We start from the raw sequence: 144,179 nt of genomic DNA on the forward strand, positions 1-144,179 counted from the left end.
AAAAGACATTTTCATTATCCACAATTGCAAAACAAAATGGTGAGTTCAAATAGCCTTGAGGGGTTGAGGTAGTTATTACTGATTAGGAGGATCAGGGAAGGCTTTGTAGAGGAAATGCCATTTAAATTGGACTTAAAAGGTGGATAATAATTAAACAGATGAAGGGAGAGAGGATAGGTGATATACTAGGCATTGTGGAAAGCAGCAAAGATACCCAGGTGGTACACATGAAGTAAGTAGTCCAATTTGGCTAGCACATAGAGGACAGTGATTAAAATAACATTAAATAGAGCAAGAAAAGTAGTGTGGCATGAGATTATGATGGGCCTTGAAGGCCAAGAAAGAAATTTGAACATTACTCAGATAATAGGAAGCCATTAAAAATATTTGCATAAATAAGGGCATAAATATATCTATGCTTGAGGAAGATTTTTTCCTACAGTCTTATAAAGGATGATTTGGAGGAAGGAGAATAGAGGAGGGAAGACCTATTCCCTATCACAATAGTCTGGATTGGTGATAATGAGGGTCTTTATGAGTAAGGTGGAAGCCAGGAGAGGGGGAGGGAATGGATGCAAGAAATACTATGAAGCTGAAATCCACAGGGTTTGGGAACTGATTGGATAAGAGGTGAAGGAGTGCTGAGTTTCAAATGCAATCCCAAAGTTTTGAACCTGGGAATTGGATGAAAGGTTATGCTCCTGCCAAGCAGCGAAGTCAGAAGGAGTGTGTTAAAGGGAAAATAATGAGCAAAACCGAGTACAATCAAGACACCACTGCATACAGTAACAGCAATATTGTTTTAAGAATGACTTTGAGCAAATAAGTCATTTTGACTACTGTAAATACCCAGATTAACTATAAAGGACATACGAAGGAAGATGCTATCAATATCCAGAGAAAGAACCGATAAATAGTATGTATAGAATAATGTTATATGTACATCCACCTATTTGTCTAATTGTAGCCATCTCTAGGGAGGGGAAGGAGTGGGGGGAGGAAGGAAGAAAAAAAGGGGAAAAAAGAAATCTACCCGATAACTTTACTATATATTTAAAAGAAATAGCAAGTTGTACATAATAGATTTGCAGTTTCATGTGCAAAAAAATAAAAAGAAAATGGACATATTTGACATATTAAGTTTGAGGTACTAGTGAGACATCCAGAGAGAAATGTCTTATAGGGACATGAAAATGTGAGTCTGGAGCTCAGAAGAGACTTCAGGGCAGATTTGGAAATCATAGACATGGAAGTAGCCATTGATGCCATGACAGTGGATGAGATTACAAAGGAAGAGAAGGTTGGGAGAAGAGAAGCAAACCACAGAACCTTGGGAACTAGGGGCTGAAAAATGCATAAGGAGAAAAAAAAAGAGAGGGAATGAAGAATAGGAGGAAAAGCAGGAGAATTGACATCCCTAAAGTCAAGGAAGGAGAGAGGGAGTGATCAAGAATGCCAAAAGTTACAAAGGGGTAGATAAGGCTGAGGATTTTGAAATGCCGTTTGCATTTAGTGACTAGGTTATTTGTAACCTTAGTGGGAAAAGTTTCAGCAGGATGGTAGAGGCAGATCCCAGACATTGAGTCAACTATAGATAATGAAGATGTGGAGGTCTTAACTGTAAACTTTTTTTTTTTTTAAGGGGAGGAGGAGAGATGGTAGTTGGATAAACTGGATTGGGTGAAGTTCCTAGGTAGGGCTTTTTTTCTACTGAGGAGACCTGATAGCATTCATAAGCAGATGGGAAGGAGTCAGTCAAAAAGGGGATCCTGTGGTAGGCTTAAGGGAATGGATTCATTCAATTGGTAAATTAGTATTTAAACCCCTATAGATGTCTGGTACTCTACTGTGCTTGGTTTTGGAGACACAAAAAACCAAAAACAAACAAAGAAACAAACCAATTCCTGTCCTTTGGGGGTTCACGTAGCAGTGAGGAAAACAACATGTACAAATATAAGTAGCTATGTACAAAGTACATACAAGATAATTTCAGGTTGGGATTAGAGATCCCAATATCAGGAAAGACTCCATCTAGCTAATGGCATTTGAGCTAATGTCTGAAGGCAGTGAGGGATTCTAAGAAGTGGAAATGAGAAGGGAATACATTCCAGGTATGGGTCACAGTTTATATGCAAAGGTTTAATGATATGAAATGAGTGGACAGCTGAAAATAAGACAGTTTGTCGAGACCATAGAATATATATAAGACAGTAATGTTTAATAAGTCTGGAAAGGTAGACTAGAACCAGGCTCTGGGGGACTTTCAATGCCAGACCTAGGAATTTGTGTTTGATTTTAAAAGCAATAGGAAGCCATTGTCACCTTTTGAGGAGAGTAACATGGTCAGATCTGGGTTTTAGAAATACCACGGTGGCAAATAGATTCAGAAGGATACAGCCTTAGGAATCAAAGAATGTACAGTTGGAAGGAACTTTAGAAATATTTTAGTTCAACTTCCTCATTTTCACCTAAAATAATGGAAATTAAGGGCCAGAGAAGTTATGTAATTTACCCAAGTTACATTGCTAGTTTGTGGTTGGGGGTACAAGGTTGTTTGTCTGAAGAGGAGTGCTAGCCACTCCTCTTTGACCCCTTCCTGCCTATGGGCAGAGTTATTCCTTCCCAATTCCTTCCTTCAGGTATCACTGTGGGTTGAAGTACTTTTAATCCCCTCTTAGATACGTACACCATGAATGATACCTTGGAAAACTGATTTATTTTGACCCTCAGCAAATAAAGAAAAAACACAGACGCTCAAAGAAATGAGGAATAGGGTATAGATTCAGGCTTAGAGAGCCAGGTAGAGGTGTGAGACTGAGAGGTAGAAGTCTCATCGGTTTTATTTGGTATCAGAGATAACCAGAGCCATTCATTCTTGATTGGTTCTGGGTAGCGCCACTGTATAAAGTTCAAATTCCATTCCCTAATATCCCCCTGGGAGGAGCAGTCCATTTGTACCTGTTTGTTTTCTTAGGAAACTTCAGTTCTTTACTCTCCTCCCAGACTGAGAAATAGCTATCTCATTATCTCATTGACAACAGTGTCACAGACCCAGGAATAAGGAGACTTCAGCTATGAGTTTCTAAATAGGACATGGGAAGCTTTAAACTTCATCTTCATCTCCAGCATCATGTCGTATTTTGGCAAATAGTAAGCGCTTAATAAATGTTTATTGATTAATTCATTAGAATTAGCTGAGTCGGTACTCAAATCTCAGGGATCTCTTTTCTTTGAACAAAAGGAAGGAGGAAAAAAGCCTCTCTTGCTGAGAGGTGGAGGCTGAGAGCTGAAGTCTCATCAGCCTCACTGCAGTAGGAAGATAGGTCATCTGTTATAAATATGAGGGTAAGGGATGAGGGTGCAGTTGGAGCTCAGAGGATTGGAAAAATTGAAGGGTAAGAAATAAGTTGATAAGTGTAGACTATTAAGATTGTTAAACAGCACCAAGGGCCTCTCTGAGGTTTGAAATAGTATGATGCATTATAAAGAGTTCTGGCTTTAGAGTCAACTTCTAACTAGTATGTCCTTGGATAAGTCATTTGACTTCCCAAGGCCTTGGTTTGCTCATTTGTAAAAGAAGGGAATTGGATTAGATGGACTCTGAGGTTCCTTCCAGTTCTAAATCTACATGAATTTATAGAATTTGTAGTGGGTGTAGACTTTGTCACTTTATCATCTGACTTTCAGCAACTCTAGTGGAAGGGAAAAGTCAAGTCAACAAGCATTTATTAAGCTCCTACTATGGTGCCATGCAATGAGCTAAGAAAGGAAATACATATACAAGCAGAAAGAAATACAGCCCTTAATCTCAAGGAGCTTATATTCCAATGGAAGAAAGATAAGACATAAAAGGAAGCTGAAAAGGGTGGAGTGTACCCAAGTGGGGCATGGTAGAGAAAGTCCAGAACCTCAGGAGTGCATCTTGGAGAGGAATGAAGATGTGGCTGACCTAGGCATCTTCTTAAAATGGAGGTTCTAGGAAGAATAAGCCAATCGAAGGAAGAGACTGAAGGGGCAGAGCTAGCTAGTTAGGTGGAGCAGGGGACAGAGAGATAGATGGATGGATAGAGTTATATAGAGTGCTGGGCTTGCAGTCTGGAAGATCTGAGTTCAGATTCAACTTTAGATAATTAGCTTGTGACCTTGGGCAAATCACCTAACCTCTATCTGCTGCCATTTCCTCAGCTGTAAAATGGGGGTAATAACTGCACCTACCTTGGAGGGTGGTGGTAAGGATCAAATGATATAATATTGTTGAGGTCAGAGTTGGGAGAGCAGGTTCAGATGTGAAGGAATTCACTTAGACCTTCTCTGTAGCCATTGGGAGCTTTATTTTATGTGAAAAACCACCCGGATCTCCTAGCAAGAAAGCTAAGTGAGACCCCAACATCTGGGGGTGTTATGCTTATATAGAGTTTTCAGAATGGTGCGGTTGCTCTAGAGATTTTTATGGAGGTTAAAGATCAAGGACAGGATGAGGAAGATAGATGACAAAATAGGAGACACAAGACAAGGAGGACTTGGGAAATTCTATGAACTAAGATGGAGGGGAGACAAGGCATTTTGTGGTCCAGGATAAGGGAAAGTTTTATGGTTTAAGGATTTAAAGACAAGGCAAGAGGATACAGGTTAAAAATTAAAGGACCTGAGCAACACAGCATAAGGGAGACAATTTTGGTATAGGTTCAAGATAAGGGAAGAGGACTTCAGGGTACTTTCAGGTTATAGAATAATCTAAGGGTTTCACAAAGTACTGGAAAAGCAACGCTTACTATTATTTTAACCCTTAGGGCACTGTATCCCCATCAGTATTTATAAAGCACTTAGTATAATACCTGGCACTTAGAAAACTCTATAGAAATGCTAACTATTATTATTACCTCCAGTGTGAGAAGTCCAGGGTTGAAGTGGACATCCAGGGATGAATAGGTTTCCGAGACATGGCAGAGAAAGTCCAGAGAGTCAGGAGTGCATAGTGGAGAGTTCTGAAGAAATAGGGTGATGGTGGTCAGGGATAAAGTTGGAGAAACAAAGCCTTCTAGTACCCTGGCATTTTGGTATGTGCCTTCACACAAAATCTGCTTGATTGCTTCTCTTTTCGACTCTTACATTGGGAGAAGAGAGGAAAAGACCTCTATTAGTATTTCTGGTATAGCCACTTTGAAAGAATACAGGATTTGGGAAATAAGTTCTTAAGTGGTTTGAGAAAGGAGATACTTGAACAGAGCTTTTTTTCTTTTTCTTTGGAGGGGGGCTTATTTTTTAGTGCATGATCAAAGTTGTTAATCCTTTGTGAACAAGGACTCATGCTTTCAGGGTCTGACACACTTCATTAAAGTGAAGGCTGGGGTTTGAGCCAAGCTCTTTTTAAGAAGTCTCTGCCTCTGGGACTCATCCTCCAGAATCCAAGTTTTCTGGCCTTTAAGGCATTGAGCCAAATTCCCTTGGTTAGTCAGGAGTTTGCTTGATGAATGTGGGAGTACAGCATATGGAAAACTTGGTTGGATATTCTGGAGGATAATTGAGTTAATTGTTTTTGGCTTGGCAAGCACACACAGAAGCTTTATGTTGATGTCTACAAAGACAATAAAAACAAGAAGATCTTCATCAACATGTGATTTAAAGGCTCTAAATAAATACTTTCCCTTGGATTAACCATTCACACTGACTTTTGGTCCTTTAATTCTTTATATTCTTAAAAAGCACAATTTTAATTTATGGTGGAGGAGAAATCCCTTTATTCACATCAGCCAAAAATTATACATCGAATAAATATTTATGAAGCTGACTGTGTGCCAGGCAACATCCTAGCATACAAAATCCATCTTTAACTTCAAGGAGTTTACATTCGAGTAAGATAAAGGCAGTGTGCACTTACAGAGAATATACAAAATATACACAAAACTGATACACAATAACCTTTGGGTCTCAGCCAGAAAGTAGTTGAGCTTAATTTTGTAGGAAGCTAATGATACATGCAAAGAGATGGAGGTCAGGAGTAAAAATATTCCACATACGGAGTACAATCAGTGGAAGGGCACAGAGACGGTATGCTTGATATGTTAGGGATGACAAAAAGGTCTGTAACAACCAGGGGTGGTCCTGCACATCTGGAGTCCTTGCTGCTTGGGAGGCTGAAGCCAGTGGATCTTGTGAGCTCTGGAATTCTGAGCTTAAAGTCAATCGTGTTATCCTGAAGTCCAGCACCAACACAGGAAGCCCCTGACCCCCAAAGGAGGTTAGGGAGCAGGCTGACTAAGGAGAGGCAACCAGCCCAGGTAAGAAAAACTGAGCTGGGTGAACCTACCTACCTATACATACATACATGCATACATACATGTATGTATGTATGCATGTATGTGTGTATATAAAAGGTATAAAATGGTGGTGGCAAACAAATAAAAAAATAAGTAAATAAACAAACAAATACACACATAAATAAGACCTGTATCTCTGTACAGTGCAAATCTTCTATCCTCAATAATTCAACAGATATTTATTACAGGGAACTATTTTTTTAAATCAAATATATGATTTCATTAGGGTTGGGAGCTGTAGGTGAAGGATCTGCTTTACTAATGCAAATCAGTACCTGTACTGCAATTTATGGTTTTGTAAAACTGCCTGGGGCACTGAACTGTTAAAAGTCTTCCATGGAAGATCACACAGAAGGTTTTACCAACTCCTAGGTCATCTGTGGCCACTAGACTACACCGCCTATTAGAAACACAGAGCTTTGAAATAGGGAAATAGAATTTTATTTCATGTGTATTTGCATGCAACTAACAAAGCCAATTTGGGGCTGGCAATATCAAGAAAATGTCTAAGGCAAAAGATATATTTTCCCACACATTAAACTTATCTAAGAAACAATACACCTCATTACCTTAGAGAAGAGTGTCTTGACTTCATTAGTAAAGATGAGAAGTTAGACTTCATTTACACCAGAAAGTTATCAAGCTAGAGATTTTTATGTCCTTCTCTATTTACCAGTTGCTGTCTAGTTGATTTCTACCTGGATTATTGTAATAGCCTCTTAATAGGTCTTCCCACCACCTCTCAGTCTCAGTCTCTGCCTATCTTTGTCTCTGCCTTCTCTGTTTCTCAGGGTTTGATTTCTTCTCCCCATAAGATCCTCCAGGGCCACACTTGAGGACCCAGAGGGCCATGTTTGGCCTCAAGGCTCGGGTTCCCCACCCCTATGAGACTAATCCATATAACTTGGAGGAGTAGGTGTCTAGGATTCTCTTTCTCTATCTCTGTCTCTCTGTGTGTGTCTCTCTCTTTCCTCTTTCTTTCTTTCAACTTTTTGCATTTTGACCCCTTATTATTGCAGTTAATGCCTCCTCTTCAATTAACAAATACTTATTGATCACTGCTAATTGACAATCAAGGACAAATTGGTGCTTAAAAATGAAAACATTTATAAAATACCATTTCTGTCTTCAGTGAGTTTATAGTTTGAGGGGGAAGAAACATAATTATGAGAAGACTTAAATAGTATAGAAATTATCAAACAACCATAGAAGACCATCACACAAGAATTAGAGGTGTTTGTTATGTAGTATGCATTCAGTAAATAGCGATTGATTCTTTCCTGTATAGTAGTAATATATAGCTATATGGTACAGTTGATAAAGTGATGAACCTGGAGTCAGGAAGACTCCTCCTCCTGGGTTAAAATTTGAACTCTGATACATCCTAGCTGTGTGACCCTGGGTAAGTCACTTAACACTGTTTGCCTCAGTTTCCTCATCTGTAACATGAGCTGGAGAAGGAAATGGCAAACCACTCCAGTACCTCTACCAAGGAAAACTCAAATGAGGTCATGGAGAATTGGACATAATTGAAAAAAGACTTAACAAGAAATAACAGCTAGCATTTATACAATGCTTTAGAGTTTGCAAAGTGTTGAACTTATGTTATCTCATGAGTTATTGCCTCTAGAGATGGCAATCTAAAACTTACGATTTCAGGAGGCTAAGAACTATGCTTAAACTAAGAAATTAGTCTGGTTCATTAGAAATTTTTTTTTAAGTTTCAGAATGAGTAATTCATGGGATCGTAGACTTAGAGTAAGTCACTTTACTGAGTTGAAGTTTACTCATCTGCAAAAAAGGGTATGATGATGCCTTAGAGGGTTGTTGTAAGTTTCAAATGAGATGTAAAATGCTTTGTAAACTTACCACATAAAATGTCAATTATTATTATGAGCTGAAGGAGTTCTAAAGTGTCATCTAGTCTAACTTTCATTTCACAAATGAGGTAGTTGAGGCTAATGGAGGTTATGTAACTTTGCCCCAAGTTACATAGCTAGGAAAGGCAAGAATCAAATCTATGATATTTGCTTCCAAATTCAGACCTCTTTCATTCAGTATTATTAATTTCCATTCCACTCTATAAATAATTATTGAGCATATTACTATACTTGGTAACTTACTGGTTGAAGAAGGGGAGTTGGAATATTCCTTGGTTTTGGGTTGGTTTTTTTTTTTTGCCACTCTCAGGCTCTCCTGCTTCCATCACTCAGTAGTAACCTCTCCTCTTTTGAGATTTACTAAATCCAAACATCTTAAAAAAAAATTTTTATTGATGGTTCTTACCTTTTTACAATCACCGCATTTCTCCTTAGTATCTCTTCCCCCTCCCAGAGAGCTGTTTCATATGCCAAATAATACTTTTTTAGAGACAAAAAAGGAGAAAAAAATCACCATAACTGGTAAAAGCATCAAAAAAGTTTTAAAATATATGTAATGTATCATACTCATGGGTCTCTCACCTCTGTGAAGGGATGAGCTGGGGAGGTCTTGGGGTCATGTTTGTTTTTTGTAATTTGCAACATTCATTTTAGATTTTTTTTGGTGGTTCTTTACATTGTCAAGTCATTGTATATATTGTTTTCTTGGCTCTGCTTCCTTTTTTTCTGCATTAGTTCATGTAGATCTTTCCATGTTCCTCTGTATTCATCATATTTGTCATTTCTTATAGTACAGTAACATTCCATTATATGCATATTTGCTATACAGTCAAGCTTCTGGTAATTATTATTTCCTTTCCTCATTGAGAACAGTGCCTAGTCAGCAGTTTCCTCCTTAACTCTAGCCCTTATAGCAGGGGACTTCAACATCTCTACCCTCAAATACCATATCCTAAAGATTCTTCTACTTACTCATTTCCCATTGCCTATTCTGACAGCTCACTTTAGCTATACATATATGTTATATATTGTCATTATATTTGTATAATTACATATTGATCTTATCATTGACCACAAGTCATACGTCTACATTAATAAATTCTGAAATTCTGTTTTCTGATCAAAATGGATCATTTTATATCTCCTCCTACCTTGCCATCCCAAACTCTATTTTTTATGTTCTCTATGGCCTCAGATCCATCCCCTCTGAAGTTCTTCCTTTCTTCCTTCCACTCTCCTCCCCTCCACCTCCTGACTGCTTATTGAACCAATTTAACTGCATTGACTATGCTACCTTCCTATTCAGAAAGCTGTAGTGGCTCCATATTACCATCAGGATCAAATATATATATTTAAAGCCCTTCCTAACCTGACTTTTTCTACTCTTTCAGTCTTCTTACATCTTATTCTCATTTCCTTTAATAAGAGATCCAGTGGCATTGGCCTCCTTGCTGTACCTGGGACAAAACACTACATCTCCGTATTTAGGGCACTTTCACTAACCCCATGCCTGGAATTCTTTCCATCGTCAACTCCATCTCCTGGTTTTCTTGACTCCTTTCAAGTCAGCTCTAAAACAGTACTTTCTACATGAAGAGTTTTCCAATCTCCCTTAATGCTATTGCCTTCTTTATTTATTATCTTGAATTAATATCTTTAATTAATACTGTCTACATCCTTTTTGCACATAGCTCTTTGCATGCTGTCTCTTCCATTAGAGAAGCTCCTTGAGAACACAGATTGACTGATCTTTTACCTTTCTTTGTACACCATCTCCTAAGCACAATGCCTGGTACATTAGTATTCTAGACACTTAATAAAAGCTTGTTGACTAATAGGCAGAGTTCACCTAGAGAGAGCAAGATGGTAGATGGAAAGTGAATTTTCAACCGAGACAGACCTAGCTAAGGGCTGCCTGTGGGATCATAGGCAACTTTCTAAGACTTTGAGTTGCAGAGAAGGTGCTGACATAGACCTTATTCTTATCATTCACAAAGAGAAGTTCGGTTCATCAAGGAAATCACAGTCCCAGTCCAATCCCTAAGAGTTCAACTGCAACTGTATTGTAAAAGGGCTAAAATTTGTGTATGCTTTTTTTTAATGGTTGCAAAATTCTCTCCTATTCTGTCAATGATGTCTCTTGTATTTAGTGACAAATTTTGGCTCCTGGCTTCTCAGTCACCAGTGTTATCAGGGTGGCATATATGATAATAGTGGCTTATTTTTATTCAAATGTGAATGAACCTCTACCTTCCTTTTTTCAAGCTTTGGGATTTAGGTTAATCTGGATAGTGGAATTTGGGGCAGTTAGGAAATTGTAAAGTGTTATTTTAAAAACATCTAAAGAATTATCGAATGTAAGCTATTGTTAAAGAAATACTTATTAAATTAATAAAAACTAAGTTTATAATAATAAATAATAACGGTAAGGGCATCTTCAAGCATTATAAAACTGTACATAGTATATGCACTTAAATAATGTTGACAATTACGCTGCAAGAGTTTTAGCACCACCTTTTTAGATTGTGAAGAATAAATACGGAAGTGTTGCGCTGAATCAAAAACTAGAAATGCCAATTACAGAAACAAGGAAATGGGGTTAAAGGGTAATATATTGAGTAATTCAGGAGTATCTACTGTACTTGCCGAAATAGCTCAGTTGGGAGAGCGTTAGACTGAAGATCTAAAGGTCCCTGGTTCAATCCCGGGTTTCGGCAATTTATATTTTCAAAATATGAAAGTCTCTTTGGGTACAACTGTAAAAGACCCTTCTTAGTTGACTTCCCCCGGAGTTTCCGACCCCAACTGCTTAGGGGAACCTAAGGACCTGGGGGATAAAAGTACACGCGGAAGCTGAGGCGTTTTTGTCTCTCCCCACCCTTTCCCCTAGGTACTGTTGGTTCAGTGCGGTCACGTCTTTTTCCCGCCTTGCCTTAGTAGTAGGACATGCATGCACGCACTTAATTCTGCCAGCCGTTTCTTTTTTGCAGTGTGAATCGTAGGGGCTGTCTTTCCAAAGGATGACACTGCGGAATTTAAATCCAGACACAGACATTTACTAGCTGTGTGACCCATGAGCAAGGTCAGTCTGCCTCGGTTTCCTCGTCTGTAAAATGGGGATAATAATAGCACCTCCCTCCCAGAGTGTATCCCAGGAGGATAAAACGAGATAATACGTGTAAAGAGAGTTGCCAATCTTAAAGCGCTATATAAATGCTAGGTATTATTATTATTGGTATTAGCGACTGTACTGAGGGATGGGGTGGGGCGAAAGGGAGGGGTAGATAGTACTTCTCCGAGCGGAGATAGAAAAAAGGAGAAATTGAAAGTCAGGACTGGCTCAACTTGTCCGCACTTCTCCTCTGGCTTGCTCTGGGTTACTGGAGTTGGGGGCAGGGAAGGATCTCAGGTATTCTAAGTAGCCTAAAGCCCAGCTGTCCGAATGTGCCTGAGACTGAGTCAGGGCGCTTCGTAGCTGCGTGAGCTCAACTCCCTTTCTGAGTTTATGAGAACACAGACGTAGGTACAGAAGAAATAGAAACGCTAATCTCTACCCTCATGTAACTGTAAATGAGAAAGAGAGGACGAAACCGCGAAAAATATCAAGTAGGGTGCGCAGTGGTTAGAGAGTGAGGAGCCTGAAGTCAGGGAAGATATCTTCCTGAGTTCAAATCTGGCCTCAGATTCTTACTAGCTGTGTGACCCTGGGCAAGTATTTAACCCTGCTTGCCTCAGTTTCCTCATCTGTCAAACGAAAAGGAAATGGCAAACCATTACAGTAGCTTGGCAAGAAAAACCCAAGTGGTGTCACGGAGAGTCCGATACGATTGAAATGACTGACAGCCACCACGGTCAAGGGTAAATTCACACTGTACACCAGGATAGCAGTAAGTATAAGTAGGACCCAGACACCTTGCCGAGGAGTGACTGAATTGAGTGAGATGGTGGCCAGTTTGGTTAACTGAACTGTCAGGGAGGGGAAGTGGATCTGCCTAGAATCTCTTAGTGGGAAGGGGAGGGCATCCTGGTTTGGTAGAAAGAAATGAAAAGGGGACCCAAGGAGTAGTAGCCTTCCACAGAGTTGAAATTTACTTGGTTGCGGAGAGTCTGTGAGGGGAACTGAACATACACCAACATGCCCTCCACCTAGTGCAATCTACTACTGTTCATACTATGTACATCTTCTCGTGGCTTCTCACTTGCCACATGGGACTTCCTCACTTTCCTTTGACACCCAGACAGGATTAAAGGAGTTCTTGGGCTGTCTTCATTCATCTTTCAGTTTTGCCATATGACTGTCCTATCTTCTTTTTATACATTTCCTGGATGACATCCTTTACACACCTTTTTGTTTGTAATTATTTTTTGTAATGGGTTTCAGGCTTGCTCATGTCCACCACGCATATGTCCCTTCTCCTTTGGGCGATGTTCAATTCTTCCCACATTATCGAGTTCATGACTCACTACCCCATATAACACCATCAAATGAATATTGGTATTAAAAGATGAGTGTGTTTCAGGGAGAAGCTTGGGATTGTTAAAAGAACTACATGATTTTCCAAAGGCATCTCAGCTTTCTCTCTTCCTCTTTTTCAAATTTTAGTTTCTAGTTCATCATCCATTTATAGTGGCTATTCCTCAAAACTGGAACAAAAGAGAAGAAAATGGGGAATGATTTTGAGGGATTTTGAAGTGTAGTACTGGAGAGATGAGGAAGTTGTGACAGAGGGTTATGAATGAAAGTGCTCCTTTAAGAGGGAACAGGGAGCTTGAAGAAAGATTTTTTTAAATTTGTTTTTTCTGCAATTACATATTAAAACAAAATTTTTTAAACTTTAAAAAAGTTTTGAATTTCAAATTCTATCCCTTTCTCCCTCCTCTTCCTGCTTTCTGAGATGGTAAGCAATTTGATATAGGTTATACATGTGCAATCATGTAAAACATTTCCATATTAGTCATTTTTTACAAGAAGACATTTAAAAAATGAAAGGAAGAAAGGAAGGAAGAAAAAAGAAAGGAAGAAAGAAAGAATGAAAAAGAAAAATAGCATACTTCAGTCTGTTTTCATATAGTATCAGTTCTTTCTCTGGGGGTGGATAGCATTCTTCATCATGAACCCTTTAGGATTCCTTAGAATACTTAGATCATTCTATTTCTGAGAATAGCCAAGTCAGAATTCAGTTCATCATTGTACAATATTGCTTTTTACTGTGCACAATGTTCTCCTGGTTCTGCTCACTTCACTTTGCATCAGTTCATGTAAGTCTTCTTAGGTTTTTCTGAAATCACCATGTTTGTCATGTGCCACAGTATGTTTCACCATTCCCCAATTGATGGGCATCCTAGAGAGAGAAGATTTGAAAGAGAAACTGGGAGAAATATGTAAAGGAGTAAGAGGATTGCTGCACAGCATTAATGACTGCACAGAAATTTATAGTGGAGACAGTTCAGCGCTGTTGTGTGATTTTTCTTGAATGGTGTTCAGCAGCACAGGTAGGAGCTGAGAAGATCTAGCCATTAAAAAAATGAGAAAGGAGACAATGAGGATAATTTAGGACTGAGATTTTCAAAGGGATGAGTGGCTATAGGAGAAAAGGGCAGGCAGTTCCAGGACTGTAAGAAAGTATACATTTGAATTTGTTAATTATAGCTTTGAATTATATTGGATCATCAAAATTCAGTTATCTAGGCTATGAAAAGGAATAAGTGGCACAGATTAATTGATAAGACAAATAAAAAAAAAAGCCAAAACCCAAACACTACTCCCCCAAATAAAGTTAAAAATGTATGCTTCAATCTGTACTCAAACTCCATTAGTTCTTTCTCTGGAGGTAGATAGCATTTTTATCGTTAGTACTTCAGATTTGTCTTGGATCATTGTATGGCTGAGGATAACTAAGTCATTCACAATTCTTCATTGAAAAATATTGCTGTTGCTGTATACAGTGATCTCCTGGTTCTGCTCATTTCACTTTGCATAACTTCATGTGTTTCCAGGTTTTTCTGAAAGCACCCTCCTTCTCATTTCTTATAGCACAACAACAATCTATCACAATCACATGCCACAACTTGTTCAGCTATTCCCCAACTGATGGGCATCTCTCAATTTCCAATTTTTGCCATCACAAAATGAGGTGCAATGAATATTTTTTTACACAAGCATTTGGGGAAGGGAACAAATATTTATTCAGTGCCTGATATGTGCCAAGAACTGTGTTAATCATTTTACAATTATCTCATGTGGTCCTCTCAACAACCCTGGGAAGTAGATATGTTATTATCATTTCCATTTTACAGATGAAGAAACTGAGGCAAACAGAGGTTAAGTGATTTGCCTAAGGTAAATGACTGAAGCTAGTTGTGGACTCAGGTATTTCTGACTTCAGGTCCAGCACTCTATCTCCTGTGCCTCTTATTTATGTACGCACTAGGTACTGTCAAAAATTACTTGGATATATGATCAACAGAGGAGAAAGTCAGTAAAGGATTGAGTATTTGCCACTAATGATCCATAAAAAAGATAAACCATTTATGAATAATCAAGATTTAACTATTCTAGAAGGATAATATTTTCATTTTTTATTTTCTGAAGAAATTTAAGAAATAATAATAGTAATGATACCTTTTATTTACAGTTTTTTGTCTCCTTTCTCTTTCTATATATAGCTTTTCTAGCAATTCTTGTTGTTCTTATGTCTAGTCTGCATTTTTCTTTGAGGTTCTGCTTGTAGATATTTTCCAAGTCATTGTCTTCTGAGTTTGCATCTTAAGCTTTCCTTAAAAAAGGTCCTTTTTTGATTGTTTTTCTCATTTTCCAGCCTATTTCTTTACTTTGGACTCCATGTTAGAATTAGGCTGGTCTGAGCTTCTTTAGTTCAGTTTGGGGGCCTAAAGGTTTTTGTTGCTTCCAAGGTGGTGTGATCTGGGGACAGGTCTGGTCACTGCCCTCCTGGTCTGCACTCTAGTCTTTACTCAGGTAGGAGCTCTCTCCCTTGTGACTTCAATCCTCCCTCTCTACCCTGGAACTGGGTAATAGGCTTCAAAGCTGCTGAATGGCACCCAGTCTTGCTCCCAATGCTTAGCATAGGGGTCCCCTGAAATCTCTTTCTGACCAGATGCTCGGTCCTCTTCCTGTCCCTGTGCACTGGACAATCTCAGTGTTCCCACTGATGCTCCGACAATTGTGGTCTCCAAGGCTCACAGCCAGTGCTGCTTCTGTGGCACTCCAAGTCAATCCTTTCCCCCTAATCCCCAAATTCACAGACTTCTCTTTTGTCTTCCCAAACTGTCTTAGTCTCTAAAAATGACTCACTGTGACTTTAAAAAAAGTTTAACATTTTTATTTAAAGTTTTGAATTGCCTACTGTCACTTTTTGTTGACTTTTTCTCAGAATTCATTTGGGGGGTCATTTAGTAGGAGAGATTTGGGGGGGAAGTTTGGCGGTTGTGACCCCTCACTCCACCATCTTGACTCCACTGTAACAGTGATACTTTTGAAAGATACTATGACCCACCATGCAACAGGAATTTGAGGATTCTTTTGGGGACTCTCTCTGCCAATCTGCTGGGATTTCCTATTTTTCCAGAAGGGCTTGCCTTTGAAAAACCTTCATTCTTGGGGCCAGGGTTACAAATTTTCCTTTCCCTTGCCCTTTTCTAGGCCTTGGCTTTATAGTTAATTAGAATAGGTATGATTTAAAGAAAGATTCCTGTCTATCCAAATATAACCCATAACTGCCCCAAATTCCTCCGATTAGGGACTCATTAGCAAGCAATGATCCTTGGGAAAGTAAGGGGTCTAAGGGAGCTTAGTTCTACCTGAATGTGGATTAAATTTCTCACATGCCTTTTTTCCCCCTTCATGCTAAAATATGCTGCAAGAATGCACTGGAGAAAAATTGGGATAAGGTATTGGAATGAGTTAAGATAATAGAAAAATTCCCAATCTGAGTAGTTTCATACATTCATTTGCATGGAAACTGAAGACTGAACCAGATGCAAAGGCAGTCTATTGCAGAGGGTAGAGAGTATTGGAGTAGGAATAAGGAAACACTGGTTTAAGTCTTGGCCCCTTTATTTAGTAGCCAAGTGCCCTTGGTTTTACATCTCTGGCTCTGGCTCATCTGTAAAATGACAGATTGACCATTTGTATTCAACAGTCTCTAAGCTCCCTCTGAGCACTAAGATTCTACCATTCTCTCAATGTTGCTTTTAGTTCCGTGATTCTGTGCTCAATGAATGAAGTACTTACTATGTATAAAATGCTGTGCTAAACAATGGGGGTGCAGATAGAAAAAGTTATGCTTTTAAGAAGAAAGTGCAACCAACCTTTCACCTAAGTTAGACACATGGAGGAGACAGTTAGAGAGAGCCTTTGGTATCTGAATCCCACGACAAGCTGCTTCTTGTTATCTACAAAGCCTTTAGGGTTGTTGTCCATGCTTTTCTGTCTGCCTTCCACTATAGGGAGGGCCACTTAGTTCCAGAAAGAGTGCTAAAGGTGGTTATATTCTTCTTTCCTCAACACCGAGTTCTTAGGGCAGTGAGAGAGGACCTGTTCTCTAATCGTTTCACTCCTTGATCTCCTAGGTCATCTTTATTCAAATTCACATTTCTTCCTATTCCTTACATAAGTAACTCAGGGTTTATGACAGTCTACTCCATAATTCTTAGGTGATTGTTGTTTGATCATTTTAGTTGTATCCGTAGACCCCATTTGGGATTGTTTTGGTAAAGATACTGGAGTGGTTCATCATTTCCTTCTCAGCTCATTTTACAGATGAGGAAACTGAGACAAACAGGGTTAAGTGACTAGAATGGAGCAATTTTTTTCATACCAAGAAAAAAATCTAGTCAAAGATCCACATTCCTTGTCCTGTTAACATTTTTTGTACTGAATTTTTTAAAAAAGGTGTAAATCTATGTTGTAATGTTTAAATCATAGATGATTGTTCACGTAGCATATACATAGGCAGTTACGCTCCAGCAATACTAGTTACTTACTTTAACTGAGCAGAACGCCATGAAATATTCTAAAATTGATATTATATTATGTCCATAACTTATCTAAGCCTCAAGTGTCATGTCTTATTCCAGAAGTAGTTATTAGTTAATTAATTGATTTATGTTTTATAGCATTTAAGGCTAGTTGGTCCTATCCTGTAGCTGTTAAGTAGGCTTAATTTTGGAACAGGCAAGAATGATGGTGCTATATAGCAGGGCAGAAATAGTTCCTTTCTAAACACAGTGATAAGTATAGCCTTATAAATAAAGAGAAAATAGGGTATGGAGAGTATTACATAGTTGTACATTTCATAGTTTAAGCATTTTGTGTGTGGTAAATCTCAAATCCTGCATGTCCTTCAATGCCTATGCCAAATGCTACCTTCTACGTTCCCACTGACTAACCTCTTCAAGAACTTTGTTCTCTCTACTTTACATTTTAGTATAATCTTATAGTTCATCTTGAATTATTCTTTCTCCTGGTTTCATGTATGCCCTTTTTGGCAAAACACCTTCTTCCTCACAAATGACAGATTTTGGAGGAGACATTCCAGAAATAGAGTTGGAGATATTTGTGTTCCAAATAAATGTTGACATTGTCTTTCTAAAAGGTTTTGAATATCCATAGGAATTTCATTTAAACTGTACCATAGATATCTATGGGAAGAGGCTTTTGTAAAAGCACAGGGTGACATTGTTCCAGCTGGGCTAGCGGGTAGACTAATGATATCCAAGAGCTTCACTTTGACAGTTTGATGATGCATCTTAAATATCACTGGCATGAATAAGCTTCATTGATGTAGAATATAGCTCCCCTATGACTTCTAGTCTTGTGCGATACTTTTCTGTGCCTTTCCATAAATTCTCCAAAGAGAATCCACCCAAGGAGCTAGAAGACTTCCTGTCATTCTTTTAACATTTCCAGGTGTCAGTTTGCTATCAATCTGCACTGCCTAGACAAGATATCTATGTTTATGTTGATGGATTAATTTCATGGACTACCTTGTTATGGCTTTATGTTATAGACTGGGAAGATGCATTTTACATATTCTATTTTTTTTCACTGTACCTCATTGGACTACTATTCTCTTAAAAAATTTTTGATTGATATCATTTGTGATTACATTCCATATTTTTACCATGGTATCATCCCTCCTACTTTTGAGGAGCCATCCCTCATTAAAACAAAACAAAATCAAAGGCAGTTGGGGAGGGGGAGAGACAGACAGTTCACAAAATTACGAAAGATATTGAAAAAAATCTGACTTTATATACAGTGTTTGACTCTCATGGTCTTACATCCTTGCAATGAAGCTGAGGGAGGTGCTTTTTCATATTTTTTCTTCGGGGTCCAGTTTGATTAATATAATTGTGTAACATGTGGTTCTGATATTTTTTTTTTGTTTTTTCCATTTATACCATTGCAATAATAGTGTTGATTCCCTGTTTCTGCTTACTTTACTTTGCATCAGTTCATGTGTCTTTCCATTCTTCTTTCAGTCTTTGTAATATAATAGCATTGTTATGTTGATGCATCACAACTTATTAACACATTCCCTACTGGATGAGCATCTGCTTTGTTTCTGGGTCTTTGCTACTACAAATAGCGCTGTTATAAATGTTCTGTTGTGTTTGGGGCTATCCTTGGGATAAATGACCAGTTGTGTAATCTCTGACTCATAGGTTATGTATATTTTATCCATTTATCCGCATAATTCCAAGGATCTTTACAGAATGACTGGACCAATTCCCAGTTCTATCATTAGTTCATTAGTGTGATCATACTTCCACAAGCCTTCAAACAGTGACTATTCACATCTTTTGGTATCTTTGCCAATTTCCTTGGTGTGAGGTGAAACCTCAGAGTTTTGTTTTGCATTTCTCTTATTATTATTGACTTGGAGCATTCTTTAACTGAAAGGAATCAGAACAACATTTTTTTTAATGAAGTCTAAATGGTATAGATCAAAATGAAAATGACTGTCATCTGTTGAAGGAGAAGGAAGATCCTGGCTTCAAAGCAGAATAGATTGGAGAATGTCCAGAGTATCCCAAATTGAACTCATTATCCCTCCCTGACCCTTTTCTCTAGCTCTTCGCTCCTCCACATTTTCCTATTACTGTTGAGGGCTTCACTATCTTGCTAGTTAGCTAACCTAGATGTCATCTTCAGCTCCTCACTATCTTTCACACCCCATATCCAACGTGTAGCCAAATCCTGTCAATTCAACCTTTGCGACATCTCTCCTATATACCCCCTTCTCTCCTGTGATATGGCCATCACCTTGGTGCAGCACCTCATTAACTCATGCCTGAACTATTACAATAGCTTCCTGGGTGGTCTCTCTGCCTCAAAATCCCTCTTCAGCCCAGTACATTTTCCACTCAGCTGTCATATTGATTTTCCCAAAGCTCAGGTTTGACCATGTCACTCTCATATTCAATAAAATGTAATCTCTCCCTTCCAGGATCAAATAGAAAATTCTCTGGTGTTTAAAGCCCTTTATAACTTGACTCCTTCCTACCTCTCTAGTCTTTTCATACCTCATATTCTCCACTTACTCTGGATTCCAAGGCCATTGGCCCTTTTGCTATTCCTCCTACACAACAGTGTCATTTAACTCTGTCCATTTTTCACTGGCTATACTCTTGCATTGAATTCTCTCTCTCCTCATCTCCATCTCTTGGCCTCCCTGGCTCCCTTTAATTCACAGATAAAATGCCACCTTTTTCAAAAATAGACTTAGTTGACCCCCCTTAAGGTTAGTGCCATCCTTCTCTCAATTATTTCCAATTTATTCTGTATTTATCTTGTTTGTACATACTTATTTACATGTTGTTCCTGTATTAGACTGTGAACTCCTTCAGATCAGGATCTTGTTTTGTTTTGGGGTTTTTTGGCCAGTCTTTGCGCTCCCAGTTCTTTGCACAATTTCTGGTGCATTAGGGATCACTTAATAAATACTTGTTGACTTGACTTGATGGAGAAGAGAGTTGGAATCCTTTGGTGGCACTGCAAAAGGAAGGTCATATGTAGTCCTCTGTCCAGAAAATCATTTATGCAGTAAAGAGAAAGACAGACTGAAGTCTGTCAGGGGACAGGATCTGCCTGAGCACTAACAGGTTAATTCAGGTGAGAAGCCTGAAGGGGTCGAGTCTATGCCTTCCACTGGGCATCTATTATAATGCTGACATCTTCGAAAAACTTTCTAACAAGCACCAAAGCAACAGCAACAGCCCTCCCTCATTTTCAAATTGCTCAAGGTGTTTTTCTTGCTGTTATTTTAAAATCTGAGGCTGAAGTAACTTGCCAGATATACAGATTTAGCAAAGCTTCCAGATGTAACCGGGAGATTAAGGACTGAGTTAAGCATCTGAGTTTGGAGAGCTAATAAGGTAAATCTGACAGCCTAACACAAATAGAAACATGTTGGAATAATGGAAACATTTCCCTTAATCCACCAATTATCAGTTCAGTCATCCTTGCTGTATTAATAGGCTGTGCAGGTGGAGCCTAGAATTGTTTGGTCTTCTGTGTATGTACTTGGGAGGTCTTCTGAGTAGAGTGATTTTTGGATCTTCTGGTGGCCCCCAGGGACTCCAGAGCTTTTTCGCTGAACAGTTTCATGCAATGTTGAATCATCTGGTCCAGACAACAGAGTGACTCATCAGTTCATGACAGGACATTATATGTATGGCCAGGATGATCATTCATTTTAATTCAGTTCTATTTAATCATTCCTTATCAAGTGCTTACTACGTGCAAGGTATTCTATGTGCTAGGAATGCAAAAAAGACAAAAGGAAAAATAGTCACTATCCTTAGAGAGTTAAATTCTGCTAGGGAGATAAAATGGTTACCCATGTAATTTGAGAAGGGAGAAAGCATATACCATTAGAATAATGAGGAAAGGCTAAAGGGAGCAGGAAGCATCTCCTATGGGAGCAAGTGAAATGAATCTTGTGGATTATAACAGACTCCTAACCTTGGCATTCACCGAAAACCCTTATCCAGGGGCATGATTATCATCTCTATGCCAATGGCTTGGGCAGCTAGATGGCTCAGTGGATAGAGCATTGGACCTGGAGTTAGGAAGATCTGTATTCACATCTCATCTCAGAAACTTACTAGCTATGGGACCCTGGGCACGTCACTTAACCCTGTTTGCCTTAATCCACTGGAAAAGGAAATGGCAAATCACTCTAGTATCTTTGCCAAAAAAAAACCCGTGGACAATATGGTCCACAGAGTCACCAAAGAGTGGGGAACAAATGCCAATAGCTCACAAATCTCATGTATCTAGCTCTAGTATCTTCCTTAAATCCAGCCCTACATTACCAATTGCTGGCTGGATATTTCACACTGGATGTCTTTGAATTTCAAACCTAACATGTGCAAAGCAGAACTTCTTATTATTCTCCCCAAACCCATCCCTTTCCCAAACTTCTTCTTTTTTTTATGTTGATGGTCCCAGCGTCCTTTCAGCCTCTCACATTGGCAACCTCTGTCTTACTCTTCATTCTTCAGTCTCCTCCACTCTACATATACCAATCAGTTGCCAATTCTTGCTTTCTCTACCTCCACAACATCTTTTGTATCCAACAAAATTCAAATACAAAATTTATATTCTCTCTTCTCATACATTAACCACTTCAGTTCTGTCCCTCTCATTTCGTACCTAGATTATTCATATAGTCTCCAAAAAAATTCTCTGTTTTAAGACTCTCCCTACTCCAGTTCATTCTCTCAAATGCTGCCCAAGTTATTTTTCTTAAAAATTTTGACAGTCATTCCTCTACTCTGTAAACTCCAAAAGGCTTATTATTTTCGTCTAAAGCATAAAGTATGGTTCTTTCTCCTTCCCCATTTAGCTTTTAAAGTCCTTGAAAGCCTGTCTCCCAAACTGTCTTTTCAGTCTCATTGGACATTTGTAGTTGTTTAGTCTTTTCAGCTGTATCTAATTCTTCCTGACCCCATCTTGGGTTTTCTTAGCAAAGATACTGGAGTGGTTTGCCATTTTCTTCTCCATCTCATTTTAGAGATAATGAATCTGAGGCAAACAGGGTTCAGTGACTTGCTCCGGGTCACATGACTAGTAAGTGTCTGAAGCCAGATTTGAACTCACAAAGATGAGTCTTCTCAACTCTGGGCCCAGCACTCTATCCACTGAGCCATCCAGCTGCCCATCTCGCCAGACATTTCTCCCTTATTCCTCCAGAATTCTATAGAACTGCCAAACTTTCTCTCTGTTTCTCACATGTGGTCCTCCACCTCCTCCAGTCTTGTGCATTTGTACTGTCTAACCTCCATGCCAGGGATGCTCTTTTCTCCTCACTTCTGCCTCAGAGAATCTCTCTTTTCCTTTGAGATGTTGCTTAAATATTACTTTCAACATGAAGACTTCCTAGTCACCCCAGTTTTGGTAAAGCCCTCCTTTCCTAGCTACCAAGTATTTTAATATCTTGGGTTTTTTTTGTATTTATTCCTTTTATATTTATTTGATATATACTTACATATATATTGATCATGTTTCCTATTAGAACACAATTTCCCTGAGAATAGCTATTATTTCATTCTTTGTATCTGTAATGTCTAGTACAATGCTAGGCACAAAATAGATGCTTAATAAATGCATGTTTGATTGAATGGAAGAAGGATAAAGAAAAGGAAATAGGAAGAATGAGAATTGGGAGTTGTTTATAAAAAGGAAGGGGTAAAACACTGAGACTGACAATTACTAATAATACCTATTAGGCAGGTTCTGAAAGTATTTTATGATATGTTTGACAATTGAATATGCACATTTACAGATTACTGAACTCTAATGAATATCAAATCATTTTGGAAAGAGGACTGGATTTGGAGAAAGAGGACCTAAATTCTATCTTGATTTTGACTTAGACAAGTCAATAAATCCTCCCATAGAGGAGCTCCCAATACTTCAGAGAATTTATACACATACACACATACACACACACACACATTTTGTGGGTACCAGTTCTTTACTTTGTCTACTTATTCTCCCTCACACTTGTTACTCTTATGAACTAAGATTATATTAATCTTATTAAAATAAATATGTTCCCTTTGATTACCAAAAGGAAGAATCTTTGAACCACTGTTTTAAAAAGATGTAAATCCAACAACTCCATGCAAGCTTTAGTACGAAAGAAAGATTTTGCTTCTCCTCTGATCCTACCAGGACGGAATCCATTTCCCATTCTTTTATTTCTGTGTCTGATTCATCTTATGTTCCTCTGACCTGATTTAAACCCTACATACATCTCAGTTTTCTGAGAGGGGAAGAAAGGATCATAGGTAGATTAGTTCCCATGAATCATTTGACATTTTTATAAGATATTTGGTGCCCAGTATAGTTTTGTGATAAAACTTGCCATGAATAAAAAAAGCCTACAAGGAAATGATCCATAATTTCTGGACCATTTTAGGACTGCTCCTCTTCTTTGACGCCAGGTCTTATGCTATTTCCCAGTTCCATTGTAGCCCTTGCCATGAGAATGGATTAACTTTGTCATTACCCTTTCTCAATTTCAGTCTTTGACCAGAAAAAAGAGGTTAATTGTGTGCCATTTCTCAGGAGAATGAGGTATCAGCATTTTAATTCCTGATATTCTATGAATTGTGGGTAGCTAATTAAAACTTAAAGATTAGAGAAGCTATTTTGGCCAAGAGGCCATTTGTAGGATTGTGAAATGAGGAGAACAAAGGTCTGTCTTTTCTTTTTATTCCTAACTGTTTAAATGAAACTTCATGCAAAAAAAAGAAAAGACTGAAATTGTTTTACATATTGAGTACCCTTTGCATCGATTCTAATTTTAATTTTTCAGTGAGCATTTGTGGTGTCAGAAGGAGATAACTACCTGGGGTTAACTGTGAAGATTATTTGGAATGTTAAGTAGGAAGATTTAGATTTTTGAAATTCCATTTGCCTTCTCTTGACCTCAAAGAGAAATCATAAAAGTCAGATAGGAAGTTTTATAGATTCTAATAGAGACTCCTAATTTCTACTTCACAACTTAACATTTAGATAATTCTTTTTTCCCTTTCTTCGCTAACTGAGTTTCTCAATAGTTAGATTAATGAGTTGGCTACTTTTCTCATTCCTTCACTAATTGGATGATGGTTTTTCAGTTTGGGTCAACTTTTTGGTGTACTGACAGACATATGAAGACTAGGCTTCTTTACGCACTGGAATCACCCATCAATGACTGAACCCTTTGCATTTGTCTGGCGTTCACTCAGATCAGTATAATTCTTTCTCTCATATTAGCCTTTGAATTTGTTGTCTTTCCTAAAAAGGGACCTGCAGACCTAGTCAGTCAGCAACAAATATTTATAAAGTGCCTACTGTGTGTCAGACACTGTGATAAGTGCTGGGGATCTGGGATGACCAATCCTATGTTCACTTTCTCCTTCTCTGTTGGTCAGTCAATAATATTTAGTAAGTGCTTATTACGCGCACGTCAGGCACTATGATAAATGTTGTGGACACAAAGAAAGGTGAAAATGTGGTCAGCTATTTGTGCTGAGTCAGTGTGGGTGACTCTGATGAGGTAATGGAACCTGGACCTCTAAAAGTAAAAGACTATGTCTTTGAAAGCAGCCCAGTCCCTGAATTTTCCTACACATTCCAGCAGCCCAGATCAATTCAGGGACTGGGCTGCTTTCAAAGACATGGTCTTTTCCTTTTAGGGGTCCAGGTCTCATCACCCCATTAACTCCATTTCAAAACTTTGCTTAAAGCTTTGAGTAGGTGGCAGCCAGCCTGCATAAGATGGCAGGATGTACATGCTCTATAATCCCATCTTCTTATGATAGCATGCTCCAGTCACGAGGTGGGCCCACCCAATGCTTATTGCCTTGTCATGCTGATTTAAACTCCTTTTTAACTTTCTCTTTCTGAGTTTGCTTATTAATCAGGGCATAGCCTGAACGAAGATTTCTTTTGTTTCTAACAGTCCTAACCCTCAAGGAGCTAACATCCTAATGAGTCAGAGGGCATGCACAGAAAAAATTGTACATACAAGATAGATACAGTTTAAATGGAAGGTAATCTCACAGTTAAAATTGTTGGACCACTGGCACATCATAAGTACTTTTTTTACTCTTGATAGGCTGTTTATTGTCCTCTGGGATTCATTCTGTTAGCTGGATTTCTACATGTTGTTCAGAATTCTTGTAATGTGACTTTGCCAGTGTTTTCTCATATGACAAAAACCCTCTGACTTTCTAAAGAGCTCTTAATTTGTCAGGAGGTCCTGCAGAGAGGTTCTGGACATCATACTTGCACACTGGGTGATTGAAAGTTTCTATGTGTTATACTTTATTGGAGGTCTGTTTTCATTTACTCTGTTCCTGGCAATTTTGCATGACTTTTTTTTTAAACCAGAATTCTTTTTTTCTTCTTCTCATTTTAGATAACTTCTTTTTTTTTTTTGGTGGTGGTGATGGGAATGAAGATGTCCAGGATAATACTTGCAGAAATGATGTGATCATTCATCAGAGGAAGTGTGTTCAAAGGCTAGAACTCTACTTGAGTGACCTTTGGCATGTTTTACTTCCGTGATGATCAGTTTTCTTACTTTTAAAAATGAGAGGAGGAGGCCTGTACTAAATGACCCCTGAGGTCTCCTCTAGCTCTAAATTTGTGATCCACAAAGATCAAACATGTGAAAAGTTTGCTAAATACATCTTCTCTGGGATGGTGGTTCTATGGAACTGAGTCCTTTTACAAAAAGGTGATTGAGTCAAACAGATTAATCAATAAACCAGTCAACCAGAAGTATTTATCAAATACCTATCATGTGCCAAACAAAGTGCTAGGTGCTATGAAGGAGATTAAAAAAAAAGACAGAATACTATCCTCTCCAAAAGAGTTCGAGGTCTAGTCAGGGAGAACAGATCAACATAGAAAAAGGATTAGAAAACAATTGTACTAATTTCATGGCACTAACAGGGAAGGCTTGTTCCTTGTAGGACACTGGACTTCAGTAGAGCCTTGAAGGATTAATATGACTTGGGTAGGAGAAGGAGAGTAGGGGTTGCATTTCAGGCAAAGGGCATCACTGGAAAAGACTACTTTGCTCATCATGAGTGGTGAGATCCCTGGGGGCAGAGACTGAATGTAGCTAACATTTTATCTCCTCTATCACAAAACAGGGCCCTCAATAAATGCATATTGACGGGTTTGCACATAGTAGGCATTTTATAAATGTTTGTCGGATGTTGAAGGAGTGGAGATGGGGACTTATGAACAAATACTGAGGATCCAGGACAGTTTCTTTTTTGTCCATAGTCCCTTACAATAGCAATGGAAAATTTTAGAGTATTAGTGGCCTCTCTTCTTCTTTGATTCATTTTCTGCTTTTGTAGTACTCATGGAGGATGAAAGCATATGCCTTTAGGAAGGAGTTCTAGCTGTTCCTTGTGATTCAGTTGTAGGGAGATGAAAACAGTGATTTTCCACTGTTTGTCTTCTCTATGAAGCTAATATAATAATAATAATTGCCTGGGGCTGGGTGTGATGCATCTTCCCATGATCTCCATGACTGTTTTATACAGTGTGCCAAGCAGAGCAGGAGCCTAGCTACCGTGGCAGCTATCTCAATAGGAAAGAAAAAAAAAAGAATGGGAGAGAGGGGATGGAGAGAAAGGAGAAGGTTAGGTAGGGAGAAAGGAATGAAAAACCATTTGTCAGTCATATTCTTCGTGGCAAGCCCTATTCTAAGTGCTGGGGATATAAATAGAAAAAATGAAACAGTCCTTGTGATGGGACCTGGACCCCTAAAAACAAAAGATCATGTCTTTGAAAGCAGCCTAGTTCCTGAATTTTCCTGCATATTTCAGCAGCCCAGATCACTGGACTCTCCATCTGGTTGCTGAAATGTGTGGGAAAATTTTGGGACTGCACTTCTTTCAAAGACATGGTCTTTTCATTTCAGGGGTCCAGGTCCTACTACCGCATCATTTGTATTCAAGAAATCCATGCTCAAATTGGGGAGACGATATGTTAAAGAATTCAACTAAATGGGGTGCTGAGAAAGCTCAGAAATTCTAAAGGCATATTAGTGGGTCAGATGACAATGCCTAAGAGGGATCTGGAGGACATAAAGGAAGTATTGATGATAAGGCTCAATGAACCTTAGGATGAAATGGTAGGACTTGCTGTATGGCCTGGTGGTTCTCTAAATGAATGGAAGAGTTAAAGTTGATTCCCGTTTCATCCAAGAAGACTTGTGCTGGAGTCAGCTGGCTAGAACTAGCTTGAGAGAACTGATTGTTAAACTTTTGATGTGAGCAGTTTACACTTTGGAAGTTCAAATTGGGATTTGATTTGTAGCCTGGTTGATTTTCCAGATTTAAGAAAGTGAAAGAGTAAATGCTCATAATGCAGATTCATCAGTGCTGTGTGCATGCATTTTTTTTTTCTTCTTGTAGAGGTTATAGCTCTTTCCCCTGCTGATTGTCTTGATAGGGTTTTGGTGGCCTGAGGGCCTGGGTAAAGAGGAAGGCAGAGATCTTTTTGCTACACAATCTTTGCCAGTGATAGTGTTTTATTTTGCCTTTAGAAGGGCTCAGTTGGTTGGACAGTGAGGTTGATAGAAGGAGGAGCAGTAGATTTAAAAAAAATATATTTCTTTTTAATTACATTTTAGTTTTTTCCTATTTTGAGTATTTTCTACCTTCTATCTCTCTTCCCCCACACCCCCAAAAAGAAAAGAAAATCTTTTTTTTTTTTTTTTAAATTCCCAGAAACGATACTCCACAGTCACTGCTGCATTTTAATCATAGGCTGTATGAAATTTTTATACAAATCTGCACTGGAGACATTTGAACAAAGCAATTAGTTTCACACAAGCTTTGACTTAAGATTAGTGTTTAATGGTCTTGCCAAGTATGTTTCTACATGTAATCATCCACATCTTTGTGTTCCTAGGTACCTGAGCTATATCCTAGGAAAATGGTTTACTTAGCAATCCCAGTTATGCCACAAGCCAGGCAAGGTCCAGCATTTCCCGTCTTTTCACTCTCTTCATTTCCCCCTTTGCCCAAGTCATCAGCTTTCTCATGGACCACCATAGTACGGCCAATGATAGACATTGGTTCCGTAAGCTGAATTAGCTTATCTGTGATATCCACTTTTGCCACACCATCTTTGTCTGCAGTCACATTGCCAAGGTCTCCAACATGCCTTTCAACATCATCTGGTCCACCATGTTTTTTGGAATGAGGATTATAGTGAGCACCTGCACTGATACATCCTTGAGTGTTATCACCAAACTCATGGACATGAAATCCATGATCTCCTTCAGCCAATCCTGTAATGTTTCCTTTGATTTCCACAGGGTCCCCAGCCTGCTTCTGCTCGAAGTGGACAGTGCCTTGGACGGGGCCCCTTCAGAACACACACGGCCTTCAACATGGCTCACGAGCGCGGCCCTTCCACGTCCGAGACGGATGCCGACAGGGAAGAACCAGATACCCGAGAAAGCAGGACGAGCACAAGAGCGAGGGGAGAAATGCCCAAGAAAATCTTTTAACAAATGCACAGTCATGCAAAAGCAAAAGTCCTCATAGACTATGTCCCCAAAATGTATGTATCATTCTGCATATTAGTCCATTAGTCCATTACCTATTTGTCAAGGTGAGTAATATTCTTCATTATTAGTCCCTTAGAATCATGATTGATCACTGAGTTGATTGGAGTTCTCAAGGCTTTCAAAATTATTAGTTTTTAAAATGTTGATGTTGTGGTATAAATTGTTCTCTTTATTTCTAGGTTTTTTTTTCAAGTCTAAAGAATTCCAAAGATCCACTTCACCGATTAATCAGCTTCTCTTCCCAATAATCTATCTCGTTTGCTGCCCTACATTGAACATCTGAGTTACTTGGATCTGCTGACTACCTGGGAACAAAAGAGAATTTTTCTGAATTCTGGCTGCTGCACTCCAACCACACAAATTCCGTCTTCTCAATGACAAAGCAGGAAGTTGTGGACTTGAAATATGGCATTTGGTTGAAAGTTTTATTTTGAAACAACCTTTCCATTTTTTCTACAAAATTTAAGGCATATTTACATAAGCATGATTTACTTAATCATGAAAATATATAGTAATGAATTTATTAGAGTGGATACTCCAGAGTTCTAGTAATTCTAGTATTTCCAAGGAGCTTCCCTCTCATTCTGTGGGGCTGTTCACCCTGTCCACATGTTCCACCTCTTACTGGGAGCCAGCTGTTACTGCTAAGAAAGCAAATAGACCTTACTACTTTGGGCTGTGAAAGATTAGAGAAATAGGATATACCTCCTATAGTAGGGATTCTTAAACTGAGGACTTTGAATTTGTTATTTTAATTATTTTGATAATAGATTTGCAATATAATCATTTTCCTTGGTAATCCTGTATATTTGATTTTATGAGTTTAAAAACATTATTTTGAGAAGGGATTTAGAACTTCACCAGACTGACAAAGGTATCCATGACACAAAAAAGGAAAAAAAAATCCTATTGTAAAAGACAATGCGTCTGCCATATACCACCAGTAGGGTACCATTTTGTCTTCAAATAACGATGGAAACAACCAAAGTATCATCTGGATGCTCTAGACACATGTTTAATCAACTGGAGTTACACTATGTTAGTCAGGTAGAAAACGTGCAAAAACAGGTCCACAGATGTGTCCTTGATCTGTATGCATTTTCTATTACTAATGCTTCTGATGAACAAACCCTTCTCTCATTAACAGTATGAGGACCAGAGGGGAAAACCCGTAAGCTCTTGACTCTATAAAGGTAGAGAAGATTAATTAAAACTAAGCTAATGTGTCCTGAAGTTTTAAGGGAGAATGGTCACCAAGAGAGGATTGGGAACTTCACCTGCTGTTCAAAAGCAAGGAGTCCTTTGAAATGGTTTGATAAGGATCTGCCCAAGGAGAAGCTCTTTTGTAGCCTGGATCAAAGGCCCTTCATCCTTTAGGGTGTGGTTTGAGGCTGAATGAACCATCTGGATCCCAATTTCAGTAAACCAGTGGTGGTTTTAATCAACAAAATAAGGACGTGGGAGAAGAAAGTGTATGGCATTTATAGCTTGAGGTGCCATAATACAGTCAATGTGGGTCTTTGAGAGAAGGGTAGGAAGTATAGTGATAGTCAGCATTAGTTTTTAAGAGTGTTCATAGTGCCCTCTTTGGTTCTGGAGATGCATGGTAGAGATTTCTGTTGAAATCTGTATACCCAGAATGTCTCTGGTTGTTCCTCAAAAGCTCCCTGGATTTATTCCTTCCTTCCTTATTTATGATCTCTAAAAACTTACCTTCAAATGAAGTATGAATTAATTTGTTTAAATTCTCTAAATTCTGCTATTATGCCCTTTTTGTTAATTTTTGTCAAGAATTCTACTTCCTTTGCTTTGGATCTTTGTGATATCCATGATGTTTCTGCTAAGTTTTCTTTCACTCTATAACAAATGCACCCTTATGATACAGACTTTAAAAATATGTGCCCTCCACACACAATTGGCAAGGCAACCATACTTCCTGGGAAGCTGAGAGGGCACATTGAACTGTCTTGGAGATGACATATTTCTGTTTTTAGAAATGTAGCTAAAACAAATGCATGCTAAACAAATTGGGATTATAAAATTGTAATGGCTAGCTTCAGGGAGTGCTAAGATTAGACATGATTTTAGCAGAAGGCCAAGAAGTGGAGAGCATGGGGTTTGTTCTGGTGCTGTACCTTATACATGGCACTCCATTTCCTTACTTCCTAGTATTTTCACCATCTGTCCCCCTGCCTATAATTCTCCCCCCTCCTCAACTCTGCCTCCTACATTCTCTGGCATGCTTTAAGCCTCAGCTAAAATCCCATCTAGGAAAGAAGCCTTTCCTAGACCTCTTAAATTTTACTGACCTCTCTGACATCACTCCTAATTTATCCTGTATATATCATGTGTCCAAAGCCATTTTCATGTTGTCTCCCACAGTAGACTGTGAACTTCTTGAGAGAAGGTATTTCATTTTGCCTATTTTTGTATTCCCACTACTTAACACAATGCTTGGCACATAATAGGCACTTAGTGCTAGTGATTATCTGACTATGGTTTGACTCAGTAGTATTTTTATGTGGGATTGATATGCACTCCTTGGTGAATTATATTTCCCAAAGACTGTGTGTAGTCCTCATGGAATGGTGTCTTCCCTCTCTACCATATACAACCTAATAAGATAGTCCCAGGAACACTGACTAGTGAGAAGCAGAAGTTTTGAAAGAATGGTGGGCAAGGTGTGGTGGCATCTGTAATCCCTGCTATTGGAGAGGTTAAGGTTGGCAGATGGCTTGAACTCCAGAGTTCTTAGCTGCTATGGGCTAAGCTACTGAGGTGTCTGCTTTAAATCCAATCAGTATTGTGAGTCCCTGTGAGTGGGAGGCCATCAGGTTGACTAAGGAGAGAGAAAGGAGATTATGGCCACCCTTGTAGGGTTGATGTCCTGGCACACCCAAGGTCAAGCATTGCCATTTCTCTATGAGTAAGAAGGGTTACGGAGTTGAGGTGAAGAGGAAGGGCTGATGATAATGTTCAACCCAGGATGTACCAGTATATTTGACCCATGCTCTATGCATGCCTATGAATAAGGTGAACTCCAAAAGTGGCAGTGATTAAGGGTGGCAAAATGTAGGGTTAGGGTCTAAAAGTCTTTCCATTCAGTTGTGTCTCAGCTTTACCAGTTGATACATCCATGATAAAAGCAGAAGCAAGAGACATTCTCTTCCAGCTGCAGGTCCCATCCAGAGAAGTCACGCCAACCCTTTGGTGCTTTAGAAGTTCTGGTGCTGAGAGTCTCAGTGGACCCCAACAGTGGCAATAAGGTCTCCTCTTGGGAGTCCCTGAGATGTCCCCTAGGAAGTAAAACCATCTGCAAACTGTCTGGATTTCTTATTAATATAAAGAGTGGAGAAGGACTGAACTCCTAACCTATTGGGAATGAGGAAAATAATTGCACCTATGTCTCAGGGTTGTGAGGATCAAATGAGATAACATTTGTAAATTCTTTGCAAACCTTAAGGGAAGGGAACAGGAGTTTATTAAAAACCTAACATGTAGCAGACACTTGCTAAGTACTTTACAAATATTATCTCATTTGATCCTCACAATAATTCCTGAGAGGTAGATGCTCTCCCATTTTACAATTGAGGAAACTGAGGTAGACAGAGGTTAAGTGACTTGCCCAGGGTCATACAGGTAGTAAATGTCTGAGCCTGGATTTGAATTTAGGTCTGCCTGCTTCCAGACCCAGCATTCTATCCCCTGTACCACCTAGTTGTCTTTATAAAAATTCTAGCTATAAATATTGTAATAATTATTGTACTTATGATAATGTGATTAATTAATGTGTGATCATAGAAAATACATTTAGAGGGAATGGGGGTTTATAGCACTTATTTCAGTAGACATAATTAAAAATGTGCTTCTGATAAACCAAAAAGAAGCAAGCGGAGATTATTGGCAAATTCTGGTTCTTCACGTTTAAACCTATTCTAAATATTTTAAAGCAATGAAAATAGTATCCAGATTTGAATACAGAGATTTGAGTTATAGATATATAATGTTAAGCAACATGATTGCTTGCTTATCTGTGGGTGGAGCTAATTTTTTTTTAAACCTCATTCATTTTGACTCTGCTAGCTGGGATTTGTGATTATTTCTATTAGGGCTGTGCTGAAGCCTACTTTTGCCCCCTCTGTAAAGAAACAGTTTTCCAAGGAAAGCAAAGAAGGTTGAGAGAGAAGCTTTTATTCATTCAAAAGAATACCTTGCTTTTCTTTTTAAGTTTATTGATGTCTTTAATTTTTAAGTCAACCATGCTCTCTCCCTTATAACATGAAAAAAACCCAGCCAACACAGTAACACATCTGACAGATGCAACGTTCTGATCTACACCCATAGCTTCCCACTTTTCTTCTGAGAGGAGGGTAAATATGGTTTATTATTGGTTCTCCAGGGCCAAGACTTGTCTTTATAGTTAATGCCAAGTTAGTGGTTTTTCAATGTGGTTTGCCTCTACATGATTGTAACACACACACACATATATATATGCCCAAGCACATACATATATGTTCTGGTTCTGCTTCCTTTATAACAGTTAATACAAATATTATGCTTCTCTGAATTCCTGATTATTGTAATTTCTCAGGGTGTAATAATATTCCACTCCATTAGAGGCAGCTTAGTGGTGCAGTGGTTACAGAGAGTTGGATCTGGAGTCAGGAAAAACCTGAGTTCAAATCTAGTCTCAGAGAGCAGCTATATGACTTTGAGCAAATCATTTAACCTCTGCCTCATTTTCCTTTTCTGTAAAATGGGGATCATAATTGCACTTATCTCTCAAGGTTTTGGTGAAGAACAAATGAGAGAGTAAATGTAAAGGGCTAACATAGTGTCTGGTGCATAGTAAGCACTATATAAGTGTCAACTCTTGCTATTATTATATTCACATCTTACAGTTTGTTTAACTATTTCCCAATCAATGATGCCCACTTTATTTCCAGTATTTTTGCTACTGTAAAAGTATTGTTATAAATATGTAAGGCTTTTCTATCTTTGACATCATTAGGATATATGCCTAATGGTGGAATTACTGGGAAAAAGTATAGTATCAGTTTAGTGATTTTTCCTCACTGAGTTCTAAATTAACACACACATACACACACACACACACATACATCACTTCTTTTTATGCATGGATCTGAACTGGCCTGAGAAAGTGTTCTCTTGGCAATATTTCTTTTTTTTTTTAAATTTTTTAAAAAATTTATTTAAGTTTTCAATATTCATTTCCACAAAATTTTGAGTTCCAAATTTTCTCCCCATTTCTCCCCTCCCCCCACCCCAAAACGCCAAGCATTCTAATTACCCCTATCACCAATCTGCCCTCCCTTCTAACATCCCTCCCTTCCCTTATCCCCATCTTCTCTTTTGTTCTGTAGGGCAAGATAAATTTCTATACCCCATTACCTGTATTTCTTATTTCCTAGTTGTATGCAAGAACAATACTCAACAGTTGTTCCTAAAACTTTTGAGTTCCAACTTTTATTCCTCCCTCCCTCCCCACCCATCCCCATTGGGAAGGCAAGCAATTCAATATAGGTCATATCTGTGTAGTTTTGCAATTGACTTCCATAATAGTCATGTTGTGCAAGACTAACTATATTTCCCTCCATCCTATCCTGCCCCCCATTGCTTCTATTCTCTCTTTTGACTCTGTCCCTCCCCAAGAGTGTTAACTTCTAATTGCTCCCTCCTCCCATTGCCCTCCCTTCCATCATCCCCCCACCCTGCTTATCCCCTTCTCCCTCACTTTTCTGTATTGTAAGATAGGTTTTCATACCAATATGAGTGTGCATTTTATTCCTTCCTTTAGTCGAATGTGATGAGAGTAAGCTTCATGTTTTTTTTCTCACCTCCCCCTTTTTTCCCTCCACTGGAAAGTCTTTAACTTGCCTCTTTTATGAAAGATAATTTGCCCCATTCCATTTCTCCTTTTCTCCTCCCAGTATATTTCTCTCTCACCCCTTAATTTCATTTTTTAAAATATGATCCCATTCTATTCAACTCACCCTATGCTCCCTGTCTCTCTCTCTCTCCCTGTGTGTGTGTGTGTGTGTGTGTGTGTGTGTGTAATCCCATCAACTACCCAGATACTGAAAAAAGTTTCAAGAGTTACAAATATTGTCTTTCCATGCAGGAATGTAAACAGTTCAACTTTAATAAGTCCCTTATGATTTCTCTTTGCTGTTTACCTTTTCATGCTTCTCTTGATTCTTGTGTTTGAAAGTCAAATTTTCTTTTCAGCTCTGGTCTTTTCATCAAGAATGTTTGAAAGTCCTCAATTTCATTGAAAAACCATTTTTTTTCCCTGAAGTATTATACTCAGTTTTGCTGGGTAGGTGATTCTTGGTTTTAGTCCTAGTTCCTTTGACTTCTGAAATATCATATTCCACGCCCTTTGATCCCTTAATTTAGAAGCTGCTAGATCTTGTGTTATCCTGATTGTATTTCCACAATACTTGAATTGTTTCTTTCTAGCTGCTTGCAATATTTTCTCCTTGACCTGGGAACTCTGGAATTTGGCCACAATGTTCCTAGGATTTTCTCTTTTTGGATCTCTTTCAGGAGGTGATAGGTGGATTCTTTCAATATTTATTTTGCCCTCTGGTTCTAGACTCTCAGGGCAGTTTTCCTTGATAATTTCATGAAAGGTGATATCCAGCCTCTTTTTTTGATCATGGCTTTCAGGTAGTCCCATAATTTTTAAATTGTGTCTCCTGGATCTATTTTCCAGGTCAGTTGTTTTTCCAATGAGATATTTCACATTATCTTCCATTTTTTCATTCTTTTGGTTTTGTTTTGTGATTTTTTGGTTTCTCATAAAGTCATTGGCCTCCATCTGTTCCATTCTAATTTTGAAAGGACTATTTTCTTCAGTGAGCTTTTGAACCTCCTTTTCCATTTGGCTAATTCTGCTTTTTAAAGCATTCTTCTCCTCATTGGATTTTTGAACCTCTTTTGCCAACTGAATTAGCCTGTTTTTAAAGGTGTTATTTTCTTCAGCACTTTTTTGGGTCTCCTTTAGCAAGGTGTTGACTCGCTTTTCATAATTTTCTTGCATCTCTCTCATTTCTCTTCCCAATTTTTCCTCCACCTCTCTTACTTGATTTTCACAATCCTTTTTGAGCTCTTCCATGGCCTGAGACCATTGAATATTTATTTTGGATGTTTGGGATACAGAAGCCTTGACTTCTATGTCTTTCTCTGATGGTAAGCATTGTTCTTCCTCATCTGAAAGGATAGGAGAAGATATCTGTTCACCAAGAAAGTAACCTTCTATAGTCTTATTTTTTTTCCCCTTTTTTGGGCATTTTCCCAACTAGTTACTTGACTTTTGGGTCCTTTGTCAAGAGTAGGGTATACTCTGGGAATCTATAAGATCTCAGTTCCTCCAAGGTAGCACAATCAAGTGTGTACACTGGTCTGGGAGTAGGTAGAGATTTTTGTGCCCAGAATCTTAGCAGTTTCCTCTCCACAGCCACCTGGCCTCCAGTTCCACTAAGCCAACACTGGGGGCTGAGATTCAGATAAGCTGCATGGGTAGGGCCACCATTCAGTGTGAGATAAAGATCAGCTGCCTCAGGGCCTCTACACAAGGCTGAGGTAAGAATGGGCTGCTCAGCACCCCCAGGGGTTTTACAATGCAACAATGGATGCAGGCTGCTGTGGGAACTGCTGCCACCTGCCTGATGTGACCTCTTTGGCCCCTGCCTAAGGCCAGAGCTATGGGGAGGCCCTTCTCCCTTCCTGGCCAGCTGAAAAAACCCTGTCACTGACCTTTGGGGCCTGTGGGTTGAGGGATCTGTCAACCACTGCTACTGCAACAGGAGATTCTGTCCCTGAGGGCTGTTCGTGAGCCATGTGCTGCATGGCCAAGGCTGGCCTGGGCTCTGCTCCATGTCTGGTGCAACAGACGTTTCCCACTGTCCTTTCAAGTGACCCTGGGCTGGAAATCTCCTCCACTCTGTTGTTCTCTACTTCTTCTGCTCCACAATTTGTTAACAGTCCCTCTCTACAAGTATTTTATGGGCTGTATGGGGAGAGCCAGCATATGTGTGTCTTTCTACCCTGCCATCTTGACTCCACCGGTGGCAATATTTCTTGTAAACATTGGCTCTGATTTACTCTCTGTCCTATAATTAGTTCTTTAAATACATTCTGTAAAATATTCTATGAACATATAGTTCAAATGTATTCTATAATTCAGGCTTCTCACTTAATTCAAGTAAGCTGTCTCCCTGAATTACCTTAGAACTTATACCTGAAAGGAATATTAGAGATCATCTGGTTTAACTTTTTCATCTTACAAATGAGGAAACTGAGGAATCTCAGAGGGGTCACATAAATGGTAAATAGCAGACCTAGTGAATATTTGATGAACTACTAGTCAGAAGAGAAGAACTGGTGGAATAGTGGGCATTTTTGAGGTAGGAAGCAGGCAAGAGGCAGAGATCTAGTCAGAAACTATTGAGATCTGACACATCAGGGATGAATAAAACAGAGACTGAGATCCATCTTCCCTTTTCCTCTAGACCTCTCACTTGTGGTCAGGGTTGGTAACATGTGAACCCATCTTTAGCAGAAGGAAGGTGAGAGCAAGGTGACAAGGAAGATGATTGAGTCACAGTAGGAAAGCAACTAATCATGTGCTTCCCCACCTGCTTTTAGTTACACTACCGTAACAGACCTCTTTTCTCTATTTCCACAGCTGACCCAATTTTCATCTTGTCCTCATGCCCATCACAACTGCCCTGACCTTTTGGGTGAAATAGTCAAGTCTTTCTAATACTCAATCTCACGACTATCTTTTTTCCTTTTTCTTTCTCTCAAGCAGGGGATTGTTATTCAGTTGTTTCAGTCATGCCCAACTCTGTGATCCTATTTAGACTTTGCTTGGCAATGATACTGGAGTGCCTTGCCATTTCCTGCTCCATCTCATTTTATGGAAGAGGAATTGAGGCAAGCAGGGTTAAGTGATATTTACCCAGAGTCACACGCTAGTAAGTATCTGAAGCCCCATTTGAACTCAGGAAGAGGAGTGCTCTTTCCACTGCACCACCTTGCTGCCCCAGCCCCCAAATCCCTGACTTTTGAGCATAAGCCACAGACACCATTATTGGTGCTGGAATCCCTTGGATTGACTGCCTAGGGTTGAACCTAGCTTTTTCATTTGCCTGTGGGACATCTGCTACTTCTCTCTCTCACATCTGACATTACCTATGTAATCTTGGGTAAACCACTTAATTTCTCTGGGCCAAAGTTTGCTCAGTTATAAAACAAGGGGGTTGGATTAATAAAGTCTCTCAAATCTCCTCTAACTGGACTAGCTTCTTCACTTTAGGGATGAATGGTAGGTACATTGCTGACTATTTCTAGCCCTAGTGAGATCGACATGCTGCTTACTCGTGGTACTTACAGGGCATAGGACAAGGACTCATAGAGAAAGAGAAATATATTCTATTCAGTTCACTGTTTACTATAGTTCTTGTGGTTAGAAGAGCCAACAACTCCAATTCCTGCATAATTGTGGGCAGATTTCTTAACCTAATGAAATTTATCCATCTGTAAAATGAGGATCAGAGGCGGTACCATGTGGTTTAATTTAACTCAAACACCTTATGAAGCAAATTTTACTTTCCACTTGCCCAAGAGAATGCGATTATTCTCTATTATACTGCCATCAACAGCCGGTGCCTCAAGTTTCAGGGATAATTTCCTCCTATAGTTCTTGTGGCTTATGGAACAAGGGGAAGGCTATGTTAAAAGTTTTTACTTCCTTATGCTAAGCAGAGTTGCTGTGAGTAAAGTACTTTGGAAAACTTAAAGTGCTATGGAGATATAAATGGTTATTTATGATAATCACAATAAACTGAGGTGTAGAGCATGGAAAACCCTCCAGAAAAAAGCACTTTTTTTCTCTTGGAGTCATTTGTTAGTTAATGTCAATACTTCCAAGGATGGGTCAGCTCATCAATCCATTTCTCTACTGTGCTGTTCACAACTCATTTGTATCTTCTCATTCTGTCCAATTGTGTCCATGCCCTCTTCTAATTGCTCTAAGGAGGATCTACTCAATGGTCTACATACCTTTTCCTATATCTTAAAATATTTTTGTGGGCATTAAGGAAGTACTTTGATTGTCTCTCTATTATCTCTTGCTTCTGGCTACCACTTTCTTTGTGGTCATATATTTCCTGGGTAATCTCCTTTGAGCCATTTTCCCCACTTCAGATATGTGACTATTTAAACTAAGTCTGAGGCAGCAAAGTGATGCAGTGTATAGAGTGCTGGGCTTGGGTTTAGAAAGACTCATCTTCCTGAGTTCAAATCTGGCCTCAGATGCTTACTGGCTATGTGACTCTGGTCAAGTCACTTAACCCTGTTTGCCTCAGTTTCCTCATCTGTAAAATGAGCTGGAAAAGGGAAAAGGAAATGGCAAACCACTCCAGGATCTTTGCCAAGAAAATCCCAAATGGAGTCATGAAGAACTGGAAACAACTGAAAAATGACTAAATAATGAAACCACAGTTTGAGCAAAGACTGGAGGAGTTGAGATTCATAAGTGAAGGGTGTACTTGCCCTGATGAAATCACTTAGCTTTTGAAGCACAGGTATAAACTGTATATAGCTGGGCTAGGAGCATACATACTCAAGTTACTCAACCAGCTTGGCATAAGTTTAAAGTCTTAAAAAATCTCTCCCAGGTACTTGGTTGTTTTCAGTATTCTTTCTTGTTAACTCACCCTGCAGCACCTCCAGGCCTAGACTAAGTTCTCTAGGTCCCTTGTAAGGCTGGCTCCTTTTTTTGGTCTCTGTCTCAAATCCACCCTTTTGGCTTCCAGCCCAAACTGGGCTCCTCACCTTAACTATTGACTTGGCTGGTATTCCGTGGGCTCTGCCCACAAATATTATCTGATTATGTATTTCTTTGGTTTGGAGCCCTCTACTTTCTTTTCTGCTCCAGTGAGCTGAGCCTCCACCCTTCATTAGCACATCCCAGTGCCTCCCTTCCCCCACTCCCACCCAGTTTTCTCTTTTCTTCTCCAATTCTCACTGGTCTTTCTATTTAATGCTTCTCTAGGGGATGAATTACCCCCTGGCTCCTCCACTTGTAATCACTTCTTCCTAGGCTTTGCCAGCTATCCAAATTTTTCCTTTCACAGGGCATTTAAAAGCACCCACCCACCAGGTTCCTTTCTTACTCCATCCCATTCTGTGGCCAGTAGTGTCTCTTTCTTAACTGATGAACAAGATCCCTTTTAGTCTTTAAAGGAATCTAGCACCGTGTCCGCCAGGTACCTTATTAACATCTTAAAGAAATCCGTATGTAAACCATAAATCTTACCCTGGGCTATCCTAGCATTGTACTTTCCCTTATAGCATTCTAATAGAACAATAGCACATCTGTATTTAATTGTGGTTCAACAGAGAAAACCTAGTGATTATTGATATCAAGGGAGGCATATAAAACAGGGAGATATATGCTTGCCAAAGGTGTTTGCTACCATGTGGAAAATATCCAGCAGGAAGTCCATTTGAAGAGAGATTCCCTGTAGATGGTGAATCTTTCCAGATTCTCCTGTTTGCAGATGTCATTGTATTGGGTGCATCAAGTCCCAGAATATACAAATCCTTCTTTGTGAGATATATAATACTATAATGCCAGGTGCTGTGAAAGACACGGGGAATACAAAGAAAAGGGGAAAAACAATCACTGCCCTGAAGGAGCAAATAATCTAATGGAGGGGAGAAAATGATGTACACAATGATGTACAAACAAGACACATATGCAGGACACATTGAAGAAAACCTTAAAGGGAAATAGGAAGTAGATTTTTCATTTGCACTGTGGGGAATCAGGAAAAGTTTCTTGAAGAAAGTAGAATTTGTTGGGATTTGAAGGCAGTTATGGAAGTCAGAAACCAGATGAAGAGGAAGAGACTTACAGGTATGGTGGATAACCAATGAAAATGCAGAGATGGGAGATGGAAAGGCTTGTTCAAGGATCAGCAAAGAGGCAGGAGCAAAGATGGTAAAGTAAGCAGTAAGTTGCTCTCACTCTCCCTTACAGACCTTGAGAAATCCAGAAAATATTGCCCCAGGAAAAATCCTGAAACTGTGGAGCCAGCAGAAAGACAGGGTACAGCAGGGGTTTTTTTTTTGGCTTATGAGGCTAAAGAGATTAATAGGAAAGGTCCCTCCTGCTGTGGCTGAAGGGGACCAATACAGGACAGGAGGTGTCCCAACAAGCCCCAGCTCAGCAAACCAGCAGGAGATCTTGAGTCCCAGGATAGTGGAGTGTGCAAGTGCCAACACCAGGACCCGTGCATGTCTTTGCACAGCCAGGAGAACCAGCAGACACCAACTCAGAGAACCACTACTTGCAGTGGATGGGGGTGGGGGGGAGGGGTCCACCAGTGACTGAGCTTATATGTGCTCTAGTGCAGCCCCTTGTGAGGAGAGGATCTCTAGTGGCCAGACCCCTCCACCCCCTCACCTCACCCTATGAGATAATTCTTTTTAAGGAGTTTAGACACAAAAAGTAGGACAAAGGAAAAAATCCAGTTGTAGAGTTCATGGTGTTCATTTGAATGGACAACCATAGAGCTTGTCAATTAGTACAAGTATCTTGAAAACAGATGAGGAATTGAGCTCAAAATTACATAGAAGGAAGAGAATGATGGTTGGTAGTAGGCACTTAATAAGTTTTTCTTTTCCTTCTTTCCTTCCTTCCTTCTTTCCTTCCTTCCTTCCTTCCTTCCTTCCTTCCTTCCTTCCTTCCTTCCTTCCTTCCTTCCTTCCTTCTTCTCTCCTTCCCTCCCCCTTTCCTCCTAAATATGTTCTCAGCAATTGCTTCTGTGTCTGTCATCTGGGAACTTACCTAGCTAAGTACAGAGAAGCCACACGTCAGAAAGTTAGCAACAGCAATTCATCAAACATTCACTTATTAATAGCTGGGAATAATTCCACTAAGAAAATAAAAGATCTTTTGATAGATTTAATAAAAAGAAGTGCCAACAAGTTTCCAGCAGGAAAAAAGATAAGAAAAGATGCCTATAGCATATCTGAAGGCAATGGTTAGGTGTTTATCGATTAATTATAAAGCTTAGAAAATCTCACATATCAGTACTTGAGGACCAATATGTCATGATCCTATATGTGACAACTCAGGGGGTATCAATGCTTCACATTAAGCCTGGGTGACATAAGAATGAATAAATAAATGCAAATGAATAAATAATAAATAAATAAAGCTAAGAAGCATTCAGTCAGTGCTTACCACATTCCAAACATTGTGTTATGGGAGTACAAACAGAAAAGTGAAGACAGTCTCTGCTTTCAAGGACCTTCCTTTCTTATAATGGGAGACATATATAAGTGACACACATATAGTGGCCAGGCAAGGGTATCTTGGGGAAATAGTAAAGAAACTGGTTTATCCAAATCATAGCAAAATAGAAATCAGAGAAACTATCCATAGGAGAATATATACCATACAATATGGAGTGAAGGTGCTCTCCTATTAGGAGGGAGATAACTCAGCGAGAGAGAGAGAGAGAGAGAGAGAGAGAGAGAGAGAGAGAGAGAGAGAGAGAGAGAGAGGCCTGGATCACAAGCAAAAGGAAACTTCGCAATCTCTTGTGTAGCAAGCTAGGAATAAACATGATAGAGACCTCCAGCCCCTCTCATGCCTTCCCAGAGTCTTCTCTTTCAGCAACTTGAAGTGGGGGTTGGTCTCTTCAATCTTGTCTCTTGAAGCTGGGAGCCAGAAGTATCCAAAGCTGCTCCACTTGAAGCCCGATGAGTCCTAAAGGGACTGATGCTTGAAGGAGACTAGTCCCATAAATAAACCATCCTTGAAGAGTCCCCCTAAGAAATGGCTTTTAAAGAGTCCCAAAGAGCACTGGTTGAGAACTGAAGCTCCCACTTCTCCCCAATCCCACCCCTTCAGTAAGCACAAGGTATTCATCTGCACCAATAAGGAGAGAATCCTATACCAATTGTCTTTAGCACAGGAATTATATTCATTTCAGAAGCTGTAGGAATGGTGAGTGGAGTTATAGAGGAATAACTTGGCATACCCTTTCTTGGTACAATGACAGAATTGATTTAATTATGGGTTCAGTATTGGGAAAAGGAAAAAAAAGGTATGTTTTTGGTAAGGCAAGTAGTAAGAAAATGGTAGGGGAATAAAGTGATGCATGACTGGGGACTACCTGAAATAGTGGGCCAGGTGAGGCACTTACTAATCAAGGTGAGAGTTTCAGATCTAAAAAGACTGATACTTCTAAGGCATGGTCTCTCATCATGGTGAAAAGTTGGGGCTAAGGGGTACAAACTAGGAAGCCAAATTTTACTAAGCTCCATCTTGAAAAAAAGTAGAAGCCTAGTTTATAGTAAGGAATATCCAGGAAATATGACTGGGAAATGGAAGTCAGGGTCAGTCACAGAGGTCAACCCAACAGAACTATGTATGGAGCTGCTATGGCTAATCAGTTTAATTTGCACGATCAGGGTTCTAAGACTCATGGGCTGTTCTTATGTATCAGTACTCTTCCTACCCATCTGTGCCCATTTGAATGCCATACATCTGTACTGATGGTTGTAGGGCATAGAAAAGAATGATGATCCATATAGTGATCTACATGGGTGAGCACAAATGGACTTACTCTTAAAATAAGAAAAAGCAGAGTCCAGGAGGGAGAGTTATCTACAATGAAGCTGAGAAAGATAGGTTGAGGCCCAGTTCTGAAGGGATTTATTTATAAACTGCACAGAGGAGTTTATCTTTGAACCTAGAGGCAATAGGAAACCATCTGAGTTTATGGAATAAGGGAGTGATATTGTCAGATCTGCACTTAAAGAAAATAATTTTGGAAACTATGGAGAGAATGGATTAGAGTGGGGAGAGACATAAGGAAGGGAGAATAATTAAAAGTCTATTGCAGTAGTCTAGAAACTGGTGATCAATGCATGAACATAGCCTTATGAGAACAGAGAAGGGGTTGAATGTGGTGGTAGAAGGCACAAGATTTGACATCTGAATAGATGTGTGGCCATTTCCAGACTCTAGGGAAAAGCATCTTGGAAAGACAGGTCAAGGAAAAAAAGTCTTTTTTTTTGTGAGGGGGAATGGTACCCAATATTTTAAGGAGAGTAACTATATTTTACACCATTATCTTCCTCATTTCATCCTGAATTTACCCATCTAAGAACCATGTTTTCTTTGCTCAACCTTTTGAGGACCCACCTCCTCCATGGAGAAAGGATTAAGATATTGATGAAAGGGACAAAGTTGAAGGGACAAAGTTCCTATGTTTACTCCAGGCGTGAGGGGATTGCCAGGTGACTGTGTTGCTCCATGATCTAGAATGTTAAACTAAACTGCACTTTTATATATTGTTGTCTCTTTCTTGTTAAAGATTTCTATAAATGTTACCAGATACCTCTTCTCATCTCATCTCATCTCATCTCATCTCATCTCATCTCATCTCATCTCATCTCATCTCATCTCATCTCATCTCATCTCATCTCATATCTCAACCTCTCTCTTTCTCTTTCTTCTATTTGCTAGAAATGGCTTGGATATCAATGAACATTAAATTTAATCAAATTGTTTCTGGCAGGCCATCCAAAAAAATTAGAGTATAGTATTTGCATTAACATATTTTCTTTGATGACTGATCTACTTATAATTCCTAGACAGAACATTCCATTTCCTATCTCTGTGCCTTTGTAAGAACTGTTTCCCCTGCCCAGAATGCTGGACCTTCTCACTTCATTTCCTTTAGAACTCAGATTAAATCTTATCTTCTGTGGGAGACCTATCAATATCTCCCCACCTGCTAGTGCCTTGTCTTTTCAGATTGCTTTCCATTTATTCAGTACATTTCTTGTATCTACCTAGTTATTTACTATGTTGTATCTCTCATTAACTTCTTCAGGTCAAGGATTGTTAAATAGCAATAAAAATCTGTTTAAAATATTTGTTGCATCATATTTGTTGCTTGGTACCTAACAACTTAAAATTTCATTCAAGCTCAGAAAAAATTATTCCATCAGAAAGTAAGAACTCATAAGTCTATAAGAAACAAAACACAGTGGTGATGTTGAGGAAATAGTTCAAAGCCGTCATTAGAAAGAAATAGTTTTCATGGAAAGGAATAAAGCACATGATGGAAAAGGAGATAAAAATAATTTAGTAAGAATTGTTAGGTAGAGTAATTCAGTAGAATGAAAAATAAGCAAAGACCTTTCTGAAACTACCTTTTATTTTACTAGAATATAAGTTTCTGGAGGGTAATGACTGTTTCATTCTTTGTTTAAGCATCTCCATCACCTGCTGAAGTGCCTGGAACTTAGTAGGTGCTTAGAAAATGCTTACTGATTGATTACTGTGTTAACATTTTATACTTCCACATATACAAGGGTAAACAGAGGATTAAAAAAGCAAACCGGCAAACAATACAAAAAGCAAAAGATTTGCACAACTGAAAAAAAATACCGTGCTTAGTTTTATACCGTTGAAGGTGATGGTTGTGGTTGTTGCTGCTCAGATGTGTTGACTCTTCATGACCCTGTGGACCATACTGTCCATGGGGTTTTCTTGGCAACCCTGAAGGTCATACGGTTAAATAAATGGCATCATTTATGCCTGTGAAGCAATTTCTTAGACATGGAGCAGGAGTTCTTAACCTTTCTTTGTGCTATGGACTCCTTTGGAAGTCTAGTGAAACCTATGCATCCCTTCTCAGAACAATGTTTTCAAATAATTGAAGGAAATGTTAAATTACGGTTAGTGGTTAGAGAAAATGAAGATGCAATTTCTTCTCCCTCCAAGTTCACAGATCCCTTGTTGTTCTGTGGACCCCAGGTAAAGAACCCCTGGCGCACCCCTAAAAGAGGTCTGTTCACACTGATTTGAATTAAAATTTAAAAAGTTGTGAAGAAAAAAGGAAAAATTCTGTATACTTATATATGGCAGAAAATGGAATAAATAGAAAACCAAAATCAACTCTTCTTTATGACAGGTCCGTGTCAAAAAAAATTCGAGGATGGCATGGAGAAAACTCTCCTTCTATCCTTTCTTTATTCAGACTTAATCTGGGAGAATCACCCTCTAACTGATGGGTTTCTATGAAACAACACCAATGGAAACTCCTGATTATCACATGTGTAGAACTTCAGCTGTGGAGCAGAGAAGCAGCCTGACTTTCACTTAAGATATGACTCAGTCATAACTCCTTTCAAGTCTTCTTTCCCACAGATGCCCACAAGTACAGCAACCCCTGAAGAATTTCAGGAAAAAAAACAACAATATGTAGGTGCTCTTCTGGGTCAGCACAGTGATCTGTTCAGGAAAGCACAATATTCTGAGTCTGATGTTGGCAGTAAGGTGTGTTTGTTTGTTTAAAGAAAAGAGGACAGTTGCGTTATGGAAAATTCACTTCATAAATTGGAAAGTGTACTCTGAACATCACCAGTGTCCCTTTTTTAGTCCCCAATGACCTTTCAGCCATCAATTTGGTTTCCTTCTCATTAAGAAAGGGACTGGACCTGGGATTTCATTGACATAGGGAATTCTCTGAATGAGAAAATTCCTTGATTCCTCAGCAGGCTGCACTCTGGATTTCCTCTACCAAGCCCCAGAAATTTGTTAATTCTGATACTCCTTTCAGGCTTACTATCTTGTAGCCTCTTCCTCTGATTGCATGTTTCTCCAAGAACTTCTATTTATTTTTAAAAATTAATTTGTTTTCAGTTTTCAACAATCACTTCCATAAGTTTTAAATTTTCTCCCCCTCCTTCCCTCCTTCCTTTCTGAGAAGGCATATTATCTTATATGGGTTCTACAATACATTCTTATTAAACAAATTTTCACATTAGTCATGTTGGATAGAAGAATTTAAAACAAATGGGAGAAATCATAAGAAAAAACAAAACATAGCACAAGAGAAAATAGTCTGTTTCACTCTGCAGTCCGATTCCACAGTTCTTTCTCTGGTGCAGATGGCATTTTGCATCAGGAGTCCTTGGGAATGTTTGAGATCTTTGCATTGCTGTGAAGGGCTAAGTCCATCAGAAACAGTCCTCACACCGTGTGGCTGTTACTGTGTATAATGTTCTCCTGGTTCTGCTCATTTAACTCAACATCAGTTTATATATATATTTTCTAGGTTTTTCTGAAGTCTGTCTGTTCATCGTTTCTTATAGCACAATAGTATTTCATTATATTCATGTACCACAACTTGTTCAGCCATTCCCCAATTGATTTCCTGTACTTGGCCACCTAAAAAAAAGAGCTGCTATAAATATTTTTATACATCTGGGACCTTTTCCCATTTTTATGATCTCTCTGAGATACAGCCATAGAAGAGGTGTTGCTGGGTTAAAAGGTACACACATTTTTATAACCCTTTGGGCATAGTTCCAAATCGCTCTCCAGAATGGTTGGATCAGCTCACAATACCACTAACAATGAATTAGTGCTTCTTCTCTCCACATCTTCGCCAACTTTTATCATCTTCCTGGTTTGTCATGTTAGTCAATCTGATAGATGTGATGTGGTATCTCAGAGTTTTGATTTGCATCTCTAATCAATAGTGATTTAGAGCATTTTTCCATATGACTATAGATAGCTTTTAATTTCTTCCTCTAAAAGCTTCCTGTTCACATCCTTTGACCATTTTTCAATTGGGGAAGACCTTCCATTTAAAAAGAACAAGAAGCTAGCCAGATCTCATTCCTTTCAGACTTCTTCTAAGTGTTGTCCTCCTCTATCAGAGTCTAAGTTCCTTGGAAGCTGGGACTGTCTTTCTTTATGCTTGCATTTGTATTTCTTGCACATAGTTCTTAATAAATGCTTGTTGCTTGACTATCTCTATTAGCATCTTCACCACAATTTATAGTCTTAGAGAACTTCCCTAGAGCACTGACTTGCCTATGGTCACACAAAAGGTATGTACTACTGGGAAAACTTCAGCCCATCACTTCTTGGTTCCAAGGCCAGCTCTCTTTCCACTAAGTCACACTGACTATCATATCTTTCCTGAAAATGTTAAAAATATGCAACCTCTTTCAGCTGTATTTGCTTGTTTGGTTCACGAATGAACAGGAAGAAAATTAATTCCCTTTCTTCCACTTAATACTGTGTTGCAATACCATGTGTATGGGAAGGGAAGTATAATGTAGTAGAAAGAGTATTGCGTTTGAATTTGGAGGGCCTGGGTTCAAATCCTTGCACTGTGACTTACTATCTGTATGATCTTTAACAACTGATTTGACTTATCTGGGACTTAGTTTCCTTATCTATAAAATAAGGGTGTTGGATTAAGAGACCACTAAGGTCTCATTTAGCTCTTATAATATTCCATTATCCTACTCAGGCCATGTCTCTTTCTTTCAAGGTAGGGGAGAGGGGAGAAGTTACTTACCCTGCATATGCCTATCAATTATTGTAGAACTTTTGAAAAGTCTATAAGACTCAACTGAATTTGCCAGCATGAAGCAAACAAGAGATTGAAAATTAGAACCAGAAGGCATAGCAGTAGCATAACTGGCCTAAACTGCTCACCCACAAAACAGAGATAATGAGGATAAAAGTGACATGAATCTGAAATTTTGAAAAATGTGTTTGATGTTTATCTGGTTGGATAAGAAGGCTTAAAGATGGACTGTCAAAAATCCATGCCAAAGGAAAGTAAAAATGACACAATTGGAATAATTGAAGCCACACAGCACATTACCAACACTAGATTCCTCTGAAGAACAATTCACACCACCAAGGAAATAAATGCTCTTAGATGTTGAAAGCAAAATCCTTATCAGGATAGATGCCGAGCATTTGGAAAACAATTTGTGGATGTGGAAAAAAATAATCTCCTTTTCCCATGATGTGGTAGCAGGGAATAGATCAAAGAACATCAGTCAGAGAAGTCCAGCAGGGGGCAAATCAAAGAGGAGGATTTTCATATTAAGGAATGGTGAAAAAGGAATAAGATAAGTTGCTGAATAGCAAAATAAAGGTATACATATATATATACATATATACGTATATATGTATATACATATATACGTATATATGTATATATATATATACACGTATATATATATGTATATATATATATATATATATATATATATATATTCTCTGGGTTGACAATCACTAAGTGATTTATCACATTATTCAAATGCCTAATTTGGCTCCCTGCTTCTCTTTTCCTTCCAAATACCAGCCCTATTTCCATTTCCCTATGAAGGTAAGGCTGGAGGAAGGTGAGTGCCCCATTTTTATTTTTATGGTTGTAATCTGTGATTTCACTGGTGGAGAGAATTTAATTGTGTGTGGAAACTCCTTGGATTGATACAAAGCAGCCAAGCTGAAGCATCCAGCCACCCTGAAGGAGAGACAGGAGGCAGCTTATACTACAGAAATCAAACCAGTACTACCACCTTGACAATAACTTCCTCTCAGACTATCTTGGAGATCACTCAGCAACATAAACCCAAGAGTCATAGCTATAGAGTCCTCCAAATTATGGGACATGCTTTCATCCTAGATCCCACAATCATCATTAAACAGAGAGGCATCATTGCGGAGAAGAAGCCCACCTTCCTCATCACCACCAGTAACAACTGATGACCAGTTGCTATCAACAAGCAAATAAGTACATAAGTCCTAGGAGTGGCAGCACCCAGCAGACCATAGGTCCTGCTTTCAGCTCTGCCATTATCCGAGGAAGTAACCTTTGTGGAGCAGTGCCAGTCATCCACACCATTTGCCAACCAATTGCCTCCCACAAGATAATTAATTCAGTCTAACTGAAGCAGCAAGGTAACCTGAGGGAGAGAAAGGAAGGATCATATACCAGGAAAGTCAAACTACCATTACCCCCTTGACCACCGTGTCCCCTCAGACCCTGAAGGAGTTAGCTCAGGACTCTCAACCCAAGGACATTAGAATAGCAACACTTGCAGTACCCTTAACCATCAACCTGGTAGCAACCTCTTTGGAGAAATATCTGTTCTTGAAGGTGCTACAGTCACATTTGTTGAAGCCTGAATAAAGAAAGTTCTTGTTCCAGAAGTCCTTGGCACTGTCAAATTATGAAACTCAAGAAACTCATATCCTTTTGACATTGGAAATGACATTAAAGAATAGGCATTGCCATCTGTTTTGCTACTGAACCCTAAGGACAATGGGACCTTTCTAACTGATTTGCAATTGGAATCCATATATGTTGTCCCTCCATTAGAATATGGGCTCCTTGAGATCAGGGATTAACTTTTCTATTTGTATCCCTGGTGCTTGGCACATAGTAAGTACTTAATAAATGCTTCATTCAGTCATTCCTTTATAATTTATGTTCTTGAAGTAGCCTGAGGACTGGGGAGGTTAAATGACTTATCTGCAGTTGCCTAGCTACAGTGTATTAGAGGCAGAACCAGGGCCTGGGTCTTCCTGACTTCAAGTACATCTGGCACTCAATACAGTACTACTTGTTTCTCTTTTTCCTGAATTTCTACACATGATTACAGGCATGTTTTCTGACTTAGATGTCCTTGGCTCAGTTCACTCATCCTAGGTTTTTTTTCTAACTCTCTTGCTCTTCTGTGATTTCCCTTTAAGTTGACTAATCTGGAAATGGTTCCTTGGGGTGATTTTGGCCACCTACTTGCAGCTTCCAAGTAAATCTCCTCTCTTATGAAAGAATTTTAGAATTCTATAGCTGGAAGGGACCAAAGAAATCATCCTACAGAAGATTACAAGCTTCTTAGCCTTTTGTTTTCGTATCCCCACTACCTAGCACATTGTCTAACACATAGTATATACCACAATGTTTATTAAATTGAATTGTTTGAATTGATCTCAATCTTTTTCTGAAATATCAATTCCTACTATGATATAATTGACATATGGTCATTCAGCTTCTGCAAAAAAATTTCTGATTAGTTAGGAAATTTCTCCTTACACTAAATTGGAATTCTTCCATTTGTTGTAGTTCTACCCTTTGTAGTCCTATAATAACAAGATTTTATATTCCATCCTGAAAAATTTTAATAAAATTCTGATTATGCCAAGCAAAGTATTCAAAGTCCAATAGCCTTCATTTGAAAATTTTCATGGGAGGGTAATCTCACCGAATCTCAGGGTGATCCATTTCAGTTTGGGCCAGCTTTAACTGTTAGGAAGGTTTATCTGACATCAAGCCTCAAGATGGTAAGCTAATCGATGGATCACAGAGACAAGATAAGAGAAATGCCCCCCAAATCTCCTGTCACCACAGACCCACTACTCTGCTGCATACCAGAGACTTGTCTGGTTCTGTTCCTTTTTTCCCTGGTTTCTTACTCTACACCTTCAGTGTCATGAAGGACCAATTTCACACACACTAGAAAGCCTCAAATTGCCTTTTCTCCTTAAAATATACAGGCAGAAACCAGAAGGCAACCTTTCCAGAGGTTTAAATAGAGTCATAAAATATTAATGTTTTGAAGGGACCTCACAGATCTTTTAATCCAACTAATTTTATATGTAACAAGTATATCAGCATGAGTGGTAGCATTTTAATGTGGGCCTTTACCAAGGGCCAGGACCATGGACAGCGATAGAAGTCAATCAAACTTGCCCTTCCTTGGCCACACTTCTTCCATTTCCAGATTTTTAAGGTACTTAATAGTTAGTTTATAGTTATGGTTAAGCAATGTTTAATTACATTAGTTAAAGGTACAATAAAATGCAAAATAAAAAATGGGGACCAACATCCTTGTCACACTCCTGGTTCAAATTCCTCAAAATTAGGAAAAATAGCGTTGGAATCCATTTCTCCCTAAATCACATTTTCTTTAGCCCAGTTGTTAATTATGGGAATATGAGAAATTGATATCTGTTCACAAGTGTCCTGTTGCCCAGCTGCAGCCAAGGTGAAATGGTCCAAGTTCACAATCGTAACTTCTATCTGTGTGGAGGTGTGAAGTAATGTCATCTTATTGGGGTCCTCTGCTACTTCCTTCCCCATCCATGAAAAAGATTTTCTTCATTCTCACTGAAGTCTGTTGGGGTTCTAATCTCTGAGTCAGGAGCACTTTGATGTACTATCTCTTTAAAGACCTTTTCATATAGAGCACGTTAGGACCAAAAAACAAAAGCAGAAAAGTACTGTTGTGTAAAGAAAAGTAAATGAACTGTTAAAAGATGTTAGATATTGACATTATCATGAATGAACATGTTGATACCAGAAAGAAGTAGGAGAAAAAAAGTTTGTTAAAAAAAAAACTGCTAAATTATGTGCATGAAGAAACATTGCTTTCAGATGGGATTTGATCAGTTTCAGATGGAAAATGAGCTCTGGAATAACTATAAAGACTTAAATCACTTCATGAAAGAAGTATCATAATGTCTAGTTGTATGTAAACAGTTTGAAGTGTTAAAAGAACAGGGAAAGATATTTTATTTATAAAAAATCGGAAATAAGTAATAATAAAGAAACAATTTTTAAGGACACAAAATGAGATGGAGAGGCATGTTGAAAACTTAAAAGCTATAGAATGTATTATGTTTCTTCAGCTCAGTTGCATATGGTCATTTAATTACTAAAAATGATAAAACTAAAAAAAGTTTACTCATATAATTATGTGAAAACTGAGGTGTAATTAAATAAAATGTATTGATTTTTATAGGGAAAATTGGAAGGGAGAAGGGTTGATACCTTTAGAGTGAAAGGTAACTGAGAGTGATTAAGGTATGTAGAAGACAGGAGAGGAGACTGAGCTGAAGAACGTGACAGAAAAGGAAAGAAACATTAGGAGAGCCAAAAGCAGTTTGTTGCAGCTATTTGAAGAGACCTCTAGTCAGAGACCTCTTTAGTAAGAGAACTGAGTTGGAATGGATACTTTGGCTGCTAGTTTCTTCTTAATGAAGACTGAAAGTCCAAGTATTGTCCTTTAGAACTATTTAAAGCTGAAGTTCTCAGAAGAACATGATCCTTTTCTGGATCATGAGGATCATGATGATAGATAAAATAGATATCATAGATCATAGAATAAAAACACATGATTCAGAGGAAACAACAGAAAGGGTAAAGACAGGAAGAGCTGCTGCTTTACTTCATAAGAAGACATAACTAAGCTGGTTTGCCTTGCTAGAGTAAAAACAGAACTTTGTTCTAATTGGACAAAGTAGTATCCTGCTAAGTACCTGACTAAACTGATTGGTATAACCCAGGGGTGGGGAACCTGTGACCTTGAGTTCACATGCAGCCTTCTAGGTCCTTAGGTGCATCATTTTGACCAAGTCCAAGTTTAAATGTTCTGTAAAACTCAGGACACCAAGTTGTAGACAAATGTAGTGATCTTGCTTAACGATGGAAAGGAAGTTAATCACTGAGCCAGAAGTCTAATCCAACCTATAGTTTTAGTTCTCCACTCTTCATCCAGTACCTTTACCAAACTGTGAGGATGTGTCCACACCTGTTTCCTTTCACGATTTTAGTTGCCTTCATTTCGGGGCCAACAGAAGTGCTGAGACCTTTTCACAGATAGTAGGGATATCTTCTTTTACTCAACCTGTGTTACCTTCTTACTGTGCTACCATGATATATACATGGGAGAAATCAGAAGGTAAGGTCTAAGGAAGGAAGAGTCATTTCTGGCTTGGTGTGTGTGTGTGTGTGTGTGTGTGTGTGTGTGTGTGTGTGTATGTGTAAAGAGTGTGGATCAGAATCAGGGAAAGCTTTATAGATGACAACTTTTGAGTTGATACTTAGAGTGGCCAAGTGTCAGTTAAAGATGGGAGATGGGGAATTGGTAGAAATTCAAGGTAACTCCTCATATGTCCCTGTAGTAGCTGATGTATAGTCTCCCACAGGTCCAGTATTTTTGGGAATCTCTGACCTTCCCCCCACTTTCCTTCAACCAATTCTCTGGCAAGTGGAACATTCTAGTTGCAGATTATCAGCTCTCTCAATAGTCTGAAGATGTCCCAGAAGCACAGAGAGGCCATTATGAGTCTTGACAGATGCTTGATAATATTTGATTGCTTATTTAAATGAAAGTATCAAAAGTGTATTTCAATATCTGTCACTCTCAATCGCTCACTGACTTCATTATAACTTTGGAAAAGACAATTTTGAATTGCCAATGATGGATTAAGATATTCTATTTTACATGAAAGAGAAAGGAGGTGTGCCAATCAGGGGAATAGCGTGCTATTATTCTCCCGGGAAAAGAATCCCTAATCACTGAACAAAGCAGTGCCTTGTACAGCTGTCCTAAATAAATGTTGCTTTATTTCTGAAGCTGCCTGACCCCCTGTAGTGGTCTTTGGAGCCTGTCAGAGAGCAGTCATAAGGACAAATTTTAGTTAACTTGCATGCTTGCCCTTAAGCAGACTTTGACGTGGAGCTCACTGCATCTATTGACTCCTCAGGAAGTTGGAGGTCATAGCCTGGCTGAGACACATGAGTTGCAGATAAAGAAGATGTTTTTACCCCTTGAGCCAGGGCCAGCAACTTTACCAACTTCACTGTGCTCTTCAAGTCATGTGCTCATGAAGAAGATTTCTATAACGCTAATCCTGCTAATGAGGGCTTCTCCCAGCCCTTACATAATCCCCACAAGTCCCAATGGCTTGGCAAGGCACCCCAGTAAAGAGAGAGCGCTTTTTGCCTTTTGAACTGAGTTCAAGATAATTAAAGTCAAGGGCTAGAAAAAGGGAGGGGGACGGTGGTAGAAATACCAGTCTAATAAGTAGTATGACTGTAGCGCTTTGTAAATTAACTCAATTAAACAAAGCTTGCTTTTTAACAGGGTTAACATGGTGAGAAGCGCAGCCCTCATTAAACTGAACTGCTAGAGGAATTTCTAATTAGGTCAAAATTGTTTCGGTTGTTTCACACTTAAAGCCACATAAAACAGTGCGTGTGCATATGTGTATGAACATGTGCACACGTGCATGTCTTATGATTTTGCATGTGCTCTTCTAAAAGAAGGGAGGCAAAAAAAAAAAAAAACCAAGGGGAAGTATGAGAACTGGAAAGAACATAGGGAGAAAGTAATAGAAGAAGGACAGCTAAAAGAGAGGAATTGAGGGTCTTAGATTCTGTGAGAGAGACAGATTTCTCCCTGGTTTGGAACAATGACCAAACAGCAGCAGGCTGGCCTGCCATGGTGGGTCACTCTCATTTGCCTGGGCTCCTGTCTCCTCCCTGTGTCCTGGACTCAATTTCCTCGGACCTGTATGACTGTGGAAAGTCTAGTGTCCAAAGAGTGCTGTCCCCCACTAGGCGTGGAATCTGCCAATGCCTGTGGTATATTAGAGGGCCGAGGACAATGTGCAGAGGTGCAGGCAGATACCAGGCCCTGGAGTGGTCCCTATGTGCTTCGGAACCAGGATGACCGTGAGCAGTGGCCTAGGAAATTCTTCAACCGGACATGCAAGTGTACAGGTGAGAGGCCTGAATGGGTTAGACCTTCCATCATCATTGTCTATTGTACTCCTCCATTCTCCCAGATGGTATATACTCAGGTAGAAGGGGAGAATCTTCACCTAGGAAAAGCAACTTCTTACCAGGGAGGAGAAGATCTTGTTATCAGAGAACATGGGGTTCAATTTTAAGGTACTAGACCTGTTTAATTTTTAGTGGTGAACTCATTGGATCAGGCTCTTTAGAATGCTTAACAAATAGGTTTTAAGAAGGGAGCATGGTGCAATGGGCTTAACTTTCTTGATTCTCAGTTTCCTCCTCTGCAAAATGGGGATAATAATCACTGTAGGATATACCTCACAGGATTGTTGTGGGGCTCCAAGGAGATACATGTAAAATTCTTTGCAAACTTTAAAAAGAAATGTCAATTTGAGTTATTACCAAATAAATGTCAAATGGGGCAAATTGGGCTCTCTGACCTCTTGCCAAGTGATCAGTGGTTTGTGTGTAAGAAGGTGTTAAAGACAAAGCATAAACAAGCTGAGTACAAGTCTTTTCAAGATTTCCAGGATTCTTTCCTTAGGAAATATGTTTGCACTTGTTTAGTAGGGAGTGAAGTTCAGTTATTAGGGCAAATGACTAGAATCCAAACATTCTGAATCCTATCTTCAGCTTTCCTATGTGCTTCTAAAAATATTTTTTAAAATTATGTGAAAACACTAAATAAAAGCTTTGCTACGTGTGATGGCTCAGTTTATTTTACGTTTTATTTGTAGGTTGCCTGTACTCTATAGAGAAAAGGGCTAAGTACTGGGAAGGTTTTGGGGCTTTACTCTGAATTTTTAGGAGCACCTTACTAAAATGTCCATTTCTCCATTGACTTACAAAAGATTTTTCATGTGATTTCCTTGCTGATAGAGTTACTTCCCTTTTAGATATCCCTTGGTACCTGCTCAATGTGGGGAACAAGGTAGTAGTTGTGATGGCGCTGACCCCATCCCATGAATGTTGATGAGGATGTAGCTCACAACACTTTGAGGTAGGCATTGTTACTATCCATATTTTATAGATGAGGAAACTGAGGCAGGGTCAAACAGCTAGTAAATGTTTGAGGCAGGACTTCCTGACTCCAAGTCCAGCACTCTATCCACAATAACACCTGATTGTGAGTAGAACTCTGTTTAATGGCCGCATAACTGTTTAATTTTTCTAGGGGAGTAACAGCTCCACTTGCATTGCCCATATATTTGGGATACACAGGGCCCTTTAAGTTCTTCTGAGTTCTGAGTTCTTCAACCCTAGATTTGAAATTGACATTCCCATTGAATTTGACATTGATTTGAAATGGACATTCCTATTGTCAATTGAAACTGACAATTTGAAATTGACATTCCCATTGTCCTTGCTTTCCCTCTGCCTTGTCTCTTTCAATATGAAAGCCAGCTTTGCTCTAGCATTAAAAAAAAATCCCTATGACTTTTCTAAGTTTTCTCAAGTTCCCTTCAATAGAGCTCCCCTCCAGTTTTCATCCCCTATGTACAACAGTGATAAACACACAAAAGCTGGAACTATGTTTGAAATACATAAAACACAAGAGCTAACTTCAGAAAAGCACTTGGATGGCATTCTTAGGGCAATTGGCTTCTTTTGAGTGTAGGAGGATTACCAGAAGATTGTCGTAAGTACTGTGCAGTTGGCTCATGAATGTGATTAATTTTATGTTTTCACCAAGTGAATGTTTATTTTCTCCTTTGTAGTCTGTCTGTATAATAGTCATTTCCCTGAGCTTTCCAGTTTCTAATGCTCAGTCTCAAATTACCTTATATTCAATTACCTGTGTACATGCAGCTCCCAGTGGGATATGAGCCCTGTGAGAGCAAGGACTATTTAGTGTTTGTTCTTAGTGCCTAGCATAGTGCCTTACATGTGGCAGATGCTTATTAAATGTTTGTTTATATGAATTGAATCAGCATATTGCTAATTTTCTGATAAAATAAAAACATTGAAGTTCTTAATATACTTCTAGATATTTAGTTGTATTATTTGTGTTAATAAAGTATGTTGAATGTCTATTTCTATTTCCTGAAAAGTTTGTATATTTTACATAGTAAACATTGTATTCTCACAGCATTTCATCACATTAGTAATAGAATTATAGTTCCTATGATACAGATGAAACATGCAAACACAAATAATGCTATCATTTGACTAAATCCTAAGTACTTTCAACCAAAAAACATTTAAAGTAATGATTTCGAAATAAAAAAAAATGGTCCTGCAAAGGTTAAGAATTTTTGTTATAAACAACATGATTAACACATAGCTTTGCCAAAGTTGGAAGTGAGAGGTAGCTATGAGTATCTCTGTGGAAGAAAAAGTCACAACTCAGGGGTGTATGGGAAATTTCTAATTAGCAATTGCCTTATCTTTCTGCTGTGGCTTATGAGTAACACATTTCTCAGATGGTCAAGAATGGGTAGGGTGGGAAGGTGCAGAGTAGTATAATGTAGAACAAATAGTTTTAACTGCTAGGTGGTATTATTGGGTTGCCAGCCTAATCAGACTAGCCTTCCACTTTTGCCCTCTCATTTCTGATCATTTATTCAAATTTCCAGAGGTCAAGAGTTATGCCACTTTCCCAGTCTCTTCTAATTGCCATCTCAGCTTGGCTGCTTTCTACAGAGGAGTTGAAAAGTAGAAGAGACAATAAATTACCTTAGCTGGTACTTCTCTTTTTAAATATATTTTTATTTATTTTGTTAAATATTTCCCAATTGCATTAAAAGTTTTTTAAACATTCATTTAAAAAAATTTTTGAGTTACAAATTCTTCTCCTCCCTCTCACCTCTCTCTGCCATCCTTTGAGAAGGCAAGTATTATGATATAGATTATACATGTCATGCATGATGTCATTCAAAACGTATTCCACATTATCTGTGTTGCAAAAGAAAGCATGCACACAAAATCCAAGAAAAATAAGGAAAGTGAAAAAAGACTGTTTCAGTTTGCTCTGAGTTCATTGGCTCTCTCTTAGGAAGTGGAAAGCATTTTTCATCGGGTGGATCCTTTATAATTGTCTTGGATCATTTTCTTGATCAGAGTTTAGCTGCTACTTTTCAAAAGTGATCTCTGACTCACTGAGGGCCTCATTGAAAGCTTACATCATATCCGGATATTTTCCCAAGAGATACTGTATGAAGGAACAAGTAAGAGTAGGGATGGACCCAGGAGTATAAAACTATAAATTGCTCAAGCTGGAAGAAATAGAGAATATTAGAGATCATTGGTCCAATGCCTTATTTTACAGATTAGGAAACTGGGACTTCAATGATTTACCCAAAGTCACAGTTTATTCAGTGGCACACCTGGGATTAGAATAGAGGACTTCTATTCTAGGCAGTTAGCTGGTGCAATGGATAGATCACTGAGCTTGGAATCAGGAAGATTCTGGGTTCAAATCTGACCTCAGACACTTACTAGCTGTGTGACTCTGGGCAAGTCACTTAACTCTGTTTGCCTCAATGTCCATTTGTAAAATGAGCTGCAGAAGGAAATGGCAAACTATTCCAATATCTTTGCCAAGAAAACAACATAGAGTGCCCAAAAGTCAAACAACTGAACAACAAAATTCCAGACTTCATTAGGGCAAACAATGAACTGAAAGAGTTTTGTGTTTCAGTGGCAGGAGAAACAAGATATATGGAGGAAAGGATGCCTTCTGATTCCTTAACATGTGCCTCTCACCATTCACCATTTCAGAGATGGCAGGATTTAGAGCTGGAAAGCACCATAGACATAGAATCCAGGAGAGTAATAGAGAGGGGAAATGATTTATTTGGGGATGTAATGCCAGTTTTCTTTTAGGAAAAATGAGTTATTATTTTAGTGCAGATCATCACTAGATCACTCAGATATATGAACAGATATAATTAGATGATACTAAGGCACTGGGCTTGAAAACGAAAATAGAAGTTCTTCATCTTACACTTGCCATTCAGCTGCGGATGTTTCACAATTTTTTAAATGAGTGCTCTATAAAATTAAATACAATTCTTGTATTAGTTGAATTTTAATTTCAGGAAAGTTTGCTAAAATGTTTAACCATGATCATGTTAACAGTGACTTTTTCTGTTAGCCAAAATTTATTTAGGAAAAATAAGCACCCTAATGTCACATAATTAATTTCCATGGTCTTTACATGTGAGTTACTTTCTTCATCATTTAAAACGAGGATTTTGGAAGAGATAAGTCTATTAAAGGTATGCCAGAGCCAGCTCTTACTGGCTTTCAAGTACGTTGTTATATTTTCAGTTTGAGAATTTACACCTCAGTAATCAGCAAACACTACAAGGCAGAATTTAATTTAGTGTTTTACTGAATGTCTAGACTTGAGAAAATGGTGGAGAAAATGTTAATAACACAGATAAAATTTAAAAGTGTGTTTTATGTACATTTTTTTCCCTCAAAGAGATGGTTTACCAGCATACATTTACCAACACACCCTTATCTACAAGCTATGTTTTTAAACAGTTAGGAGACACAAGAATGGCTCTGGGCTCTTAGAATCAGGAAGATTTGAATTAAAATCTGATCCTCAGATACCTTCTGGATGTGTGGCTTTGGGTAAGTGACTTACTTAATCTCTGTTTGCCTCAGTTTCCTCAACTGTAAAATGAGGATAATAATAGCACCTATTTCCCAGGATTACTGTGACTTGGGCAAGTCACTTAACCTCTATTTATCTCAAATTCCTCATCTGAAAATGGGGAATAGTAATAATGCCCCTCTACCAGGGCTGTTGTGAGGATCAAATGAGATAATATTTGTAAAGTGTTTCTTTTGTAATGGACTATACAAATGCTTATTATTATTATAATTCTAAAATCTCACAGCCTAATGCTTCAGGCAGAGAAATAGGTAGAATATAATACTAGCAATCTAAAGTCCTAGATTCTGTGATGCTGTTTGTTTACCAGCTTCCTTAGGGCCAATTTGAAGAAATGATACTATATTATGGCTTTCATTGCCAATCAGGGCTGAGTTTTAGGAGAATTAGGGGTTCATATTTAAAAACTCACCAGGAGGCTGGAAATCATGGGAACATTTCAATTACACCTGTATCTTTGGACTCAAAAAAAAGGTGACTGGTACATGATTTTGAATGTTTTGTGCTGGACTTCTTGTTTGTGCAAGTGTCTAAGTGCCTCAGTTTTCCAATCTCTAAAATGGGGATAATGATGAAAATGTCCTAGTAAAATCCTTTTGAGCTATGTAGATGAAAGGTTCCATATAAGTGTAAAGTATTGTTATTATAATAATAGAATCTTTAATTAAAAGGAATAGACCATTTAGAAGTGCTTGTAAAAGCACTAATCGACTGGTCTTTAAAACCACTTAGTCTAATAGTCTTCTGAGCTTGAGCTGTGCCCGGCATGTAGGAACACATGCTCTGTTAGGTAATTCTCACTCTCTTTCCATTTTTATCCCTAAAAGGTAACAGACTGTAAATCCTCTATGCTGAAGGACCTTGTAGATGGTGGAGAGATCCATGATCTAACAACTCCCCCCACCCCCTTTACTCCTAGAACCACAAAATCTTTTTTAAAAAAATGCTCATTATGAATATCTCTTCCTATAGAATATTTTCAAAAGTTTGTGATACCAATAGTTGCAGAACAATTCACCTCTTTATAAATGGAATTAAAATACTCATATTATAATAAGTCCAAATTAAAGAAATGACAGTTGTTAGGCTTTTGTATTGCAGGTCTTGTGGATAGGTTCACTCGTTTGTCAGATTTCTTGTATATTTAGTTTGGTAAGATCTGAAATGAAAAGAACAAATTTCAACAAGTGGTATATTTCCTCTGCATTGTGTTATAGGAAGGTCTATGTGTTTTAACATGACTAGCCTGCCCCTCCCTCCCCCAAATATATCAAAAACTCTAGATCAGATCAAATCTGTGTGGGTCCTCTTTAATAATTATCATTAGCATGTGGTCTTCATTGTCATTCAGTCTTATCTGACACTTTGTGACCCCATTTGGGATTTTCTTGGCAAAGATACTGGAATAGTTTGTCATTTTCTTTACCAGCTTGTTTTACAGATAAGGAAACTGAGGCAAACAGGGTTAAGTGATTTACCCAGGGTCGCACAATTACTAAGTGTCCAAGGCCAGGTTTGAACTCAGGAAGCTAAAGTCTTTCTGGTTCTAAGCCCAACACTCTATCCATTGCACCACCTAGCTACAGCCTTCATTCACTGGCAACTATAGTGCCATAGTAGAGTGGAAAGAGTGGGGCTCTGGTGCCTGAGGACCTGGATTCAGATCCTACCTCTGACATGTATGACTTTGGGAAATTCACTTAAACCTCTATGAATCTCAGTTTTTTCAATTGTAAAATGAGGAGCTTGGATTAATTGGCCTGCAAGGTTTCTTCCAGATATATATTTAAGATCCTATGAATCTACAGGCAATTCCATTTCAAGGGGGTATTAAAGAGAGTGGGTTCTTTTTGAAAGGCTGAGACAAGCTGGATCAGTTACCACTGGTATCAACCATAAAGAACTTTGGTTAAGAAAGTATTTTGTTTTTATAAAACTCAAGACATAGCTTATAAATGACAGAGATTAACAAAAATTTTAGATTAAAAAATTAGTATTTTTATGTTTGATATTTCTTGAGTTTCTTACTACAGCATTTGAGGAAGAAAATTTCTTAGTGTATTAAAAAGTGTATTAAAATTTTTCCTTTGCATTAGGAAAACTAACACATTGTAGACTTAGCCAAATGACAATAAATTTAATCATATCACACACACAGAATGAGACAGACAGAGAAAGAGATGAAGGGAGGGAGGGAGAAGGAAAGGAAAAAGGAGAGGGTCATGAGACACAAAGAGACAAAAAGACTAAGAAAAACAGAAAAAGAGAGAGAGAGAAAGAGAGAAAGAGAGAGAGAGAGAGAGAGAGAGAATTATTTTGTTAATCTTATTAAAGATAGTTTGGTTTTAATGAGAGATACTACTTCAGCAGCTAATTATAGAAATGTAATAGGATGTATATATATGTATATCTGTACATATATATGTGTGTGTGTATACATACATACATACATACATATATGTATGTATGTATGTATGTATGTATGTATTAGGAGGGAGCTTGGTGCACTTGAGAAAACCTTATCTTAGAATAAGAAAATCCTGTGTCTGAGTTCCTGCTCTACTACTTATTAGCTATGTGGTTCTAAAACTCTCTAAGCTTCATTTTTCTCAACTGTAATACCTAAATAGAAGGAAAGGAAGGGAAGAAGGAGGAAAGAAAGAAAGAAAAAGAAGGAAAGAAGGAAGGAAGGAATGGAGTATTTATTATGCCCCTGCTATGTGCCAGACACTATGCAAAGCACTTTATAAATATCATCTCATTTGATATAGACCTGTGATCTCATTAATGTAGATGTTCCCTTCAATGAAACAGACGACAGTTCATCAATGCCTGTCCTTCTCATATTGTGACAATCTTCTTAGCGTCCACACATCACAATGGAGGCCTTCCTCCTTTTCTTTTGCTGTCATGAATGTACTAGTGAGCTGTTCAGGAATCATCTTTTGCTCTTGCTACATGATCATCATGCGTTCTTTTTCCATCTTTTTCCATCATGCATTTTTTTGATGACTGCCATTACTATGTTTTTTCTTTGTAGTTACTCTTTTGTTGTATGGCAGATGGGTCATACCTACCATATACCTCTCCCCTACCCTCTGAGTGATACTCATTTTAACTTTTTGAAGACTGTAGTGCTCTTTGACAGGGGGTAATAATACCCTGCTGACCTATTTCAGGATCAAATTAGTAATGTGCATAAAGAGCTATAGAAATGCTAATTATTGTTATTAGGTGGGCAGAAGAAAAGAGATGGCATGAATTTGAATAGCTTTGCTCCTATAATAAATGTGGTGATGGTCATTTGGACAAGATTAGTCAGTAACATGGTTGTCAGTCTCAGAACTCATTAAATAATGATTCCTTTTCTTATTAGTCATTTATCATTCTCTGGAGGCATTCAAGATTATGGCAAAGTAAGGTTATTGAGCTACATAAGGGTTGGCTTACCCTACATAGCAAGAATGTGATCCTGAAATGCTTAGCGCCATGGATCTTTTTATCAACTTGTCCTCCTTTCAAGTCTCCCCACTGAGTTCCTTGGTGCTGAACCTCTTTCTTTCACTATAAACACAAAAGAATGTACAGAGAATAAAGGGTTAATGCCAAATGAAGTCTATACTTCTCTTCCCCACCCCACCCCCTGTGGTTTTTGGTCTTCTGAAGCTATAATCCTCTTTCTTTGACTGCACAGAGAGCAGCTTTGCATCTTTCTCTCCCCTATGCTCTGTATTATGTAAAACATCATTCAACTTTTCACCTGACTATAACTGAGTTCTAAGAAGCTTTCTGATAGCACCTTAATTTCAGATTGGATTAGTTTGCATTTGATTTCCCCCTTCCTTGGCCTTTCTAGTTATTGCTTGCGTTGTTACAAGTACTTCATTGCCCTGAGCGCTGATAAAATAGAGACCTTCCAGTAGCTGACAGGAAAACCGAAGGTGAATTGCACCTCCTGACAATATAGCAGCTAATTCACCTTTACAACCTGCCAGCTTCCATTGATTTTATCTTAATTCTGCCTCCTTTGTGAAATAAAGGACTTCTTGACTTCTTGTATTGGATTTCATTCAAATTTGGGTAAAACAGCTTTTTTTTTCCTTTTGGTTTTATCTTTGGATAATTGTATATAGTTCTGCTCCCAAGGAAAGATGAACTAGCAGAAAGGACAGACTTCATTGAAGAGATCTCTTGTGTGTTTCTACCTAACTTGACAAAAAAGTACAAAAGTAGATTCTTAGGTTAGCTTTTTTCCCTGAAAGACAACCAATTTGACCTTCCCACCCTGCAATTGATTGGCCCAGAGGATTAATCTTGCTGGTGACTTCTAGTCACATGGATGTGACTTCCTGGTTACCTTAGGGCATAAAAATCCCACCCACATGGGACTGAGGCCCTTTAGATTTGATTGAAATCTCAAACCCTTTTGAGACACCATGCCCTGACCTGTTAACCAGATTCAGTTTCATATGAAAGAAACTACATGCTGGAGTATTCTTGTTGAATAACCTTTCTATGCTATGACTAACTAAATAATCTTTTATTGACTGTCTAGTGACTTATGAGTGTCTCATTTTGTTCCAATATTCAACATAAATTAACAGTGACTGGTCTGTTTAGATCCATCTGTTACACCTCTTCATAATCAATGAGTCGAGGAAAGGAAAGGTAGAAGCAGAATCCTGTGCCATTTCATGCTTTGTTTGCTGACTGAGACCTCTTCCAAAGTCTTCTTCCATAATATAACAGTGGAAGGTGATTGATGTCTTCCTAAGTCTATGCCAGTTGAGTGCAAGTTCTACTTGGTTCTTCCAAGCTAGAAAGAGTTTGAAGATGTTCAGTGATGGACATGGATGGAAAAATGTTTATGAACTGACTGACTTGATATCATTGGTGAGCCATTCTAGGGAGCTGAGTGGTGCAGTGGATATAGAGAAGGATTTGGGATTAAAAAACAAGCAAATCTTTGTTCAGATCCTGGCTCAGACATGTAATAGTGACCCTGGGCAAGCCACTTAACCTCTATCTGCTTTAGTTTCCTCACCTATAAAATGGGGATATTAATACCATCTACATAACAGAATTGTGAGGTTCAAATGAATTAGCATATGTAAAGTGCTTCACAAATCTTAAATGTATATATGTAATATGTATATATACATACATATATATGCATAGTATAAATACTAGCTATTCTTTTTAGCTACATCTCAGATCTTCAACCTCTCCCTGTCTACTGGGGGCTTCCTCACCACCTATAAATATGCCTCTATCTCCCCCATCCTCAAAAAACTCTTACTCGATCCTTTCTCAATCCCTTTTTAATTCTGTTACCTTTTCTCTGTTGATTGTTTACTATTTATCCTGTATGTAGCTTGCTTGCATGGAACTGTTTGCAGTTCATTAGATTGTGAGTTTATAGAGGGAAGGGATTGCCTTTTACCTTTCTTTTCTTTGTATCTGTAGCACTTGGCACAATGCCTGGCACAGAGTAGGCCTACTATGCTTATCTACTGACTGACTGACTGTATTGGACATAAGGCAATTTTAGCTACAGCAACTAGCAAAAACCACTAATAGGTCCTAAAGAGGTTGTAATCTATTTGGTGGGCAGAGTAATCACACCAAAAAAAAAAAAAAAATTAGTGCTTCTTATAGAACTGAATGAAAAAGTATCTATTAAGTGGAAAGCACTTTATCTCTAGAGATACAAAGATAAAAAAGTCAGACTGTACCTGTCCTGGAAGAGTTTACATTTGACTAGGGTTAGACCACACAATGAGAGGAGTAATGGCTGAGTGGGATATCACCAGGGTCCTTTGCAGGAATGATGGTGTTGATTTGATTACTGGTAGAAAGGGAGTGGGGTAGGGATGACTTGAAGATTTTAAGAGAGCAGTTAGTGAGTCAGGGTCCAGTGCTTCATACAGAAAACTCTCACTAGTCAGATGCTCAGGACCCCAGGGCAGGAGTGAGAACTGGTCTGGTCTGAGGCAGAACACTTAAAAATAGTTTAAGAAATGAGCTAGACATCAATCCACTTGACTTCTAGAAAGGGAGATGTTGAAATCTCAGGAGAGGGCAAGGAAAGAGGGTTAGATTCCTTTGCTCTGTGTAGCAAATATCCTTCCCTGGGGTGGTGGTTAGGAAGGGCCAACTGTGGTATAGTGGAAATTGCACTACCTCCAGAATTAGAAAACTTGATTTCAAATTCTAATTATTTGGACAAATTGCTTAACAACAATTGCTGCTTAACTGGACTTCAGTTCCTAAAATTATAACTATATTCATATGTATATATGACTGTATAAATAAATCATACTATGCATTATATTAGCATGTAATGAAGCATAAATACAGAAATAAGCATATTGTACATTATATTTCAATATAAATTTATGACACGAATTTATATTACACACATATATGCATATATAAAACTTCTCTTTCATTTGAAGGACTATATTGATCCATTGATCATCAACTAGATTAGGGGAACTCTCTGGAAATCTGATTATGTTTTTGGTCAAAATTTTCTTCTTTTCTGAATCTAGACAACTTTGCTGGCTACAACTGTGGAGAATGCAAGTTTGGCTGGACAGGTCCCAACTGCAATCAAAAGAAACCACCAGTTGTTCGGAAAAATATCCATTCTTTGACTCCTCCCGAGAGAGAGCAATTCCTGGACGCCTTGGACCTTGCAAAGAACACCATCCACCCAGACTATGTGATTACTACTCAGCACTGGCTGGGCTTGTTGGGACCTAATGGAACCCAACCACAAATTGCCAACTGTAGCATTTATAACTTCTTTGTGTGGTTACATTATTACTCTGTCAGGGATACACTATTAGGTTGGTTTCCCCCCCTTTGTTCAAAGTATACCATTAAGAATAGAGCAAAAGGGGAATGATTTATTTCAGTAAGTGGGTTTATAAGAGATGAGAGCTAATTGCAGGGAAAGACAGGTTTATGAATGTGTCATAGCTTATCCCCAAATGCCTATAGTTAGGTTGAGCTTATTATACAACGAATAATAGTAGTTACCTCTTAAATTTTTCAAAGTACTTTACATATCTTATTTCACTTCAGCTTCACAATAATCCTGAAAATATAGAATTAAAGTATTATAGGAGCATAGATTTGGAGCTTCTAGGAACCTCAGGGGTCTAATCCAACCTCTTGACTTTACAGAAGAAGAAACTGAGGCAGAGAGAGGTTATATGATTTGGCCAGGTTCACATAGGTTCACACAAATGCTGTTAAATGTTTAACAAACAGTCCTCCATTAAAAAAGTACCCACAACATACTTTTAATATACATTATTTCATACTTTCTCTATTATTTTCTTAAATCTAGAGTAGAGGTGAGCAAACTGGGACCTAGAGACCAAATCTAGCCTGCCATCTGTTTTTGTGTGGCCCAAGAAATGGTTTTTACATTTTAAAATGCAATACAACTTTATTTAAAAATGTAAAAACCATTTCTAGCTGAGGGTGCTGCTGAGGTCTGTGATTTGCTGACACCTAGCCTACAGAACGAACAAAAAATACATCAAGGCCTGATTTGTTGCAAGTCAGTAAGAGATGACTCTAGAGCAGCAGAATTGAGATTTGAACCTAGGTGCTCTGAAATTTAGAGCATCTGAGCTCAAAGCTTGACTCTGACCCCTTTTACCTGTGCAACTCCTTCTTTTCCCCCCTCTCAGATAAGGAAACTGAGATTCAGTAAGGGTGAGTTACCCATGCTCACAAAGCCTCTCTGTATTAGAAGGAGGGTTTTGAACTCAGGTCATTCTGACTCCAAGTCTAGGCTGGAAGACTACACCAGTTATTTCCTTCATTTAGTTTCGCTTGTTTCCTTTCTCCTTGGTTATGTAGTTCACACTCTCAACTTTCCAGCATGGGGCCACTAATCCTCAAAGCCAAGAATTGATGAAGTGAAGACTAATTTAGTTTGGCTCAAGAAAAAGAAAAAAGGAAGAAAACCCCACACATTCTTAAATGTGTGCACAGAATAGCTCTGGGAACTTTTCTTCAAATTAGGGGACTTAATTAAAAATATGCCTATACAAGTAAAATCCCTTGTGTAAAGTTAGGACTTTCATGTTAACAACTATATTGGAGTTCACATCTTTATGAACACCTTTCCTATAATCACCAAAGTCACCAGATACCCATAGGGTTAGAGAGTACCTTTTCTTGTACTGCTAAAAATCTGGGTGATGCTTTTGGCAAAGCAAAGTGGCATCGTAGTGGATTTGGCCCTTCCTATCCTTACGAACTCCTTTAGGGTAGCACTCTGGGAAAATGCCCAAGAAAAGTGGGCCCTGTTCCTCCTTCCAGCCTAATTATTTAACTTAGCCTGAGACCAGATCTTGAGGTCAGGGCCTGAGTGGAATTTGAAGGATGGAAGGATGTATGCTCTGATCTGCTGCATCAAGATAGGTTAGTTTTGTTTGAACTTCATCTCTATAGAATGTCATGAAGGCTATTCTCAGCTTGCTTAGGGTTTGAATATATTCCTGAACCTATATCAGAGTAAATTGAATCCTTTAACTGTTTCTGAAATGGCCTCTGTTAGGATGATATAATGACATAATGGAAAGAGCACTGGATTCAGAGTCTGAGATTCTAAATTCCAACTTTAGCTTTGGCACTAACTTACTACTTTGTGGCAGCTGAGTAACATAATGGATAGAGCACCAGACCTGGAGTCAGGATGACCTGAGTTCAAATCCAGCCTCAGATACTTACTAGCTGTGTGACCCTGGGCAAGTCTCTTAACTCTGTTTGCCTCAGTTTCCTCTTCTGTAAAATGAGCTGGAGAAGCAAATGACAAACCAGTTAGTATATTTGCCAAGAAAACTTCAAATGAGGTCATGGAGAATCAAACATGACTGAAACTATTGAATAACAACTACTACTACTAACACTAATATCTGAGTTCCAAAGAGGTAGTCAACAGTCTTTGCCCTCAAGGAGCTTATATCCTACTGGGTGAGATACAGTAGGTAAACAACATATTGACCAACTCTTTGTAAATAAGTTTCCCCATCTATAAAATAAAGGGCTTCTAAGTCCCTTCCAACTCTAAATATGTGATTATGGGACCCTCTGAAATATTATAAGCCTCCCTCAAAAGCAGAGAATGATAGCTCTAGAATGGAAAGAGAGCTCAGAGGACACAACGAGGATTTAGCTAAGCCATCCAGTCCAACTCCATTTTACTGATGAAGAAACTGAGGCCAAGTGATTTGCCCAAGGCCACATAGCCAATAAGTATCACAAAAACCTCTGTCTACCATACCCAGGATGACGCAGAATCTGATGCTGACTTCTAAAAGTGAGATAATTGTATTACCTCCTCTTATTCCCTATATTCTCATGAGATTTCTGTTTAGTCTTTTCCTTTGAGACTGTCTGCTTTAGTTCTGACTAAGCATAATGAAACCAAACCTTAGAGAAAATGGGAGTTCTTGCAATGCATGCAAGGTGTGTGTGTATGTGTGTGTGTTTAAATAAACCTTCATAGTTTTTATATCACATCACAAGACATTTAAAGGAAACTTAATAAGAGGAAAAGAAAAACAGTTTCCAGGGTCTCCAAGGAATCAGTTTATTCTTTGGACATTCCTTGTTCACCTTTTGGAAGCTTTTACAGGCATTTCGTCAACTCCCTTTCCTTTCAGCAAATAATAAGCACCCACAATGGACAAAGTATTAGGGATATAGATGAAAAAAAACTGTACTTTCCTTGCTCCTTGGACAAATAATACCAAAGATGTTAAAATAAGAACAAATATAAAGGAAAATGTGAAGTGCTATGAAAAAGCTGAGGAAAGACTGACTACTTTTTACTGTTCAGTCATTTTTCAGTTGTGTTTGACTCCTTGTGACCCCATTTAGAGTTTTCTTGGCAAAGATACTGGAATGGTTTGCCATTTCCTTCTCCAGCTTATTTTACAGATGAGAAATTGAGGAAAAAGGGCTAAATGACTTGCTCAGGTCATCCAGCTAGTGAGTATCAGAGATCAGATTTGAAGTCACAAAGAAGAGTCTTCCTGACTCTATCCACCATACCACTTAGCTGCCAGGCTGTATCTAGCTATGAGATTAGAAGCTTCATGGGGGAATAGTCCTTGAATTGGGGCTTGGTGGAAGGGAAAGTCTTAATAGGTAGAGGTAGGTGAGAGTTCATTTTAGGCTTGGGGTATGGGTTCTACAAAAGTCCAAGGGAGAACACAGGTTAAAAATGGGAATTCTAGATCATCCTAGGACTGTAGATCCATAACTGAGGGGGAGATCAAACATCCTTAGTCTCATTATTTAACAGGTACATGAATACTTGGACTTTGAAAGCTTAAGGGACTTGACCAACATACAATCATACAAATTGTAACATGGGGTCTGGATTTGAATCTAGGTTCTATAACTGACTAGTACTCTACCCATTTCTCTAGAATGGTAAATCATCTAGCATAAGTGGCATGTAGAGTAAGCACCCTTGATGGCTATGATAGAATAGACACATTCTGAAAGAGGAAAAATAAAGAACTGATAATTTGGTTGTGGCCAAGCAACCTCAAATATCTTCACTTTATGTGAAATATTGTGTGTGTGTGTGTGTACATATACATATATATGAAAATAATCAAATTAGTTTGAATTTCTTTATCTTATCCTCATAGCAATAGTACTCTCTCTCCTCAAATTATCATATATCTGTTTTTCTGTTTGTATACTGTATCTCACCCAGTAGAATATAAGCTCCTTGAGGTCAAAGACTGTTTCATTTGCTTCATGTACAAAGTAGGGGCCTTAATAAATGTTTGTTGGATTTGTGTTGGATTGTGTGATCTTGGGCACACGTATACACTAAATAATATCTGAGGTCCTTCCCTGCTCTCATTAATATGGCCTTAGATTAGGGGTTGGCAAACTATTGTCCATGGGTCAAATCCAGCCTTTTGCCTGTTTTTGTATTTTCCATGAGCTTGTAATGGTTGTTGTGGATTTGGCTTGTGATCTGCAGTTTGCTGACCCCTGCCTTAGAAAAATGTCAAATAAATAAGTTCCCCCCACTCCCTCACAATATTCCAAACTACAATTTCAAGGAGTCAGTGGCTCCTTCATGTTATATCTCTTAATGTCTTCCTTATTGAATTCCTAATTGTTTCAGGACCAGGGCGACCATTCAAAGCCATGGATTTCTCCCACCAAGGGCCTGCATTCCTTACCTGGCATAGGTATCATTTATTGTTTCTGGAAAGAGATCTCCAGGTAAGTCAAAATTCTTTTATTCCATGATTTCAAAGATGCTTGCTTGTTAATTCTGGTCCTTTGAACTTTGCTATAGATGTGGTAGGTGTTAGTTTCAACTTTTTTGAAGGACAACATGATTAGCAGTGTGAAATGGTGACCAGATTTTTTCCTTCTTCTTGATTTTAGAGACTCACTGGCAATGAGTCCTTTGCATTACCTTATTGGGACTTTGCCACAGGGAGGAATGAATGTGATGTCTGTACAGATGACTTGTTTGGTGCATCAAGACTGGAAGACTCAACCTTGATTAGTCAAAATTCAAGATTTTCCCGCTGGGAAATTGTATGTGACAGGTAATGAAGCATATAGCTGGAATGAAAATGTAGATTTTTTTCCCCTTATATCTTGATGAGCCATATGTCAAAAGTCCTTTTCAATGTCGATTTTGAATGCCTTTTAAGGTATATTTAAAGGGTAACATGGAAGAATTACTGTGGGGCCCAAAGGCCTGGAGTCCTGTGTCCTTCAGGTACAAATAGTTGGACTTGGGTCAATCCTGGTGGAGTCTGGCGTTAGGATCTGGGTTTACTTTTCTCATAGTCTTCATTTTATTAAGTTCTACCTTGGAACTATGAAGAATGATTTATTATACTTAGGTTTAGGGTTACATCACTCTTTCCTTGAAAGGGATGAGGAGAAAGGTCCTCAATGTGCCATACAAATCAGGTAGGAAAAAAGTTATTCACCTATGATAGAAATGGAAATATGAAGCAGAAGAGACAAACCGGGGCCCAGGCACAAAACTGCTCTGTCAAGTCCCTTGCTCTATCTAGCTACTACATGGGTATGGTTACCATGGTTGAGTAGGTCCACTTTTTTCCTATTCCTCATCAGAAGTCTTAGTATCATATGATAATAGTTATTGAATTGAAGAAAGAGAGACAGCTGGAAGCTTTCTCCTCTTTTGATCGACACAGCACTCATTCTTCACCCTCCCTGACTATCAAGGAGTAAGGGAAAGACCAAGAGGTATGCCATACCAAAAGACCAAGTCCTTTCAGAGCTGGGCTGTCACATGTGTAGAAGAAGTCAGGAAATTTATTATCTTCAATGTACCCTAGTATATCACTCACAGAAGTTGGGTTTTTTTGGGCGGGGGGACTTTGGATATATGCTCCCTATGATGTTCTTGGTAGGCCAATTCACTTTCCTGACAAAAGTATCTTTAAAAATTACACTCTTTAGCAAAGATGTATCTGAACCAAGCATAAGCTGAACTTCTTTGTTTGTTAAAAGATCTTCTCTAAAACTTCAAAATATTGGTGATGACCCTCCTCCACAAATTCTGATTGCAACCCCTTAATGCTTTAGTAGCATCTTTGTGAGTTGTGAGGGTCAAAAATATTCATTACCTGTTGGTCAAAGAGGGGATGATTCTCTTTGACATTAGCAAGTCTGGTTCTTGAAGGAAAAATAAGTTCATTACTGAGCTTGGATCAGTAGGTTCTGCCAGAACTTGTCTATGCTAGCATAGTCTGTAGGATGCTAGAGTCACCCCCATGCTATGATGAGGTCTAAGAGTAATGCTTTTCAATAGGAGTAATTCAATTCAGCAAAATTCAACAAATTTATGAAGCACTTACAAAGTGTAGAGCCCTGTTCTGAGCCTTGAAAGAAGGGCAAAATCGAAACCATAGGTAAGCCATGGTCCCTGACTTCCTAGAGCATTTAGTTTAGAGAGGGGGATAAGACACATACACAGAAAAATATTATATATTATGAGTACATTAAGAATGGAGCAAAAAAATTCTATGTGAGGTTTGAGGGGAAAGTCATTACCAGCAGTTAAGATTAGGCATAATAATCTTGACTAATATTGAGGATAAGAAGAAAAACAAAATAAAAATGATGAAACAGTACCTCCTCTCAAGGAGCTTACTTACATTCTATCTACAAGATAGTTGTGTTACTTTGGTCAGGTTGTTTAACCCCTCCGAGTTTCAGTTTTATCATCTATAAAATCAGAGTTTTGGATTAGATAAATTGGAATAGCTGTTGAGCATCAGCATTCGATTATTCTTGAATATAGTTTTGCGTGAAATGTAGCATGACATGGTGCATAATTCTTCTACCTTGGAAGAAAGCAGTTCAAGGCTTATCTCTGAAATGTATTGTCTGGGTGACCCTAGGCAGTTCCTTTAATTTCCCAGCACTCTAATACAATAATATTAATACTAGTACAGAAAAGGTGTTAACTTATATTGGTAGAGGAAGTTTCCTTGTTTGGGAGTTCCTTATACCAAAGAAACCACAGGTCTAATCCACAGGAACTATATGAATGCAACTATATAACACTCTTTACAGAAATCAAGAAATCAAATAATTGGAAAAATAATAATTGTTTATAGGTAGGCCAAAACAATATGATAAAAATGACAATGCTATCCAAATTAAATCTACATAATTATTGTTGTACAAATCAAAATATCCTCTGGAGGTGGAAGTCAAGAACCTCAAGGGAAATGGTGAAAAAAAAGTGAGAAAGAAGAGGATTAAACAGTACCAGATTTCATATATATATATATATATATATATATATATATATATATATATATATATATATATATGCAGTAATCATTGAAATGATTTGGTACTTTTAAAAAAAGAGGTTGATACAGTTGAAATAGGTCATATTAGATCATGTACATACCATACACAAACAAACAAAATCTAATAGCTTAATGTTTTATAAACCAAAGACTCCAGCTACTGGGGTGCTCTTGCTGTCCAACATAAACTGCTGGGAAAACTGAAAATTGGATAGGAAGAAATTAGATTTATACCAATATGCCACACCATACATCAAGAAAAGATCCCAAATAGATGCATGACTTAGATATAAAAGATCACATCAAAAATTAGAGGAGCAAGGAAGAGAGTTTCCATCAGACCCTTGGACAGGGAAAGAGTGTATGGTCAAACAAAGGATGAAGAGGAGCATAGATGGTAAAATGAACAGTTTTGGTTCCATGACTTTTTTTTTCATTTCATTTTTTTCAATTATATGTAAACAAAAGGTTTTATCATTTGGTTTTTAAAATTGAGTTTTAAAATCCCTCCCTCCTTTCCACCCTTACCTCTTTCTTGAGAAGGCAACATATTTGATATAGATTATACATGTGCAGTCATGAAAAACATCTCCATATTAGCCATGTTGCAAAAGAAAGAGAACAAAGAACCAAGAATAATAAAAAAAGGTTTAAAAAAGTATGCTTCAATTTGCATTCAGACTCTATCAGTTCTTTCTTGGGAGGTGAGTAACATTTTTTAAATCCTAAGTCCTTTGGAACTGTTTTGGATCATTGTATTACTGAGTAACTTACTGTAAAACTTTCCCCCCAGTTTCCTGCTTCCCTTCTCATCTTGGTTGCATTGGTTTTGTTTGTGCAAAACCTTTAAATTTGATGCAGTCAAAATTATCCATTTTACATCCCATAATACTTTCTATCTCTTGCTTGTTCATAAATCCTTCTCTCATCTATAAATCTGACAGGTAAAATATTCCATGCTCTCTTTATTTGCTTATGATATCATCCTAAATTATATACTCATTTGGACCTTATCTTGGTATACAGTGTGAGATATACCTATTTTCTGCCTAACTTCTTTCTAGTTTTACCAGCAATTTTTGTCAAATAGTGATTTCTTATTCCAAAATCTTGGCTCTAAACATTAGATTACTTTGTCATTTGCTACTGTGTATCAGATACCTAATTTATTTCACTGATCTACCACTCTATTCCTTAGCCAGTATCAGACTGGTTATATAAAATCAAAAAAAAATTTGAACATACAAAACCAATGAAGCCAAAGTCAGGAAGGAAACACTTAACTAGAGAAAAACATCTTTGCAGCAATTTTCTCTATTCAAGATCTAATTTCCTTAGATTCAAATTTATAAGACTAAGAGTGATTTTCCAAACAATAAACAGTCAAAAGCTATGAAAAGCAGTTTTCAAAGGAAGAAATCCAAGCTATCAACAGCCATATGCAAAAATATTTCATGTCGTTAATAATTAGAGATAAATCAAAGCTCCACTTCATACCTATTAGATTGGCAAAAAAAAAAAAAAAGAAAAATAACAAATGTTGGAGGCTGTGGAAGAACATGCATGTTAGTGCAGTGTTAATAGTAATTGTGAATCAGTATAACATCCTGGAAAGCAATTTAGAACTATATCTAAACACATCTATGTATGTATGTGTGCTGTACATATCCCTTGACAGAGTAATATCACTATTAGACCTATACCCCAAGGAGATCAAAGAAAGTGGAAAAATTAAAACATTTTTAAAAATAATATGTATACATCTGTGTATATATGTGTGTATGTGTGTGTGTGTATGTATATGCGTACCTCTTTTTTGAGGTGGCAAAAACCTAAAAAACTGATGGGGATGCCTATCAATTGGGAATAGTTGAACAAATTATTATCTGAATAAAATGGAGTATTAAACTCTAAGAAATTATAAAAGGCAGTTTCAGCAAAACCTGGTAATATTTGTATGAATGGAGGAAAAAGAAAATGAATCGAACCAAGAGAGCAGTTCATATAACAACATCTTAAAGACAAACACTTTTCACAGACTAAAGAAATCTGATAAATGCAACGATCAGCTACGATTCCAGAGAGAAAGTGACAAACTACATTTTCCATCTCTTGACAGAGGAATGATGGACTCCAGATGTAGAATAAGACTTGCATTTTTGGACATGGTCAAAGTGGGATTTTGTCTTACTTGACTTTCCAGATTTGTTATATTTTTATATATTATATATATTTGTTATATTTTTAATTTTTTTCTTTTTTCTCTTTGGCAGGGGTGAGGGAGAGGTAGGAATGTGGAAGTGAGAGGGAAGGGACATAAATTCTTGTTAATTAAAAAAAAAGTTATACATACAAAAAAATGAAAGGTTAGTCCTAATCCACTAAGTTTGTATAGCAGCAAATATATTGCAGAGGGGATTCCTATTTCTTTATTGGTTAGACACTAGTTGACTTTCAAGGTCTTTTCCAACTTTGACGTTTTGTGATTCTATGATTTTAAAATACTTGAATTCCACATTTATATTTTAGCCCATCTGAGAAACTGTGTGGTATGGTGATAATGCATGGGACTGGTACTCAGGAGATGCTTGTGTTCAGATCAAGCCTCTGAGAAATACTAACTGTGTGACCATGGGCAAGTCACAAATTTTTTCAGTCTCCGTTTTCCTATGTATAAAACGGGATTAATAAAAATACCTGTTTTGTTGCCGTGAAGATCAAATGAAGCAAAACACTTTACAAACCCTTAAGTGCTGCTTTAATAGCAACAATGATCTAACTCTGCCTCCAAAGGTCATTCCTGAATCCTGAAATGCTTTCTTTTGGGGGGGGGGAGATGGGGTTCCTTTTGCCATAGAAGAGGATGTTTGCTCTGTATAGGCCTCAAGATCACAGGTAATAAACTTTTATAGTGAGAAGAGCACACAAGTGTTCCCCCCCTCCCGACCCCTCCAGCTCCTTCTACTTCATGGTCTTTTCTATAACTTAACATTTTTATGACTTTTAACCTATTTTTTAAAAAAATCGTAGCTTGGATGACTACAACCGCCTGGTCACCCTGTGTAATGGGACAAATGAAGGTCTGCTGAGAAGGAATCAACTCGGAAGGACTAAATTGCCCACCATAGAAGATGTCCAGGCCTGCCTTTCTCTTGAGAAGCTTGACAATCCTCCTTTCTTCCAGAATTCTAGCTTCAGTTTTAGGTTTGTACTCTGACCTTTGCTAGAATGGTGTTTTATAACATCTGGAGATTTTCATTCCTGTGGTTGTTAGGAATAGCACTTAAGGGGTTAAAGCTAAACAAGAGTTAGAAAGAGATCTAGTGTTGGAGTGCATGAGGGTGTCTAACAGGCTCATTGGCAGGGCTGAGGGAGAAGAGGGAGTAATGGGGACCTTTGATCAGTGATATGGAAGCCATCCTTTAGAAGTATACTGATGTTCTCTCCTTGGTATTAGAGTTTTAACTGCTTTCTGGACAGGTTGAAATACTTTTACTATGCCCTTCATTCCTCCATTTATTTATAGGTAAGGTATTAAGGGTCAGGGTCCTCCCATGAATGATAGGATTTATAAACTTCAGGAATTTGTCCAGAGACCATGCTATTTTATGTGTCAATGACCAAAATGTTTTACCTGTATCAAGTCTATATCATTGGAGTTTGATCAATTAAATGTCTTTTATAGTAAATTCCATTCAAACTACAATATAACAATGTGACTAATCATGTAATATTCAGAGACAGACTGATTTTTTCCACGGTGACAGAAAGCCTGATGAATTACTAGGAGGATGTATGTGGCTATTAAAAGTAAGACAGAACAGAAGGATGGCTAGAACTGTGGATTGTGGAAAGGATTTGGGGGCATCCGTTTTCATCCTTCATTTATTCATTCAGCAAACATTTATTTAGCATCACTGATCTAGGTGAAGAGATACAAAGTTTTCTTAAGACAAGGTCCCTGCCCTCATAAAGCTTATAGTCTAGTAGCCCAGAATCCTATTCATATTGATTTCTCTGCTTCCTTGTAATTAGGTACTCTGGTCCCAAGGAGAATATAAACCAGCATTTTAAGGTTTGAAGGTGGAGGTATTTACTTAAGGTAGAGTGGGGCTGGGACCCTGGGTTGATATTGGGGAAAGGCCAAAGAGTAGGAATGAGGCCAAGGTCAGGAGTGAGACCAAAGAATGGGTTGTCAGTTAAGTTTGAATTAAGGACATGGAAATAGGTCAAGGTCCAAGTTAAAGCATTTCTTTATCCAAGCAATCAATACCACATATCTTAACCAAGTGTTTGCTATATTTAAGATGCTGGGCCAAGTGCTGGTGACATAGAGTTTGTAATCTAAGGGGGATACAGACTATAGCCAGTAAGTCAGAAAACTAACATTTATTAAGTGCCTAGTTCCAGGCCCTGTGATAAGTATTTGGGATACAAAGAAAAGCAAAACAAGAACAAAAACAACTCCTTACCCAATCTATCCCCTATCTCAACCCATTCCTGTTCTCTCTCCAGTTGCTCCCAATACAATGGAAGTGACAACAAGCAAACAACTCTACATAAACAAGATGTATACAGAATAAACTGGAGATAGCCTCAGAAGGAAGTGACTAAGATTAAGGAAGTCTAGGAAACGCTTCTTGCACAAGATGGAACTTTAGTTGAGACTTGAAGGAAGCCAGGGAAGCTAGAAGGTAGATTTGAGGAGGGAGAGAATTCCAGGCATGAGGGAGAGTCAACAAAAATGCCTGGAGGGAGGAGAGGAATAGCTGGTTCTAGGAACAGTGAGGAGACCAGTGTCACTGAGAAGGGGAGTAAGGCATGGGAAGACTGGAAGGAGAAGAAGAAGTTAGGATATGAAGGGCATTCAAAGCCAAACAGAGGATTTTATATTTTATTCTGTAGGTAGATAGGGAGCTATAAGAGTATTGATGGATTGACACTATTAGACCTATGCTTACAAAAAATCATTTTAATAGCTGAGTAGAGAAGAGATTGGAGTGGAGAGGGATAAGGCAGAAAGGTCAACAAGAAAGCTATTGAAGTAGTACAAGTGTGAGGTGATGAGGACCTGCATTGTGGTGGTTGAAATGTCAGATGAGAGAAGTAGTTTATATGAAAGGATGTTAGTATGATGTAAAGGTAGATTATGATAAAGGCAAGAAAGGGACCATGGTGTGGTAGATAGAGATGTAGCCCTGGGGTCAGTAAGACATGGGTTTGAGGATTGCCTCTCATACATATTAGCCTTGAGTAGATCACTTAATCTTGCAGCATCCAAGGAATTCTCAAAGACTAGAAGTTGCAGAAAAGTTGCTGAGGTGCATGGATACTTAGTCCTCAGCTGTGGATTACTCTCCCCTACTCCTCCCCTAGGCTCCATATCCTTTATCACACCCTTCCAGGGCATTCATGTACAAAACAGACATAAAAGACAATGTCCATATGTTTTTCCAAGGAGAAAATCAAGCCAAGATTTCTAGGTAAATTTGAAAAAAGAGGGATGGTTCGTGGTGCAGTAGATAGAGTGTATAGAAGTCAGGAGGACCTGAGTTCAAATCCAGGCTCAAAAACTTACTAGCTGTGTGACCCTGGATAAGTTACTTAACCCTAAGTGTTCCCCTAACCCTCCACAAAAATTTTTTGAAAAAAAGAACAGTTGCTTTCAGTTTGAAAAGGTGTGTAAGGTGGATCATGGAAGACTTTATGAATGAAGTAATACTTGGGCTAGAACTTAAAGGAAAAGAAATATTTTAATAATTGGAGATGAAAAGATAGGGAAATACCAGGCAGGAGGACAGGCTGTATTGATGCATGGAAGTAGCATATAACATATCAAGTTTGGGAAACAACTAACAATTTAGTTTAACTGGAATAGAGTAGTGTGAAATAGCCCCATAAAAACAGGTAGTAGCAATATTATAGAAGATATAATGGTACACTGAGGAGTTTATAGTTTGCCCTATAGGTAGTATGGAGCCATGAAAGTTTCTGATCAGGGGATTGACACAGGCAGACCTGGCACTAAGAGGATTGTTTTAGCAGATCAGTGAAAAATGCCTTGAAGGTGAAGGAGACTGGGCAGAGTAGTTCAGGGGCCATTAAGTCAAGAGAGCACGAAGGTGGTAGCCATGTGAATGAGGAAAAAGACACAGATATAAGAGATATGGTTAAAGTAGAATGGATAGGTCTTGGCAACTGATTGGGTAAGGGGGTTGGGAGTGAGTGATAAGAAAGGGTAGAGTATGCCACTGAAGTTCCAAGCGTGCGTGACTAGAAGAATGATGGTTGTAGATGTTAGGAAGGAGGAACACATTTAGGTAAGAAGGGGATGATTTTAATTTTGGAGACATTGAGTTAGGTGCCACCAAGACATCTAAGGAGAGGTGTTCGATAGGTACCTGAAGATGTGACTCTTCAGCCTAGGGAAGAGATTGGGCTAGAGACAGAGGTTTTTAAAGTCAACTGCATAAAGGTGATAATTAAAGCCATGTTTTCTAGCTTCAGACCAGCCATTTGAACATTAGTGAATTCAAAAGTTCTTGAGAAGGAAATGCACAGATTGATCATGGTTAGCAGCATGCCACTTTTATTGCAAGGATACACAGAGTAGTCTAGGGGCATTCACCAACTGCCTTCTGTGTGTGTGTTCATCCTTTGTTGCCCAAAAAGACCATGCTATCAGAGAAAAAATGACATGACTTGCACTTGACTTTGTTTTAAGTGAGGGAGGGCTGCTCAGGTCACCAGCCTTACTTCTCCTCCAGAACCATCTGAATCCAGTGACCAGATATTGATCAGGATGACTGGAGATGACCCAGAATGAGGCAGGCAGTTGGGGTTAAGTGACTTGCCCAAGGTCCCACTGTTAGGGAGTGTCCAGTGTCTGAGGTGAGATTTGAACTCAGGTCCTCCTGACTGCTGCACTGGTGCTCTATCCATTGTGCCACCTAGCTGCTCCTACCAACTGCCTCTTAAGTGACAGGAGAAGGCCTTTGTTAGAAGTCCTTTTACTAGCACAGTCTCATGGGTCCTGTTTCCTGCCTAGGCTTATTGTAAGCCCTGACACTAGGCCGAAGATGGCACTAGCAGGTCATTACTCTCTATTAGTCTCAGCCTTGATACTGAACTGTCATTATTTTTTTTAATTCATGGGCTCAGAGAATGAAAAAATTCTAGAAAAAAAATAGCCATGTGCCAAGTATTCAGCATATGGTGATAACCAAAAAAAGAAAAATGTGATCAAGATAAGGAGAAATCAGAGAACCAATATAAGGAGAAGCTGGGGGAGTAAGAATATAGAGAAGTCAGAAGACATTTCTTTTTAGGAAAACTCTTGGGTTAAGGCCTAAGGAAATGAAACCTACCTGTGAAAAGAAACAAGGCCACTTGGATGACAAAATGGAGGTTTGGCAGATGTTTTATTAATACTAACCTTACCATAGCCTCGCATACCATGGGAGTGGACGAGGTGCCAAAGGGAAGTGTAGACAGAAGGAAAAAGGGTTAAAGATGGAGTCAGGGGACTCTTGGGCAGTTAGGTGGTACCGTGGATAGAGCACCAGTGCAGCAGTCAGAAGGACCTGAGTTCAAATCTCACCTCAGACACTTGACACTCACTAGCTGTGGGACCTTGGGCAAGTCACTTAACCCCAACTGCCTGCCTCATTCTGGGTCATCTCCAGTCATCCTGATGAATATGTGGTCACTGGATTCAGATGGGTCTGGAGGAGAAGTGAGGCTGGTGACCTGCACAGCCCTCCCTCACTCAAAACAAAGTCAAGTACAAGTCATGTCATCATTTCTCTGATGGCATGATCTTCTTGGGCAATGAAGGATGAACACACACACACACACACACACACACACACACACAGGACTCTTACACTTGGAGGGAGGACTGGAAGATAGGATAAAATATCTAAGAAAATTATGGGCATTCATACACATAGAAGGAAAGCTAAGAGAGTACAGTATCACTGAATTCAAGGTAGGAAAGAGGATAGTAAACAGTACTCAATATTACAGAAAGGTAAAAGAGAATGAGGACTTAGAAAAGGTCATGGATTTGTCGATCAAGAGAATATGGAGATTTGGAGCGAACAGTTTTGGGAGAGGGGCAGGCTTAGAAGCAAGACTTGAAAATTGAGAAATTGTGTCCACTATATAACTATCCAATGGAGGCACTTAATTTTTACTGTAACATAAAGACTTTGAATTTCCATAAAATAGATACATGTTGCTAATAGCAAAATTTCCTGCAATTAAATATATGGAAAATATTAAAAGTAATATTAAAAATGCCCCTTATTGTGACCTGCCAACTTCTCCCCCCAGCCTCAGCAGGTAGTGGTGTGGTACTGTATTTGGACACAAGAAGATCTGAATTCAGATCCTAGCTCAACTGTGGGTTCTGGACAAGTCATTTAAACTCTCAGCCTCAGTTTCTTATTTGTAAAATATATGAGTTGGATTTGTAAAACATATGAGTTGGATTTAGTGGCTTTCTAAAATCCCTTCTAGCTCTAACTCTCTGGTTCTGTGTTTCATCCTAGTCAACTACCTGCCTTGCCTAGCCCTAATCAAATCCTCAGAATAGGGAAGTGGATTTTATTTTTTAAATATTAGGTTTTGGGTACAGTGCTTCCATACTTCAAGGATTCTGTGATCTCATTGATATAACTACTTTCTCTGGTGGCAGAGAAAACAACTCATCCATGCCTTCTTATCTTGTATAATTCTCAACTGTATCCTTCCACAAATTCTCTGTAGCAGATTTGTGCACTGAGAATTCATTGCACTCAAGCCCCTTTTCTGTTATTTTAAAAGAGCATTTTGTGGATACCAGTGCATGACAGCAAATGGGCTGGGTTGGGTTGTTTTTTCCCTGCTGGAAATAGGTCCTCATAGTAGGATTTCTGTTTAACTGAGTAGTGCAGAATTGAGCGATGACCAGGAAGGAGGAGTGAAAGATGACTGAAATTTTAGATCTAGGCAACTGGGAGGATGGTGATTATAGAAGTTGGGAGAAAGAGGACAATTTGGTAAGGTGGGGAAGATGTCTTTGAGGTTCACGTTTCTGATCTGCGATCTCCTCCTCCTTCCTCACACCAAGGAATTCACCTTTTTAAAAAATGGGGGTTAATGCCAAGCCTATTAAATATGCTCATTACGTATGATCCCTTTAGTCTCTAATTTAGTAGAATATCACTATTTGGGGAGTACAAAAAAGATCTTTTGAAAAATCTATGAATATCGTGCAGCAGCTAGTGGTGTAGTAGATAGAATGCTGGGCCTGGACTCAGGCTCAGACTTACATCTTCCTGAGTTCAAATTTGGCCTCAGACACTTACTAGCTATGTGACTCTGGGCAAGTCACTTAATCCTGTTTGCCTCAGTTTCCTCATGTGTAAAATGAACTGGAGAAGGTAATGCAAACCACTCCAGTATCTTTTCCAAGGAAACCCCAAATAAGGTCATGAAGAGTCAGACATGACTGAAACTGAACAACAACAACATCGATATCTTATTTCAAATTCTCTTACGCAGGAATGCCCTGGAAGGATTTGATAAAGCAGATGGAACCTTTGATTCAACAACAGCGAGTCTTCATAACCTGGTTCATGCTTTCCTTAATGGCACTAGTGCTTTGCCACATTCTGCTGCAAATGACCCCATTTTTGTGGTATGTCCTTTTTAAAGACTTACAGTACTTAAAGATGCCTCAAAGGCAAGTTTTTCTTTTGCTTGAGAATTAAAAAAAATTAAATCAAGATTTGGCCGGCAAGTGTTGTTTAATCTAAGAGCTACTATTTGGTTCATGTCAACATGTAGAAGTGTTAAACATCATTTCAAAGCAGAGGCTGCTCTAAACAAATATCTCAGTGACTTTGCCTCAGTAGAGAGCATTTTGACAGTTATACTATAAATTTTAGATTACAAAATTTCACCTTTATTTGGAGATTTATTTGGTTTTGAAATTGTACTCAGTGGGACAATGTCCTAAGACAAAGTAGTAAGTTGGCCAAAGGTCTCATAACCATGTTATTCCAATGCTCCTCAGTCCAATGGCTAATCAATACAAAGTACGTTGAGAAGCATTAGATGACATAAAAATCCATGTTTCAGCAGTGAACCTTGACTATATCTCTGCTTTATAGATAGTTACTTAACTCGCCATAAATTATTTTCAGACTATCTGTCTTCAGTGGTCACACATCTTTGGTATATGGTTTCAAAGCAATAATGAAAATAAATTTCATCCCTGATCTTTTCTTAGGCTGCCCCAATTGTAAGATTATTTTCTTACACAGATATGTCCAGGCATATTGTAGCAATAACTGTCCCATTTCCCCCCTTTGGTATTTCACCAGTTATAGTGTTTGTGTGGAAACACAGCATAGTGATGGAGTAGAGTCAGACTCAGAGTCACAAAAGCTCTAGGTTCAAGTTCTTTTGACACATACACTCTGCTGTGACCCTAGCAAGTTGCTTCACTTCTTAGTGTCTCAGGAGATTCTTCATGGCTATAGGTGAAAGAACTGTTGCCAAATTGTATTTGCAGAGTGGGTTTCCTCACTAAGAACCCATGATAAAATTTAAATTAAAGGTTCTAGCTCTCTCTCTCTCTCTCTCTCTCTCTCTCTCTCTCTCTCTCTCTCTCTCAGTATGTGTGTGAGAAACGTCCTTCTTAGGGACCTACAGTCTCTTCAGAATTTTCAGTGCTACCGTGGAGGTTGGGGGGCCACCACCACAATGGTAAAGTATCAGGAATCACTAAGAAGTGAACACCTTTTCTCCCAGATTTGTACAATTCATACAGCTCACAGCAGCAGTGAAGGGCAAAGTGTAGTTCCCACTTGGTTCACAATTGCTTTCACTTGGTCTGGGTACTTGGGGTGATCTAGGAACACTCCTCTTGGTCAAGAAACTTTTGCAGCCCTCATAGTCCCTGAATCATATGGTTCCCTGGAAGAACCAAAGCTTAGGGTAGGAAGACTTTGACCTAGGCTTTAATCCAGGTCACTAAAAATAGAGAACATTGGTAGCATAATCCAGCAACTTAGAAACCTCATGCATTTAGCACATAATTAATCAGAATAATTAGTTAAAAGATGATACTACCAGAAAACGTGATTCCCTATCCACACCTTGGTAATCACATCCTAGGTGAATTCCTTTCTAAGTCAGCTCTGGTCTCCCTAACTCCACAGTGACCTCCCCAGTAGTGACCTCATGGTATTTCAGGGTTTCTGGAATTGCTAGTTGTGCAATGTTGTCCACATTTCCATAGAGGCGCCATCGTGGATGATCAGGTCAGTTTCTAAGTTCAGAATCCTAATGTATCAGAATGCTTTCTTTCTGTCCCACCTTCCAGCTCGTGCTTTCTTGTCTATCTGTACCTAAGGCCTTTAAAAAGCAAAGTCCAAATGTATATGCAAGGTAAATGAATTGATCATGAAGAATGGCAGAGTAGGTAGGGCATTGGAATTGGAATTAGATAGATCTGGGCTCAAAACTCCCCTCCTCAACTTACTAGCTATTTGACCCATGGTAAGTCCTTTAACATCTCTCAGCCTCATTTTCCTCATCTGTCAAATGAATGGGTTGGATTCAATGACTTCTATGGTCCCTTCTAGCTCTAACTCTATGATTCTCTGAATCAATGTCAATATCCTGTTTAAGGGATAAGGAGGACCCAGAACCAGGCCAGTTTAAACCTCTTAAAAGAGTTACGTTGTGATGGAGATTTAACAATTGGTTAAGGAGACTACCAATGTCCCAACAAACACATTCTCAGTGGAAGCCATGAGGACTCTGCACAATGCTTGGAAGATCCCACTATACTCAGAAATGCTTCCTTTTTGGTGGGAAGAAATTGAGCTGCAAACCACTGTGTTTATCCAAACTTTAATATCTAGTGGCTGTGACAATTCAATATACCTCCTATTTATCTGCTTTGTTAGAGACACTAATTGCTAGCATATAAGCCAAACTCTTGATTTAATTTTGTTCAATTTGCTCCCAGTGGTAGCTTTCTCTTTAGCAATTAGTGAGCCACTCACTTTAGATACCGTGGGATGCTTGTGTAAAGGACTGGAGATTGCATAGAGGACTGATAGTCTAACAGTTAACAATCAGTTATTACAGTTAACTTCTATGTACCTACACTCATGTCAACTTGTAATTTTTTATAAGCTATTCCCTCAATTAAAAAAGAAACCCGGGGTTTGCCATATGTGGAGGTAGAAATGATAATTTCCAGGAAGGCCCTATAGGTTCCCCTAAATTCAAAACTGCTATCTGTTTGGGTGGGAGAAGAATCAACTAGAAAAATTAAAAAGAGTTGGGCTACGCAAACACAGCTTTAGTCCAGAGTATCCCTACCTCATAAGGTGACTTTAGAGGAAGGTCTTGGAGACAGTCCTTAGTGACAGGGCAGATATGTGAAAGACACCTGAATGATAGGTAATCAAGGTGTAGCAGGACTAATATACATAATAGAAATAATTTCGTATTGGTTATATTGCAAAATTCTTATCCAGAGCTCTTTCTAGAAGCCGAGTTTATCCAGGTAGAAAATTCACTTCTATAATTTTAAAACATGGAATTGATCAGAGTTGTTGTATTTGAAATCAGAAGTCTTGGGTTCAAATCCCCACTCCAACACTGACTAGCAAATAGAAAGGATATTACAAATGTAGATGCCCTTGATTTTCTGACCCAGAATCATTATTACTGAGTCTTTGGTGTTGTCTGTGCCTAAGACTTTAAGCATTTGGCAACACAACTCAAAATAAAAGACTTCCTCTGGAATACATGTAATGTAGGGAAACATAAATACAAAAACGAAGTACCCAGGATACCATACCATATAGCATGTACTCTATTCAACTTCCTGATTTATCTTCCTAAAGCATAGGTCTGATCATGCCATCCCCACCCCCATTTAATAAACTCCAGTAGCTCCCTATTACCTCCAGAATCAAATATAAAATCCTGTTGTGAAAACCCTTCACAACTTGGTTCCTTCCTGTTTTTCCAGTATTCTTATACCTCATTCCCTTTTGTATACTCTGCGATCCAACAACATTAGTCTCCTTGCTGTTTCTAGAACAAGACACTCTATCTCTCAACTCTAGGTATTTTTGTTGACTGGAATCCATGCCTGGAACTCTCTCCCTCTTCAGCTCCACCTTCTAGCTTCCCTGGTTTTCTTTAGGTGTCAAGTAAAGTCCCATCTTCTGCAAGAAGATCTCAATCCTTAATCTCATGCCTTCCTTCTGAGATCATCTCCGATTTATCTTGTATGCATCTTGCCTGCATATGGTTATTTACATGTCATCTGTCCTATTAGACTATGAACTCCTTGAGAGCAGGGGCTGATTTTTGCCTTTTTTTTTTTGTATCTCCTGTGCTTTGCACAGTGCCTGAAACATAGTAACAACCTGATAAACATTTATTTACTCATTAAGAAGTCTCACTCACTTACTCTGTCTCCTTCCACACCAGTAATAATGCCTGGCATTTATATAGCACTTTAAGATTTAAAAAAATTATTTACAAATATTATCTCATTTTATCCTCACAATAACCCTGGGAGGTAGGTGCTATATCATCCCCAATTTACACAAGAGGAAATGGAAGTACTCAGTGATTAATGAACTTGCCTAGGGTCACATAGCTATTAAGTGTCTGGGGCAGGATTCAGGTTTTCCAGATTTTAAGTCCCATATTCTATGCACCCAGCTGCCTGAAATTAAAAAATGGATCATTCTCCAACTTCCACATAATGGACCAGGCAGGACACCAGCCCCAATATCATAGCTCTACTAGTTTTGTTATACTGCCTGCAGATGTCCTCAGAATGGGAGAAAAAAATGAGCCCCTTCATCAGAGTCATTGGCTATAGTGGCAGCTTTCCCGCTGTCACAGATTGCAAGATCATGTGATGTAGTGAATATAGGGTTTGAAGTCAGAAGACCTGGGTTTGAACCCTGGCTGTGTGACTTACCCTTTGGGTGACATTGGGAATTTCATTTAACCTCTCTTCGCATCTGCAAACTGAGGGGTTAAATTAGCTCTGACTCTAAATCTATAACTCTTTGATCAACAATTCTTTGATCTACCTTACTGGGTGTGATACACAGGAATGAATTATTTTTGGACTTTTCTTGGCTGGAGGATTACAAAAGATTTTGAATTTGTGTCATAAAAATTAACTGTTTCAGATAAGAAAAGGTGGAAAAGTCATGGTAAAGAATGTTTTGCACATCCTTCAACATTAGTATTATTGGTATGATAATTTTAAATGGTTTATGAGAATTTTTAAAAAGAACAATCCCACACCAACTTTCTATCTACTCTGTATTTATCCTCCAAATATTTATTTATGTATGTTTTCTTGCTCACGAAAAGATAAATACTTTGAGGATAGTGACTGCTTTTGCTTTTTCTTTGCATCCTCAACACTTAGCACAGTGCCTGGAATGTAGTAAGTACTTAATAAGTGCTTATTGATTGCTTGATTTCATATAACAAAGCTTGGAGAGAGGTTTGAAAGAGGCTAGTACTGAATGTTGTGTTCAATTTCATTGCAGGTCCTTCATTCCTTTACAGATGCCATTTTTGATGAGTGGATGAAACGTTTCAATCCAACTATCAATGACTGGCCTCTAGAGCTGGCACCCATTGGTCACAATCAGATGTATAATATGGTTCCTTTCTTCCCTCCTGTGACAAATGAGGAGTTCTTCTTACCTGCGGACCAACTTGGCTATGATTATGCTATTAACTTGCCAGGTAACCATTAGAACTCATTCATTGTCTGAAGCAACTTGCTTTCTTCCTTGCCTCTCAATCTGTGTTTCAAATTAATAGAGGACCATAAATCAAGCATTCAGTCTTGATTTAGATTATTGGCTATTCTACCGATTATATTTGCAAGTATTTTGAAATTAAACTCTAAGATCTTGAATGACTGGTGCTGCCATACATTGTGACTACATTTAACTAAAGCTATGTCTGTCCATACAACTGATTTCATTATTGTGACTAAATTAACTGTATAGCTTTTCAGTTTCAAAGGGGAAAAAGTAGTCAAGCTGGCTGCTTCTATTGACCAACCAATTAAATGAATATGGTTAGTGGGCTGGCACAATGTAGATATGGCCCTAGAGTGTCTTAGAGATAAAATTCATAGAGCTTCTAACCAGTCTACCACTTAGTGAAGGGAAGGGAAAGTAAAATAGCACAAATAGTCAAGAATAATAGAGTAAATGTTTAAAGACAATATATTTATTTGCAGGTAGTTTTTCACTAATCTAACTCATTTACTTTTTCTTGTTCTTGACCTAATAGAAAGTCAAAGAGTCAATTTATACTTTACCTTCTGCTACTCTAGCTCAGTGACAACAGGAGCCATCAGCTCCTGCTTCTGGTTCTAGTTTACTACAGCTTATGAAATCCATATTAAACCCTTACCACTTTCTCATGGTATATGTCTCCTAAAATAGCAAAGGAACTCTGTTTTATATTTTATTTTATGTATCTTCTCTCCTGTGTTAAAACTAAGAGGAGCTACAGTGGGCAGGTAGGTGGAGCAGTGGAAAGAGCACCAGGCCTGGCTAGAGTCAGGAAGACTTGAGTTCAAATCCTGTCTCAGGCACTGACTAACTGCATGACCCTGAGGAAGTCACTTAACCCTATTTACCCCAGTTTCCTCATCTGTAAAATGAATTGGAAATGGCAAACCACTCCAGCATCTTTACCAAGAAAACCCCAGATGGGGTCATAAAGATTTGGACATGACTGAAGCATCAGAACAACAACATGAGAGGACAGATACACTCAGCTCATGTTAGTGTCCATTCTAATAGGAACCAATCTGTAGATTATCTAAAGTGAGGCGCAGAATTGAGCTTTGGAGGATCCAATGTGTCATTAAGGAATTTATAGTTTGAGCTGAGGAGATAAAACATAAATGCACAAAATATGAAATAACAGCATTAAATAATATGTGATTATATATCACATAATATAATGCTACATGAATTCAAAGAGGGGAGTTAGGAAGTAATTCAGGAAGGTTTCGCAGAGTAAATGAACCTTGGGGATTAGGTAGAATTTGGAAAAGTTGAAGAGAGAAGAAAGAAAACATTTTAACTTGGAGAAACAGTATAAGTACAGGTGGAAGAAAGTTTAATTTTAAAGATTCATCTGAAGAATAATGACAGTTAGCACTGGATAATCAAGAGGAATCCAATTATTAAGGGATTAGAGAACTAGAGTTTGAGGTTTATGTGGTAGACAATGGAGTATCACACTAGGTTCTTGAAGAGCATGATGAATTACGCTAGTATTTTTGAAAGATCCATTTATCAGCAGTATGTAGAATCAGGTACTGGTCTTGGAATCAGGGGACTTGAGTTCAAGTTTCAGCTTTAACATCATATTTGTCATTCTGGACAAGCTGTTGATCTGCTATGAGTCTCAATTTTCTCATTTGTAAAATGGGTATGATACCCTATCTCATAGGATTGTTGTGAAGATCCTATAATCATCAAATGAGATGATGATGATGATGTACGTGTGTGTAATCTATGAAAGTGCTTTGTAAATCTTAAAACACTATACATATGTATGGAAACACACACATAAGTCAGTGTTTATAGAAATAATTATATTGGTGTTATAGTAGGGAGAGACCAGAGAGAGGAATATTAATTTCGTGTTTAAGAGCCAGTATGGTGTAGCAAAAAGAAAACTAAACCTGGAGTTAGAATAACCAGGCTCAAACCCTAGCTCAGCCTCTTATTACCTGTGTGATTTTGGACAAATACCTTAACTTTTCTGTGCATCAGTTTCCTTAACCATAAAATGAAAGAGTTGAATTATGTGGTCTCAAAGATCCTTTCCAATTCTAAATCTAGATTCTTAGGCAGTTGTCCCATTCAAGAAGGTCCTGAATTAGGTTGTTGTTGTGGGGAATGGAAAGGAATGGAACTACATCACCTGGAGTTGGAAGAGACCTCAGAGGTCATCTGGCCCAAGACTCTTATTTGAGGAAATTAAGACCCAGAGAGTTTTTGTGATGTTAGGGAAAAGATAATGAGTTCTGTTTTGGAGTTCAAACTGAGATGTCTGATTTCCACTTCATGATTAAGTACTGGGACTCAGGAGAAAGGTGAATGTTTGATTTTGTAAAAATGTTTTCAGTTAACATAATAAACATTATGTGAAAGAATAGAATATTGCTATCTACCTTCTTCTAGAAAAGTAAGTAGATTTTGGCCAATAGTTGTACTGGAATAAGTGTGCATAATGGCTAGAGTGTTGAACTTGGGATCCATAAAGCTCTGGGTTCTAATTCTTTCTCAGACATTTACCAGCTGTGTGATAACCTGGACAATTCATTCTGCCTCTTTATTACTCACTCACTAGTTAATGAGAACCTCAATTTTCTTCATCTATAAGATTGGGATAATGATAGCCCCCTACTTGTTGCAAGAGTCAAAAGAGATAAGTTATATAAAGCACTTTGTAACCCTCTATGAATATGAGCTATTATTATCATTGATTGTGACCTTGGGTAAGTCACCTGATCTCTGAACCTCAATTTTTTCATCTGTAAAATGAAGGAGTTGGACTTGACCTCTGAAGTTCTGACTCAGATCTATGCCAGTAGGATAGTCAATTTTATTCAAACAAGTTATACGTAATTGATTGGCAGTTTGATGTGCAATCATCTTTTTGATTATTCTATGTTATAGAAATGCTCGTTTTATTCCAGAAAGTAAAAAGAAAAAAATGAATGTAAAAAATACCAGATTCAATCTTTTTGGTCTTCTGATCTACTACGTAACATATTAAATACATTAAAGGTGACTTTTAGCTCTCCAAAAATAAAAAAGAAAGAAAGAAAAAAAAAAGAAATATAATACTTTGGTACTACTCTGTCTCAGAGCTACCAAAGAAGCATGGCAAAATGGTTTGTTTCTTTTCTTTCTTGGGGTGTTTAACTGCTGTGTCTTTGACCTAACCCAGACTTTGATCCTCTGTTTCAGCTTCATCTTCATCTTCATCTCCTCCCAACCAGACTATAATCCTGTCGGTTATTGGGGCAGGTCTAGTGGCTTTAGTGGCCTTTTTTGTGCTACTAGTGCTGTATCAGTATAGAAGACAGCGAAAAGGATTTGCACCCCTGATGAACACCACATTCAGCAACAGGAAATACACAGAGGAAGCCTAGCGCTAAAGAAGACGTGCTTTTCAACGAAGCCTCAGAAGAAAGAGCCTGGTCAAATGGTTAGGACTTAGCTTAGTTACTGGTTCTGTTCTGACTTGGATATTGACAAGATTGTTTCTCAAGGAGCTAATGGAATTGCTCTTTCTTTCACTGAGCATGTTATTGGCATAAGTCTTCTTAGTGTGGTAATGTTCCAAAACATAAGCAATACTTAGCTTTTCTTTGAATAAATTCATAGCTAGAATACTTGGGAAACTTCTGTTGCTAAATCAAAGTAGAGCTCATGATTTTTATCTCAAGACAATCACTCCCCACACATCGCAATCTTCACCATTATCTGAGAGCACCAAGATACAAAGAGGAGAGATATATTTAGAAATTGAAGACCATATATTTTAGAGATAGAAGTTATGTTGGTGATTGTGCCCACTTATAGATGGGCTTCTGTTCAACACAAATGATGTGGAAGACCTTTCTTCAAGTTGATTCTTCTCCAGAGGAATTGCATTGTATTGCATGTGAAAATTAAAATAAAATTTCAACTCAGATCTTCAAATTGTGTAACTCGTTTTGTTTCTTAGGGTGATGACAAAGAAGGAAAGAGAAGTTATAACCTCAAACATACAAAGTCACACACAAAAACACGTATAGATATATATATACACACATAAAATATTTAAGCTGGCAGTTAGGTTTTCCCCAATTAATTACTTTTATCTTTGACTTATTTACATCAAAATAATTTCCTGATTTACTGCCTACAATCTTGAATCCTCCAATGTAACAAAGAAAAATTTGATCTAATTGACAAAACAGTCACATGCAACAGCATTTACAACATAATTCCACATCTAATGATCTCCCACCTTTCTAACTCCATTTTTAAAGAAACTGGGGCTGAGATTGGTCATTGCAATTAAGCTGAATTTAACAGAATTTTCACATTGTTTTTGTTTGCATTAATATAGCTGTTGTTTTTTGTTTTCCTAATTCATCTTTCTTTGTACTTTGTTATTTCATATATCTTCTAGGGTTTCTCTGAATTCTTCACATTCATTGCTTCTTATTGCAAAATAATTTTCTACTACATTCATACATCACAGGTTGGTGCTGCCATTCCTCTTTTGATGGATGCCTATTTTGTTTGGGAAAGGAACGTATTCAACATAGACTCTATTTCTTCTCTGTGGTGCTTCCTGTGACCCCCTTCTCTTTTCCTGTCTCTCCTAAATAACCTTCATACAAAGGATATATAGATTGAAAGGCTGACAAATTTAGTGCTCCATTATAAATAAGACTTTCATAACTCATATGGGTAGTATACATGCATGTACATTACATTATGTAATTTCTAAATAGTCCACTTTCTAGAATTAATGGCAGACAGCAATATTCAGTATTTTGATTCCATGGTGATAAATGTTCCACAAATAAATACATGATGAAAATCAATGGGTTTTCCAGTCAGTCAAGGGGATTAGAATTGTATTATAGAAAAAATAAAGTTTCACTATTTTCAAGTGAAAAAAATATCCTGTTCTAATGCTCAATAGCTAGTTAGAATAAGAGCTTTGAACACAAACCATTTGAATCCCAATGTTCTGATATCTCACTGGGAAAACTCTGACCAATTGTTTTATCTTTTGACCTTAGATTTTTTTTTTATTGCCATCTAGAAAAATGATTTTATTTTATTTTTTTATTATTTTTTAATGTTTAACAATCACTGCCATACAGGATTTTTTATCCCCCCACACCTATCCCCCACTACCCCCTTCCCTCCCCACGACTGCATACAATTCTGTATAGGCTCTACATATACTTTCCTATTGAGTATATTTTCACTATAGTCATGCTATGTAGTCAGACTAAAATAAATGAAAGAAATCATATAACAAATCAAAACATGATACACAAACACATACACATACACAAACATGATCTGCTACATTTTGTGAATGACTTCCATATTTCTTTCTCTGAGTGTGGAAGGCATTTTGCCTTGAGAACCACCTCTGGGATTTTTTTTTTTTTATAAGAAGTTTTTGCGTTATTACAAAATTCCAAGACTACCAGAAAAAACTCTCACACACTGTGGTCGTTGCTGTGCACAAAGTTCTCCTGGTTCTGCTCCTTTCACTCAGCATCAGGTCATATAAGTCCTTCCAGGCCTCTCTGAAGTCTTCTTGTTCATCATTTCTTATGGCACAATAGTACTCCATTACATTCATATACCATAATTTATTCAGCCATTCCCCAATTGATGGACATCCTCTTGATTTCCAGTTTTTGGCAACTACATAGAGTGCTGCTATAAATATTTTTGTACATGTGGGACCCTTTCCCATTTTTATGATCTCCTGGGGATATAGTCCTAGTAGCGATATTGCTGGGTCAAAGGGTATGCACATTTTTGTAGCCCTTTGGTCATAGTTCCAAATTGCTCTCCAGAATGGTTGGATGCGCTCGCAGCTCCACCAACAATGAATTAGTGTTCCAACTCTCCCACATCCTCTCCAGCATTTATCATTTTCTTGTTCTGTCATGTTTGCCATTCTTATAGGTGTGATGTGGTACCTCAGAGTTGTTTTGATTTGCATCTCTCTAATCAATAGTGATTTAGAGCATTTTTTCATATGATTATAGATATCTTTAATTTCTTCCTCTGAAAATTGCCTGTTCATATCCTTTGACCATTTATCAATTGGGGAATGACTTGTATGATTATACATTTGGGTCAGTTCTCTATATATTCTAGAAATGAGTTGGCCTTAGATTTTAAAATAATTACAGATAATGCAAAAAGAAAATTGCTTAAATTTGTAAGTTAACAACAGTTTTCTGAAAGTTGAAAAGTAATATGAGAGATAATAGTAATAGATCCTTGACTTCCTTCAAGGCTTAGTTCAGGAGCTAGTTCCTATGAGGGAAGGCTTTCTTGAACATTTCTCTCCCTCCTTAAATTATTTTATACTTACTTATTTGCATGTGGTGTCCCATCATGGATGTAATCTTCCTAAAGAAAGGTTTTTCCTTCCTTCCTTCCTTCCTTCCTTCCTTCCTTCCTTCCTTCCTTCCTTCCTTCCTTCCTTCCTTCTTTTCTTCTTCTGTCCCTTCCTTCCTCTGTCTCTTCCTTCCTTTGTTTCTTTCTCCCTAGTGTCAAGTGCAGTACATAGTAGACACTTAATAAATTATTGTTGAATCAAATTGAACAGACAAATAACAAGTACATTTTCTCCAGTCTAGCTTAAATAATTTTGTATAACATGTAATCCTGTCTGTAAAGCAGCTTACTTGCATGGCCAGGTTATTTAGTAATTAACATGCCAAGAATACTAAGGATAAAGGGAGGAAAGACTATCAAATTTATCACAATTGCCTCTATCTTTGACAAGTTACTTAATGAAAAAGTCAGTCCCAGATGTACATAGATGTCAGTCTCATAGATGTATAGAAGACAGGAACCTCAGAGACTATGTAGTGCATCCCCTGGTTGTAGTGGTTCTTATTGTTTATCTTTCATTCTCAAAGAGAACTAATGACATCAGGAGGGAGATGTCTTGACTTACAAGTGAATTGGATTTCAGTGAGGCAGAGGTGCACAGACTTATCAGCTGCATCCTTTCCTCTAGAATCTATCAGAATCTAGTGGCAAGATATAGGTCAAGATAACTGCTGATGGCCCTTGATGTAGTGGGAGACCTTGACCTTTTTAAGCTAAGGTTTTTCCCAAGTCTCAGTTTGCTGGAGGCAATGTCCACTCAGGAGAAAAAGGCTGGGTAAGAATGGAGGCAAAAGCTGGTCCTGTTTGCCTTCATTAAAAATAATAATAATAAATCCATTTAGGAGGTGAAGACCCTCAGAGTTTCTGGCCAGAACAAAAACAATTGTTATTTATACTCACTCTGAGCCACCATAACTCAAACAATGAACAAGTGAGGCTTGGGCTGGGCTCTATTATTAGCCAATCAGTAAAAGCCAGAGTGATTTGGGTTTAATGGCATTGTCAGGTAGCTCTATTTGAATCCCAATGGGCTTTATCAAAACCTGGTTTTTCAGAGCTATATTTTAAGAAATAATAAATGAAAACTACATGAGATGAAAAAGAAAACAAAAAATGCTGATGATAGAATAAATGGAAAAGGGGAAAAAATCTATCCCCCCAAACCTTGTGAAGTATATGTGATCAAAATTTATATTTCTTACGACAGAGCACCCACATGTAATGGTACGACTCCCCATTTGGATAGAGGGAGAAGAAGAGGAGGAGATAGAGGAAGAAGAGAAGAAGGAGGGGGAGGAAAAGAAAAAAGAGGAGGAGGAGAAGGAACTCAATCCCCAGGGGAGCCTCAGTGACTTGCTTAAAGTCATATTTAGTCTCAAAAGGGAGAATTGAATGTAGGTACTTTTACTCCTGAGTTAGCATGCATTCTAGTGGCCATTGTCACTGGTTGAGGAAGGTAACTTGATTCTAGGAGGTCTGTACTCTCAAGAACAATTTGCTATTTATACTCACTGAGAGGAAAACATCAACATGCAGTCATTAAAGCATCTTGCCCTCCTAGCTAGAGAAAGGGACAAAGCCCTAAGGGTTGTGTATAAGAATTGATTCTACATTCATCATGACTCCACTCCAGTAGGCTAGTCATGGATAAAAAATGTTTGGTCCCTTGATAGCTGAGCAGCTAGTGTTAGACATAGGTTACAGGGGAAAAATGACTTAAAGGAAGGGTCCTTAACTTTTATTGTATCATAGACCCCTTTGGAAGACTTGTGAAAGACTATGAACTCAGAGTAATTTTTAAAAATAATTACATTTCAGAGGTTAGTGAACATAAGTTTGTGATGTTTTTTATCCCATCCAAGTTCATAGATGTCCTAAACTCTATCCAAATCCCAAATTACGCACCCTGTTTAAGAATTCACTGATATCTCACCTCATCTAGTAGGACAGGGCTAGGACTCTCTAGGAAGCCCTAGAAGTTGGCAAGTCCACCTAGTATGCAAGTCTAAAGAATAGATTTCTTTGAACAAAAAATTTGAATGCTAGGTTAAGAGGCAAGGTGTCAAAAAAAAAGGAGAACCTGGGAGGTGGAGCCAAGATGGTGGAGTAGAAAGACCCACATACTCTAACTCTTCCCCTACAGCCCATAAAATACTTGTAAAAAAATGACTCTCAACAAATTCTAGAGCAGCAGAAACCATAAAACTACAGAGTGAAAGAGATTTCTAGTCAAAGGTAACCTAGAAGGCCAACAGGAAAGGTCTATCCCATGGGCACTAGGAGGAATGAGACCTCAACAGACCTCCAGGGCAGAATCCCCAGCAGGGAGGGTCTCAGATCTCTCAACCCACAAGTGCCAAAGAAAGCTTCAAAGGTCAGTGAGAGGGCTTTCCCAACTGAGTGAGAGGGGAGCAGGGTCCTTCCCAGCACTGGCCCCAGGGAGTGGTGGAGGTAGCAGCGGCAGAGGTAGCAGTGGCACCAGCGGCAGCAGTGATGGTGGCAGCTGCAGTGTCCATTTGTGAAGTGCTCAGCCTAAAGCCCCTGGGAGAATTGAGCAGCTGATCTAAATCTCAGCCCTGAGCATGGTCCTGGGGTGAGGAGGAGCACTAGGACCCTCCTCTTGATAAAGGATTCAGAAGTCAAGTAACTGGCTGGGAAAATGCCCCAAAAAGGGCCAAATGGAAGAAGGGAGTAATTAGAAGTAAACACTTTTGGGAAAGGACAAGATCAAATGAGAGAACAGAATTAAGGGGGGACAGGGTAGGATGGAAGGAAATATAGTTAGTCTTAAACAACATGACTATTGTGGAAGTCTTTTGCAAAACTACACATATATAGCCTGTGTTGAATTGCTTGCCTTCTCAGTGGGGATGGGTGGGGAGGGACAAAGGGAGAGAAGTTGGAATTCAAAGTATTAGAAATGAACACTGAGAATTATTATTGCATATAACTGGGAAATAAGAAATACAGGTAATGGGGTATGGAAATCTATCTTGCCCTACAAGAAAAGAGAGAAGATGGGGATAAGGGAAGGGTGGGGTGTGATAGAAGGGAAGACACATTGAGGGAAGGGGTAATCAGAATGCAAGATGTTATGGCGTGGGGGTAGTGGAGAGAGAGGGAGAAAAATTGGAACTCAAAATTTTGTGGAAATGAATGTCATAATCTAAAATTAAATAAGTAAATAAAGGAACAGCTTTTTCAGATACTATAAGGGAGCTTAGTGGGAAGGCCCTGAACTGGCTGTTTTAGTTCTGCTAGGACACACACACTTTGTAACCTCAGTGGCAGAATCTTTGGTGCAGGTCAGCATTGAATACTGGATATGAGAGTTGCACTTTGGTCACAATCTAATATCATTAAATGAGAGAAATACATTAAACTAAATGTTTATAATAGATGCTTCCTAAAAGAATTGGTATATAAACCAAGTCACACTTGAAATGCGTCAGAGGGGTTTGCTTTTTTTTTTAAAATTAATTAATTAATTAATTAATTTGACATTCATTTTAACAAAATTTTGGGTTACAAATTTTCTCCCCTTTCCCCCCCCCAAACACCAAGCATTCTAATTGCCCCTATCACCAATCTGCTCTCTCTTCTATCATCCCTCTCTGCCCTTGTCTCCATCTTCTTTTTTGTCCTGTAGGGCCAAATAACTTTCTATACCCCTTTACCTGTATTTCTTATTTCCTAGTGGCAAGAACATTACTCGACAGTTGATCCTAACACTTTGAGTTCCAACTTCTTTACCTCCCTCCCTCCCCACCCCTTCCCTTTGGAAGGCAAGCAATTCAATATAGGCCAAATCTGTGTAGTTTTGCAAATGGCTTCCATAATAGTCGTGTTGTATAAGACTAACTATATTTCCCTCCATCCTATCCTGTCCCCCATTACTTCTATTCTCTTTTGATCCTATCCCTCCCCATGAGTGTCGACCTCAAATTGCTCCCTCCTCCCCATGCCCTCCCTTCCATCATCCCCCCCACCCTGCTTGTCCCCTTATCCCCCACTTTCCTGTATTGTAAGATAGGTTTTCATACCAAAATGAGTGTGCATTTTATTCTTTCCTTTAGTGGAATGTGATGAGAGTAAACTTCACATTTTTCTCACCTCCCCTCTTTATCCCTCCACTAATAAGTCTTTTGCTTGCCTCTTTTATGAGAGATAATTTGCCCCATTCCATTTCTCCCTTTCTCCTCCCAATATATTTCTCTCTCACTTCTTGATTTCATTTTTTAAAGATATGATCCCATCCTCTTCAATTCACTCTGTGCACTCTGTCTCTATGTGTGTGTGTGCATATGCGTGTGCATGTGTGTGTGTGTAATCCCACCCAGTACCCAGATACTGAAAAGTTTCAAGAGTTACAAATATTGTCTTTCCATGTAGGAATGTAAACAGTTCAACTTTAATAAGTCCCTTACGACTTCTCTTTGCTGTTCACCTTTTCATGGTTCTCTTCATTCTTGTGTTTGAAAGTCAAATTTTCTTTTCAGCTCTGGTATTTTCATCAAGAATGCTTGAAAATCCTCTATTTCATTGAAAGACCAATTTTTCCCCTGAAGTATTATACTCAGTTTTGCTGGGTAGGTGATTCTTGGTTTTAGTCCTAGTTCCTTTGACTTCTGGAATATGATATTCCATGCCCTTTGATCCCTTAATGTAGAAGCTGCTAGATCTTGTGTTATCCTGATTATATTTCCACAATACTTGAATTGTTTCTTTCTAGCTGCTTGCAATATTTTCTCCTTGACCTGGGAACTCTGGAATTTGGCCACAATGTTCCTAGGAGTTTCTCTTTTTGGATCTCTTTCAGGCGATGTTCTGTGGATTCCTTGAATATTTATTTTGCCCTCTGGTTCTAGAATCTCAGGGCAGTTTTCCTTGATAATTTCATGAAAGATGATGTCTAGGCTCTTGATCATGGCTTTCAGGTAGTCCCATAATTTTTAAATTGTCTCTCCTGGATCTATTTTCCAGGTCAGTTGTTTTTCCAATGAGATATTTCACATTATCTTCCATTTTTTCATTCTTTTGGTTTTGTTTTGTGATTTCTTGGTTTCTCATAAAGTCATTGGCCTCCATCTGTTCCATTCTAATTTTGAAAGAACTGTTTTCTTCAGTGAGCTTTTGAATCTCCTTTTCCATTTGGCTAATTCTGCTTTTGAAAGCATTCTTCTCCTCATTGGCTTTTTGAACCTCTTTTGCCAATTGAGTTAGCCTATTTTTCAAGGTGTTATTTTCTTCAGCATTTTTTTGGTCTCCTTTAGCAGGGTGTTTACTTGTTTTTCCTGCTTTACTTGCATGTCTCTCATTTCTCTTCCCCGTTTTTCCTCCACCTCTCTAACTTGATTTTCAAAATCCTTTTTGAGCTCTTCCATGGCCTGAGCCCATTGAGCGGGCTGGGATACAGAAGCCTTGACTTCTGTGTCTTTCCCTGATCGTAAGCATTGTTCTTCCTCATCAGAAAGGAAGGGAGGAAATGCCTGTTCACCAAGAAAGTAACCTTCTATAGTCTTATTTCTTTTCCCTTTTCTGGGCATTTTCCCAGCCAGTGACTTGACCTCTGAATATTCTCCTCACACCCACCTTGCCTCCTGATCCTCCCAGCCAGCGCTTGGGGTTTGAGATTCAAATGCTGCTCCCTAGCCTCGGGGCTTCAGCAGGGGCAGGGCTGCTATTCAGTGTGAGATTAAGTTTAGGTGCTCAGGTGGGGGCAGGGCCACCTCACGGGCTCCATTCCCTCAGGGGGTTTATGCACAGACCTTCAACAATGGATCCAGGCTCCTGCCTGCTTGGGGAGCCCTGGTCTGCTGCTGCCTCAGCTTCTGCCTCCCAAGGGGGCCTGAGTTATAGGGGCACCCCACTCCCCTCTCGACCTGCCAAACAGACCCTCTCACCAACTCCCGTCACCTGTGGGTGGAGGGACCTGCGTGGCTGCTGGAGATCCCATCCCTGAAGCCTGCTCGGATCTGTTCCTCTCGGTGCCGCGGCCGCCGCAGGGCTGGGCTGGGCTCCGCGTCCGCAGCGTGATGGACCTTTTGCGAGAGGTTTGCAGGCCCCTCTGGAACAGAAATCTCCTTCGCTCCACTGTTCTGTGGCCTCTACTGCTCCAGAATTCGCCATGAGTTACTTTATACAGATGTTCTATGGGTTGTGGGTTCGAAGTTATGTGTATGTGCGTCTTTCTACTCCGCCATCTTGGCTCTGCCCCCCGAGGGGTTTGCTTTTTAAAAAGTATACTGCATATTATTTTGAAAAGCAGATTTGTCTTTTGATTGAGTCCAAGTTTTCATATGTAGGTCATTCACGAATATAGACTATATATTGTAAAAATGATGTCTAAAATGGCATCCCTTGTCAAGTACACACTGAAAACTCATTACACAAAATTATTCTATGTAAAGAACTAGACTTTCGAGGACAATCCATTTTTTTTCCTTAAGTAAAGAAATAAATGCCTGGTGTATCAAAATCTAAAGGCTTCACAGCAAATCTACCCAGAGGTGATTGGTTGCTAAGGGTGGCACCATTTTGAGGATTTTTAAAGATATTTAGAAGAGGGCAAGACACTAAATGCTTCGAATAAGTCACAGACTTCATTAAGTCTGACTAAAAAAAAAGGAGCCAAGAAGATATCAATAACTATTGATCCATCTACCTATTTTCCCATCTCTTCAAAATCTTTTTGAGATCATCTATAAATGCATTCAGACATAGGCAGGCAAGTTGCTAGGTGGTTTTAGTGTTGTACCTAGAGTCAGGAAGGCTTGACTTCAAATCCTATCTCACATCAGAGAAGTACTAGCTGTACAACCCTGGGCAAGTCGCTTAATACCTCTGTTTCCTTTTTTGTAAAAAAAAAAAAAAAAGGATAGTGATAGTATTCAATTTGCAAGTTTGTTGTGAGGATCAAATTAGATAATATGTAAAGAACTTTGCAGACCTTAAAGTGAAATATGAATGTTGGCTATTATTATTGTTACGGCCAACCACATTTTTAGTCATACAATTGATTGAAAGGTGTAGAGAATTCAAGACTTCTCTTCAAAATAATAATTATTATAATTGATGATAATAAGCATATTGTTGACTGTACTAGGTAGTGCAGTGGATAGAGTACTGGACCTGAAGTCAGGAAGGCTCATCTTCTTGAATTCAAATCTGGTCTCAGACATTTACTAGCTTGTGACCCTGGGAAAATCAGTCAATCCTGTTTTCCAGTTTCCTCATTTGTAAAATGAGCTGGAAAAGAAAATGTCAAACCACTCCAGTATCTTTGCAAAAAAAAAACCAAAAACCCAAATGGGGCCACAAAGAGTTGGACACAATTGAAAACAACTGAACAACAATCACAATATTGTTGGCTATTCAAAGAGTATTTGATTGGGTAGACTTAGAGGCTGTTATCCAACAAAATAACTCCCACCCATCTATCAAAATTAGGCAGTATTTTTTGAAAGAAAGCTAAAATAATAGAAATAAATTTGTTTGACCATCCTGTGCTTATTCAACCAAGTGAGCCATAAAATAAGGGTGCCATGAAGCCATTGTCATGGAGGACATCCACTGTACCGTGGGATTCCCTATAGATAGTGAGCTGCTCCTGTTTATAGTTGACATTGTGCTGGTTGCCACAAATTCCAGAACATTGCAGAGTTTTCTTAATAAAGAAATTGTACTCACTTAAATTGTACTAACTCACTTAATAAAGATTGTACTCACTCAAAAGAGTACAATCAAACTGTCCAAAAAGGAAAACACCTGAAGGTGATGAAACTATTATGCAGATGATGTTTGTGACAGAGCTGAGTCATCAGCATTTGAGTCTTGGACAGAACCTATGAATGGATAACGAACTGAATAAGAGAAAAAGAGAAGGCAGGCCTGCTTTTCAAAAATTGTCTTTATAATTATCTCAAGCTTTGCATACCACAGGCTCCAATGATCTAAAGCTGTAGATCACCCAAGTGAATGCTCAGTATGAATAAACTACAATGATTTGACATAACTTGTATAGCTAGCTAGCATCATTTGATTCTCACAACATCCCTGGGAAATGTTCAGTCATTTCAGTCACATCCAACTCTTCATGACCCCATTTGGGGTTTTCTTGACAAAAATACTGGAGTGATTTGTCATTCTCTCCTCCAGCTTATTTTACAGATGAGAAATTGAGGGAAACAAGGTTAAGTGACTTGCCAGGGTTGCACTGCTAATAAGTGTTTGAGGCTGAATTAGAACTCAGGTCTTTCTGATTCCAGGCCTGGCACTCTATACATTGCACCCTAGCTGCTCCAGGAAGAATAAATGGAAGCAATTAGAGTGGCTTGCCTGGCATCATCTAAGTTCCAAGTGTCAGAGGCAGGGTTAAAACTTAAAACTTTACTTATCAGAATCTCAGTTTCCTCAACTGGAAAATGAGGCCATTGGACTAGAGATACATTTCAGCTCTAAATTTCCAAGGGACTCAAACAGGGATGCATACTGGTGTCCCAGTGTTCAGGGTATAATGATTTGTCTCTCTTTCCTTTCAGCACCATCTGTAGGGACATTGTGTGTACACCTCCAGTGTTGGTTGGTTGGTTGGTTAGTTGTTGTCTTTCGTTCTAGGAGAGGACCAAAATGACATCACTACGATAAAGTGAAATTTCAGTGTGTCCGACTGTGGCTAATCAGACCAATACGAGCTTGGAATGCACTACCACAGGTTGGGCACAGATAGTCTGTGTGAATATTTGGGGTGGATACTCCAAATTTGTACATCCTACGTTTGCTTTGTGCTGTCTTAATTTTGCTTTTCTCATAGAGTAGAGCACCCTTTCTTATGTGGGCACACCATGCTGAGCAAGTCCTGTGCCAGTGTCTCCCATGTTGCACAGTCAAATCCAAAGCTCTTGAGAGAAACCTTGAGAGTGTCCTTGTATTCCCTCTTCTGACCACCATGTGATCACCTGCCCCATGTGAATTTTCCATAAAATAGTCGTTTTGGCATGCATACATTTTGCATTTGAACAACGTGGCCTGCCCATCAGAGTTGCACTCTCTGAAGCATAGTTGGAATTCTTGGCAGTTCAGCTCAAGCAAGGACTTCAGTGTCTGATCCTCAGAATCTTCGTAAGACAGTTCAAATGGAAGCGATTCAGTTTCCTGGCATGGCATTGGTAGATTCTCCATGTTTCACAAGTGTATAACAATGAGGCCAGCACAATGGCTCTGTAGACCTTCAGTTTGGTAGTCAGTCTAACACCTCTTCTCTCCCAAACTTTTCTTCAGAGCCTCCCAAACGCTGAGCTAGCTCTGGCAATGCGTGCATCAACCTCATTGTCAATGTGTGCATCCCTGGAAAGTGCACCACCAAGGTAAGTGAACTTATCCACAGCACTTAAAACTTCTCCATCTGTTGTAACCGATGATTCCATATATGGATGGTGTAGTGGTGACTGATGGAGTACCTGTTTTCTTGGTGTTAATTATTAGGCCAAAAGTAGCACAGGCAGTGGAGAATTGATCAGTACTTTGTTCCATCTCAGCTTCAGAGTGTGCGTAGAGTGCGCAATCATCTGCAAACAGAAAATCATGCACCAGCACTCCCTCCACTTTGGTCTTGGCTTGTAGCCTTTTCAAATTGAAGAACTTACCATCAGTACGGTAGTTGACCTTGATGCCGTGTTTATTTTCATTAAAAGCATTTGACAACATGGCTGAAAACATCATTCTAAAAAGCATGGGAGCAAGCACACAGCCCTGTTTCATTCCCTTGGTGACTAGGAAGGCACTAGAGCTTTGTCCACTATCCAGAACCTGGGGAAACATGCCATCATGAAATTGACGTACAATACCAATGAACTTCTTCAGGGAACCAAATATTGACATAATTTCAGGGTAGACATACTGGCATCCCAAGTGTTCAGGGTATACATACTGGCATCCTTGCAGTAACATCTGTAGGAACATTGTGTGCATACCTCCAGTGTACACTGTAACCAAATGAAGGCCATAAATGACCGTGGTCATTCTCTACTAAGTCTAAGTTGTGCATAGGTCAGGAAGTCTTTTCCTCCTTGTAACTTTATCTATAGATCAGATGCTTTGGTCATATTTCTTTTTTTTCCAAGTCCCTTCTTATTTGAACCTGTATGTGTATTACGTACGTAGGAAAATTCAGTCATATTCACCAGGATAAAGTTGAGGGTCTGGCTCCACTGGATTTCTTCAAGTCATCACATGCATCTCTGGTGTCCCCTAGTGGTTGGAAGTGGGGAAAAGTTGTGTACAGAACATTGAATCCTTTAATCTAGGGGCCTCCCTCATTCTCTTGGTGTGCCTGTGCATTGTTTCAGAGGTAACAAAGGTGGGACTAATTGAGTTAATAATAGCTAGAATTAACATAATTTTTTTTTAAAGATTTACAAAACTCTTTATAGTTATATCATTTTTATCCTCACTACTGCTAGGAGAGGTAGGGGCTATTACAATAGCCATTTTATAGATGAGAAAATGAAGTAAACAGCTTAAGTGACTTGCCCAGGGTCACACAATAGTAAACACCTGTGGCCACTTTTGAACTCAAGTCTTTTTGAGTTCTCTCTGTTCTCTCCATCCACTATATCACTTAATTTAACATTAGCTATTCCAGCTGCTTAAAAAAAAAAGAAATTCATGGAATTGGATTATTCGCTGTGAAAAGGCAGAGAAATGTGGAAACCAGGAATAACAAAAAGCAAAAAATTTTGAAAAAGATCCTAAAGGAAGGCATGTCTAGCATAGTAGAATTAGGGTTGTGAAACAGAGCCTAGAGGGCATTTAGTGGAGAGGGAGCAGGAATAAGTAGGACCTCAAGAAAATCATTTAAAGGAACTGGGGATGTTCAGCTGAGAAGAATCAGGAGGACCTAGGATATCTGTCTTTGAATGGCATTTGAGTGGAAGAGCTATCATAATTATTCTGTTTGGCCCCAGAGCACAGAACAAGGGACAAGGTGGGGGAAGCTATGGAGGCAGATTTTGGCTCAGTGTAACAGCAGGAGCTGTCCAAAACTGGGGTGGACTGCCCCAGGAATCAGGAGCTCACTCTTGCTAAAGAGGGATGGGTGGCCACCCACGGTGACATCATGGGTTGGACTCTTGGTCAGATACAGTTTGGAAAAGATGACTTCTGCAGTCTTCTCAAACTGTGCCATGAACCCTGCTCAGGGTTATTCTCTGGTTGTTTAGTTCCATACAGACGCTTATAAAAATTATCACAAAGTTTTCTAAGTGTTTTGTGGCATGTCGATACGAGCCAAAGAAAAACGTCATGCTCCTTTACGTATTTTTACTTATTAATACAATGTAAATTTATCACCAAAGTTTAATGCCACTGGCTATGAGTGAAATTACTCTTACATTAAGGCAAAACCTGCCCTCTTGTGGCAAGTGGGAAAATTGCATACAATATGGGAAAGTTCACTAAACTGGTCTGACTTGGTGGCTCTAATTGTCTTGGTCAGAGACCAGGTAAGTAATACTTCCAGAAAACTCAGAAGTCCCAGCAGATAAAATATCCACCATGCTATTTAAAATGCAACCATTTCCTGACCGGTCAAAGAAATAACACAGCAAAGGATATCTCCGAATTTCCATTTTAAACCATATTTGAAAATTTTTGCCAGAAAACTATAAAGGTTTTTTGGAACATTTTAAGCTGCAGGGCAAAAATCTTTTACATTTTCTTGGCAAATGCATACAGGGTATAATTTAGTTAAATATTATGTATATAATTACACTGCAGCTGGAGGTTGGTGGAACTTCCTTTTCAATAAAATTTTTATAGTGGAGTTGGCAGTTCTTGGAAAAGTTTGTGAAAAAAAATTAAATCACTGAATTGAAACTAGATATAACCACCTTCAGCCTAGACACAGAATTGAGTTTGAATCTAAGCAGCCTCAGAAAAAGTCACTTTCAAGATTAGACATTTGATTTATGCTATTATGAACAAATGTCACAAACAATGCCAGTAAGTTGGAGAAAGAAACAGATATTAATCAATAGAGAATCATAGATTTAGAGGTGGAAGGGACTTGATTGGTCTTCTGGTACAACTTCCCAATTTTACCTGGGGGCATCTCCATTTATATGTGGTATAGATCCACTAAAAACTATTGCTAACGTGCTTCCACAGATGCATTTGCTTTTGGTAATCTGTTCCAGCACACACAGTTCAAAGCTAAGACAATTAAATAATACAGTAAGAAAAGTAACAATAAAAACATTTCCCTTATAAACTTTGGGCACATTCATCCACAAAGAGTGTATAATATAGATGGAAGGGTGCACATGGGGGGAGCAACATGACCAGGGCAATATATGGGGGAATATGTGACCAGGACAAATATGTGGAGAGACACACATGTAGAAGGGAATACATGTGGCCAGGGCATATATAGAGGGGATCTCAAGCCTCTGATGCTAGAGGGTCAACAATAATTTCTGGTGATGTTATTGAAATACTTTTCACTGGGCATGCTCTCTATTGGACATTCCTTTATTGTAGGCTTACTTCTGGTTGGATATCATATCTCATTGAAACTGAGTTGCTCTCTGGCTTTTCCATTGGGATGATCTCACTGCCGCCACTTTATTGGATGCCAGTTGGAGTCTTCAGTTGAGGCACCGTCTCTTCTCCCAAAGAGGAATGGGGTCTACCATCTTTCTTTTTGCTTAGCATCGATAGCCTGAAGTTCAGAACTTTTAATGGAAAAGGCAGGCCTTTAACAACCTAGCCATCAAAAACCCTTGATGCCTTTTCTTTTCATTAGGAGAGGGAGGTCGATCAGCTCCCAGAGTCTTCTCCTTCTTCCCTCCCTCAAGCTCTTTTAGAGCACAGACTAGTCATCCAGCTTATTAGAGTCCTCAAGCATTGAGTATGTCTGGATATTTTCTCTTCCTGGCAGGATTAACATCTCTATCCTAAACTTCTCTCTTAGGGTTATAAAGTTCTTTTTAACTCCTCTCAGTTCCTGATTGTCAAGCTCTGCTCCCCTCAGATCTCTTTAGGGTCTGCTTTCCAAAAACCTCAAAGGTTTCTGAATCTGAGGCACCATTACTTTCCTCAGGTGCTCCAGTTCCTTTGGATCTTACCTTGCACAAAAACACAAAAGCACAAAAACAGCTAAGATGACAGGTCATTATCTGGCCCATCCATTCCTGCATTTTTATTTGTCTATAAACAGCCACAACTCTCCAAAGGCTTTGAATCATCCTTCTTACAGGCGAGGTGCTGAAACCCAGAGAATTAAATGACTTGTCCAATGTCACCCTGATTAAAAAGAGCAGAGCCAGAATTTGAACCCAGACTGACTGATTTCAACCACCACTCTTTCCATTGTATCATCCTTTTAATTTCTTAAGGAATTTCTATAATATGAAAGATCAGGCCAATTTAAGAGATAAGGCAAAGGAAAAAGTAGAGAAGGAGAGAATATAGGGACTCCAACGGTCTGAATTTTCTTTATTGGTATGTCAGGACCAGGATTCCCCTGTTTCCCTGCAACAGGGATTAATTTTCCTTAAAAGGCAACAAAACTGTCTCTGGAACCTGATTGGCTTCTGTCACCCTTGATTCAGCTTCTTGGTCACCAAAAGGCCTGTAAGTCTTACCCACTTGGAATCAATAGTCCCTCTGATTCGGTGAATATCTGAGGAGCCACTCAAGTCACCCTGCCATTGTCTGCTGACCAGATGCATTTCCTTTTAGAGACGAAGTGAGAGAGGTTATATCTATAAGAGCTAAGCAATACTGGATTCTTGTTATATATCTTTACTGTGTTAAGGCAAAGTAATTTGCATTTTGTTAACTGCTCAATGTTGCAAGTACTTCATTTCATCCCAAAATGAAAATTGAATTAACAAGACACTAGTGTTAGGCCCTTCCCTTGACACTTGTGTGTATGTGTAAAAGAGTGAGATTGTACCAACACCTTCTAACTGGTTATTCTTGTTCCATAGGGGACTTTTCAGAATATGGGCACCAACTATGATTGATGCCCATCAGTATGCTGGTAGTTGGTTTTGACAAGGAGAATGGGCACCCAGAAGAAAGAAAAGGAAGGAAGTGAGCAGACATTCCTAACTAATGCGACTATTTTTGCTCTGGGAGAGAAATTAGCAATCTCCTTTTGAGTAGCCCATATTTCAACATAGTTAAAGACCTAATGTCAAAAGGGGGAAAGAACAATTAGTGACTTCATTGTGTTCCTGTTTAAATGGCTATTTCCAAAGGTAATTGCTTGCTTGTTTAAATGGAAAATCCTGTCTTAATTATGACCTTTAGTAAATAATCTTTCTTTTCTATTTCCAAAGAATGTTCATATTTCACAAGTATCAAAATACCTATGTGGAACTCATGTTCTGCCAACACTTTAATATGCTGACACCTCAAATAAAAGCCTTAGACCTACTTATGTTAGCAAATGATCAGCCTTGACATGAACAGGTAATTATGAATGCTCATAATTCACAAGTTTACTTATTCTGTACTTCTCTCTGCATAAGCCACCTTTTAGTTTTCTTTAGTTATATGACATCTGTATAATTTTTGTCCTTTTTCTGGGTTTATAACTTTATGTTCTTATTCCATACGCACATTTGCTTTTAACTTCATATTGTTAAGAGGCTAGAAACAGTCTAGCTCTCATGTTTATTCCCCCCCTCCACACCCTGTTTTCCTTCCCCCAGGTCTCTTCCTTTCACTGGCACGTTTTTACTTCATTGATGTCCTCTTATCATGATATATCCATCTCTGTATTTTCAACATTTTTCCTTGGGATATTCCCAACTGTTTGATCCTGCTGTTTGACATGGACTTGTTTGCTGTCAGCTCAACAAAACAAACTGTCTGGAGGTTCTCTGGTGCCTCACAGTCTGCCAGTCATTTGACAGCAATATCAGCTCTTTTAGATAATCAAAGGACCCTACTGGCAACACAGCAGCAAGTAAATTTGTTCTTTTTTTTCTTCTGAAGTCTGTCCCAGCCCCTATTTCCTAGCTTAGTCTGTACAAAAACAGAATTTTACAAGGTCTTTGTGAAGGTGCCTTTTTGCTGTAATGGATGCAAATGTATTGCTCTTAAACAATAGCTGCTCCAGATTCTTGCTTATTGAATTACTGTAATTCACCTTGCAGCTAGATGGCTGCCTCAGACCTGGATTTTCCTGTCTAAGAAGAGGCTGCAGTAGAGAAGTCTTTTATCATGAGACACATCTTGCTGGCTTTTGCTGTGGTAGTCAGACAGTCAGGACCCTGGCCAGCTGCAAGGGGGTTTCACAGACAAATTGGGGTGGGGGAGAGGAAATAATTATTTCTGCAGCCTCTGAATTTCATTTCCAGTGTCTACCCATCCATTTCTTCCTCTTGGAACTCAATTCCCTCCTCTGAAGGTTATAAATGGGGCTAGGAAATCCCATGTAAAAGCCCCACTCTTTCTCTTTCTGGAATTGGTAAGGGAGCTGATTTACATTGTCTCTTGTGGAATGCTTAGATGAGGACTACCTCTCTTGAAGAGAATCCAGTTGTGAGTCAGGGCTGGATGATAATCTTGAAATACTTCTCTTTTGCCATTTGGCAGGTTCCCTTTCATCCCCATTAGCCCTGGGATAATTTCAGCGGGGAAGGATCGCTGCCAAGGGCTACTTCCAATGACAGTGGGACATGCTTTCACATAAGAAATACATTTTCGTTATTTCATAGCTATTCTTCATTTTTACTCCCTTTCCCAATAATCCTTAACTTGTCCAGAATTGAATCAAAATCATTTGACTACATAATAGATTTGTTCTTTCCAAAGTCAGGACTATGGAGTAGCACTCTGCCCTCTAATGTTACGGTAAAAGTTATTTTGCCAAGGAGGACCTGAGAAACATGTTGCGTTTGTCTTATCCATAATTTAATGGCATCTTTGATTTCTTCCAGATCCAGTGTTGTTTCATTCACTGAAGCTTCAAGGTGATGGATAAACATTTCATCATCATCATCATATACTGATATGAAATAGTAGAAAACCATACATATATATCTGTCTATCATCTATCTATATACTTACAGATAAGAAATAGTGAGTAACTGACTTTTTTTTACCTTTTCCAGATACCAGAACTTCATAAGAGGCACATTCCAAACATTTCCCAAATCTAAATCCAAAGCAGCAAAGCCAAAAAGATTGGACTGTTTCTCCTTTATACAGTTTCCCAAGCTGTAAGTGGGAAGTCAGGCAGCTCAAGTGGTTATTCTATTTGCCTCCCATCTCCTGCCACCATCATGGATGTGTTGGAGTGGAGAGGTACGACTGCCTTCTCTACATACCTTTCTGGATTCAGCCAAAGCCAGAATTTGTTTTGCTTGGCTATCAATATTTGTTACATTGATTTGATTTATCTTTTCATTTTTTTCTTTTTTAAGCTAGGGGCAGGATAGTGGAAGGTAGAGAAAATAAATTTTTTCCAGCAGTGGATTAAGTAGTAGGTTGGGTACTAGAATTCCTCACCAAGGTTGATGCTGTTTCTATAGATGCTAGGAGATAAGGATTGCCAGCTCCAGAGATTCCCCCAATACTTCATTATGGCTTGTACCACTGTATGTCCTTGAATCCTCTCTTCATTGTCCCCCTTACTTGAAAGATGAACTGCTTAAAATTTCTTTAGGAACAAAGCCCCGAAGAGCACATCTGACACAAATAACTCTCATCAGAAGAACCAGTGCGATCATGCTGTTATCTCGAATGCCATCTCTTGAGGAGATTATACAGGTTCTGAAAATATTTTGGAAAGTCTAGCCTAACTCATGTTGGTGGGAGGGAAGAGGAAGAACCCTGGTAGATACGGGTTCCAACAAAGCAGAGGTACTAGATTTTTGCCCTAAGGCTTTAAAATTTTGAGAATCCTAATAGTACCTTTCCTCTTTCTGCAGCAGAAACAACTGAGCTTAGCAGCAAGTTATCATTTTTTGTCCCAACCTATGAGTTATGATTTTGTTATTACAGAAAATTTTTACTGTGTAAAATGCTTTTTTTTAATTTATTTTTTAAAATTTATTTAACTTTTAACATTCATTTTCACAAAATTTTGGGTTCCAAATTTTCTCCCCTTTTGTCCCCTCCCCCCACCCCAAAACACCGAGCATTCTAATTGCCCTATCACCAATCTGCTCTCTCTTCTATCATCCCTTTCTGCCCTTGTCTCCATCTTCTTTTTTGTCCTGTAGGGCCAAATAACTTTCTATACCCCTTTACCTATATTTCTTATTTCCTAGTGGCAAGAACATTACTCGACAGTTGTTCCTAAAACTTTGAGTTCCAACTTCTCTTCCTCCCTCCCTCCCCACCCCTTCCCTTTGGAAGGCAAGCAATTCAATATAGGCCAAATCTGTGTAGTTTTGCAAAAGACTTCCATAATAGTCATGTTGTATAAGACTAACTATATTTCCCTCCATCCTATCCTGTCCCCCATTACTTCTATTCTCTCTTTTGATCCTGTCCCTCCCCATGAGTGTTGACCTCAAATTGCTCCCTCCTCCCCATGCCCTCCCTTCCATCATCCCCCCCACCCTGCTTATCCCCTTATCCCCCACTTTCCTGTATTGTAAGATAGGTTTTCATACCAAAATGAGTGTGCATTTTATTCCTTCTTTTAGTGGAATGTGATGAGAGTAAACTTCATGTTTTTCTCTCACCTCCCCTCTTTATCCCTCCACTAATAAGTCTTTAACTTACCTCTTTTATGAGAGATAATTTACCCCATTCCATTTCTCCCTTTCTCCTCCCAATATATTTCTCTCTCATTGCTTGATTTCATTTTTTAAAGATATGATCCCATCCTCTTCAATTCACTCTGTGCGCTCTGTCTCTATGTGTGTGTGTGTATGCATGTGCATGTGTGTGTGTGTAATCCCACCCAGTACCCAGATACTGAATAGTTTCAAGAGTTACAAATATTGTCTTTCCATGTAGGAATGTAAACAGTTCAACTTTAGTAAGTCCCTTATGACTTCTCTTTGCTGTTTACCTTTTCATGCTTCTCTTGATTCTTGTATTTGAAAGTCAAATTTTCTTTTCAGCTCTGGTATTTTCATCAAGAATGCTTGAAAGTCCTCTATTTCATTGAAAGACCAATTTTTCCCCTGAAGTATTATACTTAGTTTTGCTGGGTAGGTGATTCTTGGTTTTAGTCCTAGTTCCTTTGTCTTCTGGAATATGATATTCCATGCCCTTCGATCCCTTAATGTAGAAGCTGCTAGATCTTGTATTATCCTGATTGTATTTCCACAATACTTGAATTGTTTCTTTCTAGCTGTTTGCAATATTTTCTCCTTGACCTGGGAACTCTGGAATTTGGCCACAATGTTCCTAGGAGTTTCTCTTTTTGGATCTCTTTCAGGCGATGTTCTGTGGATTCCTTGAATATTTATTTTGCCCTCTGGTTCTAGAATCTCAGGGCAGTTTTCCTTGATAATTTCATGAAAGATGATGTCTAGGCTCTTTTTTTGATCATGGCTTTCAGGTAGTCCCATAATTTTTAAATTGTCTCTCCTGGATCTATTTTCCAGGTCAGTTGTTTTTCCAATGAGATATTTCACATTATCTTCCATTTTTTCATTCTTTTGGTTTTGTTTTGTGATTTCTTGGTTTCTCATAAAGTCATTGGCCTCCATCTGTTCCATTCTAATTTTGAAAGAACTGTTTTCTTCAGTGAGCTTTTGAATCTCCTTTTCCATTTGGCTAATTCTGCTTTTGAAAGCATTCTTCTCCTCATTGGCTTTTTGAACCTCTTTTGCCAATTGAGTTAGCCTATTTTTCAAGGTGTTATTTTCTTCAGCATTTTTTTGGTCTCCTTTAGCAGGGTGTTTACTTGTTTTTCCTGCTTTACTTGCATGTCTCTCATTTCTCTTCCCCGTTTTTCCTCCACCTCTCTAACTTGATTTTCAAAATCCTTTTTGAGCTCTTCCATGGCCTGAGCCCATTGAGCGGGCTGGGATACAGAAGCCTTGACTTCTGTGTCTTTCCCTGATCGTAAGCATTGTTCTTCCTCATCAGAAAGGAAGGGAGGAAATACCTGTTCACCAAGAAAATAACCTTCTATTGTCTTATTTTTTTCCCCTTTTCTGGGCATTTTCCCAGCCAGTGACTTGACTTCTGAATATTCTCTTCACACCCACTTTGCCTCCAGATTCTCCCAGCCAGTGCTTGGGGTCTGAGATTCAAATGCTGCTTCCTAGCCTCAGGGCTTTGGGCAGCGCAGGGCTGCTATTCAGTGTGAGATCAAGTTCAGGTGCTCAGGTCGGGGCAGGGCCGCCTCACGGGGCTCAATTCCATCAGGGGGTCTATGCAGAGAGCTTCAACAATGGATCCGGGCTCCTGCCTGCTTTGGGGAGCCCCAGTCTGCTCCCACCTCCACTGCTGCCTCCCGAGGGGGCCTGAGTTATGGGGGGGCCCCACTCCCCTCTCAGCATACCGAGAAGACCCTCTCACCAACCTTTGGGGCCCGTGGGTGGAGGGACCCACGCGGCCACTGGAGATTCCATCCCTGAAGCCTGCTTGGATCTGCTCCTCTCGGTGCCAAGTGGCTAAGGCAGGGCTGGGTTTGGCTCTGGGTCTGCAGCGTGAAGGACCTTTTGCGAGAGGTTTTCAGGGCTCTCTGGAACAGAAATCTCATCCGCTCCATTGTTCTGTGGCTTCTGCTCCTCCAGAATTTGTTGGGAGTTCTTTTTTACAGATATTTTATGGGCTGTAGGTTCAGAGCTAACGTATGTGTGTCTTTCTACTCCGCCATCTTGGCTCCGCCCCTAAAATTCTTATATTTGTGCAGAATAACAGCTTTCAATTATTTGTAGTCATAAGCTTAGAGAGTTGCCTGGGAACACTGAGAGGTTATGTGACTTGCCTTTGGTCACATGGCTGATATGCATCAGAAGAAGATGCTCTTGACTCTACGAATGGCTCTCCATCCACCTTGTGTGTCTATTTTTCAAAAATAATTAGTTAAAATAAGAAGCTACCAGATGGGATGTTTCTTCCCCCATCATGGTCTTATCCTCAGTGAATTTTTCCATGGCCTGTTTTGTTCTGCTTCCTGCTCTCTACCATGGTTTCTGGGGACTTTATGTTAGGGTCTATGATAGTTCTTAATAATTACCTGATAGACCATCTCATAGATGCAAGACAGCCCTCTATATGAAGTACTGATCAAGAAAACTTCATTGAAACCCTGGTTACCTCACCTCCAGACTATTGAAATAACCTGCCGCTGTGCCTGCCTGCCCCACTTCTCTCCCCGCTCCAATCCCATTCTCTATTCAGACTCTAAAGTGATTTTCTTAAAGCACAAAACCCTATTGAGTAAAAGATCAAGTCCAAAACACTCTGTCTGGTATTCAAAGACCTTCATAGCCATAGCCCTTCCTACTTTTCAGGTTTTCTTACACCTTACTTCCCACTATGTACTCTTTAATCCCTTGACACTGTCCTCCTGGCTGTTCCACAAATGAAACACTCCATTTCTCAACTCTAGCATTTTATTTGACTGTCCCATGTCTAGAATGTTCTCTCCCCTCATCTCTGCCTTAGGACTTCCCTGGTTTCCTTTAAGCTCCATCTAAAATCTATTTTTTACAGAAAAACCTTTCTAGCTTCTCTTAATCTTAGTGTCTTCCCTTTCTTAATAATTTTCTATTTATTTATCCAATCCAGATGACTCAGGAGGACAAAGTAAGGCTGGTGACCTTGCACAGCCCTCACTCACTCAAAACAAAGTGAAGTGCAAGTCATGTCATCATTTCTCTGAGGTCATGGTCTTCTTCGAAAATGAAGGACAAACCCACAGCCTATTTCCCCTGTCTATAGCTGGTTTGTATGTATTTGTTTGAATGTTGTCTTTCCCGTGAGATTCTGAGCTCCTTGGGAGCAGGGACTGTCTTTTGCCTCTTTCTGTGTCCCTAGCACCAAACACATAGTAGGTATTTCATAAATGTTTGTTGATTGACTGACTGGTTTGCTGTAACTATACTATGTTTCATAGCAGGGGGTCCTTAACCTTTTTTTTTTTATCATGAACCCCTTTGTTAGTCTAGTGAAACTTATGGAGCCCTTCTCAGAATGATTTTTTTTTAATGTATGAAATAAAATAGATAGGATTACAAAGAAAATCAATTATGTTGAAATATAATCATCAGAACATATACATGTGTGTATATACATATACACATGTACATATGCATGTGTGTGTTGGACCCCAAATTAAGGACTTCTGCCTTAGAATTCAGAGTCAAAAATTCTATCTTTGAACAGACTTAGTGACATTTATAAATATATTGTTTTTCTAGGAAGCCACTTATGAGCTAATGACTATCTGTGGGAAGGCATGAGCCCCTGGACTTGGGGAATTTAAGATAAATGTTTCACAGATTCTAGCCAAGGCCACCAAACCAGCCCCCCATCTCTATGTGTATAGGCCCAATCAATCTGTCAGTCATAGGGACACTCAGATTCTTTTCCTACCTCATTTTTCTTCCTCTATCCCCTCAATCAATTATAATGCTCAAAAATCCCAAAGCATATGTCTGTTAGTAAAAGTAACAAATAACAGTTGATGTGATGATAATACTTTCCTAACATCTCATTCCCATTCATATTGGTCAGTTTTTCCTTAAAAGGCAGTAAAATGGCCTTGAAATTTAATTGACTCAAAGAACTAAAGGGTCAGGGTGTTGGCATTACATAATGGTTGTCTGAGTTAAAAACTAGGAACAGCAGGGAGTTATGAGCACTCTCTGATGCTTGGCTGGTGGGACCCAAATGGCAACTCAAAGGCAAAGAGACTTCAATGAGCAGGATCAATTTGTGGTATATATTCTTGTTGATAAATTTCTCTTGTTATGGCTAAATAAATCTCCTTTAGTTAACTTTTGAATGGCCTTACCGGAGTCTCATTTCATTCCAGTACCTAAACTAAACTGCTAGGGGTCTGACTTGAGCCAGTCCCAGATCAGGCTACCTTGTCTACCTTTAGAGAAAAGGAAATCTAGTTAAATATTACTGAAACATTAGAAAAGGGACCTTTACTATTAAAAAAGTAAAGACTTGAAAGCCATTCCTATTAGAAAATTTGTAGCATCACCCATTGACAGTTCATCTGAGACCTCAGTAAATTATAAAGAATATCATTTAATAAATCACATTAAGATTTATTAAACATCCAAGGGGCAGAGTAGATAGAATGTTGGACTTGGAATCTGGAAAATCTAAGTCTATGGCAGATGATGCAGCATTGAAAGACTGATCTTTTAAAAATATCGTTTTCATCATATCAAGTACCTACAATGGCCCCCTATAGCTTGTTACAGTAAGTCCCCAAACCTTCTGATATTTACAACCACCAACAATTTTGTTCCATTTAACATATTCATTCTATCTCCTTTTCCTTTCTGACATATACCCTTCTCACCATTCAGACAGTACTTTTTATCGTCTTCCATAAATGCTTATTCTTGTCTCAGTGTCTTTGTTTATGCTGACTTCCTTACCTGGAATTACCTTCAGCATGAATCATATCCCACTGCATCTGAAACACACTCATTCTTACAATCTAGTTTGAGTCTCCTTTTCCACAAATAGCCTTCTCTGAATACACAAGCTCACACTGATTTTCTATAAAGTCCTAGGGTATTTTTGGTCAGTGCTGTAGCACTTGGCACTTGATTTAATTTGAATGCACAGGGTTTAGTGTATAATCAAATAATATCTACAGTAAAGTTAATCCAATATACCTAACGATGTGCATAATCATTATTTGCTACATGATAATTAGTCATGAATGGTAAGGAAGATGAGAAAACCTGATGACAAATGAATTTTTTTCATGATTTTGCCCAGAAACAGTTCTGATGAGAGCCTTGACACTTTGACCCTTGATTCTGGATCCTAAGAGACAACGTGGAGATTCCTGTAAGAGTAAAAGGAACAGGGATTCATATATATATATGTAAAATCTCCTTGTCCTCGGGTCTGTTGGATGAAGTTGTGTAGTATGGTTTAAATGAAGGGATCTCTGCTCCAAAACAGCTCCTTCCAATTGCTTGACATTTTATTAGTTAAGGAGATGCAGTGTTATGCAGTGACAAGGGCATGATGGTTGGGAGACATATTTGAATTCCAAATCAGCTACTTACTTACATATGTAGCCTTGCTCAAGTAAGCTTATATCTCTGACTCTCATTATTCCAATCTCTAAAATGAGGGAGTTGAATTAAATGTTTCTTATGGTCCCATCTAGCTTGAAGTACAGTGGCCCATTGGGTTAATAAGAGCTCCCTAACCCGCATTAGGGTGGGAAGCCAAGGTTTGGTATCACAGCAAAATCAATCAAAATCAGTAGGAAAATAGCTGTTACCAGGCACTGGGATGAACTAATTATTGCAATTGTACTCAGCATTTAGCTCATTGTTCTTCTAGGAAGCAAATGACTCTTTGTGGGGAGAAATGAGCCCCTGAACTCTGGGAAGTTCAAAATAAATGTTTCATAGATTCTAGTCAAGGTCATGGAAGCAGCCCCCTATCTCTATGCTTACAGGCTGAATAAATCTGCAAAGTCAGTCATGGAGAAAGTCAGACTTTCTTCCTGTTTCATTTTCTTCTTCCACTCCCTTAACAATTCCAATGCTTACGAGTCCCAAAGTGTTTATCTGGGAGTAGATATACAGGTAACCAAAATGAGAATCAAAGATGATCATGGAGTCAGAGATCTAGAATTGGAAGAGTTATCGATGGTCATCTAATCTAAATTCCTCATCTTGCATGTTATAGGGATAGTATGAGTAAATATCCCAACCCCTTCATGTAGTGTTTGTTACATAGTTCTTAGTGCCTGACAAAAGAAAGTACATGAGGAAATCTGTGCAGATGTTTTTTTTGACATTGGCTTCAAAATGGAATTTATCACTTGGCAGCTTAGTTAAGAGGCATTGTATATTGAAAGGGAAGTGTCTTAACTTTGATTTTGTGGACTGGATCATTCTAAAGGGCAAGAAAAAGGAAGATTTATTATGTTAAATTTTGATCTGAATAACAGAAAAATAACAAGGTCCTGGTAGTATAATAATAAAATATCACTAATTTTGATGCGTGATGACAAAGGAATGTTAGATGTTAAAGTGATAAAATTTGGATTATACCTTTATTTTTTTTGTAAATGATACATTCCTAGTTAGTGCTATCCTCACATAAGAATCACCGAAGTCTTCTGTATTAATAGTAATGGATAAATTCTCATTCTTAGTCTGACATGGCAGAAGATCTTTCAGTTTGCAGAGATGAGATCAGGAGAAAAATCTCATTTTTTTCCTTTGCCATATAAAAACTCCCAAACACACTTAATTTTCTTCAGTTAACACTACCCCATTTACTGGCATCACTCAGCATCAATCTTCCAGTGATAAGTGAAATAAGGATCAAATAAGACAATAAGAATAGAAATTATTAACTCTGGAAATCATGACAGATGAATGTTTTATACTTTACACTGGGTTTCCTTTTAATGTCTAACACTGGTTAGATTCAACTATCTCTCCATTTCAATTTTTTTTCTAGGGTTCAGATAATGGCTAATGACAAACCCTGAAGAATATTAGCCATTATGATGGTGAGACATTAAGGAAAAGTGCAGATGATGAATCCGTCCATGACTGCATAGTTGTTTTGAGCCTTATTTGATACTTTGTAATGAAACCAAAGCATGTTATGTGGGAAAGTTGATGAAATTCAGAAGCTTTGCAAGTGACTTATTTTTATATTTATCTATCCAAACCTTATAAGACTCTCTCTGTAGGGCTGTGTGGTATAATCAATTTAAAATAAAAATGTAAAATTGATTTCAGAATGACAGTCAAATCCGCAATGCCGGATAATCAATGGATAATAATTTCTGGCCTCCTTGCATCGTAGCCCATCTTTTTTGGCTCACTTGAACATTCTGTCAAGCTTATTTTCCCTTTTTGACACTTTCGCCACATTGCCTTATTGTTCAATTGCCTTCTCTCATTTTCTGTTCCTCATCTTTAAGGTTACTAATAAGCACACTTCCTATTTAATATTTTATCCTACTGCATTCAATAAGCTACTGAAAATTCTGCCTCCACAATCCATGCATGTGCTCTTTTAAAAAATACTGACCCTACTTCAATCCTCTTGTTCAGATACATTTTCTACTTCATCTGCCAAAGTACATTTTCTTTCTTCTAGTTTTTCCCCCTAAATCACATATCTTTTCTGAAACCTGCTAATGTCCATCTTTCCTAAAGATAGCTTATATATTGTGCAGAACTTAAACTGATATGAATAGCTTTGAGCCTTGACTTCAGGACAAGTAATAAAATTGAATTCAAATGAAAACGTTTTCTCCCTCTCTTAACCCTCCCTGCCTCTCTCCCCACCTCTCTCTGTCTCTCTCTTTCCCATTCTTCTTTCTCCCTTCCTCCCTTTCTTCTTTCTTTCCTTCCTAAAAAAATTTTTTTTCTAGTGCCTTTCAAGTGATTTCCTCCAATTATCTGGTTCTGCTGGATAAATACTGTATCTTTCTTTTGTGTAGCCTACATGCAGTCAAAATTTTAGCTGTATCTCACCATCCAAATATTCATTCTTCACAGGATGCCAGGCTTATATTTTTAAAAATGATCTCTCCTTAGTTAGGATAGTCAATGACCATTAGCAGAAGCTGAATATGGGTTTCAAAAAGTATAGCCTTTTAGGAAGATCATTGAGACAATCCTTTTATCACAATGATCAAGCACAGTGCCTGACATATAGAGTAGGTACATAGTAAATGCTTGTTGAAATAAATCAAATCAAGATAAGAATATGATTCCTTTTATTTCATAAAGGGATCTAAAACCAGCCTGTGAAAATCTCAGGCCAGCAGAAAGCTAGAAGAATGGTCACAAAGAATCAATGTGATTAATGCGGCAATGAATCTGAGAGTTAGAAGGCACCTCAACAGATATATAATCCAATCCATTCTTGAAAGGAAATCTCTGATATGATACACCCAAGTGATTGTCCAGCCTCAGACTGAATACCTCCACATAGGAGCCATTCCAGGAAATGCTACAGTTGGGCTCAAGGATCTTAAGGACTGAAGAGCCAACTAAGTAACACAGGGGAGGAAGTGTGAGTCAGAGGATATAGAATCGGAGGGCTAAGGTCATACTTGATGTATGACTGAGCTTTAACTGCCTCAGTCATTGGATACTGATCCTGCCTACCTCAAAAGGTCATTGTAATGACAATGCCATAAAAATTGGAGCAATAACTCTTATTCTTATCAATTCTCCAGCCATGGATCACAGAATCAGCTTGCTCCAAGAAGAGAAGTCTGTTTTTGTCCAAATCAGTATAGTTGGTTATTGAACTCTAATGATGAGCAAAATGCAAGGATAAAGTATTGAATTGAGGCCTGGGGAAATCTGGGTTCACCTCCTTCTGGTACTTACTATCTTTTAACCATGGTTCTATCTTTTAACCTCTTAAAACTTTAGTTTTTTCATTTATAAAATGAGAAATAATGATACCCATGATATTACCCACCTCTGTTTATTGTGAAAATCCAATTAGATAATGTACATTAAGTCCAATGTAAAGGTCAGTTATTATAATCATACTTTCAGGAGATACCTAGAAATGATTGTTGAATTGAATTGATTTTAGAGAAAATATAGGAGAAACTGGGTGAAAGAATCTTCCTTACCAATGAGTATATTTGGCTTACTTTGATGCCACCCCTAGTAGAGGCTAGGCCCATTTGAAGAACTGAAGGAGTACCAGAGAAGAGACCATTTTGAAAGAACTGAGGATAAACCACAAGGACACAAAATATGTACTTAATCATGGTATTTATTGTTGTTCATCAGAGGGTTCCAAATCCTTTTTTTTCAAACCACTGGAATACTTTCCCTTCATGGAGTACAAATCAAATGAAGATGAAAGGATAAAAATTAGGTGAGTTGGTGACATGATTAGAATGTTCTAACATGGTTCTTCAAAGAACAAATTGGATGGTTTGTATGGCAGAGCAGATATAGCTTATTTATAATGATGGAGCTATCCAACACAACTCGTATTATTAAGTCATCACACTGTAAAAAAGTAACTAGGACAAATAAGGCATGTTAAAGTCTTCATCACTGAGGTGTCAAGTGTCTCCATACAGTACTGAATAACATAGCCACAGGACCAAGCAATGCCCCTTACTCCAGTCATCTTTATTGGCTAAACAACTACTGTCTGGGGGTGGGGTGGGGAAAGTAGGGCTAGAAAAGCGCTTGTAGTAACATTATTAGTTCCAATAAGTGGCGAGCTCCAGTGATTTGTTAGCAAAGTTTTTAAGAAAAGTGTATTAATTTTTTAATAGCCAGAGTAGGTTGCCTAGACCACCATTAGAAGGCAGATTTCAGGATTAAATGTTACTCATACTGCTATGCGCAGTAGGTGGAGATGATCTTGGGGTTTACCCAAACTTTTGACTTATTCACTGGCACACTAGTCAAAACAAAAAAATGTAGTATAACCTGACCACTTCCCTCTCACTGTCCCCAGATGATGATGGGGGATGGGAATAGGGAAAGTAACAGCTTTTGTCACATTAGTTTCCAGAACAAGACATCCCTTCCAACTGGGCCTTTGCCTATTTGGAAGGTCCTACTTAGAAATATGAAAAGACTTCTTGTAACAGCAATAAGGCACATTTGGCGGAGAATCAGATACCTAAGGATTTAGAGGTATTTAAATGTGTATTCAGCTTTTTAATGCTTTAGATGTATGATATCTCAGCATTACACCCCCCCCCCCCTCCGCCATATCTTATTGCTTAATTAAGAAAAGTCCCAGGATTTCTCCTTACCACTTTCAGGCATGTTGGGGGAAAACTATTTCAACAGATGCTAAAAAGTCTTTCCAAAGATTTTTTGATAAGGAGAATTTTTTTTCTTATAGAGTCCCCAAAGTATTTTTGTATCCTTTTGGCAGAGTTGAGAATAATTTAGTTACATGGGGTTTTAATAAAACCAAAGCACTCTGAAAATGAACTCCCAGGTAATTACTAATTTAGCTTCAAAGAATTTCTGCAAATTAAAAGTTTTCTTGTCCTTGATGACCCACATCAGCTAAATCAGTGTAACCTAACTGAAATATTTTTTTATCTAACACCATTGTTAATGGAAAGCTCATATTCACCAATATATGTATCATATAAGAGGATGAAAAAGAACCAAATATCTGGTAAATGTGGATCAAATTTGATCCAATTTGGATTTGCAACAAAAGGCAGGCAGAATAATACAATTTGGGTTTGGGGACATGCTAATTATTGTCCTCTCCATTTATTTACATATCTTCAATCTGATTGCAAGTCTCCTATGTGTTTTAAGCACTTATGGGACATCTAGTTAGGCAACCTCGGAAAGTACGACTTTTCAAATTTTACCTCCAAAGTCTTTGAGGACCTCCTTTGTCTAATAACCCAATATCACATCTGGCCTGATAGCCCCAGCTGTCAATTGCAATTCTTTTAATGGCATCTATGCAGTCCTTTTGGAAGAGGAAGAATCACCAGCATGAGTCTGTGTTAGCACAACGTCATTAGTTCTCTCTGCCTTCAATATTTGTGGAGAAAAGCAGGCTCAGCTAGAAACTCATAACAAATGTAAAGCAAATACAAAACATCCCTGCAGTCAGACTCCATTTCCTGATGGATGGGAGCACGGCCTTTCATGGTCTAGCTGCTTTGTGATTTCTAAACACTGTCTGTAAAGTATTTGGCATGAAATATCATGAGCAAAACTAGTATGAAAAGCATAGCAGCAAAAGCAAGTCTTATAGAAACGAATGGTATTTACATTAATGATCGTGGCTTCTGGAGCTGCCATATTCCATACTGGGTTAATAATGACTTGAAGATAAATGAAGAGGTAAATGGGCAGCAGGCCCAACTGAGAGCATTCAGGAAATGTTAAGCACAATCTTCCTATTGTCATTGGGAAATCAGGCTGCTTTTCCAGCCCCCCTCCCCCCACCAACTTTATCCCAGCTCTTCCCCTCCATTCAAACTTTCTGAAGCTGTACTAGCTAAGAAAAGAATTATGATTAAAAAAAACTCAGTAGCTGGAGAGGGGATTTATAGTAGAGATCGAGATAATAGAATTTAGGCTCTCATATACTGGATAATAGATAGGGAGAGTATGATTATAAAGCAGTCAAGGGATCGGATGATATCATAAATAGTCAGAGCAAAGCTCGGATGGTTTATGTTTGGATATGATCAAGGTTTCAGAATTGAACAAGGGTTTTGGTAATCAATATTTTGCCCTGTTAGATTTTTTAGAGCATGTGGAGTTGGGAAAAAATGATCTCATTTGATCAATTGTCCTAGCATGAACATAGAACTATACATAGATTTGAGAAGCTACATGAGCATTTTTCCCCTTGAGTTAGTCACTTTTTAAAGTCACGGTGAAGCCAATGCATATATGAAAACAGATGGTCACTAGGTGTTTTTACGTATTTTGTTCACAGTATACCAAACATTTTATTATTTCCAAGAAAAAAGTGACCTTACTCCTCTCTCATTTCATGCTGAAGAACTTCTCTGAATACTCTCTAACATAGTGCCGTACACGTAGGAAGCACTTGATAACTACTTCTTAGGTTGAATTGAATTTATAGCATCCAGAGTACTGCATTTTTTTCTAGCAACGTATTCTAGCCCTGTTTATTCAGTCATTTCTAGATTAAAACAACCCCACCCTTTTTCAGGAGGAACAGGCATCATAGTAACTGAAGAGTCTATTGGATTTTCTGATGAACTGAAAGTCTTGGCGTTGTGACCTTCATGTCCTCAGCAGCCTGAATATCACTCTCCCACCCCCTCCCTACCTCCTTGGCATCTCTTGGGGTCTAATAAGAACTACCTTTTACTTCAAGCCTTGACATCTTTGGATTAGTTGAGTCCAGCTATGCTAGGAAAGGGTCATATAAGATCCTTATTACAGTATCAGAAAGTAAGAAACATGAGGTTTTCTTACAGAACTGGACCATCTTGTTCCAAAGCCAAAATGGAGAAGGTCATAGCTATTAAAGGACGCTGAGATAGGCAAGGTGAAGAAGACATAATTAAATGAATCTGAAGCACATCTATTCAGTGGCAGCAGAAGAAATAAATTTAGCAATTAACTGTTTAAGGTATGGTACTTATCACGTATGCGCCTGTCCATTGGGACAGCCTAGCAAAATTACAAAAGGAGGGTACTAGAATAAAAATGAGTAGTTGATACATTTGAACAGAGTACTGATGTATAAAGCAAGAAATTTGTGGCTTAGAATTATACACTTAACAAGGTCAGAGTTGTCTCTCAAGTTTCTGATTCCTCTTGTTCCTTGAATTACAGTAGGTAGGCAGAGAAGAGTTAAAGAGGCATGCTTGTTACAGAGTGCATGGCACAGGGCTGGGTATAAGTGGGCATATAGAATAATTATAGCTGGAACTCGTCTGCCCCCTTATGTAAGGTAGCAAATACATTTATTTGGGTGCAAACTGATTGTGGAAACAGTTGGAGTTTACTCTTGGTCAATGAAGAGCTTTGAAACTTTTAGCCTTTTTATTACCAATGTTAGCAATTATTACATTTCTAGAAGGATGATGGAACAATAACTCTGCGTGAGATAATACTCCAAAAATTGTGTCATTTCCTACAAAGTTGGTAGTAATGGTTGGTGGAGTGTGTGGCTTCTGGAATTTCATCGATGTTTTATTGAACAAGTTCTCAAGGACTTTTATGGTGTGTAGGGATTTTGAAAAACCTGGCTCTTTGATTTAGAGGTCAGAGAGAAAGAAGGCTAAGAAATACATCTTTTGCTGGCATAGGAGTAGAAGGAGGTGTTATCTATTTTTAATTATTTAAGCCCTAATGTTACAATCAAAGAACTTCAAAACTGTGTCTATATAGCATAAAGTGAAATGCATTGGCTACTTCATTGGCAGTAGTCTTCTACTGACTGATCTGTCTACACAAATCATTGAACAAAATAACTGGCCAGTCTCAAAAATGGACTCAGTACGCATACACATAAGGATGAATTGTTGTCGCATTCTTCTAGTTTACCAAGCTCAAAAGTTTTTCATAACATTTGAAAACTCTCATGCAATTCAGAAATATATTAAAGTGTGTGTAACCAATGTTGTATAGTGAAAGCAAGGGGAGTCACAACATCTGGGTTCTAATGCTATTTCTGCCCCTAACTAGCTGTGTCATCTTGGGCACATCACTTAAACTCCTTTGGATCTCAATTTCTTCATATGTAAAATATGTGAGAATTTATTCTATTTCTGTCTAAGTTTTCATTGATTGCTGTTGTACTATGCTAAATATAAATAGGACTTTTTTTTGCCTATGAATTTCAAGAATTTTCCAATGTGAGAATGCAATGCCAAAAAACAAATATGAATCTTATAATAATGCTTAACTTAACCTTATTCTCAGTGAAATTCCCCATGACATGAAACAATGTCCCAGAGAAAAGTATGGAGAATCTGAAAGGGGCATGTGAGAGAATATGTGTATATGTGTGTATTTGGGGGTGTGAAGAGGTCGTCTTAATTCCTTTTTTTGGGATTGAATGTTGCTAAATCCACAGATTTAGAATCTTTATAATTAATATCAGCTACTTATTTTGAAACTTCATTTTCTACTTTTGCAAAGAAAAAAATCATGCTTTTTAGAGGTTAATGTATCACTATCCATAAATTTTGACATACTAACTAGAATAAATGAAGTAGTGAGATAAGAATGCTGGCTAATAGCCAGTGGCTAGATTTTTTGCATCAGCAAAAATAGCCTTCTGTTGCTAATTGATACGAAATGATTTGTACAAATAAAGAAAATAATTCTGTGTTATTAAAAATTTTAACAAAGCTGTTTAGATGTAACTCCTTTGGCTTAATATAATTTGGGCACTTCTAATTTTTCACACTTGTGGAAAAACAATGTTCCCCTCAGTGTGTGTAATTAAGTGACAGAGATCTGTGTTCAAGTTCAGCTTCTGATAGATGCTGTCTGTGTGACCCTGGGCAAATCACACAGTTAACTTCTCAGTGCCTCAGGCAATTCTTTAAGACTGTAAGTTGCTGAACACTTGTCAAATTGTATTCGAAGAGGGAATTTCTTCATCTAGAATGAAAAGGTACCCCAGTGAAATTATGAGACCAGATGAAAAAAAAAAAACAAACAAAAAAACCAAACAACAGACCAGAAGGTAAATCAAATGACTTTCAGATTATCAACCTACCATCAGAGACATAAGGGAATTCATCCCTACAGAGTTTCTTTAGTTGTAGCTTTTAGTCTGATGCTTTTATAGCTCAGAACTAGGATGCTGAGAGATTGGTTTATGCCAAAGTCTCTATGGCTTTGGGGGCCACTTTAAAGAGACAAGAGGTTTAAATGGCACTTGTAGTTTCTTCTGTAGCAAAGAAAAGTGAATAGAAATTTTGCTTGTATCCTTTTTTGTGAATTTATTGAGGACAATTTTTTTTCAAGAGGACTGTCTTTGCCACCAAGGATCTTGACTTCTTGGTTGCTTTAGCATGGTTGCGTAGTCACTTGTGTGTGGTGAAATTCAGCGATAGATGTGGTGAGGCTTAAATCAATCAATCAACAAGCATTTATTAAGTGCCAACTCTGCGCTAAGCTCTGTGCAGTACAAAGACATTTTTGGAGTAGGTGAGCCTAGCTATGCTAAGAAAGTTGCCACAGGGCCAACAATATCAGGAAGTAAGAAACATGGAGTTTTCTCATGGGATTGGACCAGTTAGCCTCAAAGCCAAAATGGAGCTTGGGTAAGTCAGTTAATTTATCTGGACCTTAGTTTCTTCTTCTGTAAAAAAAAAGAGAGTTGGACCACATAGTTTCCAAGTGCCTTTCCATCTGTAAGTCTATGAACCAGGAACTAAACTATCCACACCTTGATCTTTATTTTAATTTGGATTTTTATTTAAATTTATATTTAAACTAATAATAATAATACATTTAATTTAATTTTAATCTTGAAGCTGTTTCTTTGTATGACTGGATCCATTTTATGTTAGTCATTGCCGTAAGAAAAATGATAGCCAGACTAGTCCTTTGGGTGCACTGGCTAGTGGTTGAAGAGGCTTTATCTAACATTTTTGCCTTTTAAATGAATTACAGACATAGCCTACGGAAGAGAATGTGGTCATGAAGAGTTGAGTGGAAAGGGAGTGATCTTTCCTGAGTTAAAAAAAAACCAAACCAAAACTCTCCTCCATGCCTTTAATTTAATAACAACAAACTCCATGAAATTAAAGAAAACTCAATAATTCTCATTTCAAATGAGAAGACAAATCTATCATGTTACAGGATGGTTTAGTGGGAAGAGCAATGGAGCATACTGGATTTGTAATTAGAGAAGCTGGGTTCAAATGCCAGATTCTTGGGCAATATTTCACTCCTTTAGATCTTATTTCCCTTATCTATAAAACTGATTGGAGACAGGTTAGACCAGATGACCTCTAAAGTCCTATTACCTCCGAATTCTATGACCTACGAATGCAATTTGAGATGACTTTCTCAGCAATCCCACGTGAATAGCCCATTAGTAACATTCTGTATCAATGATTCAGGTTTCCAAATTCCTCCTCATAAAGATTACATAAAATTGGCTCAGTGACCTAACTTCCTGTTGGTTCCCGGCTGCTGGAAAATCAAAGCAAGGCACTTCACTGACTTAGGGGCTACATAGATTCAGATACTCATGGCTACTAGGACATCATATCCAATTATACAAATCTTTCATTTTCAAGTGCTTTACAGACATCAACCAATTAAGTGGCATTTCAAGCTCTAGACGCAATTTTCCTGGGCATCCTTGTTTTAAGCAATACAGCCAAACTGCTGGAGTCTGTTCCTTCATTCATCACTGATTTCCTAAAGACCAGACTTGAAGGAAAATGAAAATCTAACCCTTTGGTACCTCAGCTGCTTCCCCACCTTGTTCAGTTTCTTCCAAAGGGTAACTGGAGTTCAAAGTTATTTGGGTTCTCTATGTGTTAAAGGAGTAAGAGGAAATGTGTAAAAGCCTGCAATTTTTGCTAGGTTCTGGCTTAATTCCTCTTCCAAAACATGGAATGGGTTGTTATAAAGGCATAGGGTGGCAGAACCAGGTAAGTGACTGAATACATAACCCATGACTTTTATCTAGAGATATTGATACTCATGAAAGGAATTTCCTTTACTATTTCTGTTGTTTTTCTATAGGTGACATGTGATATCCTCCTCAATACAAGAGTCTCCTTGCTTTTTTCCTTTATATGCCTCAGCTCCTCGTATAGTCTCCTTCCTAGAGTAGATCTTCAATAAATGCTTGTTGGATTGTGCTAGATTTCCAAGAAGTTGAGTCTGAATCTCATTTCTACTTCCCCTTAATCTGGGACATTTGTGGGCACCCTCATGCTCTGTCATGTTTCAACATGGGCCAAAGAAGGTAAGGAGAGCTGTAACATTAGAAATGTAAAGGCAGAGCCTATCTAGGTTTCTGTGGTGTCTACCAATTGCGCATTGTCCATGTGATGAGAGCTCTTCAATAGAAATGACGATTGAATGGAAATTTGTTTTCCCTTAGTAAATCGTTGCATTGGAGTGGAATGCTTGATACTGTGTTTTGATACCCCTTTCCCTTCTGTACGTTTATCACTCATTGTCTGATTAACATCAATCTGGAAACAGTGTCAAAGCAGAGGACTTTCACTGTGTGAGTGTGTGCTATGTTGTGTTACTCCCTTTTAATCCTTCAGAAAAATCAAAGTGCTTATTTAGTTTTATGGTTTTTAAAATTGGGAGTTACTGGGAATAACTACCACATGGATCATTTTTCCTTCCTGGGCAATTAGTTTCCTTTCCCTGAAAGAAGTTTGTATCCTGATTTCTCAGTTGGAGTTATTTTAAAGTTGTCTTAATTTATTTTTCAATGATTATCTTTCTGGATAAACCAAAGAGATTAATGTTGTGAGTTTAAATTACAGGGTTGCTTGCAGGTAAATGCTATACTTTGGGGGGCTTTTATAATTTTTTGCTAAAACATTTTTGAAATGGTGCTATATTTTCAGTAAAGAAATCGTTGTTAACTGTGTTAAAGAGTGGATTATTTGAAATTGATTGCTTGTGATCTATTTAAGAGGTCATTTAAACCCGCCTATGAGCATGGTCATATCATTTTAGAGATCTAAGAATCAATGCTGTTTTCTTATTTTGGAAAATTTTTGCCCATCACTCACTGCTCCTCCCACCTGCATGTTATTTTCCCATTTCTGACCTCCCTAAAATAATATTGGCATTTTTTCTCAGGGCTCTACATTTTATCTGGAAGAAGAAAAGAATTCAGAAGTAAGAGAGAAAGAATTTTCCATTTCATTGTTTAACATCTGGAGAGGCTAAGGATTCTAGGGGTAAAGATAAAAGTTTCCAAAACTAAATGCATTCAAATTGTCACAGTAGTGGGATAATCGATTGCCCCATTTGTTTATGCTTCTAAAGGCCCTTAATCTTAAACCATGAAGGTAATTAAGGAAAATACATAAAGGGTACTGGAAACAACTATTAGATGATTTTTTTTTTTTACAGTTTTCATACAGGCTGAATGGCAACTTTCTATCCAAATTAGAAATGCAAAATGTTAACCCTCATAGTAATTGACAATCACACAAAAAGTTAGGAGAGGACCTGTGTACATACACATAATGCATATATTTTATGTATACACACACTGAAGCCTCACTATAATGCCATTTGTGGGGACCATGCCATTAAAATACATTGTTACAAGGTCCTTTCAGTACTTCTAGTAAGAAACATCCCCTCTTCTTCCCACCTTGGACAAGGTCAAAGATGGCACTGTTAGACTGAATTGCGTGCTATAGCATGCCATGTTATATAGCAAGGCTCCAATGTCCATACAACTTTATATCACATATATATGTCTCAGTCTAAAGCTGAACACTGACTAATATCTATAACAGGGAAGAACAATTAGCAAATGAATGGAGTATTAGTTATGCTTTTCTTGCCAAAGGAAAAAGCATTTGTTTAAGTAAGAGGAAAATTTGGATGAACTGTTACTAATTTCTATTTTATAACCAGAAATCAAGCTAAGCTACCCTCTTACTTTTTTAAAAAGAGCAATAAATGATTAATTTTGAAAATGTTAATGTAAACAGATTCACAATTCAAAAATTAGCTAATTGTTCTTCCTCATTATGGACCTTAGCTAATGTTTAGTCTGCAGCCAAGATATAGCTGCTTGTAGTGGGTAAAGATCAAATGTGGGCCAATGTTCACAATAGGAAATGTCAATTAAAAATCATTAATTAGGGTTATTTTAACATTGCCATCATCAAAATAAATCACATTTTTTGTTCAGATGAAGGATTTTTGTTTTCATTACACTTGTTAGTTTGTCAATGAATGATCGATAGTGTCTGAATGTTCACAAATACATTAGAACTTCACATCCCTTGTATTTCAAAGCAGGCTTTACTGATCCTGTATTCAAAGTATAGAATATTAAGTAAAAGAACAAACCATTACCCTTCAAAACAGAATCATAAACAGAATTCTAATTTATGAATTTGCTAACTGTTCCTCTCTGCTAAAGACAAAGCTCCATGTAGTCTTTAGCTAGTACATAGACATAGTTTAATATACACCTATTATATATGTATATTACTGTTAGAAAAATACATATTATAACTAAAGAACATGTAAAATAGAGGCACTTTAAATAATCTAAATGTTTGCATTTATGAGCACCACTCATTATTTCCTAGTTCCAGATTTCAGTGAGCCCAGTGGAACTGATTCTTCCCTATTTAGAACAGAGGTTATGAAGTGACGACAAATGGACAACATTTAGGGAACATCAGATTGACAAATTATGGAAAATCGTGGAGTTTCTTCCTGTACTCCACTATATTATACTACTTTCTGAAACTAGAGAACTCAAGTTATAGACAGACTTTCCAAAGATTTCCTAAAAAAGGGGCAGCAATCTAGATTAAACCAATGTCATGCCAACAGTGGAATAAATGCCTCACTGCTCAAATGAACACGAAAAATCATACGACATAAGAGGATGGCTGGGAGAAGTCAAGAAGTACGACTTGACTGATGTTGTGACCATGTCTACCCAAGGTGATCTGTATTATGTTATGGTGACCTGATCATTCCAACTCTTTACTCTTGATTTACTGTTGCTAAATAATGTCATCACCAGATGTGAATGGATCAGGTTTTAAAATATACATATATTCATATACATATGCATGTATATGTATATATATATCTACACACACATACATATAAATATATAACCTTTGTATTGGGAAAAAATGAGGAAAAAGGCATCTCCTTGATACACTTCATAGAAGGAAAAGGAGGAAATCCTGTAAAAGAAAAGAATTTGAGTTCAGAGCTGCCTAAACCAGCTCTCACTCAAATATTCTGATAACGCAGGTGGTGTCATTTTCTTTATACCTTCATTATTGGAGAAACAAAATACTGATTTTTAAACAGAAAATGGAGTCAGTAATTTAAGGTATTGGTCACTGCAGAGAGCTCTCTGTATGCATAATTGGTGATACAAAGCCAAAGTTTGGCAGTTAGATGGATGATTTTTCCAAAAGTATGCAATAGGAAATTTGCGTTAGAGTTTTAGAAAAATTTCAGTTAGGAGGGTGGTAGACAGTCTCTTAAAAACCTATATTTCTTATTTCACTAGGCATAATATATCAATAGTAGCTTGTAAATACCTTAATTTTTTGTAAAAGTGCTTAAGCGTACATAATACTATTGTGCTGTGAGTATTCTACTTAAATGCGGTGACTAAATCGATAACTAATTATAATTTTGATGAGAAAATGAGATTGAAAATACCATTTACATGTCATTATTGTAAATTTTAATGTGACTGAAATACTTTATAGTCTCTGAATCTAACTTTACCAAATCCAGATTCATCACAAAAACCAAGGAACACTTGGAAAACCAATTATTTTTATGAAACTCCACCCCACCTCCAACTGTCCCTTGGATGTTTTTCTTTGTTTTTGTTTTTCTCATGTTTTCCTTTGAAGGGTTGCTAGCATCTGATTTTGACCTACATGATGTAACTGGTAGGCAAGGGCTTTGAACTCCCTTCCATCACCCCCAATTAAGGTAATAGGTAAATCACACCAGGAATTCTAGACCAAAGACCTTGTTCCTAAAAACAATAATTTTCAATGAATGACATTCTTTATGCACACATATGCCATCACCAGTCAAGTCCTGCAGTGCCCTGGATCTCCCCATATGCCCTGTCTGATCCGGAACACCCCAAAGTCAAATCACATTCATGCGAAAGAGGGTGTCCTCTGGTGAACTTTTAATAAAATGACAGTTAGATACATAAAAAGTTCTCTTTCTTGATTCTCAGTGCTCATAGGTCATTTAAAAAAATCACTTCTCTGAGCAGCACAAGACAAGAAGAGCTGGTTGACAAAACATTTTTGTTACAAAGGTGTGTCAACCCTGAGCTTGTAGTTAAGAAGTTAAAATCTGTGATTTATATATATAATATATATAAAAATAGATGATCATACTAAGACTAAAAAAGTGAAAGAAATCTCCATGTCAATACTATTACTGTTCTTTTTTTTTTTTTATCTTATCCGTTTGTTTTGTAATCGAATGCCCTTGTGATACAGAAACCAACTGACACAAAGGAAGTCATTATATATGAAAACTTGCATATGGATCTAATTGCTTAGCAGTCCATTGAAAGAACTGTCAACTTTGGGAGGGTAGTAAGCACAGGAGAAGAAAAAGTGAATGAATGTTGGATTGGTGGCAAAAGTGAAGAAATTCTATTACTGGAGATTATTTTTCAGTCCAAATCTTAGAGGGGAGATTAGTCATGGGTGGTGCAAAGGAGAGAAGACTCCTGTGCCAAGTGAATAACAAGCAAAAGACTAAATAGCTTAGGAAAAATGGTGCCACTATTGAAATGTATACTGGGCAGGTAAATGTGAGTCTTTAATGGCAAGTAATAGGAAATACTGAACCCTTTGTAGTGTTTGTATGCTACTAAAGATTATTTTCTAATTGTCAGTTTCAGTGCTTTCCAACCAATTAGTGTTGGTGGCCAAGAGTGCAAGACATTCACCACTGAGACGTACTGTATTTTCACTACTTTTTTTCTTAAAAAAATTCCAAACTCTTCCAATGACTATTATATAGACCTGAATTGCCACAAAGAGGTCCATGTTAGAAGACTGGCTATCAATAAAGAAATGATTTCGTTTAGGGCCTTTTTGTTTTTATCTTCCTTTGCCTGTTTTTTGAAAATGCAGCAGCATTGGGGTTTGGCCTAATTTTTGAAGAAAAATTATTTTCTTTCTATCTTGCTCTCCCCTACCACTCCCTCCCTGCCCTTATTTTGAAAGGAAATAAAAACCCCACAATGTGAGATCCCTTTACTTCTGCAGCATAGAAGCAAATGAAGGTAAGAAAGTCCCTTGATAAGAAAGATTTGAGTAAGAATTCACTCAAGAATAGACATGGTCTCCACAGATAGCTGAAGGAAATAGGAAGCGGTTCAGTCTGGCACCCGGTACTCTTTGGGAAAACAAAAAGGGAAGCAGATTGCAGTACTGCTCTCTTCTCATAGAAAACTGTAAGTATTGTGTCATGGTCCATTGTCCAATAGTGTAAGAAAAAGAAGAAGTTGGCTGTTCATATAGCTAAAACTCAGTTTATCTGACCAAAATCCAGGATTATCTCCACTGTCTCTGCAGTGAGAATACAATGAAGAGGAGAGACCACGTGAGGAGCGAGTGGCTGAGCTTGGCTACTGAGGAGTTCACTTCTCTCCTATCTGAATCGACAGGGGGAGCTTCCGTAGTGACGAAGTCAAACTCAGTCGGGCAGATGTCATCCATGCAGCCACTGCCACTGCCCGAGCCACTGGTTTCATCACCTGTTGCAAAGAGAAAGAAAAAATGTCAAGATGCCAAAACAGAGGAGGAAACAAAAGAGAACTTTCAAAACCAAAACCAAAACCAAAATGAAGTCCCTGAATCCTTTCCTCAGATTTGTGCACTGTTAACAAATATTTTCGTTTGCTCAACTATTTGTACATTATAAGGCTACTGAGGTGTAGCATTAACTGCTCTCCCAGGTTCTATGCCCCATGTGAGTGTCATAATACTACTGTGCATTATAATGGCTTACTGTGTGTGAATGTGTACGTGTGTACGTGTGTCACATTCCTACTCCAAATCATACAAACTAACTTTTATTTAATAAGTATTTGTTAAGTATTGACTATGAGGCAGCTGAAGGCATGAGCTCTGGGCCTGTCCTGGAGTCAGGAAGACCTAAGGTCACTTTTCACTGAGTTCACACTTCCTAGCTGTGCGATCCTGGACAAGTCGCTTCACCTCAGTTTCCTCATCTGTAAAATGGGATAAAAATAACATCTACCTTGCAAGGTGTTGTAAGGATCAAAGGACGTGATAACTGTAAAATGCTTAGCACAGTGCCTCACGTAGTGTTATAAATGTGAGCTATTATTAATATTATTATTACGTGTAAGGCAGTGTGCTCAGCGATGAGATAAAAAAATGAAACAATATCCTTCTTCCTCTTTTTTTCCTGTTTCTCCCTGTTCTCTTCCCATACGCTCTTTTTTTCTTTCCCCTTTCCCTGCTTCTCTGGCATATATTTACTTTTTGGCACAAAGCCCTTAGTATTGAAGAGGTTGCTGATCTCTGTTCAAATCTCTGTCCCTGAATCATAGACTCTGCGTAACCTACCAAGTTGGAATTGACTTTTTAAATTTATTTTTTAAGGCCATCTAATGCTGAATGGTTAGTAAGTGATTTTCATTGTCCTTAAGTCTAGGTAGGAAAGTGCCCTTTCTCTAGAATTCGGTGGCAATGGTGAGTATCTCTCCCCGTAGCCTACGGCACCAAGTTGAAGAGCACTCTTTGCTCCCCTACTCTGTAGTGGCATGAAGACAGGAGCTAGACCTTTGTACAGACAGAGGAAGTTGGACACAAGAGGAGATGTGGACCACTGGAAAAGAAAGAAGCTTGAAGCATCTGAATTGTGGTGACTAAAACCAATAAGAGAGAAAAGACTCATTGCAACACCTGTTCATGAATTTTGAGTAAATGACTTATAACTCCTACTTTTGTCCTTGGGAGAAGTGGGAATCTACATTCCTTCCTTCCTTCCTTCCTTCCTTCCTTCCTTCCTTCCTTCCTTCCTTCCTTCCTTCCTTCCTTCCTTCCTTCCTTCCTTTCTTCCTTCCTTCCTTCCTTTTCTCTCTCTCTGTCTCTCTCTCTCTTCTGAAAATTAATTTTCTACATTCTTTCTCTTACAGCTCGGGAGACTGAAGAGAATTTTTTTTAAGGACTGCAAATAGAGCTGGGAGTTTGCTTTGGGAGTTGGAGCTGGGAAAAGTCTGGAATTACATTTAAAAAAATTTATGATACAATCAATTTCTTAATTTTGCTACGTTTTTACTAATTTAATCCAACTTTTTAAAAGCCATGACTTTTAATTTTGAGTGCTGGAAAGAACAGATAGGATTTTGAAGGCACAAGAGTAGTCAGTGGGTGGGAACTGAGCCAATGATTGACAAGTTATGATGGACAGTTACAATTAGATAAAAGACCAGGGATATAGCTGTTAGGGACAAAGTGCTGGTGATTGACAGTCCTCTGTCCCAATTCTTCTTACAGACAGGGGCAAAGCTGGTCCCTGTAGAATGACTGTATAGCACACCTATTATGTTAACACATACAACACACACACACCCTCTTGCTTTTGAAAAGGTCATTACGTATTAACATTCTTAATAAATCCTTTCATGAAGGAATGGTATGAGAAGGTATTTAAAGGGAGCATGGGAAGGAAAAACAGACATTAAACAAACCCATCCTATCTCTGGTCCAAAAGAAACAATTGGGTAAAGAAGCAAATATTTCCTGGACTGGGGAAGAGTTCAGTAAATCCCATCTGTTTCTATCTTTGAAGCTCTAGTCTCATCCTTTTTCTTAGATGATCCCTTTACCACTTCCCTCGTGTATGTCCGTTGCTTTGTCATGTATAACCCACCCTTTTCAATTCCATACCCTCAGTGAGCAGCACCTTCACCCAACATCTCTACTTAGTCAGTTTCATATTAACTTTCTTGACATGTACCATCCAGTTTCTCATTATCCACTTACCTGATAGACCCTGCCTTCTTTCTTTGATTCCATGCCCAATGGACAGAATGAACTTCTGTCCTCTCTCTGCCTCATCTTTGAGCTGTTTTCGGAGATAATGTCACAATCTCCTTAACTGACAGTTACTAACAGCTACACTCAAGTATAGAATATTGGTTATGATCATAGGGCCATCAGCTGGGGCGTCCCAGGTAAACCACTTCAACCACTTTACAGCTGAGGAAACTGAACTTTCTTTTCCTGCCCCTAATATGTTTCAAATGGTCTACTGGGAGAAAGTCATGTTTCTTTGAAATGAACGTTTAAATATTAGATCAGATCATTTGAAAACACAGTCCTGTGTCCTTAACATTTACTCTGGTTTATCATTACTGATCCATGTGAGGGTTAAAAGAGCACATTAATTAAATTTAGAGATACTAAATTGATAGGGGAATTGTTTTGAAGATTAGTAGGGGCATGAAGTATTATAACCTTTACATAGCTATTATTAAAAGAGATTCAGAATATTAAAAATTTTAGCAGCAAATAATGAAAAGAGATTCCAGTTGGAAAGAAAAATAGCCACATCTTTGAGAAAACTAATCATGGATACAGGTATTCAAGAGGGCAAGAATAAGTGATAAAGCAGAAATGTCAAAAGCAACAAGGGTTATAATAGCTATAAAACGTGATAATGGTTTTGAGCTTGAGATAGAAGCCAAAACAGGGAATGCTATTTAGAGCTGTGCATCTAAGTGCATCAGGTCATATCCTTTTTGCAAACAGGTCTCAAGAGATAAACCAAGACCATGGCAATCTTGTCTCAGCTCGTAAATACCAGAAAGAAGTAGCAAGCACACTTACAATGAGTTAAGATAAAAGTCATATAAATGCAACAGTCCTTAAGTGACTAATGCTCAGTGAAAGCTGTTATCTAGAACTTTGTCCTTTGGGAGGAGGAAAACTCAAGATCTAGAAACCAGGATTTTGGACACACGCCTTTACAAACTCCCAACTAACACCTGGCATTCTGCAAGAGTTAAACCAGATTAAAAGGGCCGAATTTGCTAGAGATTTGTTATTTACTATTCTTGCTTGGTGATGGTCAGGAAAGACAGAGCTAGAGCTTTGCCTTTTAAGATTTCACCAAAGCAGCAATTTATAGGTATAAATCACTACCCCTTAATTTGTGGGAGAATAAGGGAAAAATTAGAGTTATGGCCCCTAACATGAAAGAAATCTTAGTTAACTGGAATTTTTATATGACATTTCCCATTTCTTTGAAATACCGGACAATGTAACTTTGGGGTTCAGATTCTGACTCTGTTAATTACTATTTTGGGGAAGTCAATCACTTGTCGGACTACTTTTGGGAAGCCAATTAGCCTTCCTAAAACTCAATTTTGTTATTGTTGTTTAACTCAGCTATATAATTAATCAAAACTTCAGTGTTCAGATGTAGAGACAGAGAGAATTTGTGATTAATTCATTTCACTTCTAATACCTTGTTAGCCATGAATGTTAGTGCTTTCACTGTGAAATGAACTACAATTAGCCATGTGCCTTTGTTGTATGTATATAATTGTTTGCATGTTATTTCCCCCACTAAAAGATGAGTTCCTTGATGGCAGAGATTTTTTTTCTTTTGCCTTTCTCTGTATTCCTGGCACTCAGTACAGTGCCTGGCACATACTCAAACCTTAAAGAGAAATTTTTTTTTCAAAAAGTGGTAGGATGATCTTGAGAAGAGTGAAATTTAGATTTAATACAGCAGAACCTCCCCCCCCAACCCTCGCCGTGGTTACACATTCTGTCAGATGGCAGAATATCCCATCTATAAAAATATAATTGTTGGAGTTATGTAAAACTATACTGAATAAAGAACTAAAAATATATTGTAATGCAAAGGGTTCCCATAATTGTACATGAATAACCTATATCTGATTGCTTACTGTCTCAGAGGGGAGAGAGGAAGGAGGGAGGGGTAGAATTTGGAACTCAAAACTTTAAATAAAATGTTAAAAATTTGAAAAAAAATATATTGCAGGGGACAATGCTGTAGGATGATAGCTAAGAGAGAGATGACAATATCTTCCATTTGTAATTTTCTTTCTATCTCATTAATTCACATATGCAAGTATAATCTTTTGCTTCAGTGACCAAATTACAGTCACTGCTAACAAGAATGCATCAAGAGACAGTTACGTGATTACTTGCTCTTTTTAGTGGCCCAAAGATTTTCAAAAGATATTTTCTCTGTACATCTGTACATATTCTGTACATATTATTTCTGATAACATCTTGAAACTATATGGTGTCAGTCTGAAGGAACTTTCTGGTCAAGATATGTCCAAACATTTTGAACATTTCTGATGCAGGAGCAGCTAGGTGGCACACCAGCCCTGGAGTCAGGAGAACCTGAGTTCAAATCTGGTTTCAGACACTTACTAACTTATGATGCTGGGCAAATCACTTAATTCTAATTGCCAGCACCCCCGCCCCCCCCACCCCAAACAGCAACAAGATGCTGATTTTTTGATGTAAAATTTCCAATCTTAAACCATGAAGTTGATATGTGACTCTTTCTAAAGCTCTAAGGCTACTTCTCAGATCAGAGAAGTGAAATATGTGGACAATGGTATATATTTCTAGTAAAAAAAAAAATTATGTAGCAATTTTGAAATATGATCCCCTTTTAATCATAAGATTTTCATGAGGGTCACCAAATTGGATTTTTAATTAAGCTGACTGCTTACTTGTATCTTGGAAATTCACATCATTTCCATTGTATGCATTTTTTAACTTGTTCGTCATCACCCGCAGGGCCATGATCTGTTGTCTTATGAAAGTGTCTGGTCTAGTGATGTCCACATCGACTTCTGGATTATTGATCTGATTAGTCAGTCCATCATTCATGATCTCAGGCAAGTATCTGAAACGATGAAAGAAGATAAAAAATTATGAGAAAAAAATTCACTTCAAAATAGAATTCTGTATTGTTTTTCTCTATAATGACAACTAAAATAAAGCAAATGAGTTCATTGGGCCCAGGTCCCAGAAAAACCATTCAGCAACACACGTGCTTATGATATTAGGTAAATAAAACTTACTCCATCATACGAGCACTTACACTTCATGATTGTGCTATGAATGAAGGATGAAATGAAGAATTATGGAACTTAGATAGCCCCTACACATTTGACTTATTGATCGGATAGTTCTGGTGAATGGATTGTAGTTGCCTGGATCAAATAATCCAGCTTGGAAAACAGCCTGAATTCTCCTCTTGCTTTTGAATCTGCTGGTTGGGCCTTCAAAATGGCAGTGCTATAACCTTGAAGCCTTCCTTGAATTAGAACCAACTTCAGGGAAGAAAGACTGTTTTAGAAGTCCTAGAACTGAGGTTCTTAACCATTTCTCTGTCATGGGTCTCTTTAACAGTCTGTTGAAGCTCATGAACCTCTTTTCAGAATAATGTTCTTAAATGCATGAAAGGTGAGAATAAAACACAAAACCAATTACATGGAAATGTAGTTATTAAAATAAAAAAAAAAACAAACCCCAACAACACAAGAAGTTCACAGATCCCAGGTTAGGAATCCCTAATCAAAAAGGAATTTTAATCTTTAAAAGACTGAGGTTGATAGTACTTAGGGCTTTGACAAAATCTTGAGGAAAAAAATTTATGCAAGGGAAATCAGTGGGATAAAATTGTATTTCTTTCAACTCAATGAACTTCAAATAGAATTTGTTAAACAGCTACTAAAGGTACTTAGGATACGAAGAAAACGAAAAATAGTGCCTGCCTTCTTTTTCTTTCTTTAGAAACAATCTTTGTTATAGACATAGCTCTCTAGGAATGCAAGGCAAAGGCTACAGGGAAAAATCTAGGTAATGTAAATATATAGAGATATAGTAATTAATCATGTTTATTATTCTAATTATATAATAACATAATATGCAATCATATTATTCTATCAATATACAGGACTGGTCATTTTTAGAAGTAGAATACATACAATAGATGGTATTTTGAAAAAGTTCTTCAAACGAGTGTTTAGCTAATCAGGCTTAGGAGGTCCAATCAGTTTTCAAAGTCTAATCCAATTTCTCTACAAACTCTTCAGTGTACCATTAGTAGATGAAATTTAGTGATTTACCTTTTCAATTTTTCTAGGCTGCCTGCATATACCTCCTTGATCAAAACTAATACTCTATAAAAAAAACTGATTTGTGAAGTTTGTTTACTCTTTTTCCCTCCGACCTCTACTTCCATTAATTCAATCTTTTAAATTTATCTTTCAAAATAGCTTGTAGAAAAGATTTTATAATAATACTAATTAACATTTATGGAATGCTTTGACACTTACAAAGTGCTTTATATATATATTATTTCATTTGAGCGCCATAACACCCCTGGGAGGTAGGCGCTATTATCTATTTTATAGATGAGGAAGGGAGGTGAAGTGACTTGCATAGGGTCACACAGCTAAGTAAATAACTGAGGCAGGATTTGAACTAAGGTCTTCCTGAAATGTAGAAATCGCCTAAATGGCTTCTTTACAACCCTTCAAGCTAATGATTATCTCAAGTCTTCTCATTTTAAGAACACTCCACTCCTCTGGTCTTTTTGTTTCGGATATCCTTCTGTTCTAGTGTACTCCATTTGTAGCTCTTTTTGCCACCTTGCTACCTTGTTCTCTGACAGTGATGCCAGTTCTCTCCTTTTCAAGTCTCATATTCAGGTCTCAAGTCTTACAGATATTTCTAGAGTCATTTTTATCATAGTTTTTTAAACCTTCACCCCTCATTTGTCACTGATTCATAAGATCTTTTCTACAGTGTACTTATGTTGGAAATTATTCTTCTTAGAATGGGCTACCCAATGTCATCTTTCTGATTCTTCCAGGAAACCTTCTCCTTTTTTGAAACCTTTCAGCGATGCTAATAGATCCTATCCATCAATTTCCAAACTGAGAGATGGAAAAACATGCAAGGAATCTTGCAGCATATTTTTAAGTCCCTTCTTGGGGTGTTGGATTATGTGAATGAAATGTTTGTGTCTGAATTGTTTCCTCTGAGCAGGCTCCACGCATTCATTTATATCCTGAACAATCCCAACCACAATCAGCGTTCACAAAATAATAAATCAAGAAACACAGAGTACAATGTAAATTTTTTCCCCCAAGAAGTTTGCCTTTAAAAAATGTCTCCATAAAAAAGTCACGGGAGCACATCTTTCTGTTTTTGCAATAAGGCACTAACTTCTGTCTTATGTTTCAGTTCCCTTGATATGTAAACTCAGTCTGTAATTTAATTTGCAGACAAGATCTCATGGGACCTCAAATAGCTGATCTGAAAGCAAAACCTTGTTGGGATGCATCCAAAAGATGGAAATGGTGTTCGTGAGATCTCCAATTCTAGGACTTCAGGATCTGTACCCGCTTTGGGTCCAGAGAGAACAGCTCTGAAGGAATCAGTGAGTACTATAGAAATATGCTTTTGTTAGCATCTGAACTCCTTTTATGTAACATAAAGAAGATGGCATCTGATTATCTGTTAGTGGAAGTAATACAACATGTCAGGCTTCCTGCAATCGGCCTTCACACAATAGCAACTATCAGAAAATAGTGGGACAAAAGCCAGCCAAGGACATGATGCTTCACCCTTTGCTGAAACAACAGTTTCTCGAAGGATGGAAGGTGACAGTTGGTTGGGGTGCTGCTCCTTGATGTTTCAGCAAAGGACTACTGCAGATGTATCTGTGTTGAGTCAGAGGAGGACTAGGTTTTTTGTTTTCTTTTTGTGCACTGCACTCATTGCCCTGCCAGCTAAGACTCATTTATCAGAAGCTGGCTACAATAGCTTACATGGGAATTCTTCCCCTGGGAGCCTGAACATCCAGAAACAGTAAAAGACTGCCAAGAATGCCTGGCCTCTAGCTGTGCCTACTGAAGCTTCCCTAAGTGACAATGAAAACAGAGAACGATGCTTTAGTGTCCTCAAAAATCTTTCCTCCTCCCTGTGTATTTAAAGGTAACTTTAAAGACAATATAGAACTTTCAATCTGAAAAAGAAGGGAAATGACCACTTTGTCAATTATCAGAGGTAAGAACTGAGAATAAATCCACAGAGGTGTCTGAGAGTGGGAGACAGAGCCCATAGGGTCTCTGAAAGCCCTTGACAGAACTAGGATTTCACATGTGAATTTTGTTTTTGATCTGCAAGGCTCAAGAGACCCCTCACATCTCTACTACTCATCCACAAGGAGAAAGTCATTTTTGAACTTGCAACTTTGATACTTTTACTTGGTTTCATGCAAGTCACCGGTGGGGGCTTTATCCCATCTGTGCAGCATCAGCTGACTTGGAGAGGAGGTAGGCCAGAGGTGGCAAAGGAGAAAGAATTGGCTTGATTTTGATACTTAGGGGGTTACTTCTGAAGCCATTTCTGCCGAGAGCAGAGAGACACTCAAAAGAAATGACAAACTGGAATGCTAAAAACTGAGATAAGTCACCATCTCCCTTTCCTCTTGGATTTCCTGCTTCTTAATGAGATTTCATTATATATGATTTGTGGAGGGGAAGTACCAAAAGATTTGGAAACATGGTTGGCATTTTTTATAAAGGTCCTTCTGCTTTGTAAAGAGCATGCTGGGGGTGGGGGTGGGTTATGTCTTCATCTGTGCCTTGTATATCTTTTGCTTTTTCTTATCTGGTTTTAATTATAGTCTTTCCCCCTTCCTTCATCATGCAGAAATGTTGCTGCTGAATACTAAGGTAGAGGGGGTGAGTGGGA

At 38.3% G+C, this 144,179-nt stretch overlaps 2 protein-coding genes, 1 non-coding gene and 1 pseudogene across 4 annotated transcripts in view; 2 read left to right on the top strand and 2 right to left on the bottom strand.

The window, feature by feature from the left end:
- The first annotated feature begins 10,841 nt into the window (after nt 1–10,841).
- Nucleotides 10,842–10,914, top strand: TRNAF-GAA (transfer RNA phenylalanine (anticodon GAA)). The gene has a single exon. It is a non-coding gene; the product is annotated as a tRNA-Phe (tRNA).
- Nucleotides 10,915–28,080: 17,166 nt separating this feature from the next.
- Nucleotides 28,081–28,742, bottom strand: LOC140512764 (superoxide dismutase [Cu-Zn] pseudogene; annotated as a pseudogene).
- Nucleotides 28,743–54,704: 25,962 nt separating this feature from the next.
- On the top strand, nt 54,705–92,593 carry DCT (dopachrome tautomerase). Its single transcript, XM_072622119.1, has 8 exons — nt 54,705–55,271; nt 66,471–66,770; nt 71,099–71,199; nt 71,368–71,534; nt 76,821–76,994; nt 83,340–83,475; nt 88,391–88,592; nt 91,856–92,593. Exons 1-8 carry the CDS (start codon nt 54,962–54,964, stop codon nt 92,038–92,040), a joined length of 1,575 nt encoding a protein of 524 aa, XP_072478220.1. The 5' UTR covers nt 54,705–54,961; the 3' UTR covers nt 92,041–92,593.
- A 29,343-nt stretch (nt 92,594–121,936) lies between these two features.
- Nucleotides 121,937–144,179, bottom strand: part of GPC6 (glypican 6) — a 1,287,247-nt gene continuing 1,265,004 nt past the window's right edge. For both annotated transcript variants that reach the window (XM_072622120.1, XM_072622121.1), the window contains exons 8-9: nt 140,138–140,313; nt 121,937–135,139 (exon numbers count right to left, since the gene is read on the bottom strand). In XM_072622120.1, coding sequence (XP_072478221.1) covers nt 134,937–135,139; nt 140,138–140,313 — 379 coding nt within the window. In that variant the 3' untranslated portion in view covers nt 121,937–134,936. The remainder of the gene's footprint in view (nt 135,140–140,137; nt 140,314–144,179) is intronic.

The sequence above is a fragment of the Notamacropus eugenii genome, chromosome 6, assembly GCF_028372415.1.
Source record: "Notamacropus eugenii isolate mMacEug1 chromosome 6, mMacEug1.pri_v2, whole genome shotgun sequence".
Classification (NCBI taxonomy): Eukaryota; Metazoa; Chordata; class Mammalia; order Diprotodontia; family Macropodidae; genus Notamacropus; species Notamacropus eugenii.

What these genes read in the sequence shown, in the direction of transcription:
- DCT (XM_072622119.1), top strand. Translation starts at nt 54,962, where the DNA reads ATGACCAAACAGCAGCAGGCTGGCCTGCCATGGTGGGTCACTCTCATT. An exon ending in CAAATGACCCCATTTTTGTG is followed by an intron (nt 83,476 to 88,390) that starts GTATGTCCTTTT and finishes ATTTCATTGCAG; the next exon opens with GTCCTTCATTCCTTTACAGA. An exon ending in TTATGCTATTAACTTGCCAG is followed by an intron (nt 88,593 to 91,855) that starts GTAACCATTAGA and finishes CCTCTGTTTCAG; the next exon opens with CTTCATCTTCATCTTCATCT.